This window comes from Opisthocomus hoazin, chromosome 1 (genome assembly GCF_030867145.1).
Source record: "Opisthocomus hoazin isolate bOpiHoa1 chromosome 1, bOpiHoa1.hap1, whole genome shotgun sequence".
NCBI classification, from domain to species: domain Eukaryota; kingdom Metazoa; phylum Chordata; class Aves; order Opisthocomiformes; family Opisthocomidae; genus Opisthocomus; species Opisthocomus hoazin.
The window spans coordinates 155,063,338-155,207,516 of NC_134414.1; the positions used below are offsets into that span (position 1 = coordinate 155,063,338).

General features: G+C 42.2%; 1 protein-coding gene and 1 non-coding gene across 11 annotated transcripts; one reads left to right on the forward strand and one right to left on the reverse strand.

Moving 5' to 3' along the window:
* Positions 1 to 1,954: 1,954 nt before the first annotated feature.
* ATXN10 (ataxin 10) lies at positions 1,955 to 115,373 on the reverse strand. 10 transcript variants are annotated; one of them, XM_075442575.1, is made up of 14 exons: positions 113,698 to 115,145; positions 112,603 to 112,670; positions 111,487 to 111,629; positions 108,721 to 109,735; positions 107,086 to 107,277; positions 104,400 to 104,482; positions 82,861 to 82,957; positions 81,757 to 81,921; positions 69,602 to 69,682; positions 62,931 to 63,096; positions 57,615 to 57,723; positions 54,267 to 54,436; positions 20,529 to 20,592; positions 1,955 to 2,666 (listed from the first exon to the last, which is right to left on the reverse strand). In XM_075442575.1, the coding sequence occupies exons 4-14, from the start codon at positions 108,819 to 108,821 to the stop codon at positions 2,479 to 2,481; spliced, it is 1,416 nt and encodes a 471-aa protein (XP_075298690.1). In that variant the 5' UTR covers positions 108,822 to 109,735; positions 111,487 to 111,629; positions 112,603 to 112,670; positions 113,698 to 115,145; the 3' UTR covers positions 1,955 to 2,478. The 10 variants fall into 10 exon arrangements, with proteins under 10 accessions (XP_075298690.1, XP_075298697.1, XP_075298725.1 ...); XM_075442582.1 differs by having other exon boundaries at positions 112,603 to 113,766; positions 115,053 to 115,117; XM_075442610.1 differs by having other exon boundaries at positions 109,590 to 109,735; positions 112,603 to 115,145.
* Positions 115,374 to 120,528: 5,155 nt separating this feature from the next.
* Positions 120,529 to 120,611, forward strand: TRNAL-CAG (transfer RNA leucine (anticodon CAG)). Its single transcript has one exon. It is a non-coding gene; the product is annotated as a tRNA-Leu (tRNA).
* The last annotated feature ends 23,568 nt before the right edge of the window (positions 120,612 to 144,179 follow it).

The following is a 144,179-nucleotide window of genomic DNA, read 5'->3' on the forward strand; positions in this document are numbered from 1 at the left end:
TTTCATTGGTGGATACACAACCATCAAGTTAAAAATAAAAAAACCCAGTCTATTCCCAACTGCTTAAAAGGAAAAAGGGACTCCCACTGCTTTTTCCACAGTTCTTTCTGGATTTGCTTTGTGAACAGGATTTTAACTCTTTATTACCCTAAATGAAAGGAAATTCTTTGCATTTTTTCCTTACAGAGAAAGTTCATTTTCTGTTCAGAAGATTTTTTTTTTTTTTTTACTCATTAAATTATCTAACATGAGTTTCCTAAGTAGTGGTACTAAGGTAAAAATATTTGAAATTTTCTAATTACTGAATTGAAAATGACTTCACTCTGTTTCTAGGTGCTATTACATTTGATGTTCCTTTGTTACCAAAAGTTTCATTCTTTCCTCTTGAAGTTGAATGATGTAGCCTTCTGAATAAAACCTTTTTTTTTTTTTTTTTTTTTAAGAGTAGAATTCTTCTTTTTTTTGCCATTTAGGTGCTAGAAATACGAATTTTCCATTGTGTTACGGAGATAAAGATTCAAAAACCCAAACAAAACCAGCTGTAAATCTTATGTGACACAGTAATTAAACTGCTAAATGACTTCTGGCCTAAACACAAGAATGAAGCCTTATGAAAAATCATTGAGAAACCACAATCTGGTGTGCTCCAGAAGAGCCAAAACCATATAGCCTTTTCCACTCAGCTAGCAAAAGGCACCTACCTGTGTAAGAAATGACTTTATAAACCAGTGCTTAAACACAACAGTTTTTAATATCCACTGAAATGTTTCTGTCAAATTATTTTAAAAAAGCAAATAAAGCACTTTGCTTATATTCACATCTATTATTTGCTAAAACAAAGAACGCTTTTCTCCCCCGTTTATTTTTCAAGTAAGAATCCACTAAAAGCAACAAAAGTTGTCTTTGTTCCTATTGCCATTATCCCTTTATATACATCCTTTACTTAATAAATGGCTAAAGATAGCAGTTTTATATCATTTCTTTTAAAATCAACAGGTGACTAGAATCCCAGTAGGTCACTTCCATAGTCCCACCTGGTCAGCACAGTCAACACTGAAATCTAACTTGAAAAGAGCTTAGTAATCCAGCTATACTCACTCTCAGTTTTAAGTATTGCTATGTATTTCGCATAGTTCAAAGTACTGTGTTTTTTTTCCATTTTTAAATCAAAAAAAACAACTGGAAGAGCAAAAGCTGATGCACATGCCTGAGTGATTGTTACATGGCCGTGTAGTTTTAGGACATAAACTTGCCTTTCCATTTAAGAATGGGATTAAATGACAACAACAAGAACATTTTAACTCTTCTGGGACCTTCCTGTTGGACACAACTGAAGAGAACCAGATGACAGCAACGATACACAAGCCTTAGTAATACTAAGCTGTACTTCTTGTTTCGCTTATGCATGGAGGATTACATTTCTTGGCTACCAGGGCAAAGCTACGGCACACACAGAGTTAACCATGCCCCCTGCCACTTCTTCACCCCTCCTTCTCCCCCTATCTCATTCATGCCACATTCCACAGTGGCAGGGTCCAACAACAATATAGGAGGGTACCCAAAATGAAGAGGCAGGGCCTTCCATTCTTCTGCCTCTCTTGAATTAATTAACTGGAAATGAGTTTTGTCAATGTTTTGGAAAGGCAGAGGGGTGAAAAGAAACGGCTAGAATTAATCACAGTGAGAAACTACCTCTTCAGCAGTCTGCCAGAGTTCAGAAAACCCATGAGAAGTGCAAAATAAAAGGAAAGTGGGCTGACTTACCATCCAAAGGAACAAATAAAATTCAAACAAACACCCAAGTCTCCAAAACAGACATGCCCCAGTGCAAAGGAATGTAGCATCTGTTGCCACAACAGCTTCAGCTTTGTTTTTAATATACTTGTCATGAAGACTGAAAGGTAACAAGGCAGAAAAGACAATTTACTAATAATTTAAATACACAGAAGGCATGTTGTGTTTAATTCACTAAATATTTATGTACATCCAGTGTTCCACTGATCCTTCTGTAAGTACAGATATTTAACCACCATGACTGAAAACGAGTAACTTTCATTGTGTAGCCCTGACTCAGCACAGATCTTTTAAACAGAGCAGGCAGGCTGCAAAGCAGTTCTTTCTTTGTTGAGTTTTTAATGATAGTTATCTCCCAGTTCAGCAATGGAAATTGTAACAGCTCAATATTGCATGCATGACATCTCTGTACTAACGAAACGAGAAAGTAATGAAATTTCAACCACCTTAAAAGAAGGATCTTTTTCCATAGGTTAGTTTACCTAGGTATTTGGAAAATGTGTACACGTCCTTTTGTTTACAACAGAGAGGCAGAAGTAGCACTTGGCAGTTTTTCTGAGAATGAACATAATGCTTCCAGCAGACTTCAACTAAAACTGAAGAAATCTTCATCGCCTGAGAATGGAAAAATATTCTCAAAGAGAAATCCTCTTTTAATGATTTGACTGTTCTTCATTTTTTTGTTCACAAGGGCTTTTTCCTGACAGATCTCAGAATTAACTTGTCATCTTGTTTCTCTATCTCTAAACCCATGCTCTCCAGGGCAGAACTGTCTGCCAGCCCCTTCTCCTCCATCCGTGCAATAAGTTCTTGGTTTCTCCCATTCTGTTCGGTGAGATTTCGGATAGCATATACTGCCCACTGGTTCACAACTGTTGGAAAAAGTTAAGGATAATTTATTTATTTAAATAGGAAACAACGCTTATTTTAATTTATTACTGCATTCCACTCCCCCTCCCCCCCAATCCATCAAACCCAGAAAAAACAGTCGAAACCCAGGGTTTGTAAAAGACAGACATTTACAGGCAATGACTCTGAACCTGCAAATACTTGCACACGAGGTAATTTAAGTTTAAACGAGGTATGTCCATTAACTTCAGGCAAGTTTACCAGGTTTTTATCTTGAATGAAAAAAAACCAACCCAAAACACAAATGAACGGCAGGAATTAAAAGGACATATTGTTTTAAACCAAAATTACAGTTAATTGAAATGTTCCAATGGATCTTCCTAGTGAGATTCAGAAAAAAAAAAAAAGGTCAGTCGCTGTACTTACGATCCAAACACTTCAACAAACAAAATGAGCTGTAAATCAGCTACAGGAAAGAAGACAACTATTATTTTCACTCTACAAGTTGAAGAAATGCAGAAAAAGAGAAACACATCTTACCCAGGTTAACAATGGAAAATAGCAAAATAATGCAGGAGACGCTTAAAATATTGAACTTCTAAACTTCTCCAGACTTGGTTCTTTGAGCCTGGGTGCTTTTACAAACCCGCCAACAGAACAGACGCTAAGATCACCAGCAGGTAGCTCGTGCTCACGTTTAAACGGGCACAAGCTGCAACTCATTCACCTTCTAAGGTGGTCCCTTGGGGCCAGGACTGAGGCACATGTCAGGGCCACAGACAAAGGATTTAAATTCCCAGGATTATCAGTCAGGCATCTTCCAACTACAGTGTTCGCTTTATGAAGTGTCAGAGATGTTAGCCCCAGTTCTGCAGCTGAAAAGCTGCGTTATGATATAATCTTTCCCAAGTTACCCATATGGGAGGCAAGCCATTCTGAACCACACAAAAGTGGTTTGCCTGCAGGGCACCAATTATTTACTACATGTAGCTTCACATCCAGTAGAAGAATATGCATAATTTACTCATCCCCTTGACGTCTTTTGGGTTGGACAGTGTCTAAGCACAGAGATAAGATAGTGTTCTTATGGGCACTTGCCAGGGGGTGACTGGAGGGGAAAACTCCTCAGTTGTGGAAGATGGGAAATTCAGCCAAAAGAATAAAATACAAGAATTGGACTTTGTTACACAATCTCTCGTGACACCGTTTGGAAAATCCAGTGCCACTGCATGCACATTCTTACGGTAGCAGTCTTGGCCATTTTCTCTGTGCACCTTGCACTGGCTGCTGTCCCTACCTCGCTGCCACCTCCACCTCCCTCTCCGGCGTACACGTGTTCAGCAGAGGCAGTCTCTCACGCCGAGCTGCCGGATGCACCAGGCGAGGGGGATGAGGTCCCTTCCAACCCCTACTATTCTGTGATTCTGTGAGCAACGGAACGAAGCAGGAGCACAGAATCACAGAATAGTAGAGGTTGGAAGGGACCTCTGTGGGTCACCCAGTCCAACCCCCCCTGCCGAAGCAGGGTCACCTACAGCAGGCTGCACAGGACCTTGTCCAGGCGGGGCTGGAATATCTCCAGAGAAGGAGACTCCACAGCCTCCCTGGGCAGCCTGGGCCAGGGCTCCATCACCCTCAGAGGGAAGAAGTTCTTCCTCATGTTCAGATGGAACTTCCTGTGCCTCAGTTTGTGCCCATTGCCCCTTGTCCTGTCGCTGGGCACCACTGAAAAGAGCTTGGCCCCATCCTCCTGACACCCACCCTGCAGATATTTGTAGGCATTTATAAGGTCCCCTCGCAGCCTTCTCTTCTTCAGGCTGAACAAGCCCAGTTCCCTCAGCCTCTCCTCGTAGGGGAGATGTTCCAGTCCCCTCATCATCCTCGTAGCCCTCCGCTGGACTCTCTCCAGTAGCTCTTCATCTTTCTTGAACTGGGGAGCCCAGAACTGGACACAGTGCTCCAGATGGGGCCTCACCAGGGCAGTGTAGAGGGGAAGGAGAACCTCCCTCGTCCTGCTGGCCACACTCTTCTTGATGCACCCCAGGATCCCATTGGCTTTCTTGGCAGCCAGGGCACACTGCTGGCTCATGGTTAACCTAAGAAAGAGCAGCTTTCTTCGTGTAAGACCTGGTCCTGCCTTCACAAGCTTAGACTTTAAGATAGAGAAGTGGCGATAAACTGCGAATACAGGAGACCAAAAAACCCCACGTTTCTGACTATACCTAACCACAGCACTTTTAGATGCTAAAAGGGAACAGAGAAGGGACTGAAATAAAAAGCACATGAGAAACTGTCAACAGAGAGAGAAGGGTTTAAACGAAGAGCAGCTTGGACACACATCACAGGAAACCTACACGCGAGGGAACAACCCCGCGCTGGCACGCAGCAGTGGAACAGCCTCCTGCCTTCCAACGGCAGTTTATCACGTCCAAACAGTCCAGAACTGAAAATAAAAAATGGCAAAGCAGTAACAATTATAGGGGTTTTTCCAACAGAGTTCTTCAGACTTCATCAGGAAACACACTGCATACCTCCTTCATTTAAAAATTTCTGGCCAAAGGCTGGATCCAGGTGGGGTAATGACAGAGGAGAGAAACTAAGAGAAAAAAAAATTTATGTATCACCTCAAAGCCTTAACGGGTGAACATGCCTGAGAATATGGATGTATTCTTAATGTCAGTGCATCACTACCACGGTTAAGTGCAAAGACAAGTGCCAAACTACATGTAAGTTACATAAACCGAGTATTGCCACTAAAAATTACATTTGAGTATACAAATCAACAACAAAACACCAAAGAAATCAAATCATATATAAGCAGAGTCTCACTCATCAGCTCCAAAGGTGAGAATAAATTTCAGAATAGTAAAGTGTGCAAGCTGATGAATGCACACGAACAAACAGACTAACACAGGCTGATACCTAGCAGGTCTTTCTGAGGTCTGATTTCAGGCATTTCACCTGAATTAACCAAAATTAACAAAAATTAACACGAAGTTCTCCCAATGGACTGTGGGAAACTTGCTGCTGCCCTCCCTGGCTCTACTCCTGGGATGAGGAGCAGACTTCTCTTGCTGCGTTCCTAAAATACAACTCTGCATATAATACAGCACTTGCATGAAAGAATACATCATTTAAAAAAAAAAAAAGTTATTTTCAAACGGTGACAGTTCTCAATCACACAAAGTGCCACACAAGAGAAAAAAGTACTCTCTTTTTTTTTTTTTAATGTATTAACCTTGGGAATAATCCTGTTACCATCATCTTTATGTCCTTCAACACAAAACCACCGCTAAGCCCCACAGCAAATGATGTTTTCCTATTATCATATCCATTCATGCTTACATAATATCTAAGGCATCCCCATTATCTTATGAACTCTATCATCATGATGGCATTTATCATTATTGACTACTGTAGCTGAAGCTGCAAAATGGTTTCAATAACGTTTTCACTCACTCAAAAAACTCTTTTCTGTATGTAGGTTTTCCATTGTAAATTCAGTCATGAATATGCATGACTTCCCTTGTTCGCATGCTGTGTGAGGCTAAGACCTTTGGATGGCTGTGTGCAGACCTAGACAGACTTAAGTGTCAGCAGAGATTAAAGCTAGTCCCCAGCTAATATTCACATTACCCTCTTGCTCCTCTCCAAAGACAGAGACACCGAGAGAAAATTAAACATATTCTAGAGTCTCTAATCCTACCAACACTTTAAGCACTTTATTGTATGCTCAGCTTTAGAAAGAGAGCTTCTAAAGTTTCCATAGTTACTACAAATAAGAGCATGAGCCTGTTTGTTGTGAAACTGCATAAAAGAACAGAAATGCAGCAAGCACAGTAGATCTGATTGCGTAGACTTGTCTAGGTTTTTCCAAGAGGACATACTGCACTCTCAAATTAACATTATAGACAAGGAAGTGAAGATTACAATGTCTGTCACAGTGCAGAGGGCATAGAAAAGAAAGAAAATTTTTAATTTCATTTTGCAGGAGCTTCCTTACTAGGCTACATGCTTAGGGAATGAAAGTAAATATTTCTATGCATTTACAGCAACGCTTTCTCAAAATCTATCAGTACTGTATGCTCTGCGATTCCTGTCCTACTTTCACTTGTGCAAACAATAACAAAAGCAAATCAACTTGCCCATTGTTCCATACTTCTGTAACATCTTCCTACAGCAATTTAAAATTCATCCTCTGAACTCTTCTGGGTTGTAACTTTACTTGTCAGGGAGAAGGGCACACAGGGAGAAAGGAGCGAGGTGGAGAAAATACACTGGCAATCTGCCCTAGAGGATGAAAAAATTGTACTACCTGGAATCAGCAAAACCCATGAAAATCTATGCCACTAAATCCCGTGGAAGTTTTGCTGTTGACTGCAAAGGGAACTTTTCACAACTCTCTTGTTTCTTTTCATACGGATTCTGCTCCAAGAGGTTGCTAGAGTCAATGCTAGCAACAGCACAGCCACTGACTCCTAAGTTCAACGTTGTACGAAAATACCACCACAGACTGTCAGGAGTTGCCAACCAGTCTCCTGTGGTGATGCGTTACTGGAGAGGATGACTTACAAACTAGTTCCCAAAGAGAGTACTCCAGTTTTTAATTCTCATACTAGGAGGTCCAGCGTGGACTCAGTGTTACTGGCAAGCCTACTGCAGCCATCAGGACCCCTATGAACTCTTCCATAAAACAATTTGGATAGTACAGTTGAAAGATGGTAGACATAATTACTAATGAGGTTAATAAGGTAGATACACAGCAATGCAAAAGTAATCCTGAAAGTAACTTGATTGAAAAAGGCAAGTAATAAGTTTTAAAAGTTAAGTATTATCATTGACTAATATAGGATATTGAAGAGAGGTGATAAGGAGAATGAAATATATACATCTGCTTTTTAAGTCCTCTTGATAGCTGTTAATACTGAGGAATTTCTAAATATAACATCCTTGGTGGAGAGTCTGATTTATTACATAGTGTAGATACATTTTTTTTTAGTTAGACTCTTTCCTGCCCTACAGTTGATTTTCAATAATTAAATAATTACTTAGGAAACCTTCTTCCTTACGAGTCCTTTGGCCAAAGGAGAAATAGAGGATATTCTTTGCCCAATTCCATCACCTCATTTGAATCAGCCTTTTGACTATTCAAATATTAACTTCATTTTAATCAAATATAGGAAGAGATACAAAACCTTATCAAGAAAGACAACCCACAGGGGTTAGAACCCTAGTCAAATGGGCCGTTTATGCAGCAGCTAAAGCCACCCAACTTCTCTAAGAGCTTTTCCGGAACAGGTCTGTAGGGCTAAAAACCAGAGATAATGAAAATATAATTCTTGTTAATTATATTTCTTTCTAGCCTTCAACAAGTAAACCAATTATCACTAAAACTTCTGTAGACAGGAATGAAATACTAAGGCACCAGTTAGAAGAATCACTTCCACTTACAGACCTGACTGGACCACACTGAAAAGACATAAACCATTTCCCCTTTAAGTCTTTCAGTCCTTTTAAGTAATTTTGTTTCACAGCAACTTGAAGATAATTCTTCTCACCATTACAAAAGGTCTCTAGACAGCTACCACAGCTGTTCATCACAATTCAGATCTATGTGTCGTGATCGACTGCACGTAGTAGACAGCCAGGATTTTGGTCCCTCACCATCAGCCTAGTTACTTACAAAGCTCTACGAAGCTGGGGGTTTTATTAGTTTTATGCAGTCCTAGAAGATATATACAATGATAGCAACTCCTTACCACTCCTCTTTTACCTTTTTCACGTAACTTTTACTTCTGTTTAAGACGTTACCAAAAAAGTAATCACAGAAAACACGAAGAACTAAATGTATTATCTTAATCTATTTACTTATTTAAAGAATCTAATTCGTATTTTTAGAATTAATATTTTGGATTTTCTTTATTCCTGACATTAAATTATCAGCATCCGAAAACAAACTAAAATACTCTGCCTAGAAGTTAGAATAAAAAGGTCTAAAACATTTCGGTTGACTGTATTTTTATTTATCCATATCAGTTGTTATAATCTACTATTGCAGTCACCACATTCTGCGTTTAAAGGCTAGAAACAGGCAGTGTCACATCAGCCAGGAACGTTCTTCCTTCCCCTGCGTGACCTGACTCTTGTAGAGAAGACACACAGCTCAACTCCTCTAACCTAGAAGAGGTCTCCAAGGTGGAGAGGCACCACTGGATGCTGCAAGAGGCATTTATTCCTGATCACGCTTTTTAGGGATAAGATTTGTAACACTGGGGAACCTAAAGCCGAGGTTCATTTCTGCTACAGCTGACTCTCACCTGGTCCAAGACATCAGCAGGAGGGTTGGACCATCCACCGCCAAACCACCTTCAATGTCCACCACTACGTGGCAGCAAAGCTTCACTGGAAATGCGTGGAGTAAGATGCCTGCAGCCCTCTCCTACTCCTCCTCACTGGGACACGAAGACCAGGGTGGGCTGCTGAGGCTTAATGCAAGCACTCTCCACACGAATTGCCTTCCATAAAATATTTTGGTAAAGACAGAAAGCTTATCCCCAAAAACCTGAACTGGGGTTTGCGGCTCGAGTTCCACTCTGTAGCAGAACATTGCTTTGCCAGAGAAAGATATCAAATGATACCACTTCAGAATCGACAACGTGGGCAAAACTACTCCGTTTAAAGTGACCAAAATAGTTTCAATTCACAGAATCACAGAATCACAGAATGGTCGGGGTTGGAAGGGCCCTCTGTGGGTCACCCAGTCCAACCCCCCTGCCGAAGCAGGGTCACCCAGAGCAGGCTGCACAGGTTCCTTCGTCCTCTACAAAAACGCAGTCACCTGACATTCGGATAAATACAGCAATCGAGAGCAACAGGCTCTGTAATTCACAGCCTACAGAAATTAGGAAAAATCCATAGCAGAAAATAATTGCACATTAAACATTTTTTCCAGTTCCCATGCCTTCACTAACCCCCCACACCAGCCGTCATCTCTTCCTCCAGCAGACAAACACCATCTTTCTGGCTACCTGTATTTACACCAGCCTCTGAACATCCTACCCATCATCTGTAAGTGATGAACCCACTTCTTCTGGTGGGCCTTGTAGGATACTGGTTTCTTTAAAACAGGACTGGTATCTTCTGTACAATCAACAGCCAGGCATGTTCTATCTCATGTATGACTTTCAGTGAAAGTTCACACATTTAACTATCTATGGCCAACAAATACAATTTAGGACCAGAATGGGTGATAACACCTCTTTTGCCCAACACTTCTTCACAGAACACAGACGACCAAAGGTCAGTTGCTCTTGAAATCAAGCCTGCCAATTCTGTGCCACGTACAAGATATTTTCATGTATTTTTCTTAAAGATATCCAATGTTGACCAGGAGACTTCACTGTGTCCCTAAATAAACTGTTCCAGTGGGTAACTGTCTCCTTCATTACAGCCTATGACTTATTTCTGCTTTAGATTTGTTTAGAATTGTTTCCAAACGCTGATTTTCATTATATATTAAAAAAAAATCTCACAGATTATAACCAAGGCACTCAGTAAGCTTCTTTTCCACGAACTAAAGAGAGAAACCGAGGAAGATATTCCAAGCTTTGCACAATTCTTGTACCTCTTCCCTCCATTTGTGTTTTCCAGCATCCCTTTTGAAGCACAAGCACCAGAGCTACGTAGCAAATTCTGACAAAATTTGCTATATGGCTGATTACAGGTGCAATGTGGTCGCCTGTCCCTTCTGACTATTAATAATTCAGAAAAAGTGGAAAAACAAAAGCTCACAATATGCAGTTGCCCTCTCGCTCCTAGCTATGCCCCCACAAGTGGAGTCCAAGCTTTTCAGGTCATTCCACAACACATTTTCAGCACTGTCCCATTCTGACACACGGACCCAGAGCACGAGGCTCATTCTTAGTGCAAGGCTTGACTGCTGTTAACTACATACTCACTTTGGTGACATCCAGCTGAACGGTACATAATATTCATTAAAGTGCTCTTTGCCACCTCAGCAATTTGGGTTACTAAGACATTTCTTACCTGGAGCAATGTGAGGGTTTTTTCCCCAGATCATTAACATTTCTAGGTTAACAGATTACACAAGACACCGCTGAACAGTATTCTACACCCAGATCGCCATTAGTCTTTAATGCCTGACAGCTAAATAACATTTAATCCATATTCTATATGTCTCCTTTCATGCTCTGTGGGACTTAAAAGCACAGTGCCAACGCACCTTAGCATACAATGAAATTAAACACAAAATTTTGGTCAAGTACCCCAGACACATTTAGCTATGTCAGGCTATTTCTACTATAATGTCTCTTATGCCAAGACTTACAGAACTTTAAAAAAATTGAAGCCATAACCTCTAGTTTGTTTTACTTTTTCCTACACTCAGACTTGTAATACTAGCTTAAAACTATGAATATGACACATTCATTTTTGCTGCTTAGGCTGCCAATTTTGTTTTAAATTATGACTTACATTTTTAATAGAAACCCATAATTTACGAGTAACTATAAATCACCTGGTTTTAAAACAGAAAGAATCACACTCTTGATCAATCTCAAGCTAATGCTCCACAGTTAGAATATTCTGCTCTTACAGTCCCTTCTAGTACACTAATCCCATTTTAAGAATTCATGACAACTAGATCTGTCAGTTATCTACAAGGGGTACCAGAGAGTTAGCAGGCATTCAAAACAAAAAGCTTCAACTGCTGTTACCTAACTGTTAAAAATGCCTCAGTTTGTCTTCTTCCAGGTAAGAAAAAAAAGCAAAATTCCATGAAGTTGAAACTCATGTATCAAATTACAATTAAAATCTACCGCAAACACTGAGATGTAAAGCACTAAAGCATAGGGGGATGGCAATTATGCTCACGAACTGATTAAATATCAGGCAGATTGTAGTCATTTTAAATTTCCTTCGACATGTGAAGAAAAAAGCTCCACCTACACACAGAAATATATTCATGTACATTTATATGCATACATACAGAAATAAACAGCTTTTCTAAAACACCTTAAAATGGAAATTATAGAAGTAAAATAAAACTTTCAAAAATTTGGCACTAGGCTTAAAAACTTAACCTAGTTAATACCTGAGATGTGGTCAAGCTAATTATAATTTGTAACTCTAAGGTAGATGACAAGATAAGCTGACTCACAATTTGGATAGAAGTTCTTTTTCTATTTATCATCTCTAGGGATTCATCTATTTATCTAGGTTCAACAAGGATCTGTATGCCATCTTACCTTGCAGCACTGTGCTTGAGTATTTTATTGATTTAGGGTCTCTGAATAACTTCTGTGGCAGAACTTCCCACCCTGCTGCTTTTGGTAATTTCAAATATCACTTTCTGACAAATAATCATAACAATGAAGGTAAATGAAAGTCCAGTTCCAGTCTTATAGACACCACCTGATGTCCAGTGTGCATCCAAAAAATAACAACTGTTAAATAAACGGGTGTTTTGAAAGATGCAACTAAATTATAACCAGCTAAGGTTTTTCCTCCCATGTTTTGCAAAATAGCCATTAGCCACAATTATATCTGCTACCATTTCAGGAAATGGTGGCATCTCCTTGAAGAAATGTCAGAACACCAAGAGACAGTAACAAATCAGCAAGGTCAGTGGAACCGACTGCAAATACATCCCTAGTGAGAAAGGAAAGGTTAGATTTTTAGAAACCATTTTGGAAATAAAAAGAACAGAACGATTTCAGCATCACGAAGGGGCTACACAGGACAGCGCCTTACCAGCTGAAGTTACAGATTGTTTTAATAATAGTGACCAAAAATGGGACAACAGGAAAACGTCAGAATGAAGATATTATGCAAAGCATTGGCCATATGACATCTGAATATTCTTTGGAGGCATGCAAGAAACAATGTCGAGAAGATGGACTGAAATACGATAAGGCAGTTGTAGAAGGCATTCCATTCTCAACAATATTTCTGAACCACTCCTAGCTTTATTTAAAAAAAAAAAAAAACAAAACCTTTGGTTCTCAAATTTCTAGTGCTCCATCTCAGCCCAGAGGGGAATTTTTCAAAAGAAAGTCTACAGAAAAATCAAGCAAGCTGCTCGAGCTATAAAAGCAGTGAAATATTATATTTTCTCTTTTTTTTTTTTTTTTTTTGGTGCTCCTGGTAACTAAAGCTCTGCTTTCTTTCAAGAATTCAAGCCTGTCATGGATTTAAATCCACCAAGAGGATTAGGGCAGAGGACAAATATGACAATATTTGGTTTAGAAATAGAGTTATTAACTTTAATTCCTCACTTTTACATGCATGATTTGGTGTCTACAGAGATTACTCTTCTCAAGGGATTAGAAATTTTATAATGTAACATTTGAAAGAGCATTCTGGCATTCGTATACCTCTGTTAAACTTCCTCCACCTCTAACAGGGACCCTGTACATCACACACGGTTCTTCATGACTGTAGTTGCCACTTACTGGAGCCGGGTAGAAGTGAGATACTGAAGAACAGACTTCGTATTTACATCTTTGCAAATCTGCTTCAGTATTTTATATACTTTCATGAAAATACTCCCCGCCATGAACTCTGAATTTCAGTATTTTAATCATCCTGCAGATGAACTAAATAAATTGCATCCTGAAATTACAGAATCAGCAACCTGAAATCTACCATTAGGCATTATAACTTTGTTAAATTTCCAAACACAAAGTTTAATCTGTGGTTGTTTCTGGAAGAAAAAAAGAAGAAAAAAAAAGCCAGCGCTTTCATTTCTCAGAGTGTCTTCTCCTGCACTGCACACTGCATTCCTCCTGTGGTCTTAGTCTTTTTCATATTAGGAGATCGTTGCATTTGACAAGCGAATTTTTTTTCTTGGTGAACAGTGTGGATTACTGATATAGCTAGTAGACATGGAACATCTCACAGGAAAACTTCCCATCGTTTCATTCTAAAATAAACATTTTCTTGCAATAAACATTTCAGAAGTGCAGTTTGAGTTAGAATTTAGATCTACCAAATATCATGCTTGATGCGGTAGCTTTTTTTGCTTGGTTCTTCACAGAATCACACAGAATCACAGAACGGTCGGGGTTGGAAGGGACCTCTGTGGGTCATCTAGTCCAACCCTCCTGCCTGTTCCAGAGAATTAGCAACATGCAGAAAAGATAAACGATGGGTTAAGACATGGAAGTTGTATTATCCAACTCTTCAGATGTGAAGCCAATGTCAAATGTGATTTACAATCAGATTCGGTTACACATATGCCTCCTGTACCCTTTTCAACAGCGAGCACGCACCTCGATCCTCCCCCTTCAGAGCTTTACAATAATCCCACTCAGGACACTTTATTCAATATTGTACAGAAAAATCCTACTTGGAATGGAATCCAGACCTCTTTAGTCCATTGACAGCTCTGTAAGAACAAGACTGGTTACTTGCAACACTTCTTTCAGAAGTGTAAGAACGCCCTGATACCTAGTGACAGAAACAGGCACTGGTGGGCAGATGACCTTCCCAACTAAAACCAAAAGCGGTTTGGGAGTAGCTGTGTTCTTCCCCTTTCACCATGAGAAGTCACAAAAAGGTTGAAGCCCCTTGGGAATCACTTTGGAAACTGGGCCAATACTGCAGCCAAAAAAAAGACCCAAACCACCAACCCCTTGTCATGCAACACTGAGGGATTCCCTTGCGAGCCACGCAGACCCCTAGGCTCCATCAGTATCTAACAAAATATAGCTGTAAAGAAGTCACAGCAACTTGCAGGAACAGGATAGGATTTGGTCTGCTGAATAAGGTGAAAGAAGTAAGCCCCTCTCAGACTTTTCTTGCTCAATGAATAACCACACTTGTATCTGTTCCAGCTTCTAGTCTGACCAGTTCATCTGAATGTAATTGTAAGACACAGAGAAAGAACTAAGGTTTGTGCACATGCCACAAACCAGAAATCCTCCACTCTCTCTCTCTCTCCACAATCTTTAAAGGGGAATTCTCAGCACGCAGGAGTTCAATTAGTGTGAACTGGAGTATGGCAATGCAGCAATTTCTTCTTGCTTGACTATTTTTTTTCATCCCAGTTCCATCTATGGTAGCTGGTTTTCACTCAGATGATATTTTGTGTTGTCTTTGGCACTATGAACCTGAAGTTTCAGGCAGACAGACTGCTGCCCTTTACCTGTGCTGACAAGTCCCATTCTTTCATGGCTAACCTCAAGCACTGCTAGGTCACTAACAACTTACTGTCTACCTTTCTTGTTAAAGTGATAGTGGCACAATCAGTACTGGTTTACAGAAAATAAGATGCTAATAGTGCTCTGCGTCCAAGGATGAGAGTTGCAGCAGCAGCAGCCTGCAATAACACAAAACTGAAACCCTCTGCAAAGGATACACTTCCATTTAGCCCAGGTGGACTCGAAAATTACTGGTGCAGCAAAGCAAGTGTCAACGGGACGAGGAAAAGGGTGACTTCTTCCAAGCGGGCAGAGCTTCACTGGGTGTGAGGAGGTCATTAGGGTTTTCAGCAGTAGTCTAGGTCCTTTGCACTGACCATATCCACTGAAATAACATGATTTTATGTATGCTTATGAAAATACAGAATCAAATAGGTCACCTCAAACTACTAAATGCATTGGCAGTATCTAAAGCGAGCTTTCCAAAGAAAGCCAACCATTACTGGTGTAACATTATGCTGTATTTTCTTGCCAACGTATACGAGATGGCCACATTTACACGAAAATGCTCAACTGTATGATGGTTTACTCTAAAAAGTCAACTCACACTCCTCTTTTCGCTTTCTCCTGGCTTCTGTTCAGCCATAAGTCTTTTTTTGCAGTATGCGGCCTGTTTTAGGTTGCACTCTGTAACTTAGAAATAAAATGTCTGTCAGCTCCCCCAAAAGTCTTTGCTGGCATCTCACAGAAACAAACCGCCATTGCTGTGGCCCATAGCACAACTCCATTTCTTCTAGCTTTAGCCAGAAGTTTCCCGAACCACAATTATACTTGCTGCTGCCATGGAGTCAAAAGTATTTTCAATCTACCTCTCAGATGACTTTCAGACTGAATACAATAGAAGGAGCTTAGGGAAAGAGTATCTGAAAATTAACTTGTATTTTCTACATTTTTATCCATTATTCAAACTAAGGGGCCTATGTATGCATATCCACAGCAACCACAGGTTTTCCTTTCACAAATGCTGAAAAAATCTTACTCCTAAAACATAGCCAGCTGGGTGTTTACTCACACACATATCTAACGTGTACTCATGTACATACACACACAGCCCCTGCAGCAGGACATTTTGTTCTTCAAGTATGACTGCACTTTTGGCTAACAGAAAAACATGCCTGATGAGGGGTTAATACAATATGGACACTTACATGTGGTCATTGAAATTAAATTCAGACATTCACCAAATCAACTTATCAACAGAGCTACTATAAGATTCCCAAAGGGGTAAGACTGGCAAGCATACTGAAAAAACAAGAATATTCCATTTCCAAAACTGCATTTCACTTCTAATTTTCAAGTTTTACCACTAACTAACAGCTGTTACATTTCAGTACTTTGGATAATATGTTTTTTCCTAAAATAATAATACAGACAACTTAGTGAAGGTAAACTGAAAAGTTTTCAATGATAAACAGGTTAGTTTAAATAAAGTCTTTCATAAGCACCTTTTTTGTATGACTAGGGTCAACAGTCTTCTGATCAGACCGGGCTGGGCTCCCTCCTTACGTCTGCCTTAAGCAAGTGCAATCTGTGAAAGGTCAGAAACGAAGCTGGAAGGAGCAGTAAGAGTTTAGGATGAGGTAACAGACAAGAACTTCTCACTTCGAGCCTGTCAGAGATGAGGAAGATGGTGGCTCAGAGAGCAAAATAGAAGATATTTGAATTCAGAACACCTTTTCAACCCAAATAACCTGAAAAGCAGGATCTGGAGTAATTTTTTTACAAGTATTACCTAGATAGGCATCTCCAATCCACTCTGCTATTCTGTGGCAGGTTTAATTTATTTGTTTTTAAACACAGGTTACATAAATAAAGTACAACACTCCCAACTTTTCATAAGCAGAACAAGAAACTGAGTTTTCAAAACCAAAAATCTCTCTCATGACAGAACCTCTCCTCAATCTAAAGGTAAACGAGTCCACCTGCACTTTGCAACACCCTTTTTCCAATACAGAAGGACAGCTATGATTAGGACACAGCCAGTCCAAGATGAAATATTTAAAAGGTATAGAGAGAGCTAAAGTGACATTCCAGCTTCTCTGAAGTTTAACTCTTCAGACCCTGAGGTCTATAACGAACTGCATCTCCCCATCTCACTCTGTCTACCTTTTCCCCTGTGCTGAAAGCCTAATAGGTAACAGTTGAAAGTCTGGCATCTTTCAGCATTTCTCCATTGACTTTTCTTGGAACCATATAAAGTTATAGTAGCTGAAAATTTAAAACACCAAATAACTGCAAGAGGTACAGCAAATTTGTTCTTAACTGTCCATAATTATCTTCATGTCCGTTACTAACGAAAGTGGGGGGTTTATGTTGCTTTCACCCATGAAATACCTTGAAGGAAAAAATACTATTTGTTACCATAAATGTAAAAGATACAAGTCTGAGATATAATTAGACAAGATAACCATTCTCCCAAACTGAGCACTGAAAGATGAATTCAAATCTAAAAAGTTCAAACAATGCAAACACATCAGCTGAACCTCAGCCAGCAATCCCATAGGCAGCGAACCTCCTGATATTTCCACGCACATTATAGAACTGTTCAGGAACTCAAAGGATGCAATTTGAAGGTAATGACAGGTTTACAAAGGGATTTATTTTAGGATAAGAGCAGACCCATTTCCTCTTTCAGTATGCTTCCATATGCTACGAATAAAAAGATTTATCCTCTCAAAGGTCATAAAGAGCTCTTTTAACATCTAGCATGGCAGATCAGCTTCTCCTGATGAATCGCATATTTTGGAGAAATTGTATTTTTTTCCCTCCAGAAAAAAAAATCCTGTCACTCCTACCACAAAAGTTACATCTTTCTTTGGAAGATTTTGTATGTGTAATTTGGAGGCAGAACTTAGTTAGTAAAATGTAGAAAAATCAGTATATTTTCTTCGTTTTCAGCAGAAAAACATAACGACATCTTAACTGTAGGGCTTGGGTGTCTCCAAAACAGATAAAGCTCAAACAAAAATGTGCACCTACAAAGACTTCACTAGGAAACCTAAGAAGTTCTTACACAAAAGGAATCTGGATGAAACTTTTTCCAGTCAGCTTTATCCAAGGAGAAATCTGAGTAACACAGCCTGAAACCACAAAAACAGGCACTAGAAAAAAGAGCGTAAAGAGAAGCTTCTGGACACGAGTGCCTGGAGGAACCGCGGCTGAAGAGCTACACCGAGATGTCCCTTGCAGCTTTCTACATCACTCTGGCAAACTGCAGCACCACTGAGCGACTGCATTCAAATTTGGGCAACTCTGTCAACACCCAGCTCAAGAGCTGCCTAAACACTTCCTTTTCATTCATCTTCCTTGAAAAGAGAAAAAGAGACAAAATATCTTCACTCTGGATCACAAAGTTACAACGCAGCCAATTGTAGGAAGTCAGCTTTCAGATCTTCGTAAAAGCATTGCTCTGGTTTACAAATATCACAAAATGGATCTGTGCCAGACGGGCCTGGGTGCGCGGAGGGAGGAGATCAGCAGCCACATCTCTTCAGAGGAACCTTATGCCACGGAGTCAGGCACCTACGTGCTCCTACGGACTCGGCTGGTGGTGTCTAGAAGGAGCTGAATATGCTGCAAAGCAGATGAAAGTGGAGACACAGAAACTGCAAACTCCTGCCGCTCTGCACAAGACACGCTGAGAACGCAGCAGATCAGGAGTGTTGGAGGCAGGAGAGAAGCAGGGAAGCATTAACTTCACGTAGCACAAGAGCACCAGGAATACCTCTAGGTCAAAGCTACAAACAGAGTAGTAGCAGGAAGCTGTGCTCCAAAAGCTGACACAGCAAACTAGTCCTGCCTCTGCCCAAGCGCTACTTTGTCATACACTTGAATACTGTATGCTAGGGGTCAGTGGTGAAAACTCATATTAAGAGGTGTCATTACGTCTAGTAAATCTTTAAAAAGCAAGCAGAGCAAAGTTTTATCCTCTGGTAAGAAGTTTATAGGACAGCCATAAAATGTCAGCCTGGATCAAAAGGTGTAAGAAGTTCCACATTGCTCGAACTGCAGTAAAGGCTCCCATGGTATTTTATTTTCATTTTGTTCAAGATCACAGAATCACAGAATAGTAGGGGTTGGAAGGGACCTCTGTGGGTCATCTAGTCCAACCCTCCTGCTGAAGCAGGGTCACCTACAGCAGGCTGCAGAGGACCTCGTCCAGGCGGGTCTTGAATATCTCCAGAGAAGGAGACTCCACAACCTCCCTGGGCAGCCTGTTCCAGTGCTCCGTCACCCTCAGAGGGAAGAAGTTCTTCCTCAAGATCATTACAATTCTGCCCTTTGAAGGCCTTGAACTTTATCCTCTTTTACTAACAGCTAAAATGAAAGATTAATCCTAGAAAGAAGTTCTGAAAGTCGTTGCACAGCTACGCTTTCCAGCAAAAAGGAACCCTGGATCAAAACTCCCTACTGGTTTTTCTCAGGGCTGCTCTTCTGCTTGGGGAAAGGTGACTTCCCCAGCCCTTCCCACCACATCCAGCAGTGCCCCTGATCAGAATGGGACCGTGGAACTACAGCTCTGCTACTCGGTGCACTGTCAAGAGACACACTGCCAGGGCTGCAACTACTACAGGAACGGTGATGAATGTGAAAACCTTGCATATAAAGCAACAAAGTGAGTAACTTGGAGGGTACTTGACGACCATTGCTCCTCCACCCAGCTCGTTAACATTTTGCTAACCATCTGCCCCTACATTATTTTGTAATTTTTTTCATCATTCTTTTAAGATATATTTATATGTAGATGTTCTACGGCACACGACTATGAGAAGATGTAACATTTTCACAGCTTTTTATTGGTTTTATCATACTTCTTAGAAAGAGTTTTTTCTGAAAAGTTAATTTATAGAACCTGTTTCATGCTTTCAGTATAAGAAAGCTGACATTACTCTAGACAGGAAAGGCATCTGATTTCCAGATAGCGATATTAGAAACTCGTAAGGAGCTAATTATTACATGACAGAAAATCATAGCTCCCTCACTGAACACACCAGCAGGATTACTATGCAGTTCATGGAGAGATAGATAAGTCTGCTGAACAACTGTTTTTCTTCGAAATAAAGTTATTTCCCTCTACGAGTCATCTACCCTGGAAAGTCTCTGCTCTTTAACCCCAGGAAAAGAATTCCCAAATACGAATCAAATTGCTGTTTATATTAAAATCTCCCCAACATTTCAGTAACCTGCATCATTAATTCTCTCAACTATACACATTTTCATCACAGCTTGCTAGTCTTGTCTCTGTGCTTGGAGTAAGTTCTCCAGTCTGATTTAATAAGCATATAGAATTGATGAGGTACTTATTTTGGTCTATTGAATAGATTAGTTGAAGAAAAGCTCCAAGATCTGATAACCAGCAAACATAGTCTTAATTCAGATTTCTATCACAGTTAGCCCTCTGAATTGACATTTGTAAACCAGTAATATTTATTATTTTAGGACACAGAATATAACCACAGTTCAGCTTACTTAGAATCCAGTTCATGAAAGCATATTTATGAGTTTGCTCAATTCTGAGCCAAGCATTTAAATAAAACCTAGAAACTCATGAGATCAGTTAGACTTAGGTACCAAGTGAAAGCATTGCTGCCATAAATATATTAACCCCCCCGCCCTTTCCTTACGAGTCATAGTCAATAATTAGAATTATTTTGTAAAGGATACAAGGATTGTTGTCATCAACGCTGCAGTTGTCCAAGATCAAGGGGATGCCATCTAACTCATAAACCTAAATAAAATCAAAAGTTTAATTTAACAGATGTCTCAACAATACTAATGATGTTTCATGCAAGAACATAACACAACATGGATGTTTGTTTCATCAAAAGTATTAAACATGTTAACATGAATTGCAGAGTAAATCTGGTATTATCAGAAGCAAGCATCACAAAATAGTAACACAGGCAGACATTAATTTCACATTCTTCCTTCATTTAGCATGTTTTTGGCTGAGGTATTTTCTATGTCATGCTTCTCACACTGAGCCAGAAAAGCTATGCTTATTGACAGCTCATGCTTGCTTCCAGAAGGAAGAACCATGAAAAACTACTGAGTGAAAAAAAATAGGGAAAAAAAGTTAAAAAATACATACACACTTGCACACAAGTTAGCATGAGGCCACGTCTTCTCTGTCTTCTGTATCTACGCAACCTTCAAAAGCAATGTGTCACCTGTATGTACCCGAGCACAAATGCTTGATATCAAGTAAGAGACACTGACTTCTTTCCTTTGAGGTGTTCATTATGTTATCAGCAACCCAGCAAAGATGAGATCTGTCTTATTTTATGTTATATATATACACAGGTAAAAACACAAATTACACTAACACATTTGTATGTGTGTGTGAGATAGCAACCTATAACCCTAACACACTCACACATACATACATACCCACACTACCAAGAACTCAGGATGAGCTGATGTCAGCAATAAATATGTAGCATAATCATCTTAAGAAAAGCATATTCCATGACAAACTTATCTAGACTTATAAGGTACACCGTAACACCATACATCATCATGTATATTTATAGTTTTAGAAAGTGCTACTTCTTTAAATGAAAACCTTTTCTAAATTACCTCCAAATTTCAACACTGGAAATACCTTCTTAAGACACATAAGCTTTTATTTTTTTTAAATTTTCTTTCAAAAAGACTTGAGAGCATGAGGTTTAATTGTTTATATTCCTACACCTGTATATTACTTATATTCTTTACACCACTCAGACACTGTCCTGGGGAACCTGCTCCACATCTCAGCAGGGAGGTTGGAGAAGAGGTTTCTCCAGAAGTCCCAACATCAACCATTGTATGATTCTGTGATAGCCAAAATGTACTTGTCCAAATCTTAAATTCTTTAATTTCTTACAATTTATTTTCAAACCAAGAACTGTCAGGCAAAGGAATTTGGACAGAATGTTAATTTAGGTTGTGGCTTGATGATGGGATTCTCTCTTCCACCTTTTTCTTCCCAAAATAAGATGTGTTTTTATGTACCATGTAAACAACAAATCACTAAGTTTACACTGCAGGATAAATCAGCTTTCTGAAATGCAAGTTCTACGGTAAGAAAGGCGAGTTAGGTGGGAAGAGATTTAGATATGAAATCCAAAACAGATTATCAATCAGTAAAACTGAATTAAGAGACAAGTCTGAGCACAGCCCTCTTACAAGTTCCTTTTCAGATAATCTTACTGCAGAGTCGCAAGACATCCCATGAGAAAGTAACAGCAACTGAGACAGACACACAAACAGGCAAAGCTCACATGTAAGAAAAGCAAAGACCTAACTAGTACACCTGTGCTAAGATGCAGAACTAAACCTACACGAAATGCAGTTAATAATGCAAGTTTTAATACATCCATTCTTTCCATAAAATTTTCGTGTTTTCTCCAAAGGTCATGGACCACGTATGATGTCCTACTTCAAAGCCTGAACAAGCAGTGACCTCTCAGTAATACTTGTGCACGCTTGGGAAACGCTAGTTCTTTGATTTTCACGCTGTGGCCAAACTCTGATACGCCTACAACGTTACCTTTTATTTTCCATCAGTGAAACGCTGAACTGGGCACATTCATCTAGATTCAGTGCTGTCCACTGAAATAAACCCCGCAACCCGTTCCAGCTTGATTCAAATGGGACATTTGGTTAACAGAGCAAGTACGTACTCGGGGCAAAGAAAATTTGAATTAAAATCCACACAACGTGCTTCAAAAAGTTACTGTGGGAATATAATGAGATATCTTCAAAGTTAAGTGGAAACAGCAGCAGCAAACCACAGCCTTAGTGACACCTTAAGGTAAAAACCAGCTGCTAACTACCACTGCCTTAGGCACCCCCTGAGAGACTCATGAACGTCATACATTTGAACTGTCCATATAATCTGGCCAGGTTAGGCATAGCTTTTGCCACCATGATGCCAGCTTTAGTATGTCACCTGTGACTTACTACACAGTGGCATGAAGCAAGGAGAAGAAACCTCACAACGTACCCTCCCAAGACAAATCTATGTAATTCTCAGAGTGACTCCTGAGGTGAAGAGCTCCGACTGCTGAGCAACCACTACTAGAGAAGATCCAGTCTACGCCAGCTGCTCCCGAACCATCAGTGATCCACTGAAACAGCATTTGATGGTAACATAAAATTCATGCCAATGTACTGTCATGATCTGGGTGGCAACGTGAGCCAGTTCAGCAATTGCTCTGCATGTGGCAGAGCCATTTCTGCAACGAAAGTGCCACAGACAAAGGACGGAACCACTGGCCCCCACCAGGTTTGTCCCACTTGCATGGTGAGTCTCTCAAATCTTCTCAACTCTCATCTGCCGTAACCTCCCATAGCAGCAGATTTTGTAAACATCGAGAAACCACCAACCTAGCTCTCAACCTCTTACACAGATTTATTGTAACTAAACTGCCCAATACAAGGGGGTTAGTGAAATTTTCCAACTGTTGGCCTCAGAGTTTTTCCTTTGAAGAGAAATGTCTGCAAAATGCAGAGTGAAGCAAGTGCACCTTTTGCAGGGATCTTCTGCAAGGCTTGGAAAAGGAGTCAATATTGCACAAGCCCCAAATCTCACTTTAAACAAGGTGGACAAATATCCTGGGAAGAAAACATGTAGTGGCTGGTGTGAAACTGGCTGTAATCCATCCAGATTTTGCAAGAAGTTATAGACAGAAACTAAGGGATAGGACAGTTCTGGCGTCTGTCTTGTAACCATTATTCCTGACATTGGCCTGTGTTACAAAAGATCACTTCATCTATACTGCATTTACCTTATTGACAACACAGCTGACCAATAACACGGAACTGCACCGGACTGTAACAAAACCACAAGGTTATTTTATTATGAAGAACTATAATACTTTATTCTGAACTACACTGAAACAATAAATGAAGCTGCAATCTATGTGTAGGCTGAAATCTCAAGCACATTTAAGCTAATTCTAAAGGTTACTTAAGTTTAAAATTAAAAAAAAAAATACAGCCCTGCACTAGTCACCTCTAGTGCTTCAGCCCAGTCAGTACCAAAAATTTTGCCCTGATGTTCTGTCACAGGTTAAAGCAGGGCGTCAATAAGTGACAGATCCTCTCCATTAACCCCCACCCTCCCACCAGAGGAAGGGAAAAGGAGGAAAAGGGAGAGAGTCTTACAAACTGAATATAAAAAGGTTTGCTAAGAAAACTACTAATACTAATAATATTAAGAAAAATAATGCAAAATATACGAAACCGATACTGAGTTTCCCAGAGCCGGGTGCCACCAGGCAGTCCCAGTCCGGCCTCCGCAGCAGACGGGAGCCGGACTCAGGCGTGCACGGATGGGGATCCGGATCAGGATCGCAGGTAGAACAACGAGCAGGGTCCTCTTGAGAAGGTGGCCGTGGCCGAAGGGAGCAAGACCCTCGTGATCCCCCAGCTTGAAACCGAGCACGACGTGCACGGCGTGGAACACCACGCTGCTCATCATGGGGTCACCTGTCCTGTCCGCCCCTCCCCGCAGGTATGACCGACCCCTTCCAACCCCTCGCTTGTGGGACCCGAGAGATCTGTCGGTGACCTGGGCTGCTACAGTGATAATTATAAACAGGGGCCTTTTGCTGCATTCCTCTCCCACCGTTAGCTCAGTAAGACTACAACCAGCTTTGGAGCGGGCACCGACTGCAAAACACGGAGCCATCTTCAGGAAAATGCAGTTGCTTAGAAGAACTTAGCTGTAAGGAAGATTCAGTGAAAGAGAATCGGTTCTGTTTTAACCAAAACCAGGGTATGTTACCACGTCAGTCTTCTGAAATTGTTTTTTAAAAAGCAGAAAAATCAAACAAATTGTTTTTTAAAAAGCAGAAAAATCAAACAAATTGTTTTTTAAAAAGCAGAAAAATCAAATGTCTAGCATTCAAAGGCAGGCATCCATCTCTGCCAGTTATAAAAGATGTCTTTCACAACACAGCTTTATGTTGCTGTTCCACTTGTTTTCTGTACTTGTCTGAAACATAATGAAGATTGGTAACATGCCAGAGAGAAATTTAAATCTATTAGACTTAAAAGAAAATGCCTTCCCCAGTGACAAAGTGACTGCTAGTTTTTTTTCTCTTTCTCTGTACCTGGAATTTAATAATTTAGTTCAATTACTTAAACCAGACACTAAACAGAAGCCCATGCAGGCAGAGGTGCTATATGAATATTAAACAAGAGTTTATGACAGAGATCAGCCCAGCCCATTTACGCCCATGGCCAAGGAAGAACATGGTGTTTTATTTGGATGGTTTAGGACATGTCAGTCCCATAGAAAAAGCTATGCTTCTTCTCTTGATAACCAATGAAAATATTCAGACCAAAATTAAAGCTTTTATGTTATTTTACAGAATTCACATTTGTTGACTAATCTATAAATAAGGTCACTAGCATAATTAAGGATATCTGCCTGAACAGAACTACTTCTGATAATCTCCCAGTATTTTCTTATGAAGTTCACAGAAGTAATTATCATTAACACAACCACTCACAGCAGAGCCCAGAAAAAGTATAAATTAACCTTAGACTGTTTCTTGACTCTTTCCCTCTAGCAGCAATGGAGCCAAACTCAGGGGCAGGAATGCAAATTCTCCGAGCATGACAGTGCTTGTTGCTGAGTCGGCGTGCATCTAGCAAAATGCAACTGCCACTTCCAGGTCCGGCAACTACACAGACAGGAACAGAAAACCTCCAGCAAAAATAATCTCTTCAAAAAGTCATTAATACTTCAGGCATTAGAAACATCACCTAGTCAACTAAAAGAGTACTATTATGCAAAAAGAACATCTATGCCTTTAGATAACAACAGCTTGAACATAAATTATTCTACCACCAGAATGCGACCAATTCTCAGTCTTCAGTCGATGCAGCAGGCAGAAGGAGAAATGTGTTTGCTTCAGCCACGGAAATACTTCTACTTCTTACAAGTTTTGTTTGGTCTAACTAGAGACACACAAAAGGAAATGCATTCTCATAAATAGAAGTGGACTACTAACAGTTTTTGAGTAATTCATGCTAACACTCTCTCTTCTTTTTACATGTTACTGATAAGTACATTGACGGATAGAAAGAAAAATCTCTCGTTTCCAAAGCAGCTGGGGGGAGAACACACATACTCTAGAAACAAGTCAGAAAATGGGAACAAGCACGAACCATTCACATGGAAAAACTCCAGATACGACATTCATTACAGATCACCAGTTTCCTACCAGAGTCTGTCTCCAACAACGCTTAAACTTCAATTCACATTGCGGAACTTCAAAGAAATCAGGTTTCTGGGAGCAATAAAACTGACAAACTTCACATTATTATGGACTTGGCTCCTTCACTTCGCTGCCTGCACTGCTCCTAGTTCTGTCACACAGCTAGCAGTGTCGCAAAGCACGCCAGCAGCAGCACACGGTTCACAGGTACAGATGTGCCGAGCGGTTGCCAGATGTCAGCCTTAGTTTGCGGCTCATCAGGGATTAAGCTGCCACTACCCAATGACCCCTCTCAGGAGCACTACTTTCGGTTTCTCCCTTACCTATTTGCCAATTCTTAAGAGGCAAAAAAAGTAGGAGTACAACAATATTTCTGATACCCATATTTTTCTGATAAAATTGATTTAAACCTTCTGATGAATATAAAAGCTGGTGGAGGTAAAGCAAGGCCGAAGTGGAAGAACAACACAGCTGGGATGGCATGACCCCAGAAAACCTAAAGAACGTATTAAGGTCGCAGAAAACAAACCTATTGACTATATTTTCTTTTTTCTCTTAGTATCCTAGGTTACTGAAATGATTACATTTAAATATACTTCTCAAGAGCTGAATCATCAAGATATTAACACTCACCTTACATGAAACAACAGCATCTTAAGCTGTATCAACAGGAGTACAGCCAGTAGATCAAGGGAAGCAATTATTCTCCTTGGTACTCATTAACACAGCAACCTACTCAAGGGGCTGAAGCTATGCCATGTGAAGAGAGGTTGAGGGAACTGGGTTTTTTTAGCCTGGAGAGGAGGCGGCTTCAGGAGAACCTCATGGCAGCCTTCCCATACCTACAAAGAGGTTACTAAGAAATCAGAGCTGCTCTCCCGACTTGGGTTCACAGTAGTTTAAATACAGTCATGAAAATGAAACCCAGAAGGTTCTTTCCTATGAGGATACAGAGCAGGTTGCCCACAGACACCATGGGCTCTCCATCTGGGAGGTCTTTAAGGCTTATCTAGAAAAGCCCTGAGCAACCTGCTATGAGCTCAGCTTTGAGCAGGAGGTTGGACTACAGACCTCCTGAAATCCAGTCCAGCCCGAATGACTGTGCAAGTCTCTTTTCCACCTCACTCCAACAAAAATGAAAGAGCTGAGACAATGGAAAGAAGCACCAGCCCATTCTTTTCCTCACACCAGCTGAAGATCAGATTCTTTCTACCCTAATACAACCTTTTCTCAGTTATAAAGCTGGAAAAAGTTGTCAGAAACAATTTATCGGAGTATGTAACAAATGGAAACAGTTCTAGAATAAATATGCTTCTTGTCCATTGATGGAATAATCCTGCGTGTTCACTGACTTCACATGACAGGGAAATCTTAAAATAATTTTTATTTTGGATGCCAGACGGTTCTTATAAATTTATTCCTATAAACTCATGGAACTTTGAGTTAATGCCTGAGAGTAAACAAAAAGGATTCCTCAACTGTACAAACGAAGACAACTTCATGTTTTCAAGAGTAAAAGGTAAGAATTTTGCACAATCCAATATACTGAATAAATCTCTAGGCTGACTGGGAAGAAAAGGAACAAAAGTGAGGTCTAAAACCCACAATTCACAGGAAAAAAAAAAAAAAAGAGAGCATAAGCAACATGGTTAACCTATGGCAGAAGCTTGCTTGTGAACACAGCAACCTGCAACCTTTACATTCTATTATCTCCATTCTGGAGGACAAGCAGTAATGGGCCTAACGAACCAAAATGTTCCCACTACAGAGTCATAAAAAATTTCTAACAGTAACAACTAGTCAAGCACTGCATTACACTGAAACACGAGTCTCAAAGATTCCTTGAGCTGTATCCAACATTGCAACTCTCCACAAATGACCTAACAAATCTTAACCATGAATACTCTAAGCAGTCCAGCTCTGGACAGGTGAACGGTTATGACCCTTCGAATCCCTTCGGTCCCTAAGTCTGCATGACTTTCTCAGACAGAACATCATACTAGAATAAATGATGCCAAAGAAAAATGATCCTATGAAATACACATCGGGCATTTGTTGCCGATCTTTGGTCATCATTAAAGATACATTTAAGTCTTATTCTTTCTGAATGTACCACATGAGGACTACCTAACGTCTACGTAATGAGAAATGTACCCTTCAGGCCCTACCACCAAACAGGCTGACCAACAGGAGTCAAATATCCTCCAAGACCTGCTCAACAAGATAGGTAATTAGTAATTAGACATCTGGACAGATTCCAGAATTCAGTATGAGTAACAGAGCTGCACAATAGAAGTAAGAATATACCAGCTGGTTAGGTTCACAAATTGGCTCCTCTGCAGCGATGATGGTACCGAAAAATGTTATTTCGATTTTCTTATTTGTGAGTCTCAGTTTTTTGTTTTGCTTTGTTTTTGTTTTTCCAAGCAGCAGAAGTGACAAGAGATACACAGGAGATTCTACTTCAAAGGACAGGAGAACACTTTAATCCCTTAGTGGATTAAGGCTGCGAGGGGACCTAATATATGCTTATAGATATCTGCAGGGTGGGTGTCAGGAGGATGGGGCCAAGCTCTTTTCAGTGGTGCCCAGCGACAGGACAAGGGACAACGGGCACAAACTGAGGCACAGGAAGTTCCGTCTGAACATGAGGAAGAACTTCTTCCCTCTGAGGGTGATGGAGCCCTGGCACAGGCTGCCCAGGGAGGCTGTGGAGTCTCCTTCTCTGGAGATATTCCAGACCCGCCTGGACGTGGTCCTGTGCCCCCTGCTCTGGGTGACCCTGCTTGGGCAGGGGGTTGGGCTGGGTGACCCACAGAGGTCCCTTCCAACCCCGACCATTCTGTGATTCTGTGATTCCTGGGTCTACTGCAGACTACAGGCACTCTGCCTTAGAATAGAGGCAGCTGTGGCTTGTGGCAATCAACTCTATTATTGGAGTTCACCACATCCTGTAGATCCACTGAAATACTTGTGGACAGAGGCTCCTTTCTCCAGGACATCACAGCAGACTTGCTTAGCTAGTCTGAGAGCTCCTTGCACCAGCGTGAATGACTTTGAGAGCTAAAAGAGATTTTACATCCATCTCAGTCAAGGCAGTGTCCCCAGAATACTCTTCCACCTACTACACTATTTAGGTAAGCATGTATTTAACATTTTAATTTTTGAAATTCAGAAATTATGGCAACAAAACTTGTTGTTCCTGCCACATTAATTTCAAATATATTCTCCCTCCTTCAGCATTATTTCCCAGAGAGATGTGAGGTTTATTTCAAATCTACCAAAAGATGTAACCCATGCCTCTTTCTGGGAGATAAAATAAAAATACTTAAAAAAAAAATCCAAAAGTGGTATTCTTTTGCGATGTCCTCAAACTCTGCAAAGAGAACGGGTTTAGAAGATGACAGGTTTTGCCTTACTGAGGGCGAAGGGAAGAGAACATGAAGGTACCAAGCACACAGTCAGGACTGAGCCAAAACAAGCAGAAGCTAGAGTGTCCAGCTACTAGGAGAGGGTAACAAGCCACCTCAGATGTTGAGTAACTTTTTCCAGTAGTCTTTCCAAGAGCAAAACACAGGAGTTTCCAGCCATTGAGATGATAATAGAAACCCTTGCGAATTCAGAATAGGTTCCCCGCAAGAGACAGTAACACACTTGGTTCATTTGCTTTTTAAACAATTCAGCTGTCATCGTTGGCTTATTTACAGTTCCTGAAACAGAAGCCACTTTTCGGTAACAAACGGAGGCTGCTACGAGGATCAGGTTCTTGGTGGTTTTTAGGTTTAGATCTGCCACTTAGCATGGATAACGTAAGGTCCAACACGAGACGGGTTTCACTTGAAATACCCAATATTTGCTAGTCTGGTCTTTGCCTATCCTGGCAGCAGCAGTAAGGGAAAACACTGGTGTTAAGCATCATCCAGTATCCAACTCCTGGGCTTTATACCAGTTCAATTTGTACAAATTCGCATCAACAACAGAGTATGTGTTTCCCTACTTCTAGTCACCCACAACCTTACTCTCAGTCCTCTAAAACCAGCAATCAGACAGTCTTAGTTTGCTCATTTTTAAATCACTGTTATAAAAGAAGTTCTCCTATTTTTTTTTCCTTCATCAGAACAAAAAAAATAAAGTTTAAGGAAGTTCAATGTAAAAATTGCTATGGGAGTAGAACTGAGCTGAGGACACAACTTCTCCAAGATCATTAAAAATTCAAAATTGTATTTTGTTCCAAAGGAGAAAGACTTCAAGCTACTCCAAAGTTCTGAAAAAGTACAGATATAAAGGTTGGGTAAGTCACATCATTCATTTCAGCCATTACAATCACCATTGCAGCAGGAAGGTCCAAGTCTTTCTGGCAAGCTGCCACTGTTTTGGTGACTACGGTAGTTTTGTCTTCCACGTCAAGCTTAACAAAGCCTTTTAAGCGTATCTCAATTAAAATGAGGGACTTTGTTTTGTTGGCTGGGTGTACTGTGGGTTTTTTTGGGTGGGGGGGATATTTGTGGGTTTTTTTCCTTTTCAGTTTCACGTTTTGTATTATGTTGGAATCGCTTTCCTTCTGCGAGAAGATTCCAGCCATTCCACAAAATATCCCAATTTTGAAAATCCTTGACATTGACAGAAAAACAGATTACCACAGAATGATTCTGCTGAAGATTTCCTCATTACCGTTCCACACATGATCACACATGCTTCTAGCCAAAAATTTGCCCAGCAGTCTTGGGACTCTCTATTAACCTCTTCATTATTGATGCCAACTTTGGCACTTCGTCTCTCCCCCAACCGCCCGCACACCTTCTTTGCTGCTACCTTCTCTCAACATTCCAATTGCTCCTTGAAACCCAGCTCAGCTGAAATAGCCCCTAAAACTGCCAGCTGCTTACAACTTCAAATGAGTGGGAACAGGAGTAATTCAAATTCACACCCTCTTTTGATGAATATACCCCCTCGCTGAGGCCACATGTGTCATCACTCTCCCACATTACTACCGTATTCCAAAATTGTTCTCACTCTCAACGTCAAGGATTACAGCTCTTCCTTGGAAAGTTCTGAATTCAGGAAGCAAAAATAAATGTCAGTCTGACATTCTGTGCTCTAATGAGTTCAGCATTACTGCGCATTCTCCTTTTCTTTCACTTTGAACCAAGGTTTTAAAAAAATTTCAATGTCAGACACTTAAAATCTGTAACGAAGACAGCAACACACGGTACTCAAACGATGAAAACGATGTGTGAGAAACATCCAGCATGATTTCAAAATGTACGACGCTTTGTGCCGGTGATCACCGCATCTCATGGCAGAAATCCGCAGCTCAGCACCGCCGCGTTCGGGGTGCGCCGGCAGCCTCCGGACTAAACGCAAAGTACCGCAACCACCCAAGCGGCGGCCGCTTCCCGTCATTCCCCCGCTTCCTATTGCAATTATGAAGTGACTTCAGCAGCGATAACATTTTTTAAGGAACTGTAAAGAGCAAAGTTATTAAGTAGGCTTGAAGATTGCAAACAGCACATAGACATTATTAATGGCACTCACTGCTCTCCATTTCCACATTCCCTCGTACGCGGAGCTTCCAAGATTTAAGTGACGGGTCAAAGAACAAACCATCAATTTTCTAGTATGTGTGTAACGGACGTGCACTCCATTACCTGTTAAGTATAAAGCTCTCCTTGATGATAATTACATTTTTCACTAGGTTAAAGCATAGTAAAATAAAGCAAATGTTTAGGGAAGGACTCTAAAATGCCTTTCGAGAACTCTACAGAAATTGTAAATGGTCGACTGCGGGACCCGGCTGACTACTGAAGGTGGAAGACAGCTTAATGGTGTTTGCTGCTTGTGTTTTCAATCACACTACTCAGGGAAGCCTTCTGAAGTCTGCAGCCAGCCTTACAACTCCATCACTTAATACCTCACTAAATAATGCTTCTCACTGAGCAATACCAATTTCATGCTTCATTTTATATGAAATGTTACATTTTCAAAGAAACACATGAATAAGAGAACTACGGTCCTTCCGAAGGAAAAAAAAACCCATCAGATCTTGAAATTACAATAATTGCTTTGTTTCAAGACCAATAGGTTGGTCTCACTTGACTCCCGGGTGATACGTACAGCTTACTGATGGTTTCAAGAGAGGTTAACGCAGGTGCAAATCAAGTCTCGAGCTGGGAGGAAAGAAGCTTTAGACATAGACTGTTCTGCTGAGACCGAATAACGTCTTCCTTGATGACACCTTCCAGTCACAGAGTATTCTCCATCCAGAAGAGAGCAGGTGGCAGGTCATTTCAAACATAAAGCCAAGCAAGTACGCTTCCTTTCATTTTTCAGAAGTAGTTTGTTAGCTTCCTTTATATTTTATAATCCCATACAAAGTCTCAGTCCTGGTCTAAGTACTTCCCTGTCAAGCCCTTTCATTTCTTCCTCCAAGTAATTTTATAACTCCTTCTCTGGAGATATTCAAGACCTGCCTGGACAAGGTCCTGTGCAGCCTGTTGTAGGTGACCCTGCTTCGGGAGGGGGTTGGACTGGGTGACCCACAGAGGTCCCTGCCAACCCCGACCAGTCTGTGATTCTGTGAAATTCAGTACACTTTTTATTTATTCAACGCCCACTACACAAATGAATCCCAATGGCTTTCACTGGAACATTCAGGAAAGGTAAGAGAAGGTCGAAGCGTTCAGCTTCACTTCCTAACGAGAACTAGGTCCTCTTTTAAACGTGATCATACACCAAGCTGCTCTCAGTCCTCCTTCACAAGCTCTGCACGCTCAGCTCTCAGTTTCTGCCCTTATTACCTGGAACAACTTTGATTAAAAGCTCCCACATCTGCTCCATGTGTAGCAACACCAGACTGACTGACAGGTGCTGGAGTTCACATATTTAAATTTCTTATGCCTCTTCTTGGTACTGTGCTTTCACAGGAAGCATTTACTGCAAAGTAAAGCAAATTGTTTGTACGTGGTGTCAAAAGTAAGAAATTACCATAGATGTCTAGTGATTGGAACATGAACAGAGTAACTTTTGGTGCAGTTCAGTGCTGTTCACAAGTCTGACTGAATTTAATTCTTCGTGACTGAAATAATGCCACACATATTTGCTAAGACAACTGCAGACACACGTTTTACTTCTTTTGGCTTAGGACTTGGCCTGAAGACGATACTCTCTCAAAAACAGTATCTCAGACAGACTAAATGATTTCTCACACATTGAAACTGAACGTGAAAAGAAAAGAGACGACTTTCAGTGACATATTTTATAGATCTCGTAACATTAATGCAAGAGAAGTCCCGGAATGAAACACTTTTCTAAGTAAAAAGTGTTCAAATACTTTAAGAGAGGCTTTATTCAAGTTAACCATCAGTAACATGATGTGTCCATTCCTCTCAGTTTATAGCCCCCTGGGAAAAAAAAATTACTATTTCAACAAATGTTATTTTATAAATCCGATTTTTTAAAAAAATCAAGTTTGCATAAGACACAGTTAAATGACTAGTTGATACGAGACACAGCTGATGAGAAATCAAACCAATTTTGATTTTTTAAACTAGCCATTTAATGAGAAGTATGGATGTACTAAAGAAGGTGTTTTGAACTGCCAGCCTATAATGGCAGCACTATATGCTGTTATGAAACTTGGAAAATATCGATGTATGGGCAGATGACAAACCAGCCTTTTCTGTCGTTTAAAGAGAAAAATATTAACCTAAGGTTTGTAAACCGGTATGGTTGCATTAAAGTGTTATTCTTTATCAGCTTAACTAAATAAGTGGGGGAAATCCCTGCACATGGAAGCTATTCAAGTGTTTAATGTTCCTCACACTGCAGAACAAAAAGGGTTTTTACTTCGGTTTGGGGTCTGCTTTACAGCTTTTATACAAACAGAACCAAATCCTCAGCAATTCCAGGATTTTGCTAATAATGGTGTTTCCTTTTTAACTGAAAAAGAAATCTGAACGTTGATCCTTTAATGACTGTTCATCATTCTTGATACTTGCAACCCCTTTTGCTAAGGTAACTGCAGTTAAAAAGTAACTGCTAGAGAGTTTTCCCACTGACAGTCATCACAAAGCGTGATTCTGGTGGCACAAAGTTTTCATAATTTTTCCATTCTAGTTCTGGAAAGTCCCAAATTGCCAACGGCAAACCACAAAAGGATTCAGAAAGCAAGTCAAATCAGACTCTAGGCTACATTAGTGTAATAGTCCACTTGGCCGCCTCCAACAATTATCTACAAACACACCAATATGTAAGAGCAGAATAAATCCTTGCACCTTACACTACACCCCCATGACAGCCAAGGACCCCAGTTCTCGGATGACATACTCCACTTGCTTCATAACTCAGCTCAGCTGCATTCCTCTAACTCCAAACAGCTATCCCCTGGAGCACCCTTCGACCACCAGATAAATGCAACACTTCACCAACCTCTCCTGCAGGTTGAGAGCCATCTGTGCTTTGAAAACCATCTTCAAGGAAAACAAACTACTGAAAAAGGTTAGGAGCTAGAGAATGGCATGAGGTTAATACAGGAACAGGGCACAGCAGCTTCAAAACAACGTGCTGCAGTTTGAGAGATCTGCAAACCAACTAGCAATGAGTTGACACAGGTTTACCTGCACAGAATGTGTTGAGGTGGGGGTGTCCATGGCCCAAGCCAACGGGACCCAAGGTCTAATTTCTCTTACTGTAATCAAATTAAGTACAAGAATCACTACGGGAGATACAGAGCATAGGGTGGAAGGAAGGAAAAGAATCATTCACCTCATCTTGAATGAACAATCTGCTGTTGAAGTCCGAAGGCTGCAACAAATTCGGGTCACTCCAACTCCTTTCAGCAGAGCTGCCAATTGCATTATAGTGAGAGATGCCGAGCTGGGATGTCGGGCTTCAGCACTGGCTTGTGGTTCTCCTTCCTGCTGTACTTTTTGGATGGTCTCTGAGCAGCTGCTGGTTCATGACAACCAGCACTCCTCTGGACATTCAGGAATGGCTGGGTATACAGTGTAGGCTGTGGGCTCTTCCCAAGGAGACACATGGGAAGGCCAGTTCTAGGATTTGATTTTGGAGGGGGAAGATGGAGCTGAAGGAAAAGAAGCCCATAAAAGCATTCTGTCATGTGGATGGGAGCCATGCCAAACTCTGCAACTTGCCCTCAAGGCTAGAAATGGTCCCTAACACATTTTACTTGCTGTACCCACTAAGGACCGGCCCAGTCCTCACGTGGCATTGACTGTGTTTCTTCCCTGACGATCCAGACTTACAGAAAGTTGAACAATTATTCTCTACATTTACCTGAAACTCTAAGAATATGCATTTTCTTTTAATGATTCACCAAGCATAACCTTTGCCCAGGATCAGATTCTCTTATTAAGATAAATTTAGCCACCTCGTTGAGATTAAGATCAACTTTACATTTAGAAAACACAAGAATCCTGATGTTGTGATTTATAGGTCTATAAAAGCCATATATTTAGTATGCATGATATACAATAACTCAGGTATGCATGCTCTAGCACTAAATTTCATGCTGAAAGTTTGCTAATGCCTCAGGCTACTGAGCGAGATGATACATGAAGCTGTACATAAGGAGAATGCATACTAGTTTCTTAATTTACCTCTAAGTTACAACTACCAGAGGTTTTTTTGAGTATTTGTCTCTCTAAATGTCTTGCTGTCTGGTAATAATAACTGCAGGTACTGTGAAAGGAGAATCGCCAGCTTCTAGCTGAACTCCTATATCCAAGATGAACATAACTCTAAGTTTATAAATTCTAAGTTTTTAAATTGGTAAAGCTGCTGCTCAAATTGTTTTAAAAATTCCACAATAAAAGTATCCTTTCATATGGCCAATTTACATTAAAATATTATTGTGCAAAGCAAGACGTGTATATATATATCCTCAGGCGCTAAGCCAACTGTTTATAAAATTTTAAATATTCTGTTTAGCTTTATTTATATTATTTCCTTTCTCACAACAGATCATTAATTTGATTACAGGTCTGTACACCCATGAAGTCAACACTGCAGGTTCTAACTGAAAACTAGAAAGAGTTCTTGCTCCAAGACAGAGTTTCATCACTCCACATGAAGTATACATATATAGACACCATGTTATTAAAACTTCATTAAATGGAAACCTACACATGCACAGCAACTCTTCCAAGCAAGTCCATTAAAGAAAAAAAGACCTTATATGAACAGAGTTATATGGTACATTTCAGTAGCTGAAATTTGTACCAAAATGAATGCAATCATAAAATAAGAAACATTTAAAAAAAATTCTCAAGATCCACAAGCCATTATCTTTTATTACTTTTTTTTAAAAGAACAAAGAAAACTTCTATAGGAGTTTATTTATAAACACTGTTTTCTTTGAAGTTGATTTTCAAAGGGACAGGTCGACACTTTTATAGAAAAGCCTGCAGGAGCAAGCTGACAGTAATGGTGGGTCAGAAGGTGAGAGGAGACAAAGCGCTGAATCAGCACCTCAATCAGCTGCCACCAGATTGATCTATTATAGGGGCATTAAAAATGACATTTCTACTTTTAAAATTAAGAAAGCATTTTTAAGCTTGTTTTCCTCAGCAGCTGCAACTTCTAAAAGCACTTTCAATAAACGCATGAAGTAGCGAGGTGCTCATCAAATTGTATGACTCAAGAGCTGGAATTAAAACAAGGTACGCCCAACCACCAGCATTCCAACTGGACTCCAGGTTCCAGAAGAACTGCCAGTAGTGAATGTCCTCTCAAATTCTGTCAGCTTCTCATGACTGGCACTGTGGGGAACAGGCAGAGCTGAGACAACTAAACAGACCTGGTTGGAAAATACCAAGGTAGTGAGGTCTAATTAAGTTCAAGGCAACGCAGGTTAGATGCAAGCTCAAGGGAACTTACCAGTTCATTATTAATATTCACTGAACTGTTTCCATTTTTGTTGCAGGCAAAACACTGCCTTTTTTTTTTTTTGTACTACATTAGTGAAGAATTGACTGAAATAATGCTCCTCAGTATTTCCAAAGCCAAATGCACAACCTTAACTTTGCTGGACTAAAGAGGGAAAGGATTTTTAGAAAAGTTGGAAACTGTACTACGGAAAATTCCAAGCCTTGAACTGCTCCACGGGTAGCACCCCTCCTTTTCTCAAAAGACAGGAAAAAAATAAATTTGGAGGCAAATGTTGCAGTTTGCTCTTACTAAAACTCAACAGAAATGCTGCCAACTTCAATATGAATTCCCTGAGCTCCGTAATTGTGCTCTAGAACAGTAATTTCTAGACTAAAATCTAAACCCTTCTTATTCTGTCATAGGTAAAATTAATGTCAAACCAAAGCAGACCGTAACGCTAAAACAATAAAAAGAAAGCAAGCAACTAAATGCTTCGTTTAGTTTGTGAAGAATACAAAAGCCTTTATCTTCAAGATGAAGCTAGTCATATTAAGTCCAGTTTCAATATTTCACTTGAAATATCAGTCAGACCGTAATAACTTAAAAGTATTAAAGCAACTTGAAATATTGCACATATCAGCTCAAGAACTAGTAGACTGAAATGAAGCACACTGGGTATTTTTATTTTAGACACAGTCAACTATCTAAAATTTTTTTGTTACACTTCAAAGCAACCAAATTTTATTTCTGAAGTTAAAAAAGCAGCACGAACCTCAAACTCAAACACGGCAGCAGCCTTGGTTATACCCATTCATATCACAAACAGATCCCTGACTCTGGGCGTTGGTTCCTCAGGAAATCGTCAGCAGGGGAATACAATTTTCCTGTCTCACATCTGAATTGCACAGCGAGACACAAACATTGTTTAAGACTCGCACATTTTTGGCATTTGTAGTTTTCAAAGCACTATTGGCTTGCAAAATCAGATTTTTCAGCCTCTAAATTCATATAATTTACGTTCATATGAAATTTTTCACGTTTTCAAGTATCAGTGTTGTTTTTCTTTTTTCCTTTTCACATCATTAAGACTGCTCCATAGCTCATTTTTGAACAAAGTTCATTGAAAGAGGCCACCAGACAACATCTTGCCCCCAATGAAAGAGAGATCTAACAAGGGACACAGAATTAATTCTGTTATTTTTTTTTTTTAATTTAACACTGCAACTTTTTTCCCAGAAATGGAACAAACGTTATGATTCTTACCCAGGAGATTAATTAGTCTTATATTTGAAAATCTCTTTCACAGTATACATGAGCAATACAATCTAAACACCACTTATGGGAAGATTAGTAAATCACAGATGTACAATGCAATTAGTTTCAAGCAAAAATGGCACCTTTCTGTATTTTTTTCAAAGAAGCCCACACACAGTAGTATATTGAGGCAACTGATCAGTTTGTTCATGAGTCTGTATATACATATATGTATGGATGCATATAGAATCATAGAATGGTTTGGGTTGGAAGGGACCTTATAAAGACCACCTAGTTCCAAGCCCCCTGCCATGGGCAGAGACACCTTCACTAGCCTGGGATGCTCAAAGCCCCATCTGACCTGGCCTTGAACACTGCCAGGGAGGGGGCAGCCACAGCTTCTCTGGGCAACCTGGGCCAGGGCCTCACCACCCTCACAGTAAAGAATTTCCTCCTTATGTCCCATCTAAACCTACTCTCTTTCAGTTTAAAACCATTACCCCTTGTCCAGTCACTACAGGCTGTGGTCAAAAGTCTCTCTCCATCATTCTTGTACGTCCTTTTTAAGTACTGAAAGGCCACAGTACTGTCTCCCCAGAGCCCCTCTCGGCCCTTCCTCACAGGAGAGGTGCTCCAGCCCTCTGATCATCTTTGTGGTCCTCCTCTGGAGCTGCTCCCACAGGTCCACGTCTCTCCTGTGCTGGGGGGTCCAGAGCTGGACGCAGGACTCCAGGTGGGGTCTCACCAGAGCAGAGTTGGGGGGCAGCATCACCTCCCTTGATCTATTGGCCACGCTTCTTTTTCATGTATTATTTATATTAACGTATATATTTATATATTATATATGCACACAGTTGCCTATATATAATTACACAGAATGGTAGGTGTTGGAAGGGACCTCTGAGGGTCATCTAGTCCAACCCTCCTGCTGAAGCAGGGTGACCCACAGTAGGCTGTAGAGGACCTTGTCCAGGTGGGTCTTGAATATCTCCAGAGAAGGAGACTCCACAACCTCCCTGGGCAGCCTGGGCCAGGGCTCCGTCAACCTCAGAGCGAAGAAGTTCTTCCTCATGTTCAGATGGAACTTCCTGTGCATACAGATAGTAAACCAGAAAATAACTAATTCGTATTGACTCTCAAGTTCCCTGTTCCCTTGAATTGTGGAAAACATTCTGTTTCATAAATGAGAACAACAAACAATAAGACGAGAACACCACCCTGACAGAAAGGCTGTATCTGAAATTTCAGCTACAAATTGTTACAGGTGTGGGTTGGTGCTCAAAGTACACGCAAAACCAAGTGAAGCTCTCTTTTGTACATCCTCCTCAGACCACCCAACTTCTACACCTACAGGACATTTACGATAACCCACCAGAATGATTACATATCAGTTATTATATTGAACTTCAATCTTGTTTTATTTTGCAAAGAATGACTTTGGTCAAAACCATCCCTTATTTGTCTATCACGACGGCCAACGATTTCTGTACCTATTTCAGCCATTGGGAATCTGCACACAGATATTTGTTTTCTCTCCATCCTCAATCAGTGGCAAAAAAGCGCGCTTCAGAATCCTAAGACTGTGAAGATGCATCTGAAAATTTCATGTCAGTCTCGGAGACGAGGATTGTTAGGGCACACTATGCATTATCTCTTCTTTTTTCCAAGCAGATACAACCCTGCTAGAGCCCACAGGAGCCTGTAGGTCTGGAAGGTGGATAAATGGATGTGCAATGCTGTTGTCTGGCTGCTCTCACACTAAGCCATGGGGATCCTCCACCTGAATATAAACTGACTACTAGCAAACACTTCATCTTACCCAAGAGACAACCTTACAAGCAAGAAATAAAATCATGCTGGAGACGCAGGTTTCTTCTTTCCTTGGAGCAGAGCTTAGCATCAAGCCACGTGATGGAAGCAACCAGTCCTGTGGTGTGCTCCAGTGGGAACACTTGGAGGGAAGATGGCAGGAACCTTGCGAGCAGTCTCTAATCAATTAAGGCTTAATACACACAACCAAAGGATCCCCTTGGCTTTCGCAAACCTAGCTTATTCTGCATTTCACAAACGACAGAGGACTAATCCCACATCTTGGTGCTCTTTCAGCACAGGGATCACCTAACGTAGCACTTTGATGTTCCCACTGCTCCAGTACCTAAACAGAGGCAGTGCTCCGTTCAAGGAACTTAAACTAGAACTCAACTGTTTTTCCAGCATCTTTACTACATCTTTGGTCAGTGCCCCTTTGAAATCCTTCCAGCAAACTGCTTCTGCCATAACAAACTGCTTCTGCCACAACAAATTGAACAAGTCTGACCGATTGCAATTATGTGTGAACTTGGAGATAATGCAGTTTTAAACATTTAAATGCTCACTAATTAGACAATTTTTACCTTTGCCATTTCTGTATGGAAATACTGAGCTTTTCTGACTAAAGAATAGAAATTTTTCAAAAAGCAGTTAATGGGAATTAACAAAATAAAGGTATCAATAGACTGTAAAGGGAATATTATCAAGTCTCGAAATACAGACAGAAGATCCTCACTATGCATGAAGCCCTTAACGTTGAGAACCAAGATATATCCTTAACAATGTGAGAACCTGAGCCATAAACAATGTCCTTAAACAATGTGAGAACCTGAGCAACCTGGTCTAGTGGAAGATGTCCCTGCTCATGGCAGGGGGGCTGGAATTAGATGATCTTCAAAGTCCTTTTCGACCCTCACCATTCTATGATTCTATAAAATCTCCTTAGAGATTGCATCTCGTCGTCTGTTCTACCACTGCACAGGTAAAAATAGGCATGAAAAGCTAGGTAGGTTTCTTCCAATCACTGGCTGTTGATAGCAAGGAGATCAGATAATCTACAGTTAATAAAAAAGACGTAAAAGTGGTCACCACTTAGTCTTCTATTATTGCAGGCCTCTAACAACATCAGGGCTCTTCAAAGAGCCCTGCATTTCAAGCAGAAAAATAACTGAATGGAATCCTGCAAATAAGAGTAATATATCACAATAATAATCACAGTCCACCCCCTCTTGCTGCAGAAATGACAAAAACAAATCAGAATTAGGCTCTCCTCTGCCCACGTGCCAAAGAAATGCTATACCACAGCAGTAATGTGAAACCAGTGTATCAATCCATTTCACAAGTATCAAATAAAACACCTTTTCCCATTCTTTAATCTCTAACTCTCAAGCGTAAACCATTGCCAACAAATTGAAATTTTAAATTTCACCTATAAAAAGGATTTGAGGTTCATGAACTTCTCAAATGCCTAAAATGCAGAATTTTTTGCTGCTATTTTTGACTTACGAACTAGATTAGAAATCTAATTTTTACCAGAACAAGACAAATACAGCACATGAACTATTGGTGTAATTGCTCATTTAGGAGAAAAAAGAAGGCATTTTTAGCATTTTATCTCACGCTCTTTAATGTTATGTTACTGCTACCAGCAAAACACAATAAACGTAGAAAAATTAAGCCACTGCAGCGTTACTTAATGTCCCCATTTGCTTATGAAGGATCACAACTCTTTTCCAGGTCTGAAATAGACATTTTTCCTTTTACAAACATGAATGATGTAGGAGCTCTACAGAAAATTCTGAAACTCACAAAGTAACAGGAAAAGTCAAGCTCCAGTATCCAGACGTATTAATATCAACACACTCTACAACACATGAGGTACCCCTTTTTGGGGACATATTTAGAAGCTTGGTAATAAATAAGTGAAAACAATCCTGAAGAGGACTGTTTATGTTGGAAATGGTGCACAATTTCACCAGACTCATTTCCTCTGTGACCTAACGTGATTATGACATGCAGGAAAAACCCAGGCTTACCACTCACCCAGGTAGATCCTCACTGTCTAACAGAGCATCACTAAAAAAAGAAAAAAAAAAAAAAAAAAAAAAAAGGATGGGGATTTCCACCCCTCCCCACCCCCACCTGGCGGTTCCGCAGCTTTTAAAAATGAGACTGTTCAAGTACTTTGGTTCCCTTTGGGCACCTGCAGCACCAAGCTTCCCTAAGCACTGCCACACCGAACAGAATAAAGCAGAATAAAGGAGCAGAATAAAGGAGCAGAATAAAGCAGAATAAAGGAGCAGAATAAAGCAGAATAAAGGAGCAGAATAAAGCAGAATAAAGGAGCAGAATAAAGCAGAATAAAGGAGCAGAATAAAGCAGGTGGACAATTCCAAACAAACAGCACCACCCAACGGCAGAAATTCAAAACTGCAGATGACAGTCCCTGCAGCTTCCTTTCTCTTCCCAAAGACACACAGAAAAACAGGAGAAATGGGGGGAAAAAAAAAGCTAAGAAAACCAAATGCTGGGTCTCTATCTGAAGATCAGGTGCTCTGACACAGCCTCCTGTGCTTCACCAGCAGTTTTAGCAATCAATTTGCAGGGCTGGTTGGCTCAAAGGCATCCAGGTAAGGAGAACTGCAGGCTCACAGCTGCTTTTTCGCCAAGGCAAAGCCAGGCTGAAGCCTGGAGACATCACCCCTCTACTGAGCCTGCTGGCAGGTTGCCACAGGGCTGGAGGGAGCTCTATAACCGAGCCCCACTTTGGCCAAACAGAAACTGGACACCAGACTCCTGCAAGCACATTTGTAAGCTTCCATCTAGCTCGGTGCTTCTCTGGTTTTGCTGGGAAAGTTCATATCAGGACTAAGTGGCACGCGTTCAGCATCCTGCTTGCTGACCAACAGTAAGGGATCTCCCACCATCCACCTCCAGATGCCTTCACCCAAAGTCTCCTTCGTGTCCTCCTCACCCTGAACGCAGCACAGAGTGTGGCTAAAACCAAGAGTTACCGCACTAACTCCAGCACAAAACGTAGTCTCTCACATGTGCCACGCTTCGTTATTTCCTCAATGAAATTATTTCACTGGTGCTTCCAAAATGTGAGCTGAACTAGCAAATCTCAACACCAAACACCATAGAAAATCTTCTGGGTTTTTTTGCTTTAATTCTGTTTATAAACTTTAAGATTGTCATAAAAATACTTTATGGGAATACTAATACTAATGGGAAACTTTAACATCTCACAGCAAGCAAAACTTGGTAACTACCCAGAGAACAGATGAAAAGATGACCAGCTCCTGTGCCTCACAGGGTAATTAAAACAGCAAACACCACCTCTTGCAAGTGGAAAGGAAAAGAAAGTTCTGTGTTTCCAAAAGGGATCACGTTCAACACTCACAGCACTGTAACATCAGCCCGTCGTGAAGGCTGGTGCAGCTTACAAAAAAAAAATTGTATGTGGGATGGCAGTTCAGAAAAGGTGAGGAAACTCAAAGTTCATGCTAAGGTTAGAACAAGGAAAAACAACACAGAAAACTAATGAAATTCCTTGTTCTAGTAATGGAAAATACACGTCACTTGTATCTGACACCAGTGAAAGTGGAAAGAATTTGGATTAACAGCTCAGATCTGAGCTAGAGACAAGGTATTCAGCAGGGCAGCCATTCCTCCACATATGGTGGTCTTGCCCCCAGTAATCCCTAACACCAGCACGAAGCAGGAAACAGATAAACCCCCTTCCCGCAATACAGTACGTATTCTGAGCCGTTTTTTTAATATCATATTAGCCACATCAGAAGGCGGTTATTTTGGTAACAGTTTTCTTAACATTGAGTACCCCACGCAAATTCAGTTCTTCACCACCTAGCAAACTAGCAAGAAACATTTCTGGTTGATACGGTACTCTTATGATGTATGGAAAAACAACAACAAAATCTCTTAATACCTCAAGCTACTAGAACTTTAACATCCCATCTCTTACTAAAGCATCTGAATCCAAGTTGGAGAAAGGCAAAAAAAAGTTGCCATGACTTCCAGGCTCCTTTTTCTAAAAGCTAGGCCACATCACCTCCCATCTTGAAGAGAAGGCTGAGAGGGGACCTTAGAAATGCCTCTAAATATCTGCAGGGTGGGGGTCAGGAGGATGGGGCCAGACTCTTTCCAGTGGTGCCCAGTGACAGGACAAGGGGCAATGGGCACAAACTGAAGCAGAGGAAGCTCCAGCTGAACCCGAGGAAGAACTTCTTCCCTCTGAGGGTGACGGAGCCCTAGCCCAGGCTGCCCAGGGAGGCTGTGGAGTCTCCTTCTCTGGAGATATTCAAGACCTGTCTGGACAAGGTCCTGTGCAGCCTGCTCTGGGTGACCCTGCTTGGGCAGGGGTTGGGCTGGGTGACCCACAGAGGTCACCTTTCCTGGGATGGAGGTGAGGCTGACCGGCCTGTAGTTCCCTGGGTCCTCCTTCTTGCCCTTTCTGAAGATTGGAGTGACATTGGCCTTTCTCCAGTCCTCGGGAACCTCTCCTGTCCTCCAGGACCTCTCAAAGATGATGGAGAGTGGCTCAATGACATCCACCAGCTCCCTCAGCACTCGTGGGTGCATTCCATCGGGGCCCATGGATTTGTGGACATCCAGATCACTTAAGCGATCCCTCACACAGTCCTCCTCGACCAAGGGATTATATAGGTACCAGTTCATTACAGAAATCCATCCAAGCAGCAAGGACTGCCCCACAACACATCTTTCAGTCAGGGCATTCTGCAAACCGACAAGTCTAAAAAGCCTGCAACAGCACAAAACACTCTCTGGTGAACATCAAGTTCAATTCACGTCTGCCACATGCAGGACAACTGCTGCTCAGCCCCTCGGACCAGGAAAGGAGCTGCAGGAACCTCTGAGAATTCTCCCATATAAAGGTCAATACCTTCTTATTAGATTTCAGTCTGGCTGAACTGAGTATTTTTACATGATCTGCTCCTCTCCAAGAGGCACATTAAATACCAATGCTCCAGATGCAGCTTCAACACCCAGAAGAAGCGCTTATTGCAAGTTTGAAAAAGGTCTGCAAATGGCTGTCTGACAACGGCGTGCTGAGTTTTCCTTCAAAAAGGGCTAGAGGACTGTGCTGCACTGCAACGGGAACGGGGCTCACCACCAAACAGGGCTCCAAAGCCCGTTCAGAGTCAAGAGAAGGGCAGCAAGAGCGTAAGCTGGTACTGACTCCTTGGAAATGTATGCAGAGCCAGCTGGTCTTAATTTTGAGTGTTAGAAGACACGCAGTCATCTTACTCTTTTCTATCTTCCCTCTCCACTATAAATCAAAGCAATTAATTTCTAGAGATATCCAACATCTTAATTTAAAACACTATGAACTTCACAAGAATAATCTTCCTCCCACAATCTTTCTTTTACTCCAAAATGCCCAAGTCTTGTTCTCGCTATTGCCAAATGTATGTTGCATAAAATCATCATTCTACAGACATCTTCACATTGGCAGAAGTTTATATTTCTGTATATTCAAGGTTTGGTCGAAGTCTCAGCCTATGATTCATGAGAACATAATACTACACAGATTGATCTTTATACCCCTTTATCTGTTAGACAGTAATTATGGTAATCCTCCACATGAAGCAGGCCAATAATACACCAGAAGGGAAGTATGGTACTGTGCGTATGTCAGCCTTTACCTAATCACTGAGGATATCCAGACAACCAGTATGTGAAGATGTCTCTGTGTAGTATGCAATTTAAATACCAAATGGAAGCTGTTTAAAATAAAACCTAAAGAAAACCAAAAAAACCCCTAGCTTATGCACTATAAAAATTACCTTTAATATGAAACTTTGACTGTACCTAAGCGCATCTAAGTTCCTCGCAAGAGAAAATGTTCCATGCATTTTATGATCAAGGCTTCAAGTCAAATTGGTCAAACTGGGCAAGTCACGAGGAACGACTGGATCATTTGTATCAATTGCCAAAAACTGGTGGGGTGGAACGGGGAATAGGAGCAGGACAAGAGGGAACATTAACTTGTTGCCCATAAAGGGGCAGCACAACAGAATAAAGTTTTATATTAATCTCTAACAACAAATTAATCACATTGTTATAAAAATAATTTAGTGCTTTACAAACTATACTGCATTACCCATGCATCTCTGCCCTCAGGGCAAAAACACTCCACCCCAACCCTTTACTGCTCCTGTTGTCCCACCACTTGGAGATCTCGTGATCCTTTTTTGTTTAACAGTCTCTAGCACTTTGATGCAAACCTTGGCGCTTCGTTAAGGATTCACGATTGCGACAGAGCTGAAGACTAACATAAAATCCATGTGACACCAGGACTAGAGACAGTTACCTTACACGTTGCTACAGATACTTCTACAGACACTCCTGAACCACAGGTGCTTTTTCACTTGGGGTATCTCACTACTAGTTAGGTAGAGATCTCACTTCCACAGCAAAACCTAGGTGTTTTAAGTCCGTTTTAAGCTTTACTGCTGACTTTTACAGTGTTACAAAAACTTACCAATTAAAGTGGACAAAACTTACCAATTAAAGGGCTCAGCCCTGCAACACCCTGAGTGTTTCGGCCCTATCCAGCACAGCATTAAAACATACAGACAGCTACAACATTAGGATAGCCCCACCCAAACTGTAGCACCATGCAGAACTTGACAGTTGGGTGTGCAGGAGCCCACCACTTCAGCACATCCAGATCCAAATGGCTCCTCCTTTTTAGCTCAACTCTAACCCAAGAATCTCTTCCATTTTAGGCTTTTGTTTAACATCAGGAAAATATAATAATCACAATTATGTAGGTTTCTAATGAAGAAATCAGAGTAGTTCATTTCTCTCCTCCGTCTCCGAGCAGCCCACGCAGATAAATGCAGTATGCTCTTCGTTGCAAGTAACTCCAAATCCTGCCATCCCAGGAAGAATGCAATTACTTTCAAAAGTTAAACTAATTCTGAAGAGAAAGAATGGATAAACTCATACATTTTTTTTCTGAAAACCTTACATGAGAAAGAGCCAATTATTAAATAAAACTAAGTGTTTGTCTTTAGTTTGAATTTTTCTATTTTTATAATCACTACAGGAAGAAGATTAAGTTAAGGAACTGAATGGTGACAATTTGATCTATGGATGCTGGCACCTTTTTCTAACTGTATTCTAACTGGATTAATTGCACACCCTGCCCCAGTGAAAAAAAAGAATGGAAAACTGAATTCCAAACAAGTCAAATCTTGTTCATGTTTTCAGGCAGAACAGTCTTCAGATTAGGGAGCTACACTCATATAAAACAATTTGGCTTAGATGTATATAAAAAAAAATCCAAGTTACATTAAACACATTAAACAGTATCCAGATGTTTTACTTGCTACTTTTATTAAGATTAAATTTAACCATAGAAGCTTTTATTTTTTTTCCCTTTTCTCCAAGAAGACTTCCTTTCTCAACCCTGCATTGACAAAACCCACTGCTGCCACCTCAAATAAAAAACAAGCACCTGCAAAAATTTCCCTCAAATTATTCACTTCAGAATCACAGAATGTTGGGGGTTGGCAGGGCCCTCTGTGGGTCCCCCAGCCCAACCCCCTGCCCAAGCAGGGTCACCCACAGCAGGCTGCACAGGACCTTGTCCAGGCGGGGCTGGAATATCTCCAGAGAAGGAGACTCCACAGCCTCCCTGAGCAAATATGGACGTGGCTTTCTCCCACTTCAAATCTGGAACAAATTTTGTTTGAATAACCTCTAGGTTAGAAGGTGCCAGTACTTAGGACAACTCTCTATTTAAAACTTTTTCCCCTACATAAACAACAGAACAACTTTACCAGTGAAACGTACACATTCTGAGAACATCCTACATTGGGTCCATCAGCATCCCCAGTATCCAAAATGTCACTGGCGTAAGGGTATGGATTGCTTTCTTTACCTGAGGGGATCTGGTTTGCTTTTAACCTGCTGATTAAGAGAGAGAGACATCTCAAAAATACACTTGTGTGTATTCACTGTTCTGGAGGGGATAATGATCTCTCTGAGTGGATGAAACTCTCCCAATACTAACTGTATTGCTGGACAAAGTAGCAATAAATTACCCATCCTATCAATAACAAGTGTCAGTTAAAGATGGCAAAGCCAACACAACCAGATTACAGCACTAAATCCAGGCTAAGTGCTTTGTTCTTTCTAAGTCAGGCTTAACTTTGCATTCGGAAACGTCACAATTTTCCCCTTCAGGATCCCTCTCCAAAGCCAACCGTGCACCGTGACCTCAGCACGCCGATGCTCTGCCACCTGGCTGCTCCCCTGTCGCAAGGATGGCAGCTCATGTCTCTCATCTAGCTTGTTCCAGACATCACTGCATCCTTCGGGAGTAGTTTTCACAGGACAGAACCTCCAGGCAATTCAGATTCCCCCGTTTGATCTCGGAGGTAATAGTGAACTAAAGTGAGTAGTGAATAAAGACTGCAACCAAACTGTGTCAAGCCTTCTACCTCCCTTCAACTCCCTCTGCGCTGACCCCAGCAGGGCTGTGTGACTGAGGTTGATGTAATTCCTCTCTTGTAGAAGGGAAACAATGCAGAGTAAGGTCTACATTCTTCCTTTGCTTATTCAAATATTGATGACACTTGCAATTAAATCAAGTATTTTAAACAAGTCATATACTGCATAAACACCTTACAACATAAACAACAGTTTTAGGGAAAGGTAAGAGTTGTGCAGAGCAGTGCTATCTGTCACAACAAGGCAGAGATTAGTCAGCTCACCTTCCAGTAAATAATCTGGTAAATGAACAAAGAAATAGGGGTGCAGGTTAATTGCTATGACCTATTTTTCATTTGTTTCCTTTCTACAATACAGGATTATATCTTCCATACTTCATTTATTAGGTTTCATAATAAGTATTATTCTTTATACAGTTCTACTGTACTAAATTGTATATTTTTTATACAGTTCTACTGTACTAAACCAGTATTCTTTATTAAAACAGTTCTACTGTACTAAACCAGTATTCTTTATTAAAACAGTTCTACTGTACTAAACCAGTATTCTTTATTAAAACAGTTCTACTGTACTAAACCAGTATTCTTTATTAAAACAGTTCTACTGTACTAAACCAGTATTCTTTATTAAAACAGTTCTGCTGTACTAAACCAGTATTCTTTATTAAAACAGTTCTACTGTACTAAACCAGTATTCTTTATTAAAACAGTTCTACTGTACTAAACCAGTATTCTTTATTAAAACAGTTCTGCTGTACTAAACCAGTATTCTTTATTAAAACAGTTCTACTGTACTAAACCAGTATTCTTTATTAAAACAGTTCTACTGTACTAAACCAGCATTCTTTATTAAAACAGTTCTACTGCACTAAACCAGTATTCTTTATTAAAACAATTCTACTGTACTAAACCAGCAGAAAGAGGTGCACTGAATCCATCACTTCATAGATCTACAAGTGAGAGTGGAAAATAAGGGCCTAAAGCCTCCTCCCTCAAAAAACAGCATAAACTCTGTCCAGGTGACAATACTGAGGTGTTTAGAAGGCAAGTCAATCAAGGTGAGGTGACTATGGAGGAATTTTCACTTTTTCCTTCTGATAACTTCACTCATCAAGTACCACCCTAAACCTCCGTTCCTCGCTCAGCCTGAGAATCCACCTCCTTCTGTCCAGCAAATTTAATAAAAATACACAATACATCTTTGTGAAGGAGACATAACAAAACGCAAGCCGCCGGACTGCCCCACACGTATGACAATAACTCCTGACAGCTCCTCCTCCCGCACAGAGAGAAAGCACGGGAGGACTGCAGGCTCCGGGCACATCCAGCACGGGACTCGCTCAGCAGCTGGTGTCCTAAGTACAGCATTTTTATTTGCTCTTCTCACCTCGTCACCTAAGAGCATGTGCAACTCCGGACATGCATGTACCCACCATTTATCAGTCCCAAATAAACTTCTTGTCAGCCACTTTTCTTATAAATACCAACACATCCAGCCTCACAAAGCACGCAAGTGGGCAGTAAGCCTGGCAAGACCCATTTTAATGACTGCATCTCAGTTTACAGCTTAAATGTCTGCCCACTCCCTTATATCTTCAGAATTTATCAGAATAGTGTAAATAAAACTAGGAGGAAGAAAAGACGTAAAGAATGCATTCCTAATGCTACCAGAGCACAAACTAAAGACTGCTTTTTAAAAACAAAGAATGGTTTTCAACAGAAAGTGAAGAAGCAATGAAGCACTAGTAAGATAGTTCTCCGTTCCAAAGCATCACAAGGTTTTTCTCCACTGCCAACAAACCTGTGCACTAATCCCCTGCAATTACTGTTCTTCTAGCAGGTGGAGACCACAAACAGAGAAGCAGCCTTTGCAGAGCAACTATCCTCCCACCCCAGGCATTCTCACAGAATCACAGAATAGTAAGGGTTGGAAGGGACCTCTGTGGGTCACCCAGTCCAACCCTCCTGCCCAAGCAGGGTCACCCAGAGCAGGCTGCACAGGACCTTGTCCAGGCGGGGCTGGAATATCGCCAGAGGAGGAGACTCCACAGCCCCTCTGGGCAGCCTGGGCCAGGGCTCCGTCACCCTCAGAGGGAAGAAGTTCTTCCTCGGGTTCAGCTGGAGCTTCCTCTGCTTCAGTTTGTGCCCATTGCCCCTTGTCCTGTCACTGGGCACCACTGGAAAGAGTCTGGCCCCATCCTCCTGACACCCACCCTGCAGATATTTGTAAGCATTTATTCGGTCCCCTCGCAGCCTTCTCTTCTCCAGGCTGAACAAGCCCAGCTCCCTCAGCCTCTCCTCGTAGGGGAGATGCTCCAGTCCCCTCCTCATCCTCGTAGCCCTCTGCTGGACTCTCTCCAGTAGCTCCACATCTTTCTTGAACTGGGGAGCCCAGAACTGGACACAGTACTCCAGATGAGGCCTCACCAGGGCAGTGTAGAGGGGAAGGAGAACCTCCCTTGTCCTGCTGGCCACACTCTTCTTGATGCACCCCAGGATCCCATTGGCTTTCTTGGCAGCCAGGGCACACTGCTGGCTCATGGTTAACCTGTCGTCCACCAGGACACCCAGGTCCCTCTCCGCAGAGCTGCTCTCCAGCAGGTCCACCCCAAGCCTGTACTGGTGCATGAGGTTGTTCCTCCCCAGGTGCAGGACCCTGCCTTTGCCCTTGTTGAACCTCATCAGGTTCCTCTCTGCCCAGCTTTCCAGCCTATCCAGGTCACGCTGAATGGCAGCACAGCCTTCTGGTGTATCTACCACACCTCCCAGTTTGGTGTCGTCAGCAAACTTGCTGAGGGTACATTCTAACTCTTCATCCAGGTCGTTGATGAAGAAGTTAAACAAGACTGGGCCCAGTACTGACCCCTGAGGGACACCACTTGTCACCAGCCTCCAACTAGACTCAGCGCCGCTGATGACAACCCTCCGAGCTCTGCCATTCAGCCAGTTCTCAGTCCACCTCATCGACCACTCATCCAGCCCACACTTCCTCAGCTTCCCTAGGAGGACATCATGGGAGACTGTGTCGAAAGCCTAGCATCATCAAGCACTAGGGTTATATTATAAAAACAGGGGCTATATTTTTCATTATTTATTATTAGTAGTGTGCTATTACTCCATTTACTAATGCATTATCATTGTTACTGGGAAAAAAGCTCTACTGGGACTGGGAATTACAGAAAAATATTAGAGAAAACAAGTGTGAAAGCCTCAGTTCATTAAGGAGTCAGAAAACTAACAGTGCTTTTCAACAGCCTGTGCAAGTGATGCGGAGCCTTCTCATGCCAGGCACCCAGCTAACCCGACCGGAGAGCAAGCCACTTCCCCAGTTTGCTCCCACAAGTCACACCGTAAGTCACACAGAAGCAACAGCCAACAGCAAGGTCCGAGGTCTCTCAGATGCACTGGCCAGCTGGCTGCTTATATTAAAAACATAACTTACCCCATATTAGTTACTTTTGACTGAATATAAACTTTATGTCGACCCAATAATGGTTATAAAAGAAGATCTATATGGTGAGACAGTACTCCAAAGAGAGACGTGGGAACCCAGGAACGAACCCCACTTTCACTCAGTTCTAGGTCTCACACTTGCACCACTTTGAACAATTCACTCCCATCTCAAAGCATCAGTTTTCTTATCTGTGCAACGATATTGGCTGCTTGCCCTGCACGTGTTTATGTATGGAAACTGCCTTAAAAATGACAAAGGCATTTATTAGAACCAATTTAAATGTATGAAATAAACTGCAGGTACAGATAGGATATCATACTACTGGCATTTCTGAAGTTTCAACAGCACTTAAATAATGTTCCATGATATCACACACGAATCTATGTAATTTTCAAAACAGCATAAAGCAATAATATTTGCAGGTGGTTTAAGGCAAGTTAATACCCAACTTCTATTGAAAACACTCAGCCTGCCTGTCTAATTGCTCCAGGGGCCTTTGAAAATTCCAGCAAAAATGAACAATAAGCCGTAAATTAACACTTTCAAAATGAAAGCAACCCCCTCCACTATCAGAAGGTATTCCACAAAAATGTATTTCACTCACATAAACACCTATTACATCATAACACGTCAGAGCCAGAGCTATGCATGAGTGGTTCATAGGATTAAAAGTATCTTTCAAATAATAAATAAAATTTAAAAAATTAAATTTTAAAAAATTAAAATCATTTATTATATACTGTAATATGAATGGGGTAAGGGAGGATCCTTACCATATTTCTGATCTACATGCCCATATTATTATCATTCGTTGGGCAAAGAGGATAGCATTCCTCAGATTCTCCATTTCTCTACCCTGCAGAAAAAAGCCCAAGGACACGGGAGCGCTGCCCTCATACACTACGAAAATGCCCTGCTGCCATTACAAAAGTCAGTAGACACTGCAACAGCTGAAACCAGATTTGATAGCATCAGTGCAAAAGAATCTATTACCTTTGTAAAATGAAGTAATCAACAACAAAAAAAACATTTAGGAAACAGCAGCTTCCAACAGAGATTGATTTTGCAGTGTTCAGTGTCTCAGGAGCTCCTTGGCAACACAGAAGTAGACTCAGAATATATCATCATACCTAACTTCCTGCACAGTAACCAGTGTTAATTACTGTATGTCTGGTACTTGCTGACATGGGCCTCACTTGACATCACAAGAGAGAAGTAAAAATACTCCATTATCTCCTTTACTCCTTCTTTGATACAGCCTTTCGTCTCTGTTTTTCATTTTCCAGCCTATAAATTGCTTTCTCAAGAGCAGGAGAAAACTTTGATTCAAATTAATGAAGAAAGGAAAACAATCCCAAATTTCCCTTTTCAGTAACAAATATCAGTACCAAAGGCTACTCTAGACCATCTCCTTCCAGGACAAGGCTGCCATAAGGAAAGACACTTCTAAGAGAAAAGGAGGGAGGATACAGGAATCAACAGAGGGTTGCTCCACAACAAGGAACTTGCAAGGAAGCACTAGAGAAACAGAAAGCTTTCACTAAGCTGAGGCTACTGGAACACACGATGTGGTTGCTCAGGACAAATGAGAAAAGTAACCTACGTGATTGTTGGAAGTGCTCAGATGAACTGTACGACACTATTATTTCATGACTGCTTTGCCTGCTGAAATTAGGTTAGTCTAACAAGTCCTGGAGGAAAGCCACATCTTTTATCACTAACAAAAAAAGATTTCATATCTAAAAACATGTAGCCATCTCCTCTTTTTCCTCATTGTGGAAACAGAAATAATTTTCCATATAGGACTTCTAAAGATAAAAGGGTTCAAAGTGATCTGACGGAGGCAGACCTACATTTTTTAAGTGGCATGAAAAAATTCAAGGGGAGGAAAGGGAAAAAGCATTAGAGACTAATTTCAAGATCTAAAATTAAGTTCATACAACGATTCCCATCCATTTCCCTTCAAAGCAAAGTTGAGGTTTAGTCTCAGATATTTTCAAAGAAAATACAAATATGAAAACAACAAAGGAACTAGGCACTGGCTTGCATTCTATAGGATGGAAGTAAAAGGTAGACAGGCACACACTACATTGTTATTAAAAAGTTAGCATATCTGTGACAGTAATCCAAAGACACTAAAAAAAAAAAAGCCTCCTTTACATGACCAATTCTAACCTCTGTTTGTTGATCTACAATATATTTTCACCAGTAAAGTCATGGTCAGGTATACACACCTGTTCACATGTCAGAACTCTGCCAGAAAAATGTATAAACTTACCTTGTCTTGATTCTCCTTATTTTTGTAACACAAATTTCCAATCAAACGAATGAGATGAGATTTAAAACCCACAGCTGGATGTGAAATCTCTTCCTGCTCTGTCATAGCGTGTGTGGCAGTGAAAATATTTACAGCCTGTTTCCCAGCAAGATGAGTTAATCTCAGGGTATCTGCAGAAACCAAGAATATTATAATTAATTACCACATGAAAATTAGTATCACTTTGCACAGAGCTTTACTACTAATTGTTAATCAACATAATTTCAGATATTCAGAAAAATTTTGAAAGTTTTCTTAATTTCTTCATTTGTGCTAGTACAACCATAAAAGGCCATCCCAAGGTCAGAAGGTATTTTCGCATCCTTTTTACACCCTGCAGCTCAGACATGAAGCCTGCAGGCTGGTGCTATTGGTCTCTACGTGAAGAGTCCGAATTTGTAGGCTGTTGATGATTCTGGCACCATAAATATATTGCTATAAACAGGTTTTTTAGAAAACTTCCTTTAGTTCAGACTTGGCACAGCAATACATCCTAATCACAGAATTGCTTTTTTCTCGCTTCTCCAGTGTGTTCCTAGCACTGTAGCATGAGAAAAGATTTCGAGCACCTCTAGCACCTTGGCACATCTTTAGAAATCCTTCAGTGCCATAATCTTGAGACTAAGAAATACTAATGTTCCTCTGTGGTAAATGCTAGTTTACAGCAACTAAGATTTTTTTTTCTACAGTGCTCCAGAGAGAAATCAGGGAGAAGGGAAACTAAAATCTGTGCAACATTTCATAACAAGAGCACATCCAGAAGAAAAGCTGAAATCACGTGAACACCTGCGAGCTCATGCAGCTGAGGAGCCAATTCACTAAAGGCTGGGCTTAGATTTAAAAATTAATTAGTATTTCTCCTCTAAGTGACCTGCAATGCTAATAAATGCCCTGGCATACCATTGCCCACAAGATGCTTCACACTGGAACAATAAAGACTCGCCAAAACCAGGTTATAGCCCAGGGCAGTAATTCAGCCCTGCTCTAGATGTGACAACATCCATGGTGGAATGGGCACTATGTTTAAACTAGAAGAAACGTCATAGGTCTTCATACTGAAGTTTCACTCCCAGATGGCTGATGCAGGAGAAGAAAAAAAAAATCTCTGTGCTGATAAAAAAGTAACCATATTTTTTGTAGCTTTTTTAAAATATGAAACTATAGTAGGGCCTAGAGTCCTCACACCTCTTACATTTGTTCTTACATGTCTACCACTCACTTCTGTTCATATTTTGAACTAGCAAAAACCAATCAATCTCCTGATTGTTCTTAAAAAAGGTCACCATAAAACAGCTTTTAACACAATCTTCTTTCATAGAAATTTGTTTGCTTTTGTAAATTCATAAATATCGGCAGGGTCTCACATCCTTCTCATGGTATTCCACTTTCTGTGCTTTCTTGCCTTACACAAACACATAAGGGGGAATTCCAAGGTCTTCCCAAACCTTCTGCCTGCCCTTAAGAAGGACCCCCTAAGAATGAAAGGCTTAAAAACAAAAAAAAAAACAAAACAAAAATCCCACAAAAAAGAAATAAAAACCTTCAAATGTTATTACAGTGCATCTACCTGGAAAGGGAAGTACAGGAAAAGGCAGAAGAAAAGCGGCCACCTTGCAGGCGTGACACCAACCCAGAGAGAACAGTGCTCCTCTCCACCACTGCACACCAACGCAACACAGCGGAGGTCACACCTCAGCCTGCTCTTCTCTCATTAGCCCAAAGAGCAATGCTTCCAAAAGGCCCCTCAACCCAAAAGATCATCTACCTCCCTGGTGATGTTTAACTGTTAACAGTGCTCAGATATTATTATCACTGCAGTATTACTGTCTAACTTAACCCCACAATTACTGAAAACAGCAAAACACACTCCTTAGCTGATATATTCAGACATTTTCCAGATCTTTCAATCAATCTTTTAGTAATTTCCAACAGGAAATTCCTCATGATATAAACTGAAGAACTGCTTCATCAAAAGATCTGTTAGATGAAAATCTTTTGCGCTGTCTATCCTTACTCTTCTGGTCTTCAGAAATAAATACCGAAGCTGATATAACGCATCAATACAGTTTTTCGCTCTTTTCGCTAATTCAGGATTAAAGGACTCTTGCAGCCAAAAGGTAACCTGAAAGAGAAGCTGTATGAGTTGATGAATTCCTGCTGGCTGAGGGCACGTGGGAAATACGTAGGACGCACGCGGTAGCGGTATTCTTGCCTGCACCCAACTCATTAGTCTGGAGACAGCCGAGGGGAAAAGTCCGTCTGCACACAGCCAGAGAAAGCAGGACTGGCCTACAGGCTTCTAAACTTCACTGGTCTGCAGCTCCCTGGAATCCTCATTTAAATTGAAAGACTTCTATGAGCCTTCAGATTACACAACGTGTAACTTTGAGCTTCCTCGAAACACACACACACGCGCACGCACAGAATAGATCTTGTCCTTAGTCACCTTACTGTAAGCAATAAAACTATGAACCTGTCATCAAAAACAGAGGTTTGGTTGTTTTCTGAGTTTTGTTTTGGGGTTTGGTGTTTTTGTTGGGTTCTTTTTAACAGCAAGGGCCATCCAAACATCTCAAAACAGTCACAGTTAACAGCTGTTTCAGTCTTTTTCTCTTTTTTTAGCCAAAATACTACTTATTTCTTTTTAAAATCCATAAACTTCTACAATTTTCTCAGAAAACAGTGGCATACATCAGTGTCAAAGTGCCAAGATTTAGGAAGGCACAGGTCAGTATATGTGTGCTTCCTCCTCCTCCTCCTTCCTCCCCGAGTGCAGAGGGTCTCTGGTCCATCCTGGCTTAATTTTCTTTGTGTACAGAACTTTGCTGGTTGTTTCTCAGCAGAAAGACTTCTTTCAAACTGACCTTTAAAAGTCACTGAATTTGGTTAAGAACATTCAAACTGTACTTAGTTTCAGTTTTCAGGAATTTAGGAAACAGTAGGGAACAGGCATGGAAAAGTCCTTTTTCTACTTCTTGAGGAAATTCTACCACACACCTTCAGCCAGCGGAAGAACATAGGAAGCAGCTGCCCTTTGCACAGCTCCTCCTGTATAAATAGCACATTGCTGACCATTGAATCAAGGCTCTGTTGGGTAATAGCAGCCAACAGAGCAAACAGAGAGGCAGAAAAATTCCAGGAATAAATAAAATATTTGAAAATGTAGATTAACCCAATCTGCTATTTATTTATTTTATTAAAAGGTCAGAATCGTAATTACCACCAGTTGTGAAAAACATGTTTTCACTCGCAGAGCAACAGGATTTGGAGCAAGCCAACAGTTAATAAACCTTGTGGCTTTTCACTCACCTATGGCTGTTTCAAGCAAACCAGGCAAAGCCTGTAGATGTTCTAGGTGTCCACTGTTTGATGTCATTTCACAAAGAACATCAAGAAGACGAATTGTAACCACCGCTTCCTGTAAATGAAAATTATATTTCTGAAAATGGCTTGTGAAGGATACCATAAGAACACAAAACTGACGATCTAACCAGACGACAGGAACTCTCAGCACCTCGGTTTCTTTGCAGGTCTTCTAAACCACCAAGAATAAATTCATATAAAGTGAGGGCATCTTTCTACAATAACGTATTACACTGAAATAATTTATTTTCTACAGGCAGTGTTATATGTGCCCTGAAAAATCATGGGGAAAGCAAAACAGAGCCTTAAGGGATAAAATTTTAACAAAAACACAGTAGCTTCCAAAAGCAGAAATGCAGAAAATTACTAGCTGTGAAAATTATTTCTGTATAAATGTTTTCTTTGAGTTTATTCAGTAGGAGTGTCCCACTTTAAAGACACAAACACCGTCTGCAAGACACCAATTTGTTATCCGCAGGAATTCTGTAAAGTTCTGTGGTCAGATGAACTTTGGCTGCGAGAATTTACATTATTCTTGGGTAAATAGGATTGGGATCATAGATGCAGCATTTTGGTTAGGTATGAGACACAATTTCATTTGCATATTATTTGTTCAGCCAGAGGACTATTTTTTCTCACACACTATGTTGATGCGTGCTTATAAGGACAATCCAGCACTTACAGAAACTACCCTAAGAGTGTGTGGCATAATTTGGAGCACCACAAATTGCTCAAGAACCAGACCGTGACTGCAAGATGATTCCACAAAAGGTGTGGTACGTGAACTGCAAGTAGCCTTGAAAAGGCTCAGACCCAGGTCACAGTAACTATTGCTGCCTTGTCTGGTCCACGACAAAGAGACGTTTACTTACCAACAGTATAATATTTTTGAATCCATATAATCAGTATAACATACTTGAAAACATCAACAATAGTGTTCAGTAATTAAGTACTACGATTATATCCATCCTTTGCTCCTTCCTATGCTCCTGGAAGACAACAAATCGGTATAGGGTCCAGGTCCTAAAGCTGTATTTTCATTTGTGTCCTCACACAGGTGTAGGAAGGTGCAGGTCTTGCCCTAAGTTGCTCAACCAATTGCCTTCAACAGGACAAAACCAGCCTCTGAAAACACTGGCCACTGCCCTGTCATAAAGTAAGAACACGCCAACCGTATTTCACAGACAGTAAGCAGGTAGTTACAATTTTTAAACCATTTTGCATCGTTAGAAGACAGCAGCTTAACCAAAAGCTTCTTCAGCTCACACATTTAACACCTACCTCTGCACAAGAAAAGGTTACACGCTTGACAACTGTAAAGCAAACAAGTACCAATATGCAGCTATAACTCACAGCAGTAAGGTACAACAGCCCTTGCTGCCTCCGTGTACCCGACTGCCCACGTACGCAGCGCAGGCTCCGCAGCAGCGGACACCGAGGTGTGGCTTCCCCTTTCTCAGCCTTATCCTTTCTCATCGCCGACCACCTTTTTGTATTTTTTTAAACTGCCTTTGTTCACTGTATTCTACATATTTCTTCCCAGGGTTTTATACTACTATCTCTCCCTTTCTCTTATCCCATCATCTGGCTCAGTTCAGCAACTGTTCCATCTCGATTGGAAAAGAGGAACAGATTATTTAAAAAGCACAAAAGAACCCCCAAATTCTTATCTATATTTGACACTTGATACTTTAAAAAAAAAAACCCGTTTAAACATCTCTGGTTGGGTCCTCATCTCCCTCCCCCCACCTCAACTTTCTAATTATTTTTTTTCCGCCCTCCACCTGCACAAAAGAAAGGCAACAAAGCAAAAGATTTCCTTCTTAAGTTCAGCAACAAGATGCTGTTAAAAATGCAAAATATTTTTAAATCTGACAGCCATCTTGATGTGAATGTAATCTGAAAAGTAAGTAAGGAAATAACTGAAGAGGTTTTAAATAAATATATTTCAAGAAAGACTGAGAAAAGATGCTCCTTATAAAGAGATGAAATAAGAAATTAAATCCAGGGAAAGGTTTTATTTCACAAGTATGGTTGAAAGTTATAGTGAAAACAAACTGATATTCAAGTCAGGCTTATAATGGAAAAGCTATTTTAAACACTGGTTTAAGCACTGCTGAAGCATATGATCAGCTTTCCATTGGTTTGAGATGGAAGCTAAAACACCTTAAGCTCCCTAGGGAAAAAGGGCAGTGTCTACATACAATAAATTAAACAGTGGATGCGACACCCAGACAACGTTTTGGGAGCCAGGTCAGTTCAAGGACTATTCCCAAAAGACAGTTTTCAAACGTGGCCTCCCAGTTTTGGAGGCTAAGACAGCTTCCTAGTACAGACAGAGCCTGGCCAAGGCACGTGGCTTCCCAGCTGCAGAAAGGTCCAGGCAGAGTTTAGTTTAATATCACAGATGTTGCCTAAAGCATTTTTAATGACACACTCTACAATTGCATTTTTTTTCAGTTAAAATCATAGAATCCTTAAGATTGGAAAAGACCTTTAAGACCATCAAGTCCAGCCGTCAACCCACCACCACCATGCCTGCTAAACCATCTCGAAGTGCCACGTCTACATGGTTTTTGAACACCTCCAGGGATGGTGACTCCACCACTGCCCTGGGCAGCCTGTTAAGTACAACTCTTCTGCAAAACTAAAATATGTGTATGATTGAGGAGAAATTGGTGTCATTTTTGATCATTTCTAGTAAGAAAAGAAACGGTTTTATGAATTTAAGCTGGAATTTCTCTTTTCCCATGGCAAGCATATGTTATGAATAAACGTATACACACACAATATGCATATACACACACTTTTTAAAAACTAGTCTTGCCATTGCTCTCCATTTATTCTGCTATTATGACTTATATTTGGTGCTCATTAAATGATCCACATTTCCCACCAAAGAGTGATATTTAACTTCTCATCTATCACATTTATGTGAAACAGGATAAAAAGTCAGTGTCAAGCAGGGCAAGTTATACAGTAAAATTCTCAATACTCCTGTCCCAGCACCTTCAAGTTGGACAGAGACCTCCTCCTGCCAGGTGCAAACAAATGTTTTTTTCCAAGAACTGAAACCACAGAATACTTGGAAAGTCACCACGCAGGATAAAAAAAAAAAAGGGGGGAGGGAGGGGGAAGGTTGGGAGGTGGTGGGTGGTAGAATTGTCTCAGCAGGTGTCCTCTTACTGCCAGGCTGATACCTTTTCCAGAAGTAGTCAATTAAGTTTTCTAACATAATTTAGATGAAGCAGTTGGGGGAGTTGGGGGTGGGGAAGCCGTGCTTCTTGGACAGATAAGAAAAGATTGCTGTGTGGTTAGTTGCTTTTTTTTTTAATGCATCCAACTATCACCTCGCCATAAAGCGATTTTTAATATCTATTCATAACTCCTCTCAACATACATTTAAAATTCTTGTGCCCATTTAAACAAACAAAATTATCAGCAAGCACAACACTGTAACATGATCATATAAAAGCATTTAAAGATCACTATTTTTACACCTTGACAGCAAATTAGTTATAACAGTCCTTCTCAAGAGTTTCTAACAAATGAAACTATTATAGGTTAATTTTAACAATAAAATGCTTCCGACTAAACGTATATTGGGGAAAACAATTTCAACATACCACTGTGGTCACCTGGCAAGACAGAAGCTAGATACGACTTTTTAAAAAATATCTTTTAAAATATCTGATGAAGAAAATATGTTAATTACAATTCTGAAACTAAGCATGATTAATCAGTGAGAATCAGTGATAAAACTAATTCTATGCTTGACTAAAACATATTAGATTTCTCAGACTTTTAAATTTCTGGCTAGTTGTCTTAAGAGAAAAGAACTCAGCCCCAAATCACCTGAAAATATTTAAGCTTTATCTGTATGACAGGGATCAAGAACTGAGACTGATGGGACCTGGGACTGCCTGCTCACAAACCTGATGACCTAACCCAGCACAGATAAGGTCACTGCAAGTTACGGTGCAAGCTGCTTTCTGTATTCCAAAAGGCCTTGTTAGGTCTTCAAGCAGCTTCTTGAAAGTAAGAAGAAAAACAGAATTAACCAGTTTATTTGAAAAGACCTCTACCCTTACATGGCCTAAACCTCCTTACTGCACTATATGGTGTGGCAAGTAGCCAGCAACTCTTGGATACTTCATAAGGAGGAAATAAAATAAGGCCATCCAGGACTCAGCTCTGCATCAGAGGTTCCCAAAGTGCAACCCACAAACCATCTGTGACCCATAAAAGCCTTCCTATTTAGCTTGCAAAGGGACTTCATTGCGGCCATCCTCAACAGAACCAGTTCATTAAGTCTGAAGCAATAACAGATTTCTTCCAAGTGGACTGGAGTTGGGGCAAGTGTCTGGGTGCCCAGGAGACAGGAGCTGGCTGCAAGCTCTGCAAGGGCCCAGCAAGCTCTGCAACTTGGTGCTGTGGATGCCAGCTGGCCCCAGGAGTGCCACCTTGTCAGAGCCACACAAGGTACACCAGCGAGCCCCAAATCATGGAGAAATGAGGAAGAGTCAGTAAGAAAAGCCCTGCCTCGCAGGGAGGATCACTACACATTTCAGACAGCTCCCCTGCATTGAGCTGTTCACCTGCACACCCCAAAGCTCTTCATGATCCAAACTTGATGATCCAGGTCCCAAACAGATGGGGAACATTTGCCTTACCAGTAGGCAAATGCATTTGCAAAGAACTAGTATTTGGGATCTTAATGATGTATTCATTACCAAGTTATCATCAGTTCTTTAAGTCTAAACAAAAAAAAAAAAACAAACCAAAAAACAATCCAAGATTTACTTACTTCAGTACGGCTAGGAAAAAAAGCATTTACTCCATTTTTACCACAAATTTAAGGGGGTAAAAAACCCTAGAGATGCTGTTTCCCACCTATAAATAAATATTTTAAGTTTCGATTCATATTCGAATAAAATATAATTCACAACCTAAATATAGATGTGATCCTTAGGAAGAACATAATAAAACACCCAAACATGACGACTTGAACCTTTTTAAAATTTTGAGATCTTTACCAATGTGGTAGATTTATTTCTATCTCAAAGCACCATACTCTTTGTCATCCTCAATTTAAAAGCAAAATTGAGCTGCTCTCTTACAGACTCTTCTGTGAACTCTGCCACTGCTTTCCCAATATGAAGCAAACTGGGAACGTCGTACATGAGTGCCACTGGGGTAATAGCAGCAATGAAGATTCACCAGTTCAGATTCTAGTACTACAATGTTTTTTATCAGTTATACCTCATCTTCTGCATCCGCTGCAGAAGTTAACTTGAGCACAGCTTCACACTTCTCTTGGAAACAGCCTGCAACGAAGTCAGCATGTCTCATGAACACGTTCATTTCTTCACTGGTAACTGGGTGGTTCTCACTTACTTGAGCCATCATCAGCTCTAACAAAGTAACTCTAGAAGCAGAAAACAACTTGTTAACGAAATCCACTAAGCCATACAGAATTATCAGCAGAAAAAGCAGATACAGTTAAAAATGATATAAACAATTAGCATCCTAGTAACAGAACTGATTTTTAAAAAATTTAGAAGTCTTATGAACAAAGGTAATCAGTTCCTGTTCGCTGGTTTATTTCTGCACACCGTTAATTTAATTCATCATTCAATTAATACAATCTGGCCAGCCAGTCAAGTCAATATTTTTCTCAAGTCTATTTTAATTTCTAATTTCTTATGTCCTGAAACACATTACTGTGACTGCATGTTCCGTATGTCTAAAATTTCCACCGAAACAGCTCTTAAAAGCTGTTGTAATGTTTAGCAAAATAAACACAGACTGTTTGACAGCTCCGTTTGAAAACACCAGCTTTGCCTTCTACGCAGTCCTTCACTACTTCTCCTCCTCAACCCTAAACCAATTTTGAGCAGCAACAGGGGAAATAAAAATTGATATGTACACTCTGCTCTTCACAGCTGTTCTATAATTGCCACTAGATGGACTACAGTAAATCCAAGTTAATTATTCATAAAACCAGTAGAAGTTACTCAGTGTATTAAACCAGCGAGTAAGTGGATACATAACGAAGCCGCTCTATAAAACGTACTTGGGCCATTTATTTTAACAGCTTTCATGCAGTTTTATTTCCGATATCCCTTGATGTCGTTAGGGCAAACTGGGAGCACTTTGTGGCAGCAGGACTTTCACGAGGCAGAGCTCCTCCTACAGCTTCCCTGCTCAACTCCAGCCCAAAGAGCAGACGGGTGAGCGCGGTCCCACTGTAATTCTCTCAGCCCAAAGGAGCACTATTTATTGAATGAATTCAAGAGCAGGCTTAGGGTTTTCTTTCACTAAAATATTTGCAATTCAGATGGAAGGGCTGACATTTAAACATGTGGAATAGTTCAAACGCTTTTTCTTTTTTTTTTTCAGTTTACCAAGCAGGTTGTCACAAGGGGAAGAGAAATGTCTTTCTGTGGAAAAAGCACGGTCACTGCTTTATTAACCTCCAAGAACCCACCCCTATTAATCACGTAACAGCTACTCAGTTCTTGCTAAACCCAGTCCCCAATGTCATTAACACAGCTGCATGAAACAATTATCTGAACGAGGACAAAAAGCTTTTTCAACCCGGCAGCACAGAAACGCGCTCAGCACGCTTGGGGAAGGGTGGACTGCAGACAGAAGGCTGTCAAGCACCGGTAACCTCTCTCAGGCTTCGTTTCTGTAGGTGACGGAGCGCCGGCAGAGAGCGGTTGTTCTGTTTGCTCTGCAGGTTAAAGCTGGGTACCACCGCTTGCCCATCCACAAATGACCAGAGTCCAGGTACCCAACACCCTTCACCGAACGAAGGTCTTTCAGATTGGGCATCCTACATGAAAATCCAGTGAAGTGCACAGACATGTCATTCATCCCCACGACAGGGCTACATTTTACATGCCAGTTTTTGTCAAGTTTAGAGCCTTTCAACCATATGCTCAGCTAAGAACACAGGCTGCTCATAGACTTTATAATTACAGGAATAATTCCAATAAAATATTATCATCTCCTGCATAGCAGAACTCCAGTCAGCTGTTGTTGCACCAATAACCCAAATAATACATGTTTAAAAGTGACAAGCAATCCTTCTGCTAAGAAGGTGGAGGGTCACCACATACTTCCAAAAACTGTATTAGTGAGACGAAATTGTTGCCAACAGGGAAGTTTTTTGCATCATTCTTCCTCTTGCAATATAATCAGGTGCCCTTTTAGACAACCACAACCCTTCCAGAGAAACAGGAGTGACATTAAAACACCACCTGTATGTAATTTCTTTTAAAATTTCCTGTTTTCTTTAGGCATTCATGTCAAAAACCGTTCCCCTGAGTTTTCTTCCAGGCACAGTCATTCACGACACGGCCATCTTCCCCCTGAATTTCAAGCAAGTTTTGCCATTCAGCCGACGGTTTCCCGAGAGCAGCTCTTTTTGTTCTGGTGCAAGTTCCCTTGCATTCCTTTCTCCTATTGTTTCTCTCAGTTTTCTTCCAAGACTCGCCCGACTTTTTCCAAGTTAGTTCTCCCACACAATGCAATTTGCTCAGTTCTTTTAAATGATCTCACAGCTGTTATGACTGAGTTTGCTCCTGCTTGTTTGCCCGTAGCTAAGTACAACAGATATAACAACCGTTAGTATCAGTTTTAGCATGTCTCATCACGAATTTCTGTAACACTCGGTTCAATATCTAACATATAACTTTGTATATTATATTTATGATCATATTTCTATTTGGAAATGATCATGCTTTAAGTGTCGTCTTCCTCTTCTTTAGGCATCACTTAGGAAGACTTCTTGTTAAACCTCTTGCCTTTTTTCCCCCCTAGCCAATTTTAAACCGGTTCTTCTTGAAGCTGACCAAACTGGCAAGACCTTACAACAACTACTATAAAATATTTGCAATCATCAGTAAAACACATTGCTGTCTCCTCTAGTCTGCAAATAAACCACAGCAATAAAGTGCATTTTAGATCTGGAAGCTCATTATTACAAAATAAAGTCCTGCTAAGCCTGTCGAAAAGTAGTATTGTAAAATTATATCAATTTTAATACTGCCAAACAATTTTTGTATCAAGCCTGCCTGGTTTATAACCTCTTAGCAAGTGCCAGACACTGTGGATATTCTTTCTCTGAGACTGAGATTTCTCGTTCCTGAAACACTCCACTGACAGCAACGGTTCTATGAAATGACTTAGCTCCTTCCTTGAAATTTTAAATTCTTCCATCTTCCAACGATACTTGGAAGCATCCTATTAAATGAAAAATAGTAAATATGTGAAGGATTACAATCCAACGCTACCTTTAGCTGTCTGAGTATGACCAAGAATGAAACCCCACCACCACACTGACGTTACCAGCTCTGTAGCTGAACATCAGCAAGACGTGCTGCCGCGTACACTGCTCGAATCGATGGCCACATCGTTCACTGGGAAGGCTTCACGTGAAATAACCCCAAAATCAAAACTACAGATGCAAGTATTTGAGCATCTTAAAAACAACCAAAGCCACTCAGTTGCATTTTTGTTGCTGTTAGTGAAAGCAAGACTCCTTCTTAAAAAGGACAATATAGATGTACTCATTTGGAAGATTTTTAAATGTAATTAGACTCATCCAGGCATTAACTTACATCGTCCATGCTCAAGGTTAACTTGGATTAAAACAAAGCAGGCTTTTTCTAAAAAATTCTGCCAAATACTTGCACACTTGTGCAGGGAAATCTCAAATCTGACAAAGAATTCAAGAATCTACAATCTTTTGGCTCAAAACCGTAGTCATATGTTTCTGCAACAACTACTTGCAGAGAAACCGCAGGCATTGTCACACCATCATAGGCTTTTCAAGCCAAAATACCATTAAAAAATCTGATCATATTATCACAGCATTCATTTCAGGCCATTTGCAAACTCAGACATGCAAAACCAAAGTGCTTAAAATTGTTTGGAAACGAAAGAGAAAGTTGTCCAGATGTCAGGAATTTGTCTTTTAATTGGAAATTCAGATTCCAGAGCCACTTCTACAACGAGCACTACTTCACGGCACGCGCCACGGCCACCGTATCACAAACGCACTAGATTGCAGTTGCAGGAAATACTCTGAATAGCGCGAATACTGCGAACAGCGTAAATAACTGCGGTTATGCGACTGCATACACTTTGGTTAACTAAGGCAACTGCCAACTTTAAGAGTCACCACTAACGTATGTGTTCGCAAACTTGCTCAGCATAGTTAATTTCGTTTCAGTAAATACATTTAAAGTAAGCGTATTTAATGTGTGTGTATGAGAATACGGTAACTGAGAGTTACCATATATTCATGAGCTCAAGCTGCTTCCCCCAGACACCTCAATACCACATCTGTCCTTTCTTCATTTATGACTTAGTCAGCCTTACCGGACACCCAATGCGGCAAGGCTTGCGGTGGAGGCTCTGTGTCTCGTTTTGAAACCATGAATTCCCTATGCTTTGGTTTATACGGTTACTTTTTTCTCCAGTTAATGACAGTCAAAATGTTTTTATCTGAATTGGATTTGTCTCCTCATACCTCTCAAAAGAATGCAGTCTTAAATATGCTAACGCTATATAGGAAGATGCCATGGTAGGATTTTCTTCTATAGCTCAGATGCAAAAGGACTATTTCTACACCACTTCTGTACGTTTGACAGTAAATTCACAGAATCACAGAATGGCAGGGGTTGGAAGGGACCTCTGTGGGTCACCCAGTCCAACCCCCTGCCGAAGCAGGGTTACCTACAGCAGGCTGCAGAGGACCTTGTCCAGGCAGGTCTTGAATATCTCCAGAGAAGGAGACTCCACAGCCTCCCTGGGCAGCCTGTATCAAGTTCATAATAAACTGTACTGTGATTATGTTTTCGAAAAACTTCACTGGGTTTACTTGATTTGCAAAACTCTTGGGACTGACAATAAATTCAGCAAATATGCTGTGACCAGCCATCCTGCACACGATCATCCATATGATGCTTACACCAAAAGCCTTTCAGTCGAGGCAGCCGATCACTGTCCGTAGCACGGCGCGTGCAACAAATCCAGCTGCGATCTTTCAAGAAACTGATTACATTGATTGGTTTAAGCACAACTGAACGCCCTAACCCAGTCCTGGCTGTCCTCAAGAGGATTACGAAAGCACACAAACTGCCATTCGTGACACTCCCCGAAAGAACTAGATCCAGCTCATTCACTTAAAACAGTGTTTTGCACACAGTAAGCACACAGCTCGTATTTGCTGCCACGTGGTCAGCCTGAATAAAGGAAGACGAGACAGTATTTCCCTCCTCACCATTCCCATCCTTGTTTTCCATCCCATACATATACTTTCATGATATTTTATCTATGGTTCTCAACCTATCATATACTCTTTCTTTGCCTGCCATCCCTTTTGTTTCTTTAGAGTCTAATCAGCGTCTGTACCCCCATTTGTAATAACACTGTGGCTTTAGTCAGAGCAAAAACCAGACCAAAAAAACCCCATTCAGTAACTGCTTTGTTTACTGCTTTGTATCTCACCTGCAAAATCTACAGGGGGAACTTGCAGTTTCCTTGGGTGTCTGAATAAAGGAAGACGAGACAGTATTTCCCTCCTCACCATTCCCATCCTTGTTTTCCATCCCATACATATACTTTCATGATATTTTATCTATGGTTCTCAACCTATCATATACTCTTTCTTTGCCTGCCATCCCTTTTGTTTCTTTAGAGTCTAATCAGCGTCTGTACCCCCATTTGTAATAACATTGTGGCTTTAGTCAGAGCAAAAACCAGACCAAAAAAACCCCATTCAGTAACTGCTTTGTTTACTGCTTTGTATCTCACCTGCAAAATCTACAGGGGGAACTTGCAGTTTCCTTGGGTGTCTGAATAAAGGAAGACGAGACAGTATTTCCCTCCTCACCATTCCCATCCTTGTTTTCCATCCCATACATATACTTTCATGATATTTTATCTATGGTTCTCAACCTATCATATACTCTTTCTTTGCCTGCCATCCCTTTTGTTTCTTTAGAGTCTAATCAGCGTCTGTACCCCTATTTGTAATAACACTGTGGCTTTAGTCAGAGCAAAAACCAGACCAAAAAAAACCATTAAGTAACTGCTTTGTATTTCACCTGCAAAATCTACAGGGGGAACTTGCAGTTTCCTTGGGTGAACAGGGAACAAAGTAGCCTCATTGAATACATAAACACGATAACAAGATCTTCAAGCAGTTGGAGGAGCTGTAGAATTATAGTACAGGATTTCCCAAAGTTGAGTATTCTGACAAAATAATTTTTTTATCTTCCCCAATTAAAGCAACTGCAAATGAGCTTTTTCCCATTATAGCAATGGCCATTTCCCATCAATTCATCATACATTTACTCAAAACGCTTGAAGGAAAACTAGTTAGTTTCTTTCAAGGTGAAGGTTTGTTGAAGCTTTTTATATTTTCAGTAGTGGAAATACTAAAAGATTAAGTAATCATGGGCATCTCCACACCTGCGCTTTTTAGGTTCTGCTAACCAGTATCAGACACACTTCCAACTTTAGTAAAGGCTTCCTTTTAATTTATTGTAATTGTAACAGGAGTGTGAACAGCTGAGGACATTTCAAATTCAGCTGTAAAACACTGCAGGGTGTGGTGCCCTTATGAAATCAAGACACAGGCATCAAATCTTTTTTTTGGGCTTTTTTTTTTTTTTTTTGAACTATTTCTTTACCAAGTAATGGCGCCAACCTGGATTCTGCAACCCTACATAAATCACTGCCAGTTGTGGCTAAGCTGTAATGTTAACCAACCAATTTAAAACCATTACTGACATCGAAACATGTATTTAGAGATTTTGTGCCAACTATGAAACCACACAGTTTTTCAATCATGTGAACAGGATACTCTATATGGAATGCTAAATACTAAAAGCCACATTGGTTTTTGGGGTTACCTTTCTTGATTGCTCAGTTTGGCATAGAGGGCTTTTACCAGCTCTGGACATTTCAGCAAATGGTCTGTAACAATCAAGAACCTAAAGGAAAAGAAAAAAAAAAGCATTACTGGTGCTACAAAAACAGCATCTACATTCACTCCAAATGGTGCTGGTTATTTTTACTTGTAGATGACAGAGACATACTTCTGGTCCTATTTGCTGATAGATACAAATTGGCAGAAAATAATTGCACATTGTTCTGCAGTATTTTTCCTAATACAGTACTGGCCATTTCCCATCAATTCAGCACACTTTACTCAAATGCTTGAAGGAAAGCTGGTTAGAGCCTTTTGCCAGTCACACAAAAGGCACACCACAATTCAAGTAATAAAACACTCATCCAATTGTTCATGCATCTCAGCAAAAAGCCAAAGTTCAAGCTTGAAAATTGTTATGCTACTCGTCACAACACTGTTTTTAAAAGCCCATCAAATAGTCAGGAAAATGCCCAAACAATTTGTCTTTAAAAAAAAAAAAAAACAACTAACAAAGAACCAAAGCAAATGGAAATTTCTTTGTCAGATGTAAGGGAGTAAAATACTATTCTCAACTTACAAAAAATACCAAAAAATACCTTCCTTGTGTAATAGGGACCTAAACTGATAACCAAATCTATCTCCTCGCGCTACAAGGCAGGTAAGAATGGTCAGTCTACCCTTGTGCTCACGCCAGTATTTTCACTGATTGCTTTCCCAAACACCATTCACAGCGGTCAACAGCAGATGCTAGCCAATTAATTTCAACCCAGACATGTATTCTCAGCAATACAGGAAAACAAAAAGGCTGTAAAAATATTTTGCTCCTCAAATTGCACTCCTAGGACTACTGACAGTATTATAGATGCTGCAAAGGTATACGCATAAACTACACATTTTTAAAGCAGCGTGTCTACCTATTAAATATAAAATAATTACAGGTCAAATCTCAGAGCATCCTCTGACCTCATGAAGCTCTTGAGAAAGAACAACTAAAATAATACGAAAACCAAGCGATTTCAATATTCTTTCCACCTCCTCCCTGCTTGTCACTTTGCTGACAGCCTTTTATTCTGCATACCCGTAATCCGCTGCAGAGCTAACACGAAGATCACACTGAAATCTTCCAGCCTCAGCAAGTACTTTTTGGACAAATACTCAATGACTATTGGGGAAATAAGAGAACAAGAGGTCCAAAAGATTAATAGCTGTTGTATTTCTAACGGTAACTGTGGATATTTGCAGCATCTGGTTCAGTTACTGTAAACTAGACATTTTTAACAGCAGGAGGGAGAAAAGCTATTTTGTGCTGTGGGTATTTCTACTGATATTTGTGTGCACGTTCGAGGAAAAATAGTATAGGCATAGGGAATCATCAACTCAAAATCAGCATTCTGAGAAGCGTAGCACTGATTCAAGAGTTTCTCAACACCAATTTGACCCTACAGACGTCCCCCAAGTCAACAGGGCAGCAATGTGTATTCCAGCCGAGCAGTGCAGACTCAGCCGTAACGACTGAACCGAGCCCTCAGCAGGGCAGCCAAGGGGAACACTGCGACAGCTCCTGACCCGACAGCTCCCAGAACACGAGTCATCCACCGTGCTACCTGCAGAACCATAATGACTGACTATTTTCCAAGGATTTGAGTGGAAACAAAGGCTTTTATCTGCAACTGCAAAAGAAAAAAGCATAATAATTGGAGTTATGCAGCACACTGCACTTAGCCTCATAACGTACAATTTCAGCTGACAATGAACTATAGTAAAAGTGCATTCAAGGAGACAATCTGAAGCCTGATTTGCAGTTGGGACTATGAATTTAAATCTTAATTTTCATGACTAACGTTATTTCGAGGAAAACTTGATTATTTGCCTTGTAGTTAAAAAGAGATCAATAATTATCACAAAAAGATCTAATGCTACTAGGTGCACATTAGTGATTACTGCTGCAAAGTGGAAGACCTGTATTTTAGTCGTTACTTGGGTCTGCACTCTTGTATTTATTCACACACACCTTTCATGTTCTGCAGACCAGACCTCTACTGCTCGAGGAGCTTGTGGTATTTCAGAATAAAGCTTCTGCTTATGAAGGAGCATAGACTTCTGTATAAGCTTCTCACCTTTTTAATTTCATGACACGATGTAACACCTCGGAAATTTCTGCTTCTGTATAAGTTTCTCTTTTACCTTATCCACTTCCTGCGTTACTGTATAGAATTCCTGAATTACTGTAAAGAATAGAGCACTGGCATATTTTACAAGAGCATCACCAAGAGATAACAGAAGAATTAGTAGTGGAGTAAAGCACTTGGAACTCTTGCTATGGTAATAAGCAAGGATGCAGCAAATTAAACCTAGTATCTTTAGCCCTCAGCTCTCCTGTTTTTCATTTGGGGCAGCAGAGAAGAACAGGAAAAGTAAGATTATCCACAACTCTGAAGTAAAAAAAAGACATTAAGTTTTGGGTTTCTGACTGAATATGGCATTTCAGATGCACACAAAAGGCTTTGGTAGGAGATTTAAAGTCTCTTTGGGGGCCAACAGCAGAACCACTGGGATAAACTGAGGACCACTGTAATTTAGTGAAGGAAATGGTGAAAATTAAGGTTATGCAAGTGTAACACAGTAACAAATGAACAGTGTCAAATATGCCAATTTTCTTGACTTTTAAAAAATTATTTGGCTGAAATCCTAAAAAACTCAAGTGCTTACATAGTAGATCAATACAGGAGGAGATGTTCAGTTCAAAGACTTCGCAGTGGCACAAGGGCTGCATTGTACCCGACTGAACTTGAGAAGCAGCCAAGATGAAATGGTATAAGCTACATCTGTGCTCAGTATATTCCAAGTGACCACTAAGCTTGCTCCAGTCAAAAACGGGTGTAAGCAATCAACTTCATCACCAAAAGTCATGCTCCATATTATGCTGATTGGATCCCATTAGCAAGTTCAGAGAACAATGTCCTCCTCCGTCTCCGAAAATGAGGAAGAAAACCCCCACAAATTATTTAGAAGAAAGAAGAAAAAGATACGGCGATTCTCTGTTTGGTCAGCAAACTGCTCTTCCCACCTCAAAACCAAAAGCATTTTTCATCAACCTACAATAATGCCACTCTATCCAAATTATTTACTAAGAAAAAAATAACTATTTTTACTCTAGTTTAACAAATCTGACAAATCATCTGAACTGGAAGAAAAAAGGAAGAAAATTTAGACAGCTAACCTTTCAAAGCTGTATCACCAGCCTTTTTGGATAGTAAAAAAGCAATATGCTTCATGAGGAATTGTTTGGGACTAGAACGTATTTTAGCAGTGGAAGTATTTTTTGTCCTTACGCAAGAATACAAACACCCTATCAAAACTATAAAAAAAAAAAATTACAAGTATAAAGCTATGTAGTAACAAATAGAACACGCGCTGTCACAGAGACCTCTACAAACCAGATAATTCTTCCCACTCAAACACCAGCACTTCTCGCTCAAAAGAATAAGGAAACACATTTCCATATTTAAGGCCCAACCCCAAGTATCAAGCAGCACAATGCTCCTCTCCTGAGCCAAACCAAGCACGACAGAGAACATCCTTCCACCTTCAAAAGGCACTGCCCATAATGAATGCATCCTCCTTGCAGGCCACAACACTGTCCGTGAAGACAGCTCTCAGGTCTGGAAGACCAAATTCAGATTATCTGTAATATTTCTCTGATTCAGGAGACACTCCCTTTCCATTTAATAGCTACATCTGAAAGGCACTAAAAATAAGATTTATTTTTACTTATGCACAATGTTGGAACAATTTTCTTCTGAAGAGCTACCAAGAAAAAACTGGAAAATTATTAGCAATACAATCACTTCCTGCTCCCCCACCTCCATAAAATGTACAAGAAGAAAGAGGTGACAAGATAAATAAATGTGTGAGGCTGGGCTTCGAAAGATTGAGGAAATCTGTGCCAATACACTGCTACTGCAAATAGAAAGTAGATGCTACTCAGACCTCCACAATTAAGGAAACTTTTCCAATTGTCAGTACTATTTAAAACCACAGTTGAACTTGGAACTTGCAACATAACTCCAGCTTTCCTGGAATTAAGAACTTTCTGGAGAGTAGAAGGGGGTGGGGGACACCCTAAACTGTCAGAGAGAACAGACAGAGTTGCCAGCACAAATTGAAAAGGAAAAAAAAAAGTAACATATTCTGGTTTCTCCACCACATGTATACCAATTAAGCAACAAGCACTCTACGGAGGAGTTCCATCTTTGCCTTTAAATCTGCACTGATGGGCCAGACTCCTTGCCACGCGAGCACTAGTTTCTGTCCACACTCCTTTCTGGAAGCCAGGACAAAATAACCAAAGGCAAAAAATGGGGAGGGAGGCCCCACATCCTAATCTTTACAGTCATCATTGAGCTGTGGTTTCAAAAAAGAGAACGTGGATGTTCAGAAAATCTTACTTCCAATGCCAAACAGCTGACCACACTCTTAATATCGTTTTTCTGGAAGCCAAAAGGCATATTACGCCTCTTATTTTAAAATGGAGGATTTTTGTTGCTTGCTCTTCAGGAATCAAAAATACAACCTGCTTTTTCTTTCCATAGTAGCTACACTGCCCCATGCACACACTCGGAAAAACTGATGACAAGCTATACTCTCATCTCTAATGGAACTACCAAAGTATTTCTAAAATAAACAGCTTTTAGAATATACATTGGTCTCGGTTAGGATAAATTATAATGTAATTTTGTACTACTTTTTCCTAATTATTTTACAAAACACATACGTTTGCAGGGTCAATATTCTAAAATAGATCTCATGCGGCACGCTGTGCTGGTTTCTTTTCTAAACACAGCAGCTTCTAAACTGTGTGACACACTTTGCTGCTGCTGATTAACACAAACTCAAAAGGGAGTGGATGTAGATGTGTGGGGAAACACAGAGGAAGGACTTTTTAAGGGCTCCACAATTTCCCAGAGCTTAAGGCGTAGCTCTCTGCATGTTTTAAGAAGTAGCTTTTACTAAAAAAAAAGCAAGCCAGCGCTCGGAAGCCTTTCCAGCACACTGCACATACGACATGGGTGACTGCTTGTGCTTTCTTCTTTCCTTGGAACTGCAAGACAGTTTGTTAGAGGACTCTTGAGATGCTGGTAGTAACCACATAGAGTGAGTAGAACATACACTTCAGTTACTGAACAGTGTATTCCAGCTTTGTTTCCTAAAAGAGGGATATATCTAATTCCCAGAGAGCACCCTCTGATAGGCAGCTGCTGTTGAAAGAAGGCAGCACAGGAAAAACAGTATCAGCTTATGGAGTAAATATATTTGCTTACATGTTTAAGGTATGTTCAACTTCGTGTGTCAACACTTCAGAAGAACTGAATTAGCACACCATTACAGAGGCATATTGGAAAGATGGAAGATACACAGAAAATAAATTACTGTCTCACAAGGGCTTGAAAGCCATTCTGGCTCCTTTGAATAGAAACAGAAGATGGAATGTAGGGGTGGAGGAAGCAGAACCCAAAGATGCATAATGCAGAAAGACTGATCACAGCTTAAGAAACAGATCTTCTGCTGTTCAGGAAGAGATAGCAAGGAAATAGGTCATACTAAAAAAAAAAAACAAAAACCTTAAGAGGGTGGAAGCAACAGAACTGAAGTCAAGGTTTAAAAACTTCCCATGTGCAAGGAAGTATTTTGGAGTGAACGCTAATCTCACAACCGTGATCGTCAGCAGAGCACGCTGGAAGCACCGGATCATAACCAACTTCTGAAAGGTGGAGCCTACATTAAAGGACAGGGTCTCAGGACTAGAGACAGGACAGGAATGGTCACGCACGCACCAGCCTGTAGCAGCATGGAAATTTTTCATCAAAGTTAGCGGGTCTTAATTCTTAAGCTAATCGCGTCGATAGTACCTGCACGCTGTAAAGAGCAACATGTTTTCTAGAAGACAACTGCACAGCAGAGAACTCGTCAAGGAGATAGGATCATTTAATTAGTGCATGCCATAAATCAAACCAAAGAAAGGAAACGAACCTGTTTCTGCAGAGCCAGTGTCTCCGCAGAGACATACGCTTTGAAGTACACTCTGTAACATCATGAACTCCGAGAGCAGCAAGCTCTGGGCACTCTTCACAAGCCCAATTACAGATCCAAACTTTCAGGAGAAGACAGTAAGTTTCAATAGCTTTCAGTCCTGAAAACTTCCAGTTTCTTCTTGCTCTAAGATTTTATCCAAAGGCTAAAAGAAAGAGGTATACAGCCAGTCACGCAGTGTTTTGAAGAACCTCAGCTGGAGATACACAATCTGTCTCCTCAGATCATTGCTTCTGGGAGTTAGACCAGCAACAGCAACCTCAGAACAGCTCCTAATATTCAAGATTACAGGATTGTGAGCCTGAAACACGTTCAGGAGCTGTGTTGACTAGAAATTTAGGGGCAGTTTAAAAACACATTGTCTTATTTATATTAATTAATATTATTTTAAAATGCCACTCAGCATCTAGTATTAAAGAAGGCGAAGGTAGCACTTGAAAAAAAAATCTTAGAGCTTGTTAGAGGAACAAGCTTTTAAAAAAGAAAAAGGAAGAGGTATCAGTTCTTAGATCAAGAGAACGTTTATTAAACATGTGAACTACATTCTGCAACTTCACAGATATCAGAGGTAGAAGCATTTCTGATGCTTACAAGTAACCACAAGCTTAATGAAATGAGCCTTCAGACCACCTGGTCTGGACAAACGGGTATGATCATACACGGACTGAATACAAAATTTGACCAGGGCATTCCTTATGGAACTGACTTCTTTCTTAAATTTCTTAACTATCTCTTAGCTCATAGCATGCCACTGAAAATACTTAACAAGAAGTGTACCACTCATGAAGACACATTTGAGCGTGCATTACAGCACTGTTACCTCCCTTTCTTCCAAGTTCAGAGGCAATTTTTTATATGCTGTCAATCTACAAACATGTTTTAAAAATGTCTCGGTGCTTATAGTCTCAAAACGTCACTATGCTATGCGCAAAATAGCTCTCCTGTCTCAAAAGCTGCTTAGAAAGTGGAGGGCCTGGCTTTCTTCCACTGGTTAGATTCAGAAGTCGCTAAATGGAGGCCTTACCACCCTAACCCACCCTTCTCAGGAAGCATGGCCAACACTTCAGGCTTTCCCTCTTCCCCACCAGGAGATCCTTGTCTTCTACCAAAAGTCTCGTGTTTTGATCTGTAGGCAAACGTGACAGCAAAATTCCAGAAAGCTACAGACTCTTCCTCTGCCTTAACTGGGAGAGGGGTTCATGGCAGACAGAACAGAAACTGGAAAAGGTCCGCTACAAAACAGCTGCTTGTAAAAAAGGAGCTTTGAGGAACTGCTCAGAATAATCTCGGATTTCCTCTGACAAAGCCTTCTCCTTACAGAACTGCTGTGAGGCTGGAGGGAGAAGCCAAAGACGTCACACTTGGAAAGACGTTCCTGCTGAACTTTCTTTAAGGGCTTTTCCAGTGTGGAGATGGAAAACTGGACTCTAAACAACGAACGTGGGATCTTCAACAGAGGTGGAAGTGCCAGTTCACCAAAAGAACATTTTAAAGATGCGCTTGCCCTCCTGTGATGGGTGAAGAGTAGAAAACCCAAAACGTACTAGCTGAATGGAGTAGTGAGGACCCCATGGGAGAGACTACAGTCCAGCCGATGGCCTTAAATCCAAATATTTGTCCTGGACATCCTTTCTCCATCCTAACAGTTCACGGCAGCAACTGCAAAAATAACATGGGCATCATAAGTGTTTATTTGTGGAATTCATTGGATACTAACTTAGAGGAACATTAAGTCATAGATTTCAGTGCACAATGAAAGAGAATAAAATAATGAATAAAAGTTTTGCCTATCAGCAAAACTCGCCTGGTTATTCAACGAAAGATTTTCAATACCTAAAAGCAGCATTTGGCAGCAAGAAAGCCCAGCCAAGAGGAATAAACACACGTGGCATTCACTTTTTATTTGGTGTAATACAAAACCAGATGCTCCAGCTGAGAGACAAGAAGGTAGGCAGGCATTCAGTAATATTTTTAACTTGCAAAGTAAGAACATCTTGATTTCAGTCATTTGTGAGTGCAGCAGTGAGCATAACCTCCTGGAGAAAGAACAGTTTGTATTTCGGCTCAGCCATAAAATGCAGCAACAGCCACTTGGAAATGGTCGCTGTGCACTTTGTTAGCTGTGGCGCAAGGGACCCAAATCCTTACAGCAGAGTCCTGGTTGTGTTGCAAATACCGTGGCTATGCAAATTCATTTCAGCAATCCTAGTGGTATGTACTCCAGTGAAAGCTGAAGTACAGCTCCAGATTTTCAACAAATTGCTGACAAAATATTTTTTCTACAGCCCAGCCAGAGAGGCATCCAAAGCTTACCTTCGACTTCATAAGAAAAGGGACAGAAGTCTTTTGATGCACTTTTACAGGACTGTATCTCATGCATAATCTTCAATATCAGAAAGTAACACAGTTACTCAATGGGTTGGGGGGGTAGGGGGGTTGGAAGTGCTTTAGTAATGAATCAAGAATTAGTTCAAACCAGGAAGATTATAAGCAGTAATAAAAATGGATACCAAAGCAACAGCAGCAATATACCAGCATCCAAACTTATTCTAAACATGTGCTCAAAGCAGCAGTGCCAATGTCTGCCTTCCATAAACCCAGCTGCAGAAAACTGCCATTCATTCAATACCCAAAAATGTTTTCAGAACAGAAGGCTCTAATGAAAGAATAGCTATTCTCATCATAAGACACATGCAACTCTACACAATTTCAAAAGCTGTCCTAAAGAGACAGCATTACCACGTCAGGAACAACACAGACCTAAGGACAAAGTTTAGCTTTTCACTTAATCATTGTAAAAAAAACAAAAAAACAAACAAAAACCAAAACCTTCTTATATCCCAGACAAGAATCTTCAACTTTCATCAGCCAAAGTAAATAACATTACTTCTCCCCAAATAAGAAATCCTGTTTATTGTTCATTTTCTATTCACAGCAAAGTAGATGTTAGGAAGCCATTTCTGGACACTGCCTGCTCTGTCTGATCACAGAACAGAGTAGGACTTCCTGCTAGTAAATGGAAAGCAGTGAAAAGTTCACAAGTTTCCTACAGAAAATAGATGCAACATGGCTGGCATCAGTAGATCTTTCCCCTAAATTCAGAGAACTGGCAAAGAACACTGCTCAGGTAGGCAGGACACAAGAAAGTCAGCGCAAGAGCTGGCCGGCTTGGTTCCTGCTGCTCAGCACCAGGAAAAAGGAAGGAAAGCAAGCAACAGCAGGCATCATCAATACATTACAGGATTGTATCCATCCACATTTATCTCGCAGTAGAAGGATTAGTGCTAAATACAAGATAGAGGCTTTCAGACCCAACTCAAGACTACTCTCAGAACAAACCAATTCTATAAAAAATGAGAAAAATACCTGGACTAGGAGGTTCAGCTGTGTAACATCAGGTGTAACACTCAGAAACACGGTTACAGTATGTGCTTTACAAATGGAAAAAATGGTAGAAAAATGCAAAGAAGAACCTGAGATACAAGCTGCTGGTACCTTGTGAAAATGTAGTCAGTTATTCATAGGCTTAAGGGAATATCCACTGTAATTAAAATTAAAGAAGGAACAACCTGTTGCCTATGAAATACATGCTGTGTTAATGCTGCCAACACAGCAGGAAAACAAAGTCTTGATCATTGGGAAAAAAAACCCCACAGATATTGCAAGACTTTACAAGGATTGCTCTACTTGAAACAAGACTATTAACTTCACAGACTCTTCCAAACCTTTAACTACACAGAAGCACACTATGTAGTACAGGCTCACAAGAAGCATCTTCCACTAGACCAGGTTGCTCAGAGCTCCAACCAACCTGGCCTTGAACACTTCCAGGGAAGAGACAGCCACAGCTTCTCCGGGCAAGATAATGATCTGAAAAGCAGTCTTCCACATGTATTTGTATCAACAGATGCCAAAACTAAAGAGTCAGTTTGTCACTTCTGAAATAGAAGTCTGGTCATCTGACGCTGAAACTGTAAGTTTGCTTTCTGCAAACTATTTATGTGCTAAACAAGTTGACCTGGTTATGAAAAAAGCCCAGCTACAAACAAAATTTGAAGTATTTTTTTCAGTACAAAAGCAAACTATTAAATGACATTCGCTTTTCATTCAATCATCTTAACTCTTTTAAGAGACTTTCCAAATAACTAGTAACACCCTGACAACTCTTCCTAATTAAATCTTTAATTTAAACATGACCTTCAAAAGAATGCTACAAAAACATACAAACTACCTCCTTTTTTTTTTTTTTCCCTTGGAATGCATCATATAACAATTATCTGCATGTGTATCCTTGCTGAAGCAGGGCAGAACATTTCTCAAACACATAACTGACAAAAATGTTTGGAAGAATAGCCATTAGCAAAAAACATGAAAGCTCAGTGAAATAAAACCACTGGTTAGGTGCTCTTCAAGTATGAAGATTCACAAAATGTCTTGTCTGTTTCAGTATAAAAATTATTTTATGTTGCAGTAGACAACACACTTGTAAACCCCTCCCCAAAAAAGAGAAGAAACCCCCCCCCCCCCCATTTTATGTATTACTCACAAGCATCAGTCATACAAGTCTTCCTAGCATGACCCAATAACCAAAGTCTTTAAGCCTATATTCAGCGATAACTTTATTTCAAAAACCTCCACAAACCAGCACACAAGTATAAATTAGTTTTCTTTCTAGAACCCCATTTCACTGGAGAAAAAAAAAAGACCATAACATCCTCCTAGGGAAGCTCAGGAAGTGTGGGCTGGATGAGTGGTCGGTGAGGTGGACTGAGAACTGGCTGAATGGCAGAACTCAGAGGGTTGGCATCAGCGGCGCTGAGTCTGGTTGGAGGCTGGTGACAAGTGGTGTCCCTCAGGGGTCAGTACTGGGCCCAGTCTTGTTTAACTTCTTCATCAACGACCTGGATGAAGAGTTAGAATGTACCCTCAGCAAGTTTGCTGACGACACCAAACTGGGAGGAGTGGTAGACACACCAGAAGGCTGTGCTGCCATTTAGCATGACCTGGACAGGCTGGAGAGTTGGGCGCAGAGGAACCTGATGGAGTTCAACAAGGGCAAGGGCAGGGTCCTGCACCTGGGGAGGAACAACCCCAGGCACCAGTACAGGCTTGGGGCTGACCTGCTGGAGAGCAGCTCTGCGGAGAGGGACCTGGGTGTCCTAGTGGATGACAGGTTGACCATGAGCCAGCAGTGTGCCCTGGCTGCCAGGAAAGCCAATGATCTCCTGGGGTGCATCAAGAAGAGTGTGGCCAGCAGGACGAGGGAGGTTCTCCTTCCCCTCTACTCTGCCCTAACGAGGCCCCATCTGGAGTCCTGTGTCCAGTTCTGGGCTCCCCAGTTCAAGAGAGATGAGGAGCTACTGGAGAGAGTCCAGCGGAGGGCTGCGAGGATGAGGAGGGGACTGGAGCATCTCTCCTACGAGGAAAGGCTGAGGGAGCTGGGCTTGTTCAGCCTGGAGAAGGCTGCGAGGGGATCTTATAAATGCCTATAAATATCTCAAGGGTGGGTGTCAGGAGGCCGGGGCCAGACTTTTTTCAGTGGTGCCCAGCGACAGGACAAGGGGCAACGGGCACAAACTGAAGCAGAGGAAGCTCCAGCTGAACCCGAGGAAGAACTTCTTCCCTCTGAGGGTGACGGAGCCCTGGCCCAGGCTGCCCAGGGAGGCTGTAGAGTCTCCTTCTCTGGGGATATTCAAGACCTGCCTGGACAAGGTCCTGTGCAGCCTGCTCTGGGTGACCCTGCTTTGGCAGAGGGTTTGGACCAGATGATCCCCAGAGGTCCCTTCCAATCCCTACCATTCTGTGATTCTAAAATTCCTGTCTATACCCTCAACAAAATATCTAGTCTTATCTCAGCACAAATCAAAACAAGTCAGTGAAAGTATAATGAAAATTATCTGTGTACCAAACTACTAACTTCTAAGTGGATCTTCATTTACTACTTAGCAGTGTCACAAATTTAGACACTTTAACAGAGAGATCTAGACTAGAAAAACACCTAATTAAGAAGGGGGAGCAGAGAGGGAAGAATGTAAAGATACATACGACCACTCAGACTCCAAGTGCTCTTTGTAGACTTTCAGGACATGGAGAGCCACAGTCAAGTTCCCAGGATCCAGTAGTTCTCTCACCTTCTCTGAATTAAGGCAGGTGAACAGGACCATACAACAATAGGCAACAATTTTCTCATCACTGTATGTCAGGCATGTCCTTCAAGAGAAAACAAGGAGTTAAGACAGTAAGTTAAAACTGACTCTGGAAAAACAGACTAGTGGCATTCAGCTCGTTTAGTTGTTCTTCTTTGCTGTCTTTTAGAGAATCATGAGTTTGTTATTTCCCAAGAGGGACAGAAATCATGCAAAGAAAAACATCCAATTCCTAGCTGAAAGTCAAACTTTACAGGCAATTTACAAAACTAATCCTACACTGGAGCTAACTGAAGATCTAAGAATTGGGTGAAACCATAGTAATTACCTGCTTCTATTACCTTAAGGTCTTTCTACATCCAGTGCTGACAAGTGGGCCTCAAAAAACACATTCAGAATAAGTATCAAAGTGAATTAATGTGCCTTTGTTACTAGCTCACTGTGAAAAACGTGGCCAAACACATCAACAATATTGTCACGTGTCTGTACAAAATCATTTATGCAATCTTTCGTTACACATATGTCATCAAACCTCCAGGAAGACACTCTGGTGAGGTTAGGAGGGGGACAAAAGGTCTGCAAGACCCAACGATTAAGTCACTTTTGTAGATTCCATCTGATCCACAAATACTGACAGGTCTGCATAGCAGCAAAGTGAATAAAGAAAAAGCTATGTTCTTGGAAATAACTATAACTACTTGAAAACACCCCTGAGATAAAGCTTATGTTTGAAGCTCATAATTTGAAATAGAGTTTTCTTCCAGTTTCTGTTAAACAAAATCAATTTACTGTTAGTTGAGAACAAGCAGGTTTTTACAGGCCCTGACCCCTGCGGTTGACTAACAAAAAAAACATCTACAGGATATGGTCTCAACAGTCCCATTCTCCCCAAAGTTATTTTTCAAAGCTTGATGGTGCTAGTAGAGGCACAACTACCGTGTACAAAAGATTTGAATATAACCACAGAAATTACATTATAAAATAAACCCGCATCCATGCTTACAAGAAGAGATCTGGGAAAGCACACTTCCAAATGCTATTCTGGGAATCTCTGTTTCCTGCTGCAACGTTTCCAAGAAACTGGAGGCTACAACGAAGAGCTGAAAAAAAAAAAAAACCCCAGAAAATATATTAACAGGAATTCAAAGAAATACTAATGAATTTCATGCAAATGACAAACTTTTCCGCATCACAGCTATAAACTATGGAATCCTTCTCCATTAAGCTTTGGGTGCAGCATTTCACTGTTATCATAGGTAAATATTTGTTTTCTAATGCAAATCATTTTACAAAGTATTCTGGAATTATACCCAAAACAAGTACATTTTTTTTCCTCGGACTTACATGAATACCCACCTTTGGTTACCAGTGATCACAAGAACTAATTGACTCTGCTAAGGTTGAAAACAGACCGAAACCAGTGAAAGGCTGGAGCTACAGCCAGCACGAAGGGAAGCAGACCCAGGTGGAAGCAGTGGCTGCCACGTGGCAGGGCCGTTTTGCCTCTTCCAGCTCGGAAGCGGCTTTCTTCCTCGTATTAAATGAGCACAAAGAGGCCGCCTGTCATCACCCCAGCTCCGCCACAGAGCTCCCCAGGCACTGTCCCCACGCTGGCCGCAGGCAGCTTGAAAATTTTGTTGCAGCAGGTAGAGCCAGAGCAAGAGAACGGAATTTGTTCCCTTGCTACCCACGTGGAATTCTATTTAGCTGCACAAATCGTTCTACAATATGATGATGTGCTCATTACTTTCTGATTTCTATCCCAGAAAAATTAAAGTCAGCAATCCAAGGAACTTTGTCTCCAATGTTAACACTGAATTTAATATGGCAGATTTCTGCTATTACTACAAAGGAGGTCCTGTGCAGCTTTCTATCCCAGAAAAATTAAAGCCAGCACTCCAAGGAACTTTGTCTCCAATTTTAACACTGAATTTAATATGGCAGATTTCTGCTATTACTACAAAGGAGGTCCTGTGCAGCTTGCTGTAGGTGACCCTGCTTCGGCAGGGGGGTTGGACTAGATGACCCACAGAGGTCCCTTCCAACCCCTACTATTCTGTGATTCTGTGATTCTGTGATTCATTCCAGCCTCCTCTCAATACAGACTTAAAATATAGAAAGGTGATATTTCATCATACAGGTTAATATCCTAAAGCCGTCCAAAAGATACAAATTAATGAAAAACAAAAGCATGAACCCACAGACATCACAAAATTAAAGCACTTTTTTTGGCGCTACTGACAGGTCTCAGTAGCCTGGCCCTTATTACTAGGTTGGCAAAGAACGTTAAAATTAAATGTCAAAATGCAGTTTAACAGATATTACAAACAGCAGCCTGTTACAGATGGAGGTGGCTGATAATGGCAGGTTCTGAAAATACAAAATTAGGTCTCTTTGAAAGGTGCTGTGCCAGCTGGCAGCAGATTTCCTACAGACGTTTGGGCATATGTCCTCCTGAGAACAAAAAGAAAGCAAGTCTAAAATGAGGTCACTTGGGCTTAGGGAACAGTAACTTATTTTTCCATATATATTTTTTAAGCCAGAAATATATATGGCCTCTTCATACTGCACTCTGAGTAATCTCCTTTATGCTTTAGTTCTTAAGATCTCTGTTCTCTCTCCCTGCACATCTGCACTTTTTTATTATTCTCTGCCCGTCCTTCTGCTTCCGCTTCTCCCATCCATCTGGTTCCCATCCTGCTGACTCAGAATTTTTCTGAAGGACGGCAAGCATGGGCACGCTACTCTTCCAGCAGACATTTTATGGAAATACTTCCCTGCTAGAAAAAAAACTAAAAAGGCAGTAAATCGTAGGTAGAGGGTATTCTTTCTCTTGGTGAACTCCTTACCTACTCTACTACGAGAAATCTCTTTCAGAGACACATGAGGTTGGATGATTATACTCCAGTCTTCACCTGCAATTTGCCTGACCTTTTTCAGCTATCAATTACACTTCGGTCATTAGAGACTAAGCTGTCAAAAAACCACTGCTGCAGACTAGGAGGAAAAAAAAAAGTTAAAGCTCTTTTAAAAGTTGCCATTCTTACTGTAATCATGATGAAATGCTATGAACACATTTGCAGTACAATAATAAATAGCTATAAATTCTCCATTAATCACACATTGGAGTCTTAATATTTGTGAAAGCAACTAACACTGTCCTTGATTAACTGTGATGTCTTGAACAAGCAAGAAGGATCCAGGAAAAGGTCACAATTCTCTGGATGTACCATGGAAAAAAACCCACTTTTATCTGTAAGTGCTGGTTTTTAACCAGTAACGGTTAACATTTTTCTTTTAATTATAGGACACAAATCAATACATGGGCAAGCAGATACTCTTGGAGAAAAAAGCAACTGTATCTATTCACAACTAAGCAGAAAAACAGAATGCCTTGATAATGCAACATTTCCCCCTGCAAGTAATCTCATGTGACAAATCTCAGCAATTCAAAAGCAAGATGTGATTTTCCAAACACCTGAGGAAACCAAGCTACACCATGAGTACGGATTACGCACAACAGGACCTAGCTCACACCGTGTCCGATCAATCCGACCTGCTGGAGAGCAGCTCTGCGGAGAGGGACCTGGGTGTGCTGGTGGACGACAGGGTGACCATGAGCCAGCAGTGTGCCCTGGCTGCCAAGAAAGCCAATGGGATCCTGGGGTGCATCAAGAAGAGTGTGGCCAGCAGGACGAGGGAGGTTCTCCTTCCCCTCTACACTGCCCTGGTGAGGCCCCATCTGGAGTGCTGTGTCCAGTGCTGGGCTCCCCAGTTCAAGAAAGATGAAGAGCTACTGGAGAGAGTCCAGCGGAGGGCTGCGAGGATGGTGAGGGGACTGGAGCATCTCTCCTACGAGGAGAGGTTGAGGGAACTGGGCTTGTTCAGCCTGAAGAAGAGAAGGCTGCGAGGGGACCTTAGAAATGCCTACAAATATCTGAAGGGTGGGTGTCAGCAGGATGGGGCCAAGCTCTTTTCAGTGGTGCCCAGTGACAGGACAAGGGGCAATGGGCACAAACTGGGGCACAGGAAGTTCCGTCTGAACATGAGGAAGAACTTCTTCCCTCTGAGGGTGACGGAGCCCTGGAACAGGCTGCCCAGGGAGGCTGTGGAGTCTCCTTCTCTGGAGATATTCAAGACCCACCTGGACAAGATCCTGTGCAGCCTGCTGTAGGTGACCCTGCTTCGGCAGGAGGGTTGGACTAGATGACCCACAGAGGTCCCTTCCAACCCCTACTATTCTGTGATTCTGTGATTCTGTAATTCACGTGCTCTGTCATGACCAGACTGCAACTGCTGCTGCGGTGCCTGAACTCATTTGCACTACAAAAAAACAATTAATTCATATGACAAAAAAATTACAGCTCACTTCAGAGCACTTAGTGTGACACCAGGTCAATGACATATGCTAAATACGGTTCACGTACTGGAGCGTGTTTTGGCTTCTGTGATCACGGATCTACCTTCAAGAAGCAGGGCCTGCTGGGAACTGATGGGATTCACCTGACCAACTGGGACAAGAGGGTCTTCACCAACAAGTTGGACAGACTTCTATGATGAGACCCCACCTGGAGTCCCGCATCCAGCTCTGGAGCCCTCAGCACAGGAAAGACACGGAGCTGTTGGAGCGGGTCCAGAGGAGGCCACAAAAATGGTCAAAGGTCTGGAACACGGTTCCTATGAAGAACAGCTGAAAGCGCTGGGGTTGTTCGGCCTGAAGAAGACATGGCTCTGGAGACACCACATTGCAGAAATTCAACATATAAAGGGGGCTTATAAAAATGATAGAGGGAGACTTTTTACTAGGGCCTGTAGCGACAGGACAAGGGGCAACAGTTTTAAACTGAGAGTAGGTTTAGACTGGATCTAATGAAGAAATTTTTTATGGTGAGGGTGGTGAGACACTGGAACAGGTTGCCCATAGAAGTTATAGATGCCCCATCATTGTAAGTGTTGCTTTGAGCAACCTGGTCTAGTGGAAGATGTCCCTGTCCTTGGCAGGCAAGTTAGACTGGATGATCTTTAACGGTCCCTTCCAACCCAAACAATGCTATGGATTGCGTGTTCCATGTCCAGCAGTCACAGATGGAAAGCCAGTCATGAAGAGGAGTATTAAAAGTCATCATAGCACAACTAGATAGCTCATCACAGCACGTTCTCCAAGTCACATCACAGAAGTATCTGCATGGTTATGCTTCAAAAACCAAAACACACATTCCCCCACAAAACTCCACGGGTGCACCTGGTGGTCTTGGGAGTATGCAGATGTCTCCTTCAGAGTGTTTCTCTCCAAAGATGATTCCAGACAAAATGTACTAGCCGAGCACCAAGCTACCAAGTGACCGTGAATTTTGCTAAGAGCACTGGAAATCTATACTTCGGCATTTATGCTTTAAAAACAGAACCCCCCTGCAAAAATCCATCTAGAGCTGTTAATTCAGTCAGGTACACGTGTTCAAAAAAGGAAACACTGCAATAAAAGGGAAGCATTGCATTCTGAATGATGGAAGTCTCTTCTGTTTATCTTTTTTGCTTTACCTCTGTCTGGCTTGACTGCTGCAACATAAGATTCAATTATGCTTAGAAATCTGTAAAATACAGATACTGCTTTGCTCCTCTCCAATATTTAAGACAGACTTCATTAGACAGTGTACCAGCTGAAACCATTCTGCCACCCATTCAAGAAGCCATGTGCTGTCGGAAGAAGGAAAGAAAATAGAAAAGAAAGGAAAAAGATGACAACCACAAGACTATTTCACTTCTTCCTTCAAAATTCACAGAACTTTATGAAGCTAAAAATAATTGTGAACCACTCTTTCCCGCTGCATTAGCTAGTATTTGGGAAATGCTACTCATAACAGTTACAAAAAAGTAAGTTTTTTCTATAGGATTGATTTATTTAACATCTGAAGTCCATTCCCTAGCTGCTGGTGTCTATAAGCACTGACTTTGACAAATAATTCTGTAGTTATCAGCACAGCTAAATTTTAATTTTAAAAATGTTACGCTGTGTGTGGTCAACAAGACTATTTTTAACCTGATGGTCAACCACTGTGAAATTACATGTACCAAGATGTAGCTTCTGATACACAGAGCGACCCTACAGCTGAAGAAATTTTTCCCCCATTGAGATTTCAATGGTTCCTATAAAAGCAGGATGTTCTTCAGCAAAGGCAAATACTCAGGTTACATGTTGCTTTCACAGCCAGCCTGCAATGGGTTATGGAGAATTTTCTAGGTTCTACAAAAATAACTTCTTTATACAACAGGGCAACACGTACCAGGGGAAACACTGAGTCTCTTCCTAATGAATTTTGGTACCTAAATGTTTGTCTACATGTAAACCAGTATTTCAGGGTCACTCAGTGCCTCCCGTGCTAAGGGTGAGGCAGCTGATCTTTTATGGCCCTGCATGAGGATGGCTTAAATGCACTCCAGCAGTTCAGTACCTTAAAGATCACAGCTCCACTTGTTCCTCTCCATCTTACGTGATCACACGCTAACTGAACCAAGCTCTAGCACACACTTTAACAATTATATTGAAGTACCTCCCAGATGGTCTGAAGGACACACATGAAGCTCTCCACAGGCCTGACCCTGCGTCACGCTTCGCACGAAGACATAATCCCACCCAGTGTCATTTTCAGAATCACGCTGTGTATTAGACGAAAACTGAAATCCTTGATGTTATTAGAACAAAGGTTTCAAGCATTATGATTTAAAAATGCAACACATTTTTTCCTTCTGTTCCACATGGTTAGGTGATCGTATTTTCACAGAATCACAGAATGGTAGGGGTTGGAAGCGACCTCTGTGGTCCAACCCCCCTGCCCAAGCAGGGTCACCTACAGCAGGCTGCAGAGGACCTTGTCCAGGTGGGTCTTGAATATCTCCAGAGAAGGAGACTCCACAGCCTCCCTGGGCAGCCTGGGCCAGGGCTCCGTCACCCTCAGAGGGAAGAAGTTCCTCCTCGGGTTCAGCTGGAGCTTCCTGTGCCTCAGTTTGTGCGCAACGACATTTATTAAAGTTTAACAACATTTATTAAAGTTCAGGTACTAAAGTTAGAAGAGTTTATTGCTGATAAACCTCTATCAACAAGATTAACTGCAATTTCTCCCCCCCAGTATCTTTCCTGATTAGATTGCTCCACACAACCATTATGTTATTACACAACATATTTTCCCATAATGTGTACTATTTAAGTGTTTATATTGATACATATTTTTTCATCTTCCTTACATAAGACGATTGTTTTCCTGGTGGATAATCAGACCTATCTTTCCAGTCCCTAAAATTCTGCAGTCAAGAACAGGAGCCCGGGAACTCGCTCACCAATCACTCTGAAAAACCTTGACCTCAGCTGCAGAGGTTTGCAACGGTCCTAAGCAGAGATCTCCATTCTTTTTACCTGGGGCATACAGCACGAAGAGATTTATAAATACAACCCTTTGCCTTTAGTGGAGTTAGGTAAGATATAAAAGAAATCCAATCGAAGCACGTGTGAAGCTGTACATCTCTTGCCAGCCTGCAAACATAACTTGCATATCTCTCCTTAATACTTTGCTAACCATTAACTCTGCATGAAAGCTATAACCGGGGTGTCCCCTCTACGGTGGGGGCACACACAGAGGTTTAGAACTACTTCGACCAAATCACAGCCTCCTGATGAAGTCGCCTGTGAGCTTTGCAAATCTATATTGAGGACTGCAAGCCATTACACAGACCACCTCCGGTTGTTTGTAAACAACGGCAGAATGTTTTGTGATATATTGCCACCCCTGGAAAAATAAATCCTTCAACTCAGCATAAGGTGTAGACCTCTATTACTATAAAATGTTAGTTTCCACCACTATCATCCGGTTGTCGACTTGTTTCCTTGTGGCTGCAAGTTAAAGCAACTTCCAGTCATAAAAAGAGTTATTTGTCTCTTCACCACCATGAATCATACCACAAATACTGATGAAAATGTATTTTCCTTGGAAAACAGTCTGTCTAGACTACTCAGATTGAATGTACAATACATATATGGGCTCTGTCATTTAAAGTTATTAAAATAGTGCTTAGTATTTTATTTCTGTAAATAAAACGAACGTCTAGCTACCGATTATATTTCCACCTTGATCATACTGCACTTGCTACAGTGCAGACCAGTAACCCATTCTTACCATCTGTGGAATACCAAGAATGTTGTGTTTAATAAGTTTCTGTTCCCACTCCTCATCTCCTCCACCTCCAAAAGAAAGTAACAATTTTTTTTCTTTCCCTTCAGAAATGCCAACTTTAATATTAACAGAACATTATGTGCAGTGACCGGACAACCATTCTGTTCTTGGAAGATAAACGTCTAGGCAAAATATCAACACTTTGTTCTTCTTAAAAAGGTGAATTTAACTCAAAGACAAGAAAAATCCCCACCATGCTATTAAAAATGTGGAGTTCCAAGTGAATGAGAAGAGAGCTGGAAGAAACTGTCAGACCACTGGTCAAATTAGCCTCTGATGCAAATTAAGTTCTAAAGAGATCTCATAATGGTAGATTAAAAAAAAAAATTTCTTTGTGCATTTACGAGCAAAAGAGCGAGTTTGATAGGCCACTGTCCAACATAAGATCATTTTCATAGCGATTCTGATTCATACACCATTAGCAGTGCTTATTAAATACAGTAACAGGACTGTTCTCTTTATCTACTGGCATTTTAATTGCACAGTTTTATTTTTAGAAAGTAAACATCATAGGTGTGTTCACTTCTTTAATAAATTATCTATTAAAGTCTAAAGGCATCATAAATAGGACTCCTGTTCTATCCCCACAACTAGCAAAAAACACATGCCCGAGATTGCTCTCCTATGTGAAGTAAAACACGTGTAAGCGGTTGCAGACTTGGGAACTGCATTTATAAGCTTCCTGCATGTATGAGGATGTAAAATCTTTTTCTTGAATCAATCTAAAAGTTGAGCCTAACTCTAACAGACAACGTCTCTTTAAAGACCCTGCTCTAGCAAAATCAGCAAGTTTGAAGTGCTGGGGAGTCTCGACCTGGACTTAAACCATGCCAGGAAACCAAGAAAAATAACAAAGAGGACTGGCCACCCACTATGCGTTATTCGTGGTATCGAACCATATGACACATTACTACATGATACCTTGTACAGGTCTTAAAAAAAAAAAAAGAAAATTATTAACATGTAGAATACTAACCAAGATTATGAGCAAATTTCTCTAATTATTTTTGATGGCATACTGTGGATGTTGTTTCATTTAAACCAAAATTTCCACTGAAGTGCTTATATTTTCCCTAGAAAAGCTGAATGACCTTTTTTTCTATAAGTCTGTGGAAAGGGTATCAGACTCTTTTTTTCCCCTTGGATCATTTATATTTTGTATCTGGCTAATAATGGGTCATGGTGGTCATGGTTCTTTGGCAAAAGACAGAGATCAACAAGTAAACTTACATTCAGTATTTTTACTTGCATATCCACATTAATATACAGCAAGAGTTTTAGCATCCACATTTTTGGGCATTACCATTTACTTTTATTTATTTTTTTTATATCTATGAAGGCATCTTGCCTCTTCTCATTAACTTGTTACGGTCCCTTCCATATCACATGTGATGTATGTCTGGAGGATGGAAGAAGGGGAAAGCCCTTGATGTCTTCTGGTAAAAATCTTGTAACTTATCCTTTCTACACCGGTAATATTCCCTAAAATCCTCACTGAAAATTGAAGTAAATAATTGGCAAACCTGATTAATATCTGCCCTTTTCTGGCCAAAGCCTAGCAGCAGGTTATGAGATAAAGACTCCTTTCTCCTCCTGCCTCTGATGTACAGTGAAGCCAGAAACAGCCCCTGAGCAGCTGTTGCCAGGTAGGATGACCAGAAATCACAGAATCACAGAATGGCAGGGGTTGGAAGGGACCTCTGTGGGTCACCCAGTCCACCCCTCTGCTGAAGCAGGGTCACCCAGAGCAGGCTGTAGAGGACCTTGTCCAGGCGGGGCTGGAATATCTCCAGAGAAGGAGACTCCACAGCCTCCCTGGGCAGAAATACAACGGCCCAGCCCAAACCAGAGCTGCCCTGTGCAGCTGCCGAAGCAGCACACAGTATCAGAGCAAAGTAAACACACCACAGCCATTACATCAAAAGAAAAAGGCAGCAAACCCTGATTTTATTTTTTTCCCCACACCTTTACAGTCAACCAGTGGCGACCACCTTAAATCTTGAGATATTTCTGCAAGTTTTGATTCACATATGTTTACGCAGAATAGAAACCTGCCTCGTATGCATCTTGTTGACATTATTTGCTGGTAGGGTAGGGGACAGGAAAGAGCAAGGAAGGAAGGAAGGAAAGGGCTTACAGAACACTGTATTTAAAGGTTCACAGAAACATAGGCATTACTGTTCATTTCAAGCCTCATCCAAAGAAACCAGAAACCATTCTAATTAAACAGACATCAGCAAACTCCCATTTCCTTTGTGCTCCAAGTGGATATCAGTCCACATTATAAAACCACCACGCATGTGTCATAAATCAGCATCATCTTGGCAGGCTGTACTAGAAAGCCTCCAAATTGCAGGAGCACAAAAAAACACCCGAAACAGATACACACCCTGCCTAAAAGCAGTATCAGCACCGAGCACAGGGATTGTCACAATTTAAGGATATTAGCTCGGGTTAGTCTCTCTCCTAGAAGGAGCAAGATGATTTACAGTGACTCAAACAGTCACTGCTTGTGTCCCGGTACAGCAATCAGAAAATTTTTCCACGAGTATCATGAAAAGGACAGTTTTGATCATCAGTGCGATGAACACCAGACTGTTGGAAATCACCAGCTTTTTTGTCACTATTCCTAAGCCTGTTTTCAGTGCCATCCACGTCAACAGCATCAGACAGGTGAAGCTCACTAGGATCTGGTCTGTAGTTCCAACTGGACCTCAGCAAGCTGCCGCAGTAATACACTTTTATACCCACAGTCCACGATAAATAAAGTAATTCAGCTCAGCACAGCTTAAATCAGGCAGTCTCTGCAGAAGCAACAGGACTCAAATAGAGAATCAAGCCCAAGGCAGGAAAAAAACCCACTATCAAGAACCACTGGATTCAACCTCAGCAGGGCATTTAGACCAGAGTTAGGAAAAGGTTTTTAAATAAGAGGGGAGTGTAACAATCCTCCACAGGACTAACAAGGGATAAACACAGCAAGCTGGAGTTTACTGTATTTGGACACAAGATTCTACAACTACAGTTGCCTGTGGTATCAAGGGTCTAGTAATGATGATGCAGGCTCTCCTTGAGCTTTTATTTTCAGGTTGGAAGCCCCACTTATCCCTCCTTTCCCCTCCTCCATTAAGATAAGAAAATGTTCTATTTAGATTGTGTCCCCAGTCCTAAAGCTGCCCTTCTTCAGTGAATCTGAACTTGCTCTTCTCAAACCTCACTCCACTCCGGATGTTACGAAATGAGAAAAAGAAATAGAGGTATATGTAAAGTTTCCATATTAATATCAGAAGTGACAGCCAAGCTGTGTGCATGAACACAGATGCATCAGGCTGAAAACAACAGCAACACTGGTATTTACTCAGAGTAACAGTTACTGCTGTATCACATAAGTATAGTTTACTACACCAGCCATGCAGGGTACAGTTATGAAAAAACCAAGCCCTGCAGAAGAAGGACAGCACTGCACAGTCAGTTGTGCCCACACACACAGCAAAAGGTTCAAAGCATGGGAGTCTCCATACACGAGGCAAGAGTTCACCGCTGCAGAGAGGGGCAACACTACACACACAAGAGCTACAGAAAATTCAGCGTTTGCAAACTCAGGACAGTTCTTCAGCATGATTCACCTTAGTTCAGGTTTGGCTCTTCTCCTTCTGCAGACAGCTGAAAGAGGTGTAAGAGCTGGCTCACTATTTTGCAGTTTCTGAAAAAAAGCCAAAGAACAAAGACCTGAACCAAAGCCCACTCGAATTAGAGTCTTTCTACGGCCTTTAATGGATTTTGGACCAAACTGTGAGGACCAAGGGAACCTCCTCATGCACGGAAGGTGGCATCAAGTTGACATACTTGGAAGGGCGAAGTTTGCTTGGCTGTAATCCTTGCCGTGTTATGAAGACACGTACATCATTAAAAAGCTGTGGCAATATTCACTAAAACACAGCACGGACAGAGCAGTTGTAAAGTTAAAATCACAGTATAGGGCAGGACTGAAGTATTTTTGTACCTGGCAAATTACCATCATCCAGGAGCAAGAATGCCTAAGTCCTGTATATACCATGAAGTATGGTATATACCAAGTGGGCAACGGCCTGTTGTTAGAAAACCTAGTCCTTGCTTCCTAGTGTATATGTTTCTGGGAGATGCTCACAGTCACGTTTCAAAAGCACTCAGACTCACTTTCAAAAAAAAAAAAAAAAATCAACCCAAAAAACATCCACCACCTAATGAGCTAAAACACAATGGAACAAAAAAACCAAACAACCCCAAATGGTACCAACAGAACAAACCAATTACTTAAAACTTTCCTGTTTGGTGAAGTAGTAAAATGCTCTGAGCTATAATAATTAGGGGATAGCAAAACTCCAAAAAACACAGGATTTTCTTAAGCTATGGAAACATGAAACCAAAATCCCAGTACAAGTGCAAATAGCCGTTTACTTCCACCAGATAGTGTATCAACTGATTGTCAGGGCATACACTCTGCAAATGCTACAAAGACCATGAAAATCCCAATATTATTTTTACAGATTGGAAAAACACAAAGGCCAAAAACAACACCAATAACTCAAATAAAAAACTCATGCTTATGTTTACATAAAAGTTTGATGAGTATAATATATTCGTCACACTCCCACAATTATTCCCCGAAAATACTATAAATATTATTTTGACAATGTAATTATAGTTTTTACTTTAACAGTGGCAGCAAAGTACTGGCACCAAATGCCATACAAAAAGCCTAGACAGACAAAGCAAAGATCACACATGGAAACTGGCAGCTCTTAAGATCAGGGCTGTCCCTTATTTATACAGCTAAAAAAAGTCCGTTTAAATTAGCATCTGGTTTATTTAAGCTGTGAAACATAAGTAGTTTAATTATGTTAACAGTAAGCAAAAGGAAACCCCAAATACAAAAATAAATGGAGGTGAAGATTTTTAAATTCTCTTTTCCTCCAAGCAATTGAGGCATGCTCCTTTCATGCTGCTTTTTGGGAATGAGCCCCATGAACTGTGGGTCCGTTCAGGAACTGCTCTCTCCCACTTCCTCTGCCTTGAAAGAAAAGCTAATATGGATATGAACTTCAACTGACAAATGTCACCTATTAGCAGTCCATGATGTTTTGACTCTGTACAAGTAAAATGGTCCAAGCTTTATAACCACTTAGTCATTCCATGTAAATTAGCACGTAACACGACTCGCACGTAACACGACTCGCACAACAAATCTGCAGCATAATAATTTACAATATTTGCTCACAGAAAAAGCCCAAACCGAGCCAAGAACAACAAAAAAACCCAAACAAAAAACCCCCAACAAAACAGCTTGCCTCCTCCTCCAGAGATAAATATAGAGGGAACTGATGTGGCAAGAGAGGAAGGATTAACTTTCCTTCCTTAGTCCTGTTGGTTTAAATTTAGCAGCCATTGTTTTTGAGTCTCCGGGACACAATTTTAAAGTTACATCTTCTCCCACTGTAGACGCATTACAATCAAATCCATACAGCCGAGCCTGTGTGGAGACACTTGCTGCTCTGACAGCAAGAGACCCCTGTTTGTAGGCTATAAAACCTAGCAATGGTTTCCCAAACGCATTGGATGAGCTCTGGATCTTCGTTCCGTTCTGTCTGTCTAGTAAAAACTGATTTTCCATCACACTTTCCAGGCACATTTTGAAATATTTATTTTCATATATATATCACAAACTGGAAATGAAACCATTTGGTACAACATGATTACAGAAGTACAAAAAGCCATGAAAGCAGAATGCAAATTATTTTAAAGAATAAAAAAGAAACATGAAAGATGATGAACAGGAAATATAGGAGAAGCAGAAAAGATAGAGACAAACTCCTTTGGTCAGTATCGGCATTCCTTAAAGAATACTTAGGTTCCATACTTGATAACTCTGTTTCTATTTCCTGTTAATTTAAAATACATTGCTGAACAACCAGTCATTCCAAATGATAAGCACAGGGAAAAAAGAAAGTATCAAAAATAGGCCACAGACACACTCCCATGCCAGTGTGCAAGCCCTAAACGCCCTAGCTTTCAAACTAGCGGGTTCTGCAGAGGCACCCCTCAGAGGCATTCTGAAAATGTCTGAGTCTTTACGGCTAGCTCATTTTCCTATTGCCAAGATACAGGTTTTTCACCTGGATCAGAAGTAACAGTGTGCTGTTGCCGTTGCCTTGTAGGGGAAGAAAAGAAGAATGAAAGACAGACAGACAGACAGACAAACAGACAGATATTGACAAGAATCAAGAAATGGTTAAGGACACACTGCTGACCATTTAAAAAAATTATAAAGGAAAATCAATTTAGTGTGCTTTGGCAGGTTTGAGAATGTCAGCTTCCTCCGCTTTTCTACACCCTCAAAATTAGCCAGTCTTGGTTTTCCAGTGCAATTCCAATTGGCAAAAGGTTGAATGCAGAATTAGGAACGGATCAGAGCAAAGAAACATCTCATATTGAATTGAAAGGTTTCTTTCTCCTAGCTTCTCTTGAAGAAGTACAAATCACTTGAATCACATTAATTTTTGTTTTCTGGAATACTTTTGCAAACATAACAACTCAAGGGTCCCTGTTTTACTCAGATTCTTCTCCAGGAAAACAAAAACATTTGATTAAACCTCTCCTTTTCTGTAAACCCTTGAGAACAACTTTGAATTAACAGCTTTTTACAAGAGAGAAGCTATCCAGTACAGCTCCTGGGAACTTCTGATCTCCTCTTCCCTGTTTCTTTCAGGGATCTCTCGTAACAAAAAGTCAGCGTGACTGTCTGTACTACATGAGCTCCTACAGCTTACAATTCAGTGGCTTTGAATTCAAACACAGGACACCTTCACAAGTTTACAAAGAAATCAAGTATCCTTCTTTGCTCAATCGCATGATGTTCTCCTTCTGCAGACCTCATGAGAAAGATTTTTGTCTTGTTATTTCATCAAAGATTAAATGCTTCCATCCCATCCGGCTTTTGCAAAAAATAATATAACTGGAAGCTATATATAGCTTAGGTTCCTGACCTCTTATTTTTGTAGGACACACAACCTTATGCCTTTTTTTTTTTTCCAGTCTTTATGAAGCAGTGATGTTGTCTTTCTTTTTACAGAGTTCTGAACTCCAAGGTTACTTATCACCATTTATTCTGCAGAGTACTTCTCTTCAGCATTTACAAATTAAAAAGTAGTTTTCAGCACACTTTTTTCCTAGATCATGATTAACCTGCAAGGCAGAAATGGGTCAGGAGCAACTGTTTTTTCACTAACTAGAAGAAAATAAATGATAGCTGATCAGGTCCAAATCAGTTTGAGTACTTGAAGAACACTAACTGAAGCTGAACCCAAGCTTTTATTAACATTGCTAGCAGGCAGAGGAGGAAAAAAACCCACAACCCTGAAGGCATTTCAGATTCAGTGTGGTTGTATTTACCCAAACAGCACCACAGGCCTCTTCTCTTCTGCTCAAAGCAAGAAATATTTCTCTATACTTCCCTTGTAACTATGTGGCATTTAGAGCATTTTAAAAATGTTTAAAACAAGATATTTCATATTTTCCCACACACCCTCCCTCAAGAAAGGAGGTGTGAACAGGTGTCAGACAGAGGATATTCATGTTACTGAACATCCTACCAGAAAACGCTCAAGTTACCACAATAAGCACAGTATTAAAAAAAAAAGTACAGAGTCATCTTTCATCACTGCTTTTAAAGGAATGTTTTAAGTTCTGTTCTGAATAGGGTATCTGTGGCAGTCTAACTACACCTGAACACTTTACAGAAGATTGGATGCAAAGCCAAATTCCTGTTCAAGGATTCAAGCTTATCATCCACTCTAATTTACCCAACGTTTCTGGACCTCAGGACATTAAGAACAGCAAATGATCTAAACCTGTACAACAGCTAGCATATCTGATTTTGAGTGAGATCTCCAGGAGTACCCATGACATTAACATATGCTGTTAATATTCTCCCATTAATGCATTTTTATGCAGCTTACCCTTGTTGGCTAAAACCTGTAAAAAGTGAAGAGGCATGGCACCAACACAGCGTAACGATACCCGTGCTGCTTGGTTTATATCTCACTGGAGGATTGAGGCGAGCTGGCCCACTCAGTTCTGCTCAGAGAGGACAATCAGCTCATTCAGAGAGCTTGCACAACAAACTGCCCCGTGCAGGGCAGCTATCAGGCATTCAGTGCCTTTTCATCCTAGAGATGAGGAAAGTATTTTGGCAGATAAACAGTTTTTCAGCAATTATGTTGGAATTCCAAGCACATTCTTCAGCACCGGCAATATTCTGAAGCGGTGAAAGGTTTGAGAAGATCTATTTACAAACAAAAAGATTAAAGCTCCTTCTGTCCAGGATGGGCTGGGAATCAATGAAGGGATCAAATGGGACACAACTTACTGAGCATAAGCTTGCTTCAAAACCGGCATGCCTTTACTGCAGTTTATTAAGGAGAAACAAAGCTATCTGCTTTTTGCAGATTTCAGAGATAAATCCTAAATCCAGATCTCACACTCTGGAATTTAAAGATCCATCATCTTGACAAAACTCAGCGTACCTTCCCAAAGGTCTGCTAGATTCTGCTAGAAATCTTAGGATTTGCCATAGGAAAAGGGAAGAAAAAAAACCAACCACCCCAGAACCAAACCAAGACACATGATATGAAGTGAAGGAGATTTGCTACTTCGGCTTCTGACAAGGATATTTCCTATGTCTGCTGCAATCCCTAACATACTGAACTACTTCTTAGCTCTTGAGAGATCTGAGTCTGCTATAAGTTCAGTTAAAGTTCATCTGGCAGCTTCAGCAGCCTGCTCCTCTGGCAAGTGTTCTTGGTCTTTGTACCCACAGCAGGAGCAAAAAAAGAGCTTGCTATGATGAGGCTTTTTTTTTTTTTTAAATTAAAAAAAACTAAAACAAAAGATATGGGGAGAGGGTACTGTGAAAATTCCATATTCTGCAGAGACTTAATTTTTCTCCTAAGACTCGAAGTAAAAATTTGGGTATGTTATTAGCTATTTTTTGGAAGACTGCTCTCAAATCAGTTAATGAAGAAATGTAACAGACGATCTTCCAGGCAGCATTTCTGCATGAGCAGGTACAGTTCCTACATCTTCAATTCCTATTCAAATTAATTCTCAGCTGGGGAGAGGGGCGCAGTTTTTGTCATCATCTCTGTCTTCCCACCAGGAATATCCAAGCTCTGTAATCTGAAAGGTTAAGTACCTCCTTACACAATCCCCCACTTCCTAGACCTTCAGCATGCATAGTTTTAACAACACTGAGGTGAAGTCCAGTTTTCAGACACTGTCAAAGAAGTGTAGCACTTGAATTTTTCTCTACTTGACCGGGGAGTTCTGTCTCTTGCAGAGAGGAGGGAGGACTGCTGGAACAAGAAAACAGAGCACATTTACAAGTGTATGTGACTCATCCGACACAAATCAGTCTTGACACTGCCCCGAAGAAGGGCTACAAACTGTTGAACACTTGCTCAGCATCATTGTCCATCAGCCCCCTGCACTCATCTAGCTGTGGGCTTTCACTGCACAACTCCTTCCCTTCTCTAAGGATTACAGAATATGAATTGCTCGAGACAAATTACTGCTATGTATTGTAAGCAATTATGAGAAGAGAAACTAGGCTATGGAATGCAACTAAAACTAACCTGGGAAGTAAGAAAGGAGGAAGAGTGTGGACAAACAGCTACCTGTAGCAACACCATACAGGAAAGGCCTAAAAATGTTCTTTTAATATATGTATTAAAAAGAAAGAAGATTATTATTAGAGGGATGGCTGGCTTGCAGGTGGGGTTGGACAATCTTTATAAGCCATATGTACGAATTAACTAGTTATTTTTAAACCTATCTGAAGCCTTAAACAGCTATTCCAGGACAGATATACTGACTCACCTTCAGGTTTTCTGGCCCACTGCCTTAGTGGCATATCATGTATTCAAACAACAGCTTCTCCCACAGCTGGCTGGGACAAGTACATTACACGTGCAGACGAACTTCTCTGACTTTTTGCAGCATTAAAAAAAAAGGGGTATGATGAAAACTTGCAGTAGAGTTGTTTCAGTAAATATACTGAAGTGAGGAGCCAAATTAACCATGTATGTAACACCTGGGCCTAAGATAAACTATTAAAAAGGTGTTTCTCCTAGAAGAGAAGATTCAAAGGAGTCCAGCTTCAACTGAACGAATCTTGGCAACAGTTTTTAATCACACCACTTTGCACAGCACCTCCATCTTGTTGCTTTGATCACTAATACACTGCTAGAACAGGCAGTTCGCACCCTCCCTTAGAACCACCACATTGGTAACTGCAGTGGCCAGAGAATACATACTTCATTTCATTTCTGGTTTTATCCATTACAAATTGTACTACACTGAACCTTCCTACAAAAATTACCACACCACTCAGGGACTTACCAGTATTAACAGTTACCAATAGATACAAGAGTGGAAACGTGCCACTCCTCAGGTTAAAGTAAGTCTGCGTAGAGAATTTTCAATCTCTCTTCTTCATAAATGTCATAATGTCAGAACTTCAAATGTATTTAGCCTACAACAACTTGCTCTGGGAATTTGTCACAGGGACATGAACTGAAACATTAGTGTTGTTCACCGTGCAAAACAGCATTACCTTTTTATCCTTGTATTTTGTTGCTATGGAAGCAACATGAAGGTATTTAAAATACCTTAAGGCTACAAACAGGCACCAAGAGGGATCATCAAATCCATTTACAGGAGCAAAGGGAACATATAACCAAATGAACAACTTGAAATATTCCACTTAACACCTGATTATCTGCTAGAACAAAATACACATGCTACTCTAGCCTTGTGACTTGATTTCCTATATGAAATATGAGGAGGAAAATCACCAAGGAGAAATATAGTTAATAAACAGAGTAACATTTAGTAATTTCACACGTTTCTTTTATTTCAATAGTGCTATCCAAGTTTAATTTCGTGATTTGCCTCACCTTTGAAAGTATAACTAATAATCCACAGTTTAACATAACTCAACTTTTGAGGTATACCCTGCAGAAGGAGCTAGTGCTCTAGGTACTAGCTTAATTTTCACTTAGAACAAAGTTCATCAGATCACTCAGCAAGGAGTTAGCAACACTTGCTTGTCTCTAATTTTTTCTGTTGTACTAACATAAATGGAATACCTAAGCTATGCTCACCACATGTGTTTCCCACTGAGATCAATACTACATACAGTATCAAACAAACCATCTGTCCTGGGTCAAGACATCAAATTTTGGTTACAACTCAAACTCATTTGTTGAATGGCTGTGTAGAGTAACAGTCACAACACACTTTTTAATAAAATACTCTTAAAAACTTTCGGGCCAATGCCCCCCTTAATTTTCAATAGTGATAAAAAGAGAGTTTACAACATCCTCTCGCTAGGAAAAGAGTCTGAAGCAGTTAATCACGTTACTGCGTTCCACCCCCCTTTCTTTTTTGCTGAAGAACATTCCCTGCTGCTTCTTCAGACCCCAGCAGCAGGAGAACAGCACACGTGTGTATGATAACCCATCAAGGAGGGATCAGCAGCTACAAGGCTGAAGGGGAAACCTCAGGCCATGCACGGAAGCAACAAGGGGGCACATCCTGCTCGCTCTCCTGCAGATGCTGGGAGGCATCACGGAAGGGTGGTATTCTCCAGGTGGGAAGCCCACTTCCCCAGGACAGCCTTTCAAGCGTACTGCTGTCGGGAACTACAGCAGGGACGGTGTCAGGCTGGACAAAACCACCATTTTAGTTCTCATTGCTTCTCCTCTTGTCTCACTGGTCTACAAAGGGTTCACAACTGTGGGGCAGGACGTTCTTGCCCTCCACGCCTTCTCCTAGTCTTTCCTGTCCAACCCTGTGACACAGCTTGAGAGTCACTCCTGTGTGCTGTCGGTTCCTCCTCTTCCCAGCCATTGAGCAAGCTCTCTTTTCCCCCACCCACAGGGTTTAGCTGTGGTCCTCTCGCTTCGAAGGGCTGTGCTAGCATCAATGATCCTTCCCTGGAAGAAGGATTCCAGCAATGGGTGACGGAGGGAACGTGGCTTAAGCATAGTACTGTCACATGCCTGAAAAGCTCCATTTTGAGGCAAATATAGCAGCAAAAAGGAAAAACAGTATCCTGGACTTCACTGTTCTTTCCCAGCTTCACAAAGGTGTTTGAGGGTAAGTTACTGTATGACAGTAGTTTCACTCGCTTTCACAAAATGATAGAAAAGCAGCAACAGGAACCCAGTAAAAACCTCATCCAAGTAATGGGAGTAAAAACAAATAAAAGTGGCAAGAGAAACCAAATTTTCCCTACTCTCTGCAACCACAGACGGTAAAGACTAGGGTCCAACGTCCTGTATCAATCTCCACGTGCACACACAGGGAAATGCAGACTGTGAAGAGAATTACTGAAAATGCCTTAATATCCAGTGAAATTAGTCTGGTGGAAATCAGTAGCAATAACTTCCACTAAGGAGGAATGATACTATAGTTGGATTTTCTCGTCACTGCATTAAAAGATGAATTTTTTCTTTTCTTTTTAAGAAATGTGACCACTACTCAAATCATTATTTACTTCTTGGCAGACACTACCCTGACTGGCCAGCACCCACAGTACAGAAATGAAAACTTCAAAATAATTTAAAAAAAGTCACGGCCAAAATTTGTTTCCTGGAATCAGATAAATTATTTCAAGTCTCAGAGGAAAAAAAAAAAAAAAGACCATTTACACAGAATCACAGAATAGTAGGGGTTGGAAGGGACCTCTGTGGGTCATCTAGTCCAACCCTCCTGCCGAAGCAGGGTCACAGATCAAATAAAAAGACAGTAAAGCAGCAGAATGCATTTTGAATTTAGGTATTTGCTGTGCGTTTGCGTGGCAAGGTTTTGGTAGCAGGGGGGCTATAGGGGTGGCTTCTGGGAGAAGTTTCCCCCACGTCTGATAAACCCAGTGCCAGCTGGCTCTAAGATGGACCTGCTGCAGGCCAAGGCCAAGCCAACCAGCGACGGTGGTAGCACCTCTGTGATAACGTATTTAAGAAGGGGAAGAAAAAAAAAACCCATGGTGAAAGGGCAGTGCAGAGAGAGGAGTGAGATGGTGTGAAAGAAACAACTCTGCAGACACCAAGGTCAGTGAAGAAGGAGGGGGAGGAGGTGCTTGAGACGCTGGAGCAGAGACCCTTCCCTTGCAGCTCATGATGAAGACCATGGTGAGGGAGGCTGTCCCCCTGCAGCCCATGGAGGTCCACGGTGGAGGAGATCTCCACCTGCAGCTCGTGGAAGGGACCCCACGCCAGAGCAGGTGGATGCCCAGAGGAGGCTGTGACCCCATGGGGAGCCCTGTGCTGGAGCAGGCCAGGACCTGCGGACCCATGGAGAGAGGAGCCCACGCTGGAGCAGGTCTGCTGGCAGGGCTTGTGACCCTGTGGGGACCCACGCTGGAGCAGCCTGTTCCTGAAGGACTGCACCCCATGGAAGGGACCAACACTGGGGCAGTTTGTGAAGAGCTGCAGCCCGTGGGAAGGACTCACAGAGGAGAAGTTTGTGGAGAACTGTCTCCCATGAGAGGGACCTCAAGCTGGAGCAGGGGAAGTGTGAGGAGTCTTCCCCCTGAGGGACAAGGAGTGGCAGAGACAACGTGTGATGAACTGACCACAACCCCCATTCCCTGTCCCCCTGCGCCGCTCGGGGCGGGGAAGGGAGAGAAACGGGAGTGAAGTTGAGCCCGGGAAGAAGGGAGGGGTGGGGGGAAGGGGTTTTAAGATCTGGTTTTATTTCTCACTGTCCTACTCTGGTTTGATTGGTGATAAACTCCCTTTTCTCCCCAAGTTCAGTCTGTTCTGTCTGTGACGGTAATTGGTGAGTGATCTCTCCCCGTCCTTGTCTCGACCCTCGAGCCTTGCATCACGTTTCCTCTCCCCTGTCCAGCTGAGGAGGGCAGTGATACAGCAGTTTTGGTGGGCACCTGGCATTTATCCAGGCCAAACCAAAACAGTATTACAGGAACTTTTCCTTTTTGCAATTCAAATATCCTGGCTAATTTTAAAGAAGTTTCCACATATCTTTCCTTTAACACTCTACAGGGAACAGCTGAGGTAAAACACGACTGGACTACACCTGGGGTTGTGATTTTTTCAGCAGCATAAGAGAAGATCCCCAACTTATAACTGCAATTCAAGAAAAAATTAAACTTATTTCTGAAAAAAATGGATCAGTAAGGCAACATCATACCACCACAAGACTTGGCACATTAAAAAATATATACTGCAGGCTACATATTTTACAAAAACCACCGCCTTACCAGTCAATAACAATTCTTCTTTGATTTGTATTCCATGAAGCAATTTGATCAAATTGACAGATGTAGAGATGAGACCCAAGTTCCTATTATGAAATTGGAAAAAGAAAAAAAAAAAAAATCACTTCAGGTGAAATCCACTCAAATAAAGTGAAAAGGCTTTTCACTGAGGTTAACAGCAAGTATTTAACATCTTCAGAAACTCTGAAATAAAAAGCAGTTTCTCCCACTTCACTGTGCCTGACTATCAATAGCCACATTACTACCATCAGAAGCAGAAGGAACGGGCTCACTGCATCAGCCTGCACATTAACAATTTTGGACACAGTTCCTTCAGAGCTAAGTACCCTTGCCTCTTTTTTTGCTGTTCTTCTAAATCAGATCTTAAAACTTAGCAGGTTATTCCTGTAATTTAAACAGCTTTATTTGTCTAGATGACTTTGCTTTGTTTGAAGTTCAGGTGTTCAGGGAAAGTGTCAATATATATTACTTAATAAACTTTGAGGATTTTAATTACCAACAAAGTGATTAGTGACAGCCATGAAATGAACAAGTCCAGTTCAAAGGGAAACACACAAACTTTCAGAGGGAAGCAAGGAAGGTCAAGTAATCATTTATCCTTTCTCCAGTGAGAAGAACCATAGGTAGAATCTTAAAATGGTTTGGGTTGGAAGGGACCTTTAAAGATTACCCAGTCCAACTCCCCTGCCGTGGGCAGGAACACCTTCCCCTAGAACCAGGCAGCAGAAGACCCAGCCAACCTGACCTTAAGCACTTCCAGACATGGAAAAATAATGGCGACACTGAAGATAAACCAGTGAGGTAAAGCCATTTGGAATCAAAACCACCAAAACAATTCTACAGCGAAAGATCCTCAGTCCTGGAAGCAGACAACATCCATGCCAGGATGTGCAAGCAACAGGAGTGAAAAATGAAAGTCAAAGAATACAGTATAAGCAGGTGACGTTTTCAGCTTTTAACTCTTCTGTACTTTAGTAGTCAAGCCTTTTGAGAAGAGATCAGCCAAGACAGAGTGGCTGAAAATTCAGAACATGGCAATACCATCTCTACCAAACCTCCACATCCATGCACGAGTTACTTAAATATCATATCATCACATATGAATGCTGTATAATTGTCTTCTGCAGAATAATTGTCTTTTGCAGATGTTTTCTAGACAAACATAGACTCCTTCTCATTAAGTTCTAGCACAGAAGAGAAACCAAAGATACATTGTTAACTATATAATACACACATGCACACTGGTACACATACAATCTATTAAAATCAAAGCTTTTTCCATTCCTTCAGACCCCAAATTTCTTCACAGCACACAAAGCAGAAAAACTGACCGTGGAAGGAACAAAGGTTCATATTCCCCAATAGTTTAAAATCTGTTACACAATCCATGTGTTTACAATCTTTGCATTCTTTCCTAGAAACAGTTTTGATTTTGATCAAACATTTTGTAGTTTGGGGTTTTTTTTTTGAATATCTGAATGTTGCACACTTCAAACCAACATCAAAGGCACATAATTTTCCTCCCATTCATAACTTTTGATCACTCAGGATATTTAATTCCTAAACAAGTTGTGCATTTGCAACTGTTTAAAACCTACACAAACATGTGGCTAATATATGCACCCAGTGTGGTATTAAAAGGTGCATAAATTGTTCTGCTGCTGCAAAGCCAAAACAGTATCCAGTGAGTGCCCCAGAGTCCTTCACTGTTACAAACTTGGTCAGAACTTTCTCTATACACCGGCCTTCCTCCTCCTGAAGGCCAAAGAAAGTACAATTACTAACATCCAGCTTCCTAAATGAGCAAGGCTATGCTAACTGCCTAGTGAGGGCAAGTACGAAGCACACGTACAACCAGCGCAAAGCACGTGTTTGTTCAGAAGCAGGTTGGGTATCTGAATCCCACTAGGAAGTACAATCTAGTTTTTACTTTCTAACAGAATTCAGATATCCACAACTCGATCGTCTTTGTCATGCTACTGAAAATGGCAATCCTACCAGCTCACAGCCATGCAACTGTATTCCTCCTGTACTGCAAACATGAATAACTATGCAGCTACACCAAGTTATTATATGGAATCCAGTCTAGGTGAACATCCAACCAGCAAAAACTCATAAACTAGCATATAGATTTTCTGTCAGATCACTTCCTTGACCCACAACATGCTCACTAGTGCTAGCATTGCCCGGAACAAAAAGGTAAGAGCCTGAACTTAGATTTACCTTATTCTAAAACTAATGTCTTCTATGAAAAGTCCTGCAACCTTTGTGGCATTTAGAAAAATCTGCCGCAGCACAGAATTTGCGACTTTGTCCCATGTGAAAATTATATTTAGGTCAATAAGCCAAATTTGACAAGTTCCAAGAAGCCAAATTTTAAGATCGTACTCCACAACAATTCTTTGTGATCTAACAACTTGTACAAGCAACTCATACTAAGGACACAAACACTTTGTTCTATTATTCAGCAGTGCCTCAAACTCTGACCTACAAATAGGTCAGCTATTTTTGTTACTTGCATACTTCATTTCAAGTGATTGCATCAAGCAGGAAATACCAGTTAATAAATCAACTAACACTGCAGTGTAAAATAAGAATCTCAATATAAAACCACAGAAACATCAGAAGGTTGTATTTTTGTATGGATTAAAATGGATCATAACTATACCTCATGACATGTTGATTCTTGGCACACTCAACACAGGCATTCCTCAGACATCTGAAACACTCCGCTATGAGCAGCAGGCAGGTGTCTAGATCTACCAGTTCACTGGAGTCCTTGGAGGCCTGCTCAATTTTACTTGAGGTGCTCATCAGGATTTCCAGGAGATCCCGAAATATGCTTTCTTCTGCCATTTCTCTGAAATAAAGAAATAAATAAATAAATTTGTAGTGAACAAAAAAAGCACTGCTACCAAAAAGCCTCATACTATGACAACTACACTTCTTACTGTAAGCCTGAAGATATCTCTGCAACCATCTTTAACTATCCGTAGCATACAAGGTCTTTCAAGTAGAAAAAGCAAAATATGTCCACAGAATCATCCCACCAGCCTTTTCAGCAAAGGGGCTGTGAGTGAGTTGTATTGCTTTAGTATTCCTCACAGCTTTTCAACAGCTATTTGGAATCTTCATTAAAAAAAGAAGTCTCTCTAATGCATGTAGCTAGCATGTTACACATGACAATGCATGTTTTTTTAAGAATTAGGAATTGATTAAACTAATGAACACGGTTTAGATGTTCAGCACTACATTCTTCATAAGTAGGTATCAGAAGCTCCATTATAAAACTGTCTGCCACAAATTTCACCAGAGGGAGAAAGAGAAGCTGCGAAGAAAGCCGGTGGCTGCACTAGCATCATCCTGAAGCGTGTGAATCAAAGACAAGGGAGAAAGTCACAGAATATCACAGAATATCACAGAATAGCAGGGGTTGGAAGGGACCTCTGTGGGTCATCTAGTCCAACCCTCCTGCTGAAGCAGGGTCACCCAGAGCAGGCTGCACAGGACCTTGTCCAGGCAGGTCTTGAATATCTCCAGAGAAGGAGACTCCACAGCCTCCCTGGGCAGCCTGGGCCAGGGCTCCGTCACCCTCAGAGGGAAGAAGTTCTTCCTCATGTTCAGCTGGAGCTTCCTCTGCTTCAGTTTGTGCCCGTTGCCCCTTGTCCTGTCACTGGGCACCACTGAAAAGAGCTTGGCCCCATCCTCCTGACACCCACCCTTCAGATATTTGTAAGCATTTATAAGGTCCCCTTGCAGCCTTCTCTTCTCCAGGCTGAACAAGCCCAGTTCCCTCAACCTCTCTTCGTAGGGGAGATGCTCCAGTCCCCTCCTCATCCTCGCAGCCCTCCGCTGGACTCTCTCCAGTAGCTCTTCATCTTTCTTGAACTGGGGAGCCCAGAACTGGACACAGCACTGCAGATGGGGCCTCACCAGGGCAGTGTAGAGGGGAAGGAGAACCTCCCTCGTCCTGCTGGCCACACTCTTCTTGATGCACCCCAGGATCCCATTGGCTTTCTTGGCAGCCAGGGCACACTGCTGGCTCATGGTTAACCTGTCGTCCACCAGGACGCCCAGGTCCCTCTCCGCAGAGCTGCTCTCCAGCAGGTCCACCCCCAGCCTGTACTGGTGCATGAGGTTGTTCCTCCCCAGGTGCAGGACCCTGCCCTTGCCCTTGTTGAACCTCATCAGGTTCCTCTCTGCCCAGCTTTCCAGCCTACTGTATACTTCAGCAGACAACTACCCCAACACAAAAAATACCACTTCTCAGAGTATCAAGACCTAGGAAAACAACTCTACAAACCCATAAGAACATCGACAGACACTGCACGAGCACCGATCCGAGGGCTGACGCTGCTGTACCACGCAGATTCCCCAGGACTGAGACGCACATCTGCAGACCATCTGTCACACCGATACGCACGGCGTTTCCGAGCCGCAGCTGTTCACATACTCTCTCCCCTGATTTTATGTTCAGAAAGGAGATGAGGGCAACACATTACAAACATTACTTGCTCAGTTTTGATACTACATGCTGGTGAAAAGAAGCCACACCAAAGAGTGTTTATGGCACTGCTACAGTAAAGTTCAATAAATTTGCTCATCCAGTACTTCTGATCACGGTCAAAAAAGGGAAATCCAGATGCAGCTTTCTTGAACATTAAACAGAGTTGTTGTGTACATAAGATCAAACAGGAAAGTTAGGATCTGAGACACAAGGTTGACAAATACCTCCTAAACTATAAACAGAAGAAAGTGAGATGAAATAGAAAATAATACTAAACAAAATATGTTCACCAGAAAATTCTTCCTAAAGGAGAATTTAAAAGTTTCTTGATCAAACATTAGCAGATGACATAGTATTTCTCCCTCAAATGTCTAAACACTTGCACAATTAGAAATTCTACCTACTCTTTATCATAAGTGGTCACACATCCATAAACCAAACCATAGAACCATCTAGGTTGGAACAGACCATGAAGATCTTTGAGTCCAACCACTAACCTAGTGCTGCCAACTCCATCACTAGACCACGTCCCTAGGCACCACGTCTACACGTCCTACCTGTAACACCGTTCCACATGGCTGAAGACTATCACGTTTCCCACCTCTGCTCCTGCCATGTTCTCCTCCCTAGACTAAACAAAACCAATTCTCTCAGCCTTTACTCACAGTTCATGTTTTCTAAGCCTCTTATCGCTCTTGTTGCTCCAGGAGTGACACTTTCATGTTCATCTACATCTTACTGACAGAGCAGTACATCCAATACTGAGGTCTGTTAGGCTGCGGAGTGGACTTACAAAGGAAGAGCACTTGCACTGGAAGAAACAGAATGCACACAAATACCACTAAATTACTACAATGTTAGACTTCAGATCTCCGGGAAATATGTATTTTACCCTACAACCTCACAGCTGATCAAGACCAATACACTTACACCATCTCCAGCTACACTAAAACATTAAAAAACCCCCACCACAGCAGCAATGAGTATTACCCGCGGGAGCAGGAGGGGGTGTGTGAAGCTAAATTTTACAGTGGTCTAGTACTGAGGGGAAAACACTAAAGCAGCACAACAAACATCAAAAGCAGAGCTGGCCCTCAGCCATAAGGAAAACAGTGGAACTTCTATAACCAGAAAGCAGGACTGAAATTTGTTTTTAAGACATATGACAAGATATTGATGGCACTTGAACCTTCGACTAACAGGAAGCGGTGCAGCTCCCGCCGCTGATGTACCACAGCGCACGTGGTAAACGCACCCGCACACAAGTTCTTCTGAACATCAGAACAGCTATGGTGGGGTAAAGGAGCGCCCAGCCAGGCCCTGTCCCAAACACACAAACGCCTTGTTTTCTCTCTTGAGTTAAGGTGCCATACAGAACCATGAGCTGTCAGACAGCCGAGTTTTCAAACACTGAAATTATTTTAAAATAGGAAATCTCTCAATCCAGCTGCAGTTTCTTTCATATCTATAATCTAACACATGGCCTATGGCTATGTGCTGGATTATCACGTGAAACCGGTCATTTCCTGACCCAACTTCAAAATACAGGAACCAGTGGTCAGTGCAAGACAGGCACCACTGTACAACATTCAATTACCTGAAGCTGGTAAAACAGAAATGAAAAAAGCTGCAAGTACTTTAGTGCGTGTTCTTGCGACTCTACTGTTAAAATGACACCTTAAAGTCATTCTGATCCTGGAAAGGTTTCTACTCTTGTTACAGACCTACGCAGCAGAGCAGTAGTTTTAGTCAGATAACGGATCACAAACATACCAGGCTGTTGTGACAACTTTTCTCTCCATACTAGATTGAAAGTAAAAAAACCTAAGAGTGTAGATGTTTCCAGTCAAATACGCAGATGAAACTCCTCCCTGTCCTAACAGAGAAAATGCAATGTACACAAGAAATTGCCTTGTCCTCATTGCAAATGTGGAAGCAGAGGTGGATTTTTACACGTCAGCAAAGAGACAGACCTCGAAACCTCTCTTGCACACTGTGAATGAAAATGAATGTGCTCAAGCCTGATGTTTCTGCCCACAACTCTCTTCCTAGGACAGAAAAGAAAAACCTAACCAAACAAGCAAAAGTTATTTGAAACGAACAAGGAATGGCTTAAAGGCTGGTAAAGCAGGATTCTCATCAGAGAAAATTTAAATGTGACCCTTGTACTTAAGTATTTATATATCATTGCGATTTGAGTGTGTGCTACAAAGGAATTTTAATTAAAATCATCCTTCTGCACAAAAACCTAAACTCTCAAATCAGTGAGGAGAGCAGGAAGTGTCTCGCTAACATTAAGAATTCAGTCAAAAGTGATCTCAGGTAGCTGTTCCACAGCAATGCTTAAAACCATTTCTTAAAAAATAATCTTCTTTCCAGTGGCACGTCAAGGATTCACACACAGACAGAAATAGCAGCTACAAGTATTTAAAATGTATTTTTGAAAAGGAAAAAATGAAAAAAGGAAAATGTTTTCCTTGCATAACCTCTCCCTTAATCTTTAAATATTAATTTATATAATTAGCAAGGAGCCTGTTTAGGAGCTTTTAGGTGAAAAAATACCTTCTGTTGTAAATAGACCCTGGCATACATTCAGAACTGCTCTGTGGATATTTCAAAACCGTCTGTTTCCCATGTTTTGTTGCTTAATCAGGATCTTCACAGTTTGCTGCTGCCACCTGTCCTTGATTTCAGCATCAAGTATTCTGTGGGAATACAAGAGGAAGCAGAAGCAAAGTATACAACAGCCCAGCCCTCAGACAAGGAAGATGCAGAATTTCTTGCTAAGTCATAATGAGTTAGTATTCATGTATCCATGCCAAAAGGAAGATTACTGTCACTCCTTGTAAGATCTAAGTGCTTGATTGTTAAAAACAGAAACTGTACTAGAGACCATCCTAGTGAACACAGAGTTAAAAACACTAATGCACCCCTGTTCAAAAGACTAGGGATCCAAAAATCATGAGACTAGTCACAAAATATAAGAACAACGCAGAAGATTGCAATTCTGTATTTCCACTCTATGTTTTAGGTAGTTCTACCATTCCATTCCTGTAAGCGGAGTCCCTAAAAAGCCTTTAAAGAATTTATTTCACAATGTTCCTAGTAATAAAGCCACGTTCTTCCTTTTGTAGACTAGTAAGGGAAGCATAAAGAAATCGGGTCATCAGCTCAAAAGCACTGGAAGTCTCAAGTAAAGCACACAGCTGAATTCAAGTCTCCTAAATTCCAGAGCATGGTCCCATAGTCGGGGCATTATTTTCCTCACCTTATTTGCTTCTGAATTACAGCCCACTAGAACACACATTTTTAAGTCATTTTGTTTCCACAAGCACTGAACAATCACATAACAACAACAGAATTGTCACTGAATATCACAACATTGATTACCAAACATCCATTGGGTTGTGTCTTCTGGTTCAACAAGCACCAACAACAGTCCTTTCCACAGCTGGCAAATTTATTGCCAAAGTTGCTATCAGATCCGTTGTGTCACATTCTATAGGACGTAAGCTGACGCTACAGCCTTGTCCTTCCGGAAGGGCAGCTACAGTGTCCTTCTTCCAGCCCACCTGCACCCACAAAGCTTGGCTATTTTGGGGGAATATCTGCTTCTCTGTCAAACACAACGGCAGAGGTTTCAGACAGGAAGGCAGGAAACAGAGAAAGCACCAGCACCTAAGCCCAGAATCTGCACAGGTCCTCCTCTCTTCCTAGAGAAATCGGGATGAACAGCAGAAGGTCTCCTGTACACATGAAGATCACAAGAGAGTATTTGTAAGAACGTCTTTCCCCCACCTCTGACTTTTAAAGGTGGATTTAATTAACAAAAATAATATTGGAAATTTAAAAACAAAAAACCACCACCACAATTTTACACTCAGTTAAAAGGTTTGTCTTCTTCTTTCTTAGGTGTCACAACATTCAAACAGCTGCTGTTAGGAGGAGCGAGCACAAGCTCCACACCAACCTACCCTGCCTCCCACCTCACAGCAAGAGCAGAAACCCTTCTGTAAGCCCAGCCACCCAGCTGAACCCCTGCCTGCCCAGCCTCTGCCAAAGCCAGCAGCGTTGTGCAGCACTGCAGAGGTTCCCCCCAACCTCACCCGAACAGCAACGCTCCACACTGGCCCCCTGCTTTCTCCAGTAACCCCCATGCTTTCTCTCCCTACCTTCAAGCTACTAAGGGGCCTCGCAGTGATAAAGGGGATTGTAAGAAACGTGAAACTATAACAAAAAAGCCTTAATATCTTCTAGTTTTTAGTAGTCTTTAGTACTGTAACTTGTATTTCTGCATGCAGAGTGATCTAACGATGTAACTGTTACACTAACCCCTGTTTTCTCATTAAGGAATGTAGCGGAAGGACATGGGCACAAGTCGTTAGACAAAACAATTAAGTGAAACAAAAGTGGTCCTGGTTCTCAGCAAATAATTGAGATAATTGTGGGATAAAAGAGACTTCTAAATAATTCTACTCCAGACAGCTCAGCCTGGGGAGGGCAAATGCACCAAGCTCCAGAGATAAGGAGGCACCAAGAGAGCAACAAGACCAGAGCCAGACAACCTGAAGGACACGATGGACGTGATCCTAGAACTGAGTTTGCACAGAAACAAACATCAATCAGCAACACCGTGATGAAGAGGATGGGCCTTCATCTTGGGACCCCTGAAGACCACCCAGGGATGCTAACAGACATGAGTGAAAGATATTTACATCTGCTAATTAGTTCTTAGAAATATAATGAATATTTACATATGTGATTGTATTTAACCTGAAGTAACAGGGTGTCTGGTGTGCACGTTTGGAGGAGAAATGCGCCCAGTGCCACAATAAGGAATTCCTGCTGAACAGTGTACATTGTACTGTTAGGTTTTTCCTACTGGATCTTCAAATCAGCAGCTTCCCTCCCACCGCAGCCCACCCTGCTGCACGGCACGTGCTCTCAGCCACCACGGCCTGCGACATCCATCACCCTCGTCCCAAGGCCTTGCCCTCAGGTAGGCACCAAGCTGCCTCCCAGGCCTCGTCCCAAGGCCTTGCCCTCTGATGGGCACCAAACCATCTCCCAGGCCTCGTCCCAAGGCCTTGCTCTCAGGCGGGCACCAAACCATCTCCCAGGCCTTGTCCCAAGGCCTTGCCCTCTGATGGGCACCAAACCATCTCCCAGGCCTCGTCCCAAGGCCTTGCTCTCAGGCGGGCACCAAACCATCTCCCAGGCCTCGTCCCAAGGCCTTGCCCTCCAGTGGGCATCAAAGCATCTCCCAGGCCTCGTCCCAAGGCCTTGCCCTCAGGCGGGCACCAAACCATCTCCCAGGCCTTGTCCCAAGGCCTTGCCCTCCAATGGGCACCAAACCATCTCCCAGGCCTCATCCCAAGGCCTTGCCCTCCTATGGGCACCAAACCATCTCCCAGGCCTCGTCCCAAGGCCTTGCCCTCAGGCGGGCACCAAACCATCTCCCAGGCCTCGTCCTCAGGTGGGCACCAAACCATCTCCTAGGCCTCCTCCCAAGGCCTTGCCCTCCAATGGGCACCAAACCATCTCCCAGGCCTCGTCCCAAGGCCTTGCCCTCAGGCGGGCACCAAACCGTCTCCCAGGCCTTGCCCTCAGGCGGGCACCAAACCATCTCCCAGGCCTCCTCCCAAGGCCTTGCCCTCAGGTGGACACCAAGCTGCCTCCCAGGCCTCGTCCCAAGGCCTTGCCCTCCGATGGGCACCAAACCATCTCCCAGGCCTCGTCCCAAGGCCTTGCCCTCAGGCGGGCACCAAACCATCTCCCAGGCCTCGTCCCAAGGCCTTGCCCTCCAGTGGGCACCAAACCATCTCCCAGGCCTCGTCCCAAGGCCTTGCCCTCCAATGGGCACCAAACCATCTCCCAGGCCTCGTCCCAAGGCCTTGCCCTCCAATGGGCACCAAACCATCTCCCAGGCCTCGTCCCAAGGCCTTGCTCTCAGGCAGGCACCAAACCATCTCCCAGGCCTCGTCCCAAGGCCTTGCCCTCCAATGGGCACCAAACCATCTCCCAGGCCTCGTCCCAAGGCCTTGCCCTCCGGCGGGCACCAAACCGAGGGGAGAAGGGACAGGTCACCCCCACCCGAACAGCCCCGGGGGGGGGGGCAGAGATTTCACCGCAGGGACGGCGGCACCCGGCCGCTCCTCTGTGGACGCTGAGGGCCCCTCACGTAGCGGGGCCCCCCGCCCGCAGCCGGCAACCCGGAGGCAGGAGCCGCAGCCGAGCCCTGCCCACCGCCACACGGCCCACCCACGCCCGCCGGCCCCGCCGCTTCCCGCGGCCGGAGCTCCCTCCCCCCGAGCTCACGTGGCCGCGGGCGGCCCCTCCTCCCCGCTACCTGGGCTGCGCCTCCCGGAGCAGGCCCGACAGCGCCCGCACGCTCTCCAGGCGGGCCTCCGGCGCGGCCGCCGCGCCGGGCCCCAGCCGCGCCGCCATAGCCTGCGCCGCCGCGGCTCCGCCCCCCGCCGCGGACCGGCTCCGCCCCCCGCCGCGGACCGGCTCCGCCCCCCGCCGCGGCTTAGCTCCGCCCTCCCCCGCGGCACAGCCCCGCCCCCCGCCGCGGCACAGCCCCGCCCCTCGCCGCGGACCGGCTCCGCCCCCCTCCCTGGCTTAGCTCCGCCCTCCCCCGCGGCACAGCCCCGCCCCTCGCCGCGGCCCAGCCGCGCCCACCGCCGCGCGGAAATGGCGGCGCCTCGGGCTGGGCCCGGTCCCGGCGGACGGGCGGCCCCGGGGCCCGGCGGTAAAATGGGCGCCCTGCCTGTGAGGGCGCGGCTGGGACTCGGGGTCGCGTCCCGCCGGGGTCTGTGGGGCGTTAGACTTCGCCTTTCCGCCCGTGGAAAACGAGCCGTGTGGACGGCTTTCGGTCGAGGGCTGGGCCGCGGCGCTGCTCAGGGTGCGGGGTGAAGGCTGGCTGGGCAGCGCACACCTCGGGGCTGGGCCTGCCCCTAGGCCCCTCCGCTTGCGAGGGTGCCTGCCTCTAAATGTTCTAAACATGTGTAGGAAGCCTTAACGTATGTACATTTGGGGGAAAAAACCCAAGCTTCCCGTGGGTGTCAGGAGGATGGGGCCAGACTCTTTCCAGTGGTGCCCAGCGACAGGACAAGGGGCAACGGGCACAAACTGAAGCAGAGGAAGCTCCAGCTGAAGATGAGGAAGAACTTCTTCCCTCTGAGGGTGCCGGAGCCCTGGCCCAGGCTGCCCAGGGAGGCTGTGGAGTCTCCTCTGGAGATACTCAAGACCTGCCTGGACGCGGTGCTGTGCAGCCTGCTCTGGGTGACCCTGCTTGGGCAGGGGGCTGGGCTGGGTGACCCACAGAGGGCCCTGCCAACCCCAAACATTCTGTGATTCTGTGGATTAGAAGTCTAATCATGCCCAAATACTATAGAAAGCTTCACTGAACTGAAACTAAACAAAACTTACCAAAGACAGTTGAAGGAACCTGAAAGCAATACCTCCAAGAGAAAGAGTACGGCAGAAGAACCCGCCGGTCATTAATTTCTCTGCATTCATGCCTTCTTCCGAGTTTTCCCACACGTGTTTGGTACCCGAGGCCACGCGAGCCACGGCTGACGCTGCAGGGAGCGGAGGGGACCTTGCTGCCATCCCTGAGCCACCCCCTACGCAGCCGGTCTCTGGAGGCAGCATCGCTGGTTTAGAAAAAAACCTGGGTTACCGGTGGGACGGGCAGGGTAGTCACACGTGCTCTGTGAAAATTGTCTGCAGATATGTAATTCTGTATTTGGTTTTATCCTGCCCTGTTTGGACACAGTGTGCCCAACAGTCTGATTTTATTCAGCCTGCATCGTCTTTTACTTGCCATTTTGCCTGTCTTTTGTCAAACACAAATCCTGTAAGCAGCAATTTCTTGTTTACCTCTTACAAACATTTCTCTTTCGGGATTTTTTCAGTGACATCTGATGTTTTAAGGTGACAGTCAATGAGCTTTTTCTCCATTAAGTATACAGATTTTTCATGTAGTGTACTGATGATTTACATTGTAAAATCTTTCAGATCAAATAGCTGACAATACAGACTAGACCATAGATGTCCAGACAATTGGGATGAGGTAGTTCTTTAACGCAGAATGGTACATTGTTCAGGCTTTGACTCAACCCCACCTAACGTCAAGGTGACTTGTGCTTACCCTGGGGCAAGGTTAGACACCATCCAGCAGATCCACATATAACTATTTTCTTTTTAAGAACACTTGGAAAGCGATGCAGGACAGAAGACAGTTTTTTTCTGGCAATCTTAACAGAATCTCGATCTTGGTGATCTCTTCCTCCAACAAGTTCCAGAGGCCAACTTTATCCTGTCTAGATTTGCTGCCTGTTTCACCAAATGCCTCCCTCCAGTGGTATTACTGATTGTTACTTGTGGATCCTTGTGAAAAATAGTTTGCCTGTGTACATGATCTCTTCTGATTTTTTTTTTCTGCCTTAAACCGCCACAGTGTTTTTGGTTTTCCTCATTTTAGCCTTTCCATGCTCTCATTCATTCTCAGAAACATACTTGAAACCACCTTTGTTACAAGGCTATGCAATAGATAGGTTTCTCATAAAGGAGTTTTGCAGGGTCTCAGGAATATCAACTATAGAATTTAGTCATTTTAGCCAGATTACTCACAGGTATTATATCTTGAGCTCATCTGATCTGCCTGATTCTGGGAACACAGATCCCTTAAAGATCCAGTTTTTCCCCCCAAAGAGCTTACAGTCTAAATAACGTTAGGTTTTTTTAGCACAGATTTAGAGAACTAGGAGAAGGAAAACAAACCACCTATATCTGACTACTCCACCTGAAAATGAAATGATGCAGAACCTATTTTTATGAGTTCTGCATCAAATTAAGAGGTAGACCAGTCTCCTGAGGCACCAGTGTTTGAAGCTGGACAGAGAGAAAGATCCGTCCCAGCTGAGACTCTGGAGGGAGAGAGTTCCCCCATTTCAGCAAACGCTGGCTCTGCAGAAGGCAAAGCAGGTCAAAGGCTTTGAATCCCTCACGTCTCGAATGTTCAGAGATGGTCTCTCGTTTTAATCAAAAGATGTATACTAGCCTTGCCTTTTTTTATTGGAGGTGACTTCCATCAGAAGATAAAATTTGGGCTCTGGAAAAAGTTACTTTAAAGAAGCAAATCCCGCAGCATGTTATATTTCCGGCATAAATATTAGTTTTCTGTCTCTTATTTTGGGCCTGTATTAGATTAAGTATGGCTTGGACCACAGAGCTTTGAAACTGTAGACCAAAGCTTTTATTTTTGGTCTAGTATTTAATAGGATCCAGTGAAATTGATTGATGCACCCAGGAAAAGGCTTTTGATTAGCCTTTGTTGCTGAGCAGCGAGTCCCACAGTGGATCCACTGAGCCGTGGAGCACACCGCACCCTCATGCCCATCCTCATCACTCATACCAGGAGAATTACAGTAATTAGCTGAGGAATTCTGAACACCTGTGTTAAGAGGAGAATGAATGCATGTGAGAGGAGATAGCAGCATCTTCTTAACCACCACTGGTGGGACACACAACAGCTTTTATGGTTTTTGGAGGTATTCAAAAGCAATGAAGAATCCATATGAAATGGATACTGCAGACTCTCTTAATCCCAAGAACAGCTATTGGAGTCCCAAGCCAACAACTCAAGAAGTTATTTGGCTTCAGAAGAGATGCTACACATGTGTCCAAGGGTCATAAAAGAGTGGTTGTATTTGATGTCGAGATGTACGTGTCGCTCCTTTGTTATGTAATAGCAGAAATAGATTTAATTCTTCATAAGAAAGAAATTCCTCCGTCTGGAAAGAAAGCCTGCAAGGCCCTGGAGGAGATGCTCAAAGCGCCTGCAATTTCTCATGGAAACAAATGGTGTCTTCCAAGAAGTAAATACGAATGAAATGCTGTCAGCTGTTACAGCTGTCAGGTTCAGAGCCACTGCAGATACTCTCGCCTCATTTGTTAGATGCAACCCAATTTCCAGAGTGAATGAGGAATTTCATTACTGTCTTCTGCCCTTCACGGTTTTTGGATCACATCTGCATGCAGTGTTTTTGTGGGTATCAGCATTGTCATAATTGTGCTGGGCAACCGCATAAGCATATGGCAGGACACAATCCTTGCCCTGTTCAGCTGGATCAGAGAGATGCTACGTAAGATACCCGGTACCCAAAGTCTAGTTCCTGAATAACCTGGGGAATTTCAGGGTACCTGAGTTTCACCTCACTCACGTGCCAGTTGTTTTGTATTGTACAGAATTGAACGTTGGGTTTTCGGTCTGGCATGGCAAGACACGCAGCTGAACTGTAAGAAGGCTGGTGCTGAGTTAAAGGAGACTGTGTGTACGCTAATTTACACAGTCCTGCCGGTGTCTGTGCGTAAGGGACACAGACATCATCTTACACCTCAGCCTGAGGAGTTTGAGGGCTGCATCCACTCTGGCTCATTGCCTCTGCACTTCTCCATCCTTCTGATTTTAATCAGTATTCACCAGGAAACACCCAGGAAAGGGTGGGTTTACTTTTTCTCCGCTTGTCATTAGCTTTTCCCTTGGCAACAGCTGCCTCTGAGGACAGAGGAAAAGCTTGTGCTATTTTACCACCTCCTCCTTTTCGCCATCCAAACTTACATGCCCTAACTGCAGCTTCCACACATTTCCCAGCTGCTGCCTCTCTTGTCCTCCCGCTGAAAATACCTCTTGGGCTGCTTGGACTTGGACGCAACCTGGCCAGACATCCTCTGGAGATCCCAACAAGTGCCTTTCTCTGCCTGCCTTTCCACTGGCTCCCTCCCTTGCAACAGCAACCTCTTCCCTCCGAGTTATTTTGTAGTTGTGACAAGAAGCGGTTTCCATGCTGCCAGGGTGCAAGCAAAGCTAAGACCGTGGCCAGGGTGAGGCCTCCTTCTGTTCAGAAATTTATTCTCACGGAGAGAGAATCTCCCTATTACAGGGTTTGACAGAGTGTTTGAGATTGAATTACCAGGACTGGAAGGAATCTGGTGGCAAAACCCATACTGACTTCTGTGTTGTAGGAGCTGCACCACGTGCAGGGCTCGCCTGCTTAAAACCCTGGTGCCTGACAGGCACAACAGGATCCCAGTTGTCTGCAGCACATAGCACCAGGGGACGTGTAGTTCAGTTTGTGCAAGCCTGCGTGTGTGTTCGCACCTGCTCACGTGTATAATACCACGGCAAGTGACGTATCGGAGACAAGGAGACCTGTAAAAAGCACGGGGAGTTATTCTATGTTATTGTGCAGTATACAGTAAATCAGGATGCAGGTTGGCACGTGGGGAGCGATGGTCTCATTTTTGCAAGAGCTGGGGTAAGTATGGATTGGGACGACTGATGAGGTGAGCGTGGCCAGAATAGAAGATGGATGCATAGAAGAAAGGTGGGATACAGTCCACTTTGGTCTCTGTCAGACCCTGTATGTGACATTTTTTTCCTTCCTGTACACTGAGGTAATGCAAACTTGGATAAAGCTAAATATTTAAAAACTCTTCTTTGGGTGTCAGTTGACAATAATATAGTTTAACACTGTAGCAGGGGAAAAAAAATTGGTTGCTGCAGTTTAATATCTACAGGAATCTAGCAATCTAGCAGTCAGGATGGCCGAGCGGTCTAAGGCGCTGCGTTCAGGTCGCAGTCTCCCCTGGAGGCGTGGGTTCGAATCCCACTCCTGACACAACTTTATGACTAGATGACCCACAGAGGTCCCTTCCAACCCCTACCATTCTGTGAAAGGACAAGGATGCTCCAGGCAATACACCAAGCGGGGAGGGACATCTCTCTCCACAAGGCAGGCTGCCGTTGACAGCGATCATGAGAACAAAGAAGAGAAGCAGCATGTAGGAATGTGACAGTAAGAAGCAGCTTTACAGAAAAGCATGCCCAGAAATGGATTGTGTTGTGTAAAGACAGCGTATCTGAAATAAGTTATGAGCATTTTGTTGAAGGTTTTGTGGGAAAGGAGGATTCTTATGGAGGACTGTGAAGGTAAGAGTGTGCAGTTACTAGTCTCCTCTTGTGACCTTTTCAACTATCCAGTGGTATTTTAAGTCCTAGAGTCCCGTGTGAAAATTGCTTCCATGAGCAGTGCTGAGTTTGAAAGTTGTGCCATACAATATGGATTTCCCATACAAATACAACTGGATCGCATCTCATGTGAAAATCTTGGCCTTTTCTGTGTTTTGATAGCAGCAACAAGTTTTTCTGGACTTCAGCAGCCTGGACAGCTGAGCATCCAGTTATTAAGCACGTGCACATAAATCTGTGCTCTGTACTGAACTCACCAGGCTTTTGTGTTTACATGGAGTAACTCCGTGTCACAGGACAGACAGTTCAAGCAGACTCACTGCCTCTGCGTTCAACGTGTTGTCACTCTCCACATGCACGTTAAACCTGACATGCTGTGCCTGCGTGATGTTTACAGAGCTGCATGTGGGGAAAGTTACCTTTTCAGGGCTGCAGAACCCACCGGTTAGCACCTGTGGGCAACATCCTCCAAAATCCTGTGTACGGTCCTGGAAATATTACCCTGATTCTGCTGTTTGGGGAATTTAATTTTCTAAGCCTGAAGTAGAGCCTGGCTCCTTCAGCTGACTTTAGAAAGATACTACTGGAGTGGTGAGAGTACTTTCTGAAATTATATCTTCTTCCCAGAAAAATAAATATCCCTCCTAAGGAATGGCAATAAGCAAAAAGCTCCTCACCACCTGGTTGCTGTCAGCTAGTAAAAAGGCATGCACTTAAACATTGTCGAGGAACTCACAAGTCAAGCAGTCGTCCTGGGTAGATGTGTCAAGCCTGGCCCCTTATGAATGGATGAGCAAAGAGAAATGCCCACGGGGAATCCCGCGTTGCTCGGTGCTGCTCCCATTTATCAGCATTGGTGGACCTTGTCATTGCTGAGAAATTTGCTGGAGGGAAAAGACAGGGGCTAAAAGAGCAAAGAACAAGAAAAACCAATATAGTGACTCAGAGTATCTCCTATTTTGGGCTACTGCTGGTGATTGGAAGTGAAAAATTGTAGCTGTGATCCTGACCATGCTCCTTGCTATGAAACAGGGATTAAACCCCTCCAGCTCTGTCAACAGGCTGACATCTAGTGGAGGTAGAATAACGGGCTGCAGAACTCAGCCAAAAATTTTTGTGAAATAGAAAATATTTGTGAAATATAAAATAATTTCATGACTGAATCTGTGAATCTTTATTGTAAACTAAAATCACAGGGGTTGATATGTAAAGTTGCAGCATTGCATTTAGCCTACACAAACAAGATTAGGATCTAACTAAATCACATAAACTCAAGACTTTAGAAGGTTTTCTGTGTTTACAACACTGTGTCAGCAGGCAAGCTTTGTAAGATGAGGGCAACAGGACTGGGATTTGTATCTTCGGGGTTAGGAAAACAACACCTACAAAGTTTGGTTTTGGAGCATTTATGAAAGCCAGTCTTGTGTCACCTTAAGCAATAATGTTTGAGAAGATGCTGTTGGTAACTCGGAAGTTGCCACATACATTATCTGTCTGTCTCTAAGGACAAAATATACCGAATTATATAGAGAAAGCTGTTAGACTGACTGGCAGATACAGAACTGACATATAAAGGATTGAAACTTCAGTTCTCCAGAATCTTCAGGTCTTTGTCAATTTTTGCAGCTATAAGAAAAGTTTAATGGTCATGAGAAAAGGGCAGTGAAAGTTGAGAGTATTAATTTTGATGTAATACTATGAAACTCCTAAAGATCTAGTCAAAAATCTCAGATCTTATTTTCTGAGAATTGCCCTACGCCAGCTTTACATTCCTTTGAAAGAAACATGCACCTGAAAGTTTGAAGAAGGGAACAAATATTGCTATTAAAGTAACATCTTCAGAAGATTTGTAGACATGAGGATATTCTATTGCCTTTTAATTTCAAAACCTTAACACACCGAAGAAATATCTGATTAAACTATGGTGTCATACCTATGGACCAGAAAAAAAGGAAAATTATGTTTCTGTTAAACCAATATGCAAAGGCTGTCCAGAAAGTTAATCTAGTTATGTGTCTGAAGGGAAGCTTTGATCCAGTCATGTTTTCTGTTTTTTCCCCACAAGATCATGCCGGTAGACTAAAGTTAAGTGATACATAGATTATTATTTTTTTAAACCACCATCTTAACTTCCTTAAGCAGCCACAAATGTGACTGAAATTAGATCATTTCCTTCTGCATGTGCTGATTGTAAGATTCAGCTTCTGCAGAAGTCATTGTTTGCATTCGGATTTTTTAAACTTAAAAATCCCACACTTTTTAATGACTGGGAGCAGTAATGCTACGGAGTTATAAATTTCCCAGCTCACATGGAGACAAAAGCAAATTTTGAAAGAGGGGGTTGTCCACCTGCTCACCTGTGCAACGTCCTCCTTAAACCCCAAACTTATACAAATGAAATCAGTCCGCTGTGTCTGCATCTGTCTGCCACACGCCATCCACTTGCTAGATCTAGACTACGCGGGGGCTTCGTAGCCTCTCCCCCCAGCATTTACCAGCCTTTGGATGTGCCTGGTACCTCAGTAACACTTCATGCGGTTATTAAGTCATATAAATTAATAATTAAAGTAAATATTAACTATTAATACCGTGCAAATACAGACATGTTCAAGACACTGTCAGGGATGGGCGAGCCTGCTTTTTGATCTGAGCAAGTGCTGATACTCACCGAATACAAATGCCGGTTTCACTGGAGGGGTAAATAAGGAGAAAACTCAGCGGTGAGTCGGAGGTGGAGCCTCAGCTGGCAAGAAATGGGTCTGGGATTGTGTTAGTCTGAAGCACCTCCTGTCTGCTCTCTTCCCCTTTCTCCTTGCCCAACATTTTTATTACCTGGGACTCTGCAACTGAACAAAACTCTCGGTCTTCCCATTTGTCTTGGGAAAACATCTTGTCTGTCTCCCTTTCTGTGTGGTCTGGTTTAGAGGCAGGACGAGAAGTGAAATAAAGCAGAATATGGCATTCGTGTCTGCTAGACTTCATTTTTGTCTTTTACCCGTGCCTGCCCGGCACTGATAAAGAGCCATCCTTGCCTGCAGGGTGAATTGCCGCAGCAGGCTCATCACGCTCCTGGGGCCACGCTCAGAAATCACAGGCTGTTCAGCGCCCCGGCGCAGGGGAACATGCAGGATGAGACACTTCTCATGTACTTATTGCAAGGTGAGAGGCCCGAACTCCACGGGCCACCATCTCTGCTCCTCTGCTTCTGTTTTGTGCCAATGTTATCGCAAGTCAGAGACTTATCTTGGATAAAATCTGTTGTGTTCCCAGCTAGGAACTCCATCCGGCTACATCTGGTATAACTTCCCAAATTAACATCCTCTTAACTCCTAAAATGTGATTTACACCTGCACATGCCTGACTTCTTAATACGGACTGTAGTTTCCCAGCACCATCACGCTTGGTTGGACAAAAAGAGGAGTCACTTGATAAATCAGAAGCTTTTAACAGAGCCAGTTTTTCCTAGCAGAAGACAAAGGTTTATAAGACCATCATGTTAGACGAAGAGCCTGAGTATGGTGTGCACCTTCATTCCTGAAGCAAGGAGTGCCTCTACCGAGGAATCTGTTATAAATCACATTTTTAGTGAGACTGGCAAAGCTGCATAACTCTGGCCTCGGGGAATCTGTCTAATTTGTCAGCTAAAATTCAGTCTCCTGATAGAAAACTAGTCCGTTCATGCTTCACGAAGGCTAATTACCCATGGAAGGAATCTGCTCAGGGAACTGTCAGCGATGATGTGGTGTGGCAGCATCATCCGGCTGGGAGCTTCCCAGGGAAGGTCAGCAGAGTTCCCCCTCCTCCTCGTGCCGAGCCTTAGCCGTGCAGCCGCTCTCCCCCATCTCTCCTCTACACCCACACGTCGCCTCACGGCATGGTCAGCAGGATGTCCTGGGAGAGAAGTGTCCCAATGTGGAGCTTTTGCATGGAAACCGCTTGCTCCCAGTAGCAGGCTGTCCCCAGCGTCTGGAAGTAGGGGGAGTCTGCTGTAGTCGGGATGGTCTAAAAGAGGCAAGATTTACAAGAAAAAGTGTGTTTTGTTAGAGCATTAACAGAGCTGCAGAAACCAGAGGAGTTCTTAGGTACCCACGTCCTTCTTCAGACCTGCAACAGGAGCTGCTCACAGACTCACCGTCCGTTAGGTTTCAAGACAGAAGGGACACAAACAACGTACAGCAAATAGGAGCTTCCAAAAATAATCTCGGGCAGAACCACTACTTAAATTCTTAAGAACTTATTTTTTTTGTAATCATTCATGTACATTATGAACTGTAAAAACTCCAGCATTGAATGAATCGCTACAGATTTACCAATTCCCATATCAGAGAAGAATTTTGTTTCTCTGCTGAACAAATGAAAGCAGTGACAAAGATTTTCTAACTACTCATCATAGTTTAATTCCGTTCCGTAATGTTAGGCGTGCAGAGTATTTTGTTTCTTCTGGGAAATAATCCTCTGTTGCTGGTCCTAAACTTCGATGAGTTAAGCACCGCTAGCTCTATTTGTTCCATCTTAGTAGCATTTTTAAATGACCCTGTTTTAGCACTGCTAAATATGTAGCCCAAACTCTGAGTATGTCACCAGGTTAGTGATGAAAATGGGAAGAGAGGTGGAAACAGTGGCTGGATCTTGGGGGAAACGTTCATTCACAGTTATGAGCAACCATCAGCAGCTAGAGGTTCAGAACCTTTCAGGGCCGAGTCATGATCCCGATTAGGAGTCGTTCGTCCAGGTTTCCTGGACTGAATTAATTGTATTAAGAAAGGAAAACAGTGTAATAAGATGATAAGAACTGCTTGGGAAAAAGTTATGTGCAGCCCCAAGCTGTCTGTATCCACTTTTTCATTTGCTGGTGTAGGAAGGCTTAGTTAAAAAATACTGTTACCAGAAATTGGTTTTTGCAATTAAACAGTATAGTGCAGATTGACTGAGTAAGCCTGAATTCAGCAGGGTGCTGAAGCCAATGCAAGTATGCAAGAAACCGAGCAGTCTTGGGGTGATTAGGAACCTTAAAATAATGCCTGTGTTTAAGTTTCTTGATGTACCAAAACCCCTCTGTTCTGTTTGACTCCATCAAGCTTGTGTGTTTGTTCTACCAGATGGCATCAATAACCAGTCTCTTCTGAGAGTACTGTGTAGAAAAGGGAGTATAATTGTCTTAAAAGAGGCCTATTAAGTGTTTGCTTTTAAATCAAAGAACACTTTTGAAATATTAAATAAAGAGGGACTACAATGTATAAGTCACTCCAGCCCATCTCAAAAATACTGATGCACATTAATGATTTACTTTGGGCTTATACATCTATTTGCTTTCTTATTCAAAACTTTGCATTGTTACCCTAGCAACCCCAGTATCTCACAGAGTTTAGCTTCTTCTCCATCTAAAGTACACCCTCTTAAGGAAATTCATACAGGTTCTGCTGAGAGCACTTTTACCTTTTTTCCCCATTGTTTGTAAAGGAAGAAATAATGACTGGTTTTGTTGTGAATGGGCCATTTTTCTCTTTTCTTCCTCCCCTCTCCCATCCTTTTAATGGTAGCTGAGATTTAAACACGACGGCACATTCACTGTGTTCACTGTTTAACAACGTTCCCAGTCTTAAATGAGTTGGGCTGCTTCACTCCCGTATCAATGCAAAGAGCCTTTCTAAGGAATTCCTTGCCTTGTTTGAGAGGATACCTTCATTCTCAACCGTCTGGCCTCTCCTGTATTCCTTTGAACAAGAGCAATATAGCTTTGCTCTGTCTGATAGGCTGGGGCATCATTAACTGGGGAATATTTGAGCCCTTCTTAGCGTTCAGGGGCCTCAGCCCTTGGTGCGGTGGTAAACATCAAGAAGAGGTTGCCAGTGAGCCTCAGAGCCCCGCTTCTGCCCCATGGCATTCCCTGGCAGGTAGACAAGGATGAGGGGAAGAGCAGTAAACACCCTGTGGGAGACTCTACCTCTCAGAAGCCAGAGATGACCTAAATCGTCTGCTTTGCAATTGTCCGGCCTCCGCTCTGCACTGGTGGCGACTGAGAAAGGTCCTGCTCCAGGAGTCGAGCCAGGCGACCGCAGGCTGATGCTGGAGCTGACAGCCCTGGGGAAGGGGCAGTCCTGCTTCATCCCGGGTGCCACTTCCCACCCTCACTCCGTCGTTTGAGGTCTAGCAGTCACCTGGCAGAAGAACCAACTGATTCAGAGGGCTGGAAGCCAACTCCAGGACTCTCTGCTCTCCTTCCTCCTGCCCACACTTGGGTGCTGGGGTCCCACAGCTCCCCACCTTTCGCACTGTGCTGCTGCAAGTGTTCCTGTGGCCACACATCCATCTGGGCTGGTGGCCTGCTCTGACTGTTCTGCTTTTGCCACACCATATTCATATTATTGTCATTATTTTCATTAGTTCCCAACACGGGTCCACCACGTGGTGGCTTGGCACTCACCTGAACACAAGGGAGGGGATGGGCACCTGCAGGAACGAGCGACGGAGCACGAGGTGGCCGGACATGATGACTGGCGTTGCCACCCTTCCCACAAAGCGTGACAGGGCAGGTGGTTTTGGGGAGGCAGGTCAGAACTGGGAAGCAAGGTAAACTTTGTGATTTGTGCTGGGCGGACAGCCACCCATACTGCTGTGACACGGCCCGAAGTTACAGAGGACCTAGCCCAGACTAGACCCCGAGCAAGCCACAGGCAGCTCCTGAACCAGAAAATACCCTCTGCATCCCTTCTGTCCCCTCCTGGCACAGGGCAGCGTGGGGCTGCCCACACCAGACAGACGCCAGTCAACGGAAGGCTCTAGAGAATTAGGTCCAGGGAAAAATGTTCCTGAGAAGGGGTGGATGGACCAAAGCCCTGAGAGTCCATCCCCTGGGCAGCACAGGCGCAGCCGCACGCTCACCTGCAGCGTTCTGCTAACGCCAGAAACAGCAAGAAGACTTGTTGAGCACTGTGGGTTACATGACAATTAAATGTTTGTTCCAGATGTTGATTTTCTTAATTAAGAAGATTTATTCAGACCAATGCAGAAGAAAAAAATAAATGCAAGCTTAAAGCTTCGGAAGAGTTGCAAAGCTCGTTACTGAACATTATTTACTTGCTGTGTAATCTCATCACTCATTGACCTCTGGCAAACAAAAAGTTGGGCTCACAGCAGCTTCCAGATTCCTTCCTCAAGCTAAGATTCTCAAAAACACCTTCATTTTAAAGTTGTATTTCAACATCTACAGATACTCTGTCCAACAATCTCTGTTAAAAGCACCATCCTACTTGTCTTTTGCCTTTTAAGAATCTTGCTAAGAGGACTTCACCGTAAGCTAGGTAGGTAGATTATTTTTTTTTTTAACAAGAGTAAAGGGAACAATTTCCCAAAGAAGTGAAGCCAGTCTGCGTCATAGAATAAAAACAGAAAAACTGTTTTCTTTATTTTTTTTCTTGGATCTATAAAAACATCTCGTTAATCACTGCAGGGTTTCTGAGGGGAAAAAATGTCTGAGATCCCTACACAATAATATAAACTAGACACATATGAAAAGATCGACTGATTTAATGATTAAACAAAGAGAGGATGTGTAAATGACTGAGGAATGTATCAGGGAAACAATTTGTCAGTGTGTCCACTTTTGCACTCTTAATAATTCACTTAAAGGAGATGCTGAGGTGGACTCAGTTAGCTCTTGCTCACATTAAATGTAAAGAGGTTTTGTCCATTTCAGTCACAAAAAAACTAGACTATGTCCAGTTTTTGACAGTTTATAAATCTGTTTCAAACCCGATTAAAGCTTTCCAGATTTTGGATGATGTTATCCTCTCAAAATGTTGAATTTTGATGAAATAAAGTGTTTTTCAGATTTTTTTCCAAAACCAGTAACAGATTTTTTTCTCAGATAGAGAATTATCTGAGATTGTCCAGGTTTTGAAGTGAGGATGAAAAATGCTTATGAATAGTCTGATGTGAAGAAGGAAGGAAACCTTCATTAAAAGCTTTTCAGTGTTTGGATAAAAGCAGAGAAAGGAGAATGCATCCTAATCTGTGCTTGATTGTATAAACTAGGTAGAAATGACAACACACAGCTATTTTATTGTCACAGTTGAAATACGGAAGTGCAAATATTAAATATCAGCAATACAGTCTCAAGATATATTGGGGGGAAAAAAGTATAGAATTAATTTTCTGGTTTAGCAAAAGAAATACTTGGTTTCACAGGATGAACTGGTCATTGCAAACTGCTTAATGAGCTCAAGTGTCAGTATTTTTTCCAGTCAAACTGCAAATGAAGCAATTTTGGAGGAGTTGCCTCCATGAGATGAACCACCTTCTGCTGAGCACGGATGGAAAGTGAACAGCTTTGCGAACAGAAGTCCCTTGGGCATGCAGAAGCTCCCATTGACCTCAAACAAGGCCAAGCATCTCTGTGACCACTGTGCAGAGGTGCCATTCCCTTCGTGCTATCCGATCGCTTCCTGCAGCTCTGAGCATCGCTGTTAACGCACAGGGACTGAACCTCGGCTAGTTTCCTCTATAGAGGCTGGAAAGCCCTCACTCTCTAAATCAGATTTGATTCATATAAACTAAAACACCTCCTAACTTCACCTCCTCCTTACTATACCGGTCTGTGAATTTATTGGAAGATAAAGTCTGGGTTTGCCCCTAGAAAGAGTACGGCACAAATGCCATCAGGGCAGTATCCCACGAGCTTTTGCCGTACTGTGAGGACAGAAATAGCCTGGGTCTCAACTGGCATTCGGTTTCTAGCCCTTCCACTGACAACCCTCAGCAGAGGTAGAACCATAAGATGGTGCCTGTTGAAATGCAATTAATTATCGGCCTTGTTAGCGCAGGACCAGCCTATCTCAGGCGGGCTACCAGGCAGGGAGGTGTTATTTATATGAGATGTTGCGGTAGCGGTGAGAAAGCCACGGTTCCCTGTGAAAGAACACTCAAGAACAGGAGAGTCTCTGTCTGGGGGAGTTTGGCTGCTACCAGCTCGGGTGAGATCTGAACTGGTGAGCCATCAAGTCAAAAGGTTCTGCAGCTCATTAGTTGCTTCACGAGCCAAACCGCTCTGTCACACCGTTTCAGATTAACCTCACTGCAGAACACGTCTTTGTGTAATGCGGTGGAGTTTTGCTCCCTGCAATGTGTGAACATGAGTTACTGCTTGCCAGGACTAGGAGCAGAGCTACTCCAGGAGCGCACCAGCGATAAAATTGGGATATAGAGTTGTAATTGCCTCCTTGGAGTATTCTCTCCTCCTTGTTCTGGTTGGGAACATGCTCACTTACTACCCGTATTAGAGGCATATTATCTTCTCCTCCATGAAAGCTTAGCTGCATTGCCTCACATACTATTGGGAAAAAAGCCAAAGTGCCATCCATATATGACCACTTCCATGTTCCTTCCCTCCTACCTCTGCATAAACCATCCCACAAAGCTTGTTCACACAGCCCTGCCCATCCCTGGCACTGCGAAGTGGTCTCAGTGTGTGCCTGTCAAGGGTGGTGAGAAACCAGGCCTACAAGTTAGAAAGGAGAAGCTTGAAGTGCATTTTCCTCCTTGCCATATCGGTTTGGAGACGGAGGGGTGGAGGGAGAAGGTCGTTTCTGGTGGTAGCGCACATTTTCCTAGCTCAGCTTAGCTGGAGTACGCATGCTTGTGGTTCATCCTCACAAATGCCCTGTCAGGCCTCGTGCCAATACAAACACAAAATCTGTCTTCAATATATATAGTGAAAAAAATAGTTCCAGCCCACTCCAAATTCGAGTGTGTTTGCAGAGAGAGGGAGGAAGCGAGGAAGGCTCTGGTCGTTGTAGCAGAGTTATGCTGAAACTCTGCCCTTAATAGGCTATGTGGAGGAAAGCACAGCTATTTTCCCTAGCTGGCATGCTTTAGAGTTGATTATAATACAAATAAAAATGTTTTCAAACACAGCAGACCTAAGGTCTTGAAGGAACATATCTTAATTCTGTCGGAGAAGAGTTTTCACAGGAGTATGTGGGAAATAAGGTGCCAGCACACCCTGCAATTTGAGGGAGATACAGGTGCTTTATGCCACATACCAGTGTGAAACCTCCAGTGTTCATTCCTGATAAAGACATCTTAACAAGAGACATGATATTGTTCATTTTGTCTTTAAAATATTCCCGTGTTGTAGAAGTCTGCAAAACCACCTCCCCCAAACTTAGGTGTTGGTAAAAATGTTCAAACCTGACATTTAAATAGGCTGAGATCCTGAAATCCGTTTAGTTTTCTTGCGCCTGGAGATCCAGTCATCCATGGAGCAGAAGTAGCATGAATAAAATAAAATAAAAAAAGAACTTCTCAAGGAAGGCGGCAACTGAAATGGATCATGACAAGTGTTTGATCACAACTGAAGACTGGAAGAAAAAAAAGAGGAAAGTTAACTTTGTTTTCAGGTGGTCGGTCACTAAAAATTAAATAGAAAACAAAAGAGACCATATAAATTAATAAATTATTCATGGCAATTAGTTTGCCAAGCATAAATCCATGCAGTTTTCGTTGAGAATAAAGATCCCAGTCTGGTTTCCTGGCCTGATTCCAGGCAAGGTAATTACATTGTGCCTACCTAAAGTTCCCCTTCAGTTCATCGTGATATATGTGTCTTCCTCTCTGAAAACTGTTGTCTAACAAATCTAGAGTCTGCCACTTGCCTTTTGATGTTGGATAGCTTTGGGTTTTGCTACAGGACTCTTTATACCTCCACTCCAGTAGGGTTCATATTTCTTAGCCTGATAGCACTGAAAAATAGAGCTCAGGCCATAGCGTTGCTAAATACCAATATTTCTAAGATTTTCATATGATTAAATATTTTAATGTCCTTCAGTGAAAAGTTTCAGCCACGCCAAAACCAGACAATTCAGCCCAGAAAGGGCTCTGACTTTGCCGAGCCTCCAAAAGCTGCTGTGTTTTATGTTTTAGCATTAGTTAGGAACTGGATTTCAGTCAGGCCACCCTCCACAGATACGAACTGGGCACCTTCGTGCTTCCGTGTGCTCTGGGGGTTTTCCACACCTTACTTCAAGTTTCAGAGCAAGAAGAAAAACATTCCAAAAGCAGCCGAAGGCTGTTCCTGCAGCTCCACCTTTTGGAGCTGGGGATCAGCCGGATCGAGTCGGTTATTTCTTTACTAGAGAAGGACTTAAACTTGTATTTGTGGCTAATGTTAACCTCTAAAATATAAAGAATAAAGCACCTTGGAGCTTTTACAGATATGTTGATTCCTCTCAGAAACCCCTAAAATGCTTTGGGCTGGAGATTTTCTTCTGAGTAGTTTCTGAAGGGTGCTCAGTATCAGCAAGGACCCTGATTTTATATATATATACTTATCATCATCATTATAAAAATGTTTTCATCTGTCCTTTCTGCTTAAGATTCACTTGAAATCATTATGCTAGATTGAGATGTGCTGTAAGTAGACCATGTCAAATAGAACAGCATCTGCTCCATGGCAAATTCAACATCATTCTTCTACGTTTGAGATGGATTTGGTTTCTAATCCACACCCTCACAAGGGATTGCAACTTGGAGACTTCATGCAGTAAGGTGCTGAGTACCTGCAGTGCTGAGGTAATTTCTGTGCTCCTGGGGGAGGTCGAATTATCTGGTCCTTGTTAAAGAGGGCCCAGCACACAGCAGGAGGAGATGTTACCCTGTATGGGTGGGCTGGAGACACCTGAAACATTCAGAAAGCAACCTGGATGCCATGAAGTTCCAAAACACCTGGATCTGGACTATAGCACAAGTCCACCTCTGCTGGAAAAAACAGGAGTATGTCAGAGGCTGCCGAAGGGACTGATCCAGAGCCTGCTGGAAGTTCTGGTACATACGGCTTCCACTGGGACTCGAATCCAGTCTGTGGTGAGTTTGAAGATGAAAAGGTACTGCGGTGGCCAAGAGTGACCTTTAAGAGGAAAGAATCCCCCCAGAATAAACATCCTCACTTGTTGGTTCTAGAGAGTGAAGGGATGAGTGAAAAAAAGCAGTAACTCGCAGATCAACAACATAAAATCCTTTTTACCTCTTTTCACTATTCAGCCACGGATTAAATTGCTTTGATGAATATCAGACACGTATTTGCCTTTCATCGCTTTTCATGTTCTAAACCTTGCTCCCAGACTCAGCAGCTCTGTTTCAGACTACTAAACATTATATGTGCACAGGAGCAATTTGGTGTATATAATGATAGGCATGATTGTTAAATTGGTTTCCAGTGTCTTTCAGGCTGTGTCCCTGCAGAATTGCAATTAAACACTTGACAAACCACAAGGCTATGCTAATCCCGCTTCAGAAATCTCTGATGGCAAGGATGGCAGTCTGTCTTCCTTCTCTGCTGAAAGACGGCGAAATCCAGCGTTACTCAGGCTCTGCTTAAAAATACTCTGGTTTTCCCCTTTGGCTCGGTGGTTCGTGTTTCAGCTGTAACATTCTGCCCGAGTTTGCTTTTGCCGTGTAACAGTCTCCTCTTTGTTTAGCCCTGCTACCTCATTTCTCTCTATTAGCCTTTAATCCCTGTCAGGGCTTCACCTTTGCAACGATGAGGTCACAGCTCACGTTGATTGGGAAAGGAAATCCTGATGATTGTTGCTGACAGAAAGCTGATAATGCTGGTTTGGGCAGCAATAAATTCTCAGTCCCTAAATGAAGACTAATCTTCGAGCCAGAAATCACCTCTTTCAGTAGTTTTTTGGGCCTCATTCACAAATATTTTCCCATGCTCAAGCTGCTTGACCTCTGGAGCATTCAATGCACCTATGTTACTGTGCAGAACTGTTTTCTGTGGATCAAAATAAGCAGCCATCTATCAGTGAGAGGCAGGTGAAATTATGAAATAAATCAATGACGTTATCCTCATTGGGAATGCAGCACTCAGCTCTGTAGCCTCTGCAACCCTAAGTGCAAAACTGGTGGCTGCTGCTGAGCACTTCTGTCCTGTCAGCATTTTTATTTCTTCAAATGACTGTTGTCAAGACAGATTTTTTTTTTTTTAAATATTTTTTCAGGACAAATCTACATCATGCAGAGAGATAAAAGAGGTGAGCAGGAGGGGTTTGTGCTGTTAAATTTGTGTTGCTGACCTGATGAGTGATTCAATAAAGATAGTTATTAAATAACCCTGAGCAAAGCAGATGCTTCTTTTACAACATCATAAATGCTGCGTTTGGTGCAGTTCCCCGCTTTAAATCATGTATGGCCATTGAGCAGGTCCTTCTCCACTGCAGTGTCCATTACATGCACCCTCCTTGCACCCCCAGCAGTGACACAGCTCCTTGACAGCAGCGAGCAGCAGGAAAGTTCACAAACAGTCAAACATGGAAAGCTTTACTGGAAATCCAATAATTCAAATAATTGACAATACTGCCAAAAGCTTAACTTCTGCACGTTATATTGTCTTTTTCTTTCTGTTCCTCCTGCAGTTCCCCAAAACAGACGTTCCTTCAGCACATTACAATCTAATCTGCACCTAGCATCTTATCCACCTAACAGAACCTCAGTGCTCCCAAATGCAGCTTCTTTGTGAATTAATTCCCTCCTGGACAGCTGTATCCAGGCTCAGTTCTCCAAGAAACGAGAAGCTGGTGGTTGAAGGCTTCAGCTCGCACTCTGCCAGTCCAATCTGGCTGTTGCTTTTGTCTCTGCAGCAGGCTACACTCCCTCCTTTGATCAAAATAACCCTGGACTTTGGTCTGAATGCAGATTTGAACTTGACAAATTGGGTGCCCCTTCTCTAGCACAGTGGGCATTTTACTCTCTTTCCCACTAGCAGTAACAGAGCTCCCTGCTCCCGTGCACAGCTGGTAGCATTTTAGTTAGGCAATCCCTGTGTAATGGATTACAATTTTTTTTCCTTCCTTCCACAGCATGTTGGTCTTCCCAATAGTGAAAATCAGAATATCACAGAATATCACAGAATATCACAGAATATCACAGAATATCACAGAATATCACAGAATATCACAGAATATCACAGAATATCACAGAATATCACAGAATATCACAGAATATCACAGAATATCACAGAATATCACAGAATAAATAGTAGGGGTTGGAAGGGACCTCTGTGGGTCATCTAGTCTAACCCTCCTGCCGAAGCAGGGTCACCCAGAGCAGGCTGCACAGGACCTTGTCCAGGCGGGTCTTGAATATCTCCAGAGAAGGAGACTCCACAACCTCCCTGGGCAGCCTGGGCCAGGGCTCCGTCACCCTCAGAGGGAAGAAGTTCTTCCTCATGTTCAGACGGAACTTCCTGTGCCTCAGTTTGTGCCCATTGCCCCTTGTCCTGTCACTGGGCACCACTGAAAAGAGCTTGGCCCCATCCTCCCGACACCCACCCTGCAGATATTTAGAGGCATTTATAAGGTCCCCTCGCAGCCTTCTCTTCTTCAAGCTGAACAAGCCCAGTTCCCTCCACCTCTCCTCATAGGGGAGATGCTCCAGTCCCCTCACCATCCTTGTAGCCCTCCGCTGGACTCTCTCCAGTAGCTCTTCATCTTTCTTGAACTGGGGAGCCCAGAACTGGACACAGTACTCCAGATGAGGCCTCACCAGGGCAGTGTAGAGGGGAAGGAGAACCTCCCTCGTCCTGCTGGCCACACTCTTCTTGATGCACCCCAGGATCCCATTGGCTTTCTTGGCAGCCAGGGCACACTGCTGGCTCATGGTCACCCTGTCGTCCACCAGGACACCCAGGTCCCTCTCCGCAGAGCTGCTCTCCAGCAGGTCCACCCCAAGCCTGTACTGGTGCATGAGGTTGTTCCTCCCCAGGTGCAGGACCCTGCCCTTGCCCTTGTTGAACCTCATCAGGTTCCTCTCTGCCCAGCTTTCCAGCCTATCCAGGTCACGCTGAATGGCAGCACAGCCTTCTGGTGTATCTACCACACCTCCCAGTTTGGTGTCGTCAGCAAACTTGCTGAGGGTACATTCTAACTCTTCATCCAGGTCGTTGATGAAGAAGTTAAACAAGACTGGGCCCAGTACTGACCCCTGGGGGACACCACTTATCACCAGCCTCCAACCAGACTCAGCGCCGCTGATGACAACCCTCTGAGCTCTGCCATTCAGCCAGTTCTCTATCCACTTCACCGACCAAAATCCACTATTGCCTGGCCATAATTGTCTCTAAATACGGGCTCCAGCCAAGCTCCCTTCGGGAAGCAATTCAGGTGCCTGAACACAGATGTGCAGTGCCATGATGGATGGGTTAGGCTACCCCAGGTACCCACACCGGGCTGGCAGGGGTGGAGCAGGAGCTCTGGAAGATACACACCTTTGTGGAGGGGCGAGCAGAGCCCAGGCAGGCTGTAACACAGGCTTGAAAAGATCTTGGGTAAATTCAGACGCCCGAGTCACGCCTGCGGCAGCCTGTCCAGGCAGCACCGTGCCATCAGAGGGGCAGATTGCTTCCGTGCTCATTAGCTGAATGGAGAAGGAAGTTTGCCCTGTGCGTTGTCAAGGGTCAGAAATGGATCCTTACATGATGGTACAGAAACCAGCACTTCGGTGTTTATACTGGCATTCCCACCCTCGCAAGGACAAACAGGAGTATGTTTGTATTATAATCCTTATGCCTACAGGGAACTACTTTACGTATCTTATACAAGTCTGCATCTGTCTGCAGGTATCAGATTTTCCAGTCCTTTTGTCAACTACCTCTACTGGCCCGTGGGTTAAAAAGGAGAAAGGGAAGCTTTGTTCCTCGGATTGTTTTGACTTTAGGATTCTTTCTGATCTTGGTTTAGTGAAAACTCTAGCATTAGCTACACTGTGTGCAAGAGAAATTTCTCTGTAGAGAAATTTGGCTGCACCAGGACTCCGAAACCTGCCTCGCATTCCCAACCAAGAAACCCCCTTCATGCATCCGCATCCCACTTTCTGTCAGGGAGATCTCACTGGTTTATGACAAATCCTTTGAGCATCTGGCCATTTTCTGCCTGTATTGCACAGCTCCATTTCACAGAATTTAAACCTCAAAATAAAAACAGGCAGAGTAATATATCCTGGAAAGGAGATGTGTGTAGATATGCTGATTGCTGATGGATAAAGTCCCAATAGATGGCATTTCTTTCTCCTGGACCAGAATAAAGTTCCTTCCAAGCACTGCAAACAACTTTTCATGTGCATCCCTTTACAAGCTGCTCTTAACAACAAACACACTATCCTGCATTGCGTACAGATCGGTTGCTAAAAAGGACATGTACTATGGTTTTAAAGTCATGTTTTTTACATTTTTATACATCAATATAACATAAAAGCTAAAAAAACCCTAAATAATCCAGATATTGCTGAAATATGTACTGAACCCATCCAAACTGGCATCCCAAATCTTATCAGAAGGAAAAACTGAGCAGCTGAAGACATAGAAACCCTTTAAAGAAGAAAAATTGGGACGTGAAGTACAGCGCTACTATTCTGCAATGCCATTTTAATCCAGTTACAGAACTAGAACTGAGTAACTAAAGTCACCACAAAGCTTTCTCCAGCTCTGCATGAATTAGTTATTCCCATTTCAAAATATAATGGCTTAAGCTAAAGTAACCACAATATTATTGTCACAGCTCTGTGTTGCTGCAGCCAGATGTGATACCTTTCATCTTTCTCAAGCGTTATAGCTGAAGGCAGACTTTTGCAGCAGAGCAGCTTGGATACCATACCACAATAACATGACAACCTTTGGGACTGAGAATTGCCTTGGATTTAGAAGATTTTCTATAAATAAATGTTCTTTCTTGAAAAACAAACAGTTAATTTCACAAGTATTTTAACTCCATTGACTGCAAGTGTTTTTCCTTCAAACCCCATTTTCCATCCTAAGATTTTTTTTTTCTTTTTATCACCTCTTTTTGTTCAAAGGTTTTACAACGATTTTGACCAGGTTCCCTTCAGAATATCTGGCCTATCCTAGAGGTGGCATATAGGTAGATTAGTCTAGTGCCTGAGAAGAGAAAGGCCTGGCACACCTGACAAACTGGGTTTTCCAGGAAACTGGGATGCTGCCGAGATGCCCGACCTCTGAATCCTATACGACCAAGGCACTAATTTCAAAGGTTGACTTGATGCTTCAGGGTGTTCTCCATGGCAGAGATTTAAGCTTCTAGTGCACTCGGTGGTGAAAACAAAGGTGGTTCAATACCAAAGAGCCTTGGTGAGATCTGATGATTTGATCTATAACGCATGTGCACCTAAATTCTATCCTATTAAAAAAAAAAGTAGTGGCTAGGTGCTAAAACCTAACATAGCCCTCTTGACTGAGCATTTTCAGGGTGCTGGTTTTCAAAAGTTTCTCTGTTCTTGTATTTTTGTAGATTTTCTTGGAGATGGAAAAAGTTGCCGTTACTGACAGAAAGGCCTTCTCACCTGGGAACTAGGGAGCTCTTGCTCAGCAGCCTGAGAGCATGCCAGGAAAAAAACAAAACCAAACCAAAACAACAATAACAACGAAAAAAAAAAGAGAAAGAGAAATCCATGCTTACTTTAGTATAGGAAACCCACAAATTTAGACCTTTCATTAGCACCAGGCAGCACATCGTACGCTGCTCAGTGGCAGGGTGCATGCTCACCCCCTCTTCTGGCACCCATCAGCTCAGGTCTACGGTCACAGATTTGCCACAGCTTTGTGCTTGAAAACATCAGGCATGTTTTGTCTAAGAAACAAAAAAACATACCTGACCTGAGGCATAGAAAATTTCTGCCCAAACACTAAGATTTTGCCAAAATCCTAGTGCTGAAAAGAGTATCATGTAACAGGGAGTGTCGAGCAGAAGTAATGGTGGGATGCACTGCCAGCTCCTCCTGTAAAGCAGAAAAGAAAGCTGGAAGTTTGCCTGTTACTATCGATTACCATGTAATTCCTTTTTTTGCAGCACAGGGTAGTTTTGATCTATGCAGCATTCTTCATACTTATAAACGTACCTCTGATAAAGAAAACCAATACATTTTCAAGTAGCTTTAGAAAGTGGTTTAACTTGCCTCTGAATTTTCTGCAGAAATTAACTACTCCAAAAAGGATGGTGTGAGGTTTTAAAAGAATTTACTCAGGCTTTACAAACTGGGAGGCTTACAGCAGGACAGAATTTTTAATTTTGTTTTCTTATTAATTCCTAGGATGCGATAGATCAGTACCAGCTGCTTCACTGCTGTGGATGGGATTTCCTAATCCCCACCCCCTAGGAAAAGTTTTATGGCTGGGAACAGCCAGATCCAAAAGGAAAAGTGTGCCAGACCTCTCCAGTCTATGGAGAAAGGGTTAAACTGGATTTCCTGGAACATCACTGAGGTTCTAGCCACCGGTTGATGAAAATTCCACATTTTAAATTGCGCAAAAATGTAACGGTGCTCAGGACTGTGGAGGAAGGCTTCTGGCTTTGAGGGCCAAATCTGGATAAAGGAATTATAGTCTACTACAAGTATAGGCACACTAAACTGTGTACCTTACTTCTGTGATAAAGTGAAGGTAATTTTTTCCTTTTTTGATATGCTTGTGCTGTTATTTATAGCTGCTTTGTGCTTATGTGATCTTTTAAGGTAATGACCTATATGCTGGAATGCCAGCACCACCTGGGTTAAAATGCCTTCCCCAGCAAAGCAGCAACTGCTTTTTTCAGTACAGACCATATCAAAGACCTGGTTTGCAACAAAAGTGCTTAAAGAGTTGCATCAGCCATAGCGGTGGAACAGCGAAGCACCGCGCAGGGTTTGAGAAGACTGCTGAGGAGCAGGAGATTCTCCACCTGGCTTTGAGAAGGAAACCTGTCACAGGGCCTATAACCCCTCTGAATATTATGGAGCTGCTGTCTCGGACCTGGTTTTAGCCACCCGAACATCTGATCCCCTGATGAGTATGGAAAAGTGTGACCTTGGCCAACAGCAACACAAGATGCTTGTGTCCATACAAGCTGTAGGTTTATACTGCATTATATGTGTGCTGAGGCTTTCCACTGGTGGCAGATTTAAAGTGTCAGTGTGAGCCTGTCAGGGATTTTTTTGCCTGTTGTTTGGTGGGGTGGTGAAATCTGCACTGAACAGATTTGTTTTCATAAACATCTGGGCAGACTGGATCACAACCACCCCATGCAACGCTACAGGCTTGGGAAGGAGGAGCTGGAAAGCTGCCTGGCAGAAAAGGACCTTGGGGTGTTGGTCAACAGCCAGCTGAACATGAGCCAGCAGTGTGTCCAGGTGGCCAAGAAGGCCAATGGCATCCTGGCTTGGATCAGGAATGGTGTGGCCAGCAGGAGCAGGGAGGGGATCGTGCCCCTGTACTCAGCACTGGTGAGGCTGCACCTGGAGTGCTGTGTTCAGTTTTGGGCCCCTCACTACAAGAAGGACACTGAGCTGCTGGAGCATGTCCAGAAGGGCAACAAGGCTGGTTAGGGGTCTAGAGAAGAAGTCTGATAAGAAGCAGCTGAGGGAGCTGGGGCTGTTTACTCTGGAGAAGAGGAGGCTGAGGGGGGACCTTATTGCTCTCTACACCTTCCTGGAAGGAGGTTGTAGTGAGGCAGGTGTTGGTCTCTTCTCCCAAGTACCTAGCAATAGGATAAGAGGAAATGGCCTCAAGTTGCACCAGGGGAGGTTTAGATTAGATATTAGGAAAAATTTCTTCACAGAAAGAGTGGTCAAACATTGGACCAGACTGCCCAGGGAGGTGGTTGAGTCACCATCCCCTGAAGTGTTAAAATGTGCAGATGTGGCACTTTGTGATATGGTTTAGTAGGCATGGTGGTGTCGGGTGGATGGTTGGACTTCATGATCTTAGAGGTCTTTTCCAGCCTATGATTCTATGAAATCACAGCCCTGTGTAAAAACATGAATACCCAGTCCCCAAATATTGAGGCTGAAGTAGCAATGTTCAGTTGTCAGTACTCTACCACAACATCATTGAGACAAAGTTTGTGTCCTTTCCCACCATGGACCATTTCTCAACTTTGGGGGAAGACTCGTGGCATAACTGTGAGACTGAGCCTGCAGAAGGACCTCAGCTATTCTGGAAGAAGGAAAATCCAGTTTCCCTCTCCCTGGGGAACCACAATATCACTTCCAAATAGGTATATTTCAAATAAAAATAATTCAAAACCTGAATCATTGAAATTATTTGAATTATTAAATTTGAAAAATCTAAAGCCTTTTAAAGAAAGAAGTGGTCACTTCAAGAATTATTATAACATGTTAAATCAGAGGTCTGTCTTGCTCCATTACTCTATCCCTTGTAGCAGCCAATACTGGGTGCTTGGGGCATGCACATAGCAATTCTTCCCAAGGACACTCTCTGACCCTCCAGCAATATGCAGCTCAGTTCCTGCCACACAGGAAACGTCTTTGAAAAAATATCCCTTCATGAATTTTACTTCTGGGAACTGTGCAGCCACTTCTGTAACCTTGTGAAGTTTTGGTAGCTACAATAACCTGTAGCAAGGAACCACACAGTTTAATGACCCATTGTGTGAAGAACCAAACCCTTCTTGCCCATTTTCAGTATAACCTCTGCTAACTATGCATCTACAAAACATTATTTATTCTTTGCTTACCTGTTGTCAAGTGAGTGCTGAAATAAAATATGCTATCACATCTGCTATTATTATCATAGTAGCTCAGCAGGTCACACATATGAACCTAGTACAGCAACATCCCTAGGAGACAGCAGGAGTAAAAGGGTTATCTGCATTGGCATTTCAGTTTGCAGCATTAGTGCTCTTCTGAAGTTAATCTCCCAGTTGTTCCCACCTACTGTGCTTTGGTTTATACTGTGGAGACGTTGTAGAGTAACAGCTGGGTTCACCCTGGATGAAACTAGACCAAGATGCATACCAAGAGGGCTCCTAATGTGCTCCAGCACATGGATGTTCAGTGCTCCAGATCAGACTAGACCTTTTTCAGAATAAAACAAACAGCCTGCAGGGTTTGTGTGTTTGTGAAGAGAGAACATCAGCTCCTCACCTTCAGCTGTTTCAGTCTCCAGATCTGATCCTTTTATGCTTCCCTGCTTGCTAGTGTAGAAAAAGCCCACACAAATTGCTCGAGGCCATAGAGAATATCAAGTGCAGTGTGAAAATAAAGCTCAGTCCTCCTGAGCTGCTTCTTACGTCTTCATGACACACGATTAAGTGTGAAGTTATAACATACTGCATCCAAACATCTCAGGCTACATATAGCCTCATATCAGGGTGCACATCTGATCTGCCACCAGCTGCAGTCAGACAAGATGCCCCCCCATCACATGGGCCTGTCCCTCTCATCTTTCTTTCCTTCCCACAGAAAAGTGCTTTTATTACCATTAATGAGTGCCACAGCGATCCAGGACAATCCCACCCATTGGCTTTTGACAAAGCAACTTAGTTGTGGATGATGATATAACTTGACTAATAATAGGTCGGCAGTGCAAATACTGTGAGGCCAGAAATAATATGGCATGGTGATGACAGTCCCTTCGTGCTGAAAGGATAAGTGGGCAGTATTACTTTTCAAATGAGATTTATCAACCATGAGCTGACTCTGAAGAGGCTGTAAGTCATTCCGTCAGTAGACTTTCTTCCACTGTTTAAGAAGTGATTATTTGCTCTGCTGTGTAGGTGGTTTACAGTTAGGTGAATCATATTACCCTGGTATCTTAGATGATACCAGCATTTTTATTCCTCAGTTCTAGCTGAAGGGCCAATACCATTGACAATTTGCTTCAAGTTTTACGTACATAATCTCTCATTTAAATTTAAGGGTGAGCAGTGGGAAAGTACAAATTCACTTTCTAGCCAGTACAATATATTTTACTTTCATGTTCTGGTCAGGAAAGAATGGTATTTTGAAAAATGCCTTTCTGTAAATACCTTAGCAAATACTTTCTTATTTGTTATACAGCCAAATTTTGAGGTGATTAAGATTAAAAAAGCATTGACATACGTAAATGTCAGAGATACCTAATCTGTCATGACTCTTATGACAGCCTCACTAGGCATCTGCGGATCTTTGGAAATCTGGCCATGTGGAAAATGGTTTTGGATCCACAGAGTCCATCAAATACTTGTTGGGGTTTTTCCACCCCTAAGGAGTTTCCCTTTTGCAATATAAAAAATAAGGTTGATGTGTTATGGAGGGTCTAATGCACTTAGCATTGTAGAAGAATCAAACAAAAAGAAAACAGGGGGTGGGGAGAGAGCAACATAGAAAGATTCAGTCATTAATGAAATTCTTTGGTCAAAACTAGTGGCAATGCTCCATTGACTTCAGGAAAGCAAATTCAGGCTGTGAACTGCAGTTGGAAGATGCAAATAAAAGCATATTGTCTGGAGAAGACATATGTGCAGTGTAAGTTCAGAGATGGATGCTACACAGTTATTTTAGCACGTTGCATTTAAGAGCAAAAGCCAGGGCTGCAGTTACCCGAGTGCCCCCTATTTGGGCATGAATTTTCATAGAACATTTACTGGCTGCAGAACAGAGCAGTGCCTGTTTGCATCGACACGGTGGCTTACACAATATTCCAAAGAAATGCCAAAGAACGTGGCAGGTACTGAAGAGCTGTAGAGGGCAGGGAGGAAGACGACGCGTGTACGCAATTAGAATTGCAAAGGAAATTTAAGAAGTGGAACACAATTGCCAGGTTGGTATTCAGCCCGCAAATGGGCTATAATATACCTGTTTCTAAAAACTTCTCCTTCAAAAAAATCTGATGTAAACTCTAACGTACTGCAAATAATTACATTCTTGGATTTCCTTTAATCTCACTTGTGTGGGACTCAAAGCCTTGAGTGAGGCATCTGTGGTTTGAAGCTGATTTGTTGTACTTATCCATATCTGATAGCCCCCGACACAGCACTGTAAATTAGTCATGGCTAATTTGGTTAGAACTATGCTTTATCTCTTTTTTGTTACGCCATCGTCTCTCAGATTGAGCACTATCCTCACCGCATTCATCTCACCTGTGAGTGCTTTTCCAGACATTTGTGATCTGGAGCAGAAGTGAACCCTGTTCCCTTCACCTGAGCTGTCAGCACAGAGAACCCCGGAGAACCCTTTGGACTTCCAGCCATGTCCCAACCACTATCACCAAAGGTACCAAAACAAGCATTTGTAACTTTTTTTCCCTGTCAAATCCAGCCTGCAGCCTCCCTCCCAGTCTGGGGATCTGTCAATACAATAAGATCATCTTTTTCAGAGTCCTGTTTTTGACAGAATTCCTCAAATTCCAGTTACATAGAACAGAACAGGGTGATTTAGAGTTTGGCATTCAAAG

Coding starts and splice junctions, on each gene's coding strand:
- ATXN10 (XM_075442575.1), bottom strand. CDS start 108,821: ATGGTCTGCAGATGTGCGTCTCAGTCCTGGGGAATCTGCGTGGTACAG. Junction 104,483..107,085: donor AAGAATCAACATGTCATGAG/GTATAGTTATGA, acceptor ATTTCATAATAG/GAACTTGGGTCTCATCTCTA. Junction 82,958..104,399: donor AGAAGAATTGTTATTGACTG/GTAAGGCGGTGG, acceptor TTTTTTTTTCAG/CTCTTCGTTGTAGCCTCCAG.